This window comes from Esox lucius, chromosome 7 (genome assembly GCF_011004845.1).
Source record: "Esox lucius isolate fEsoLuc1 chromosome 7, fEsoLuc1.pri, whole genome shotgun sequence".
Taxonomy (NCBI): domain Eukaryota; kingdom Metazoa; phylum Chordata; class Actinopteri; order Esociformes; family Esocidae; genus Esox; species Esox lucius.
The window spans coordinates 35,136,090-35,276,823 of record NC_047575.1 but is presented as its reverse complement, the minus strand read 5'-3'; the positions used below and the strand labels follow the sequence as shown (position 1 = coordinate 35,276,823).

General features: G+C 39.9%; 7 protein-coding genes across 12 annotated transcripts in view; 5 read left to right on the top strand and 2 right to left on the bottom strand.

Annotated features, from left to right (window-relative positions):
• mis12 (MIS12 kinetochore complex component) overlaps positions 1–1,166 on the bottom strand; it is a 3,487-nt gene extending 2,321 nt beyond the window's left edge. Inside the window, exon 1 of one of the 2 annotated variants that reach the window (XM_020048068.2) lies at positions 1,087–1,166. Coding sequence is in view for 1 of the 2 variants with exons in the window: in XM_010870877.4 (XP_010869179.1) it covers positions 699–723 (25 nt within the window). In the remaining variant the exon portion in view is untranslated. Of the gene's footprint in view, positions 1–698; positions 1,043–1,086 lie in introns of those variants that run through there. The other variant, XM_010870877.4, reaches the window with a different exon arrangement.
• Positions 1,167–4,677: 3,511 nt separating this feature from the next.
• On the top strand, positions 4,678–10,689 carry derl2 (derlin 2). The gene is given in 7 exon segments (NM_001303981.1): positions 4,678–4,778; positions 5,524–5,589; positions 5,698–5,771; positions 5,986–6,079; positions 6,464–6,659; positions 6,800–6,890; positions 10,033–10,689. Coding segments are annotated over 7 exon segments (720 nt in total). The 5' UTR covers positions 4,678–4,685; the 3' UTR covers positions 10,139–10,689.
• A 13,535-nt stretch (positions 10,690–24,224) lies between these two features.
• On the top strand, positions 24,225–58,272 carry rabep1 (rabaptin, RAB GTPase binding effector protein 1). 5 transcript variants are annotated; one of them, XM_034293269.1, is made up of 20 exons: positions 24,225–24,279; positions 34,361–34,489; positions 34,643–34,846; positions 35,185–35,348; positions 35,505–35,624; positions 35,882–36,017; positions 36,805–36,983; positions 37,233–37,340; positions 39,983–40,294; positions 40,399–40,551; positions 41,803–41,907; positions 42,458–42,574; positions 43,943–44,041; positions 49,239–49,379; positions 49,854–50,043; positions 51,305–51,316; positions 51,912–51,967; positions 52,732–52,830; positions 53,441–53,560; positions 54,436–58,272. In XM_034293269.1, the coding sequence occupies exons 3-20, from the start codon at positions 34,732–34,734 to the stop codon at positions 54,535–54,537; spliced, it is 2,328 nt and encodes a 775-aa protein (XP_034149160.1). In that variant the 5' UTR covers positions 24,225–24,279; positions 34,361–34,489; positions 34,643–34,731; the 3' UTR covers positions 54,538–58,272. The 5 variants fall into 5 exon arrangements, with proteins under 5 accessions (XP_034149160.1, XP_010869177.4, XP_012990063.3 ...); XM_010870875.5 differs by lacking the exon at positions 24,225–24,279 and adding an exon at positions 26,071–26,546; XM_013134608.4 differs by lacking the exon at positions 24,225–24,279 and adding an exon at positions 26,072–26,546 and having other exon boundaries at positions 53,444–53,560.
• A 1,671-nt stretch (positions 58,273–59,943) lies between these two features.
• On the bottom strand, positions 59,944–72,658 carry nup88 (nucleoporin 88). Its single transcript, XM_029121321.2, has 17 exons — positions 72,398–72,658; positions 68,697–68,866; positions 67,975–68,100; positions 67,695–67,781; positions 67,411–67,587; positions 67,023–67,209; positions 66,397–66,547; positions 66,159–66,257; positions 65,946–66,036; positions 63,938–64,042; positions 63,147–63,296; positions 62,878–63,003; positions 62,732–62,797; positions 60,957–61,037; positions 60,617–60,743; positions 60,402–60,520; positions 59,944–60,253 (listed from the first exon to the last, which is right to left on the bottom strand). Exons 1-17 carry the CDS (start codon positions 72,632–72,634, stop codon positions 60,190–60,192), a joined length of 2,163 nt encoding a protein of 720 aa, XP_028977154.2. The 5' UTR covers positions 72,635–72,658; the 3' UTR covers positions 59,944–60,189.
• A 321-nt stretch (positions 72,659–72,979) lies between these two features.
• On the top strand, positions 72,980–98,717 carry vps37d (VPS37D subunit of ESCRT-I). Its single transcript, XM_010870869.4, has 4 exons — positions 72,980–73,541; positions 86,404–86,575; positions 92,116–92,198; positions 97,220–98,717. The coding sequence occupies exons 1-4, from the start codon at positions 73,419–73,421 to the stop codon at positions 97,760–97,762; spliced, it is 921 nt and encodes a 306-aa protein (XP_010869171.1). The 5' UTR covers positions 72,980–73,418; the 3' UTR covers positions 97,763–98,717.
• A 12,327-nt stretch (positions 98,718–111,044) lies between these two features.
• prkrip1 (PRKR interacting protein 1) lies at positions 111,045–116,811 on the top strand. The gene is given in 6 exon segments (NM_001303970.1): positions 111,045–111,198; positions 113,886–113,964; positions 114,994–115,094; positions 115,190–115,275; positions 115,358–115,422; positions 116,267–116,811. Coding segments are annotated over 6 exon segments (555 nt in total). The 5' UTR covers positions 111,045–111,069; the 3' UTR covers positions 116,362–116,811.
• A 6,933-nt stretch (positions 116,812–123,744) lies between these two features.
• psmg1 (proteasome (prosome, macropain) assembly chaperone 1) lies at positions 123,745–126,045 on the top strand. The gene is given in 7 exon segments (NM_001303968.1): positions 123,745–123,892; positions 124,091–124,197; positions 124,287–124,438; positions 124,644–124,706; positions 125,304–125,502; positions 125,619–125,749; positions 125,858–126,045. Coding segments are annotated over 7 exon segments (852 nt in total). The 5' UTR covers positions 123,745–123,770; the 3' UTR covers positions 125,936–126,045.
• The last annotated feature ends 14,689 nt before the right edge of the window (positions 126,046–140,734 follow it).

Here is a 140,734-nt window from a genome sequence, read left to right as displayed (position 1 = left end):
TTGTACAATTTGTCAAGACATTTTGGGTGCTGGGGATTTGGCATGCTTAAACTAATTTAGGGCTTGTTATTATATTACTCGTTCGGATTGTTTGTCCAAGGCTAAAACAAAGGACTGAGTTTAGGGAATAATGTTATTGATTGGTCAGAAGAGCAGTTCGTTTGGGACACACCTAGTTTGGGCATACTTGTCATGTGTGGATCCATCGGTCTATATCATCAAGACAAACTATGTATTATTGTCAAATTTCAAAAGTACACAGCTCAATATATATTTACATCAAACAGTATGACCCAAAGCAGTTATCTTTCATTGGCTAAATACCTGCAGATTCGAAAAACCCCAGAAGCATTGCCATAATATCCTGATTAACAGTTTCGACCTATAAATGAGCTCTACAGAACTTAACACGGTAGAGCACACGTAATTAAACCCCATAGTACTACACACATTTAATGGTAATTTTGTTATTACGAAATAAACGTATATGTATTCATTATTCGGTAACGTTAAAATCGAGCCAAACGCATTAAACTAGCTAGCCAAGTTAGCTACATCGACTTCAAAGTATTATAGAGGACGTATTTAAGAATTCCGTTTATAGATATGACGCTATTCATACTAATATGTTAAACAAGTCGGCTATTTACAAATAATGGAATGTCTTTTCGTAAACAATGAATAATATTCCTCCTTACCCTCACCCGCGCTGTTCAAAGCCATTTCAAGATTTCCCGCGCTCTATTGTTTCCGTACTAGAGATGGTTTAGGAACGAGATGGATATGAAAATAATGCGTCACAAGGAAACTGAGCTAAACGTCAACGAAATTCCCTAAAGAAAACACATGGAATTAGTCGAGAAACTGATTTATCCCAAATGCAACACGATGATAGGAAGAGTAAGTTCACTTCAAATGAGGTGTTTCGTCAGTACAAGGTGACTTCTCTCAACATTTCTGCATCAATTCACACACAACGAACAATATACTAAATGTAGAAGATTATACTGATAAGTCACTTGTCCTGTAGATATTTACACAATTATAAAAACACGGAGGTGGTGTAAATCTAGACGAAACACAGACCTTATTTGAAGTGGATAATATATTTTTTAAATCCCTATGGAAGAAATAATGTAGGACATATGCGTTACTTTTTCAAATATTGCGCTATATTGATCAGCGTCTTGTAAGCAACATTAAAGAAAAACATCCGAGTTACGAAAATTAGGAAACTTTCAAAATAAAAGACACCAATGTATAACTTCAGAACTGACATAATTTGAGTTTATTCATTGTTTAAGAAAATGTATGTCTCACGACATTAACAACAATTCATATTTTATCATATTTAAGAGTTATTTCAATAAAACTTGGGTATTAAAACATGTTCCAAGGGCAAAATTCAGACAATGCTAATAACTGAATATGGAATACATATTGCCTCAAAGATCAAAAATGATTTAATGTTCCACAGAGAAAGCAATCAGGAGAGTAAACATTTACAATACATTCACTGCGGTGTATAGAATACTTTTTTTATGTGTGAGTCAATATGTATTGCATATCCATTGAGTTACATTGTGGCCAATGTTATGGACAGAGTAAAATGCCAGCAACAATTGCAAATACACAGTGACCCTTGATTTCTTTTGCATATAGTCACTCTATACAGTCTCCTGAACAATTCCTACAATACATTTACTGCAGCATATAGAATAGTTATTTCTTTATGAGGCCATATGTATCCCATGTACAGTATATTATAGGGTTTTGCCTTGGTGGCTGAAGAGGGTATGGAAAATATTGTGTTGCTGGATGTAGCACACAGTTCCCATCCAAAACTAATTTTATTTGGTTAGTAGACACTCTTCTGAACATTTCCTACCATACATTCACTACAACATATATAATAGTTTTTTCTCTATGATGCAATATGTATCCTGTGTTCAGTACATTATAATGTGTTGCAATGGGGGAGAAGGTGGAAAGTACAGTGTTGCTGGATTTAGCACAAGCCCATATATAACTAATGATCACCAGCAAATTAACAAGAATTTCACCATCAAGAATTCATCAACTCTTTTTTTAAATATGACATTTTTACAATAGTTTACTCCATCTCCATTTCTCAGTGTGCTCCACCTTAGAATATTATTAATCATTTGTGAAGTACTATTTAAACAGCATTTTTATTTAGTAATTTTTTTTATGTATATGTAGATGTTCATTTCATTATTTATTCCTTTACAATATACATTAAGGAAAGTATATACATTCAATATTATTAATATAGCGTTTTACGCGGACTTTTATTTTGAAAGCAAAATCCGAAAACCGGAAGTCTTATTGTTGCTACGGAACCTCTAATGTTCCCAGCATGACGCTACTGGATTTATTTCAGTCAATTTAAATGGCGGTTGGCAACCAACGTTTCCCGTGCATTACCGCCACCAACTGGACTGGAGTGTGGACCAGATATTACGAAGGCCTATATCGTAGCGAACAACCTCTTTTCCGTTATGAAACTGAAGACACAATTAAACAGTCCATGACCTGAATTTCTAGCCAGCAATAATCTTACATCTAACTCTACCACTCTATACCTCCTTCATTATATTCCCAAATATCTCTCTGTCACTAAATTGTTTTAACTTCTTCAATGAGGTTCTTCTTTGCTGGAGTTTTTTTGGCCTTTGATGAGGTTTATCCTTTGGATTTTTCAAGTATATACAGCTGCAGCCGCAGCATGACCGTGATGGAAGTTGACACTTCCAAATATTGTTAGTCCCAGAAGAGTCCGCGCCCAAACGTGATTAACTTTATTTCGGCTGCTCAGCTCACTTATGAACCACAAGCTTCAAACGCTACTGTCTGCAGGTTTTCGCTCTCTCCTTGTACTTCATTAACTAATTAGTTCACTAATTTTTTACTTTCTAAAGTTTAGGCGTGAACTGGGAACCAATTTTTTGGAAAAAACTAAAACCTACAGGCACTCAGCCTCTGTGAAACTGTTTGGACACCCCTGTTCTATAGCATCAAATGACAGATGTTAAGTGTGATTACATTTGGTACACATGATCAGGGTTGTGAGTTTAGTTCATATGAAAGATGTTTCCATTTGGCCACATGGGGATACTAGTGAAAAGGAAAAACCAAACATTTAATATTGTTTACAGCTATGGACATGAGTTGGATATGTGTCCTATTGGAAAAACTGCAATCTGGCTGGGGTATGGTATCTAACTTTAATGGTGCATTACCGCCACCTATTGTACTGGAGTGTCGGTCAGAGACAGAGGCTCTTCCAAGTACCAACTCTGCTTCTCAAGATCCTATCTCAGAGACTTTTAATATTAAGGATCTACTCAGTTTACTCCTTAATTACTGTATCCCCTTCTCCTTCTAATATGTTTAGTCTCACTGTTTCTTGATACTTTGGTTACATGAAAAATGTTTGGTTTCAGGTAAAACCCCTTTAGTTCCGGGTAGAACCGTTTTGAGGGTTTGTCCCTTGAGTATGCAACCAAAACTACACTTTTTATGTAATGGATTGAGTAATGTATCTCTACTCATTCTGTTGGGCCGGTGGTCGTTGTTACCACTGTTTAATTCTGTGTCAGGCGCCATTGAAAATATTTAAATGAATATGCCTTTCACGTCTCCATCTTGATAGGTCATAACACCACACACATTCTTTGTTGATGACAGGCTATCTACTATCTACTTTAGTAAGACAGGTACAGCACACAAGGTACTAGATCAGTGGTGGTATTCACATCTTGCCCTTGAAGCCAGTTCCACTCAATATATCCATTGCACCCTCCTAATCATGGACTTAGCCTTCTGTTCTACCACATCATTAATTACACCCACCAGGTTTCCTGGGTCTAAATAAGTCCCTGAATTAGGGGGTTGCAATGAAAAAATCGAGTGGCGCTGTCTTTGAGGGCCAGATTTGAATACTGTTCTACTAAATCCTGAGTCGGTCAGACACAAAGGATAGGGATAGATCCAGTAGATGGAAGCAAAGACACAATTACAACCTAGTGTAGCTTTGGCCTTGTGTTGTAGCTTATTGTCTTGCTGAAAGATGAATTCCTCTCCCAGTGTCTGGAGTTAAGCAAACTGAAGTATTTCCACTGCTCTTGTTGCCATCTGCAGACTGACTCAATGTTAACACAGCAGTTTATCAAATTCCTAAACAAGTACATTTAAGTTAGGATATTTTCATCATGTGAATGTTGGTTTCGTTCCACTAGTTTCAACAATTCAAGAGTTTCTGTTTTAAACGTTTACAATAACGAATTTAAACAATAACACAACTTGACTCCTCTTCCTTTTGGAAACGAAACCGAAATAGTAGTGGGCAGTGTGGTGGTTTCAGACTTTAGTGACGGACGTAGAGTTGGTTGCAGCTGGACACTTAGAGAATCAGGATGAAAAAGTTAAGGCTGTCGCATAACCAACCCGATCCCCTATTTGCTGTTGATACGTACGCGGACCAATCAAAAAGTGACATCTTTTTCATTATTTATATGATTGACAGGTTTGTGGTTCGCTTACAATAAAATAGAATGGACTGACAAACCAATGAAAAGTCCTTAAAGGCACAGCACCGCCCCTTAATTTATCCTGTGATGACGTGTCAAGCAAGTGCCGGAAGCCTACAGTTCTGGTCCAAAATGGCTTACCAGACTTTTCAGCAGGAGTATTTACAGATTCCTGTTGTAACTCGGGCATACACAACTGCATGTGTCCTCACCACCGCTGCCGTGGTAAGATATTTTAATTTAATATGAAACACCCTCTTGTCTGCAATGTAGACGAGTTAAAGACCTGGCATTTAGCCGTGGATGTCAGTTTGCTAACGCTAGCTAGCAGGTGTTGATGGCAAAACAGCAACACATCAATAAACGAGACAGATGTGTTTTCCAAATGAATGTTAGTGTTAGGACAGAGGTGTATTCATACCAGGAAGCTGATTGTTTAAGTTGCATAGACTATAGTCAAACGGATAGAAACGGTGACGGGCCTACCAGAATGTGTACCACAAACCAATAAAAGCTGTTTGAATAGTTTTGCAGAATAGATAGCAAGGCTATTTAGAGGTACAGTGGCTCTGAAACCGTCTTTCTTACTTTACTAAAATGTCTGTGGCCCTATTAAATTAAAATGTTCTGCAGCACAACTTATACAGATCATCTGGGAGAGAGGGGGGAGAAGGAGAAAGAGTGAGGGGGAGAAGAGCGTGGGGGGGGGGGGGTTGGGGAGGGAGATGGTGGAAGATGTATATGTGGAGGATGGATGATGGCATCTAGTCTATGCAAATTAAAAAAATGTGGAACTTGAAATGTCATGGTCTAATAAGAATGGGTTTTCAGAATGTATTGTTTACTTATTTTTTCCATCACCAAATGGATTGGTCCTGAGACCTCTTGCACCTTTTAACAACAAAATCAATTTAGACCAAACATTATTAACTAATGATGATCATTTATTTTAATTTGCTCTGACCCTCAGCAATTAGAACTCATCACACCTTTCCAACTCTACTTCAATCCTGATTTGATACTAAGGAATTATCAGGTGAGATCATTAAGCTTCTGTGACAGATATTTGAAATATCTGAGGCCTCCTTTGGAAATGTAGCAGACAAAATAAAAAGTTGATTAATTTTTTTTATCTGTCTTGAAGGTATGGAGACTCATAACCAACTTTCTATTTTTTGGTCCAGTTGGCTTCAACTTCCTTTTCAATATGATTTTTTTGTATCCTTTTTTCATTCAAATTACATTGCTCTTAGTTTACTTTCTTCCCCATTGATTGGAAGCATTATGGTACTTATCTTCAATAAATACTTATCTTGAATAAAAACAATAGCCATGTTTAATTTATTTCTTACTCTTATGCAATTGCCTAATCACAGCTAGGTAACGTATTCTGCATTGCACATGCCAGATTTCCTTAACCTTTAGCTTTCAGGTACCGATACTGTCGTATGCTGGAGGAGGGCTCATTCAGGGGCCGCACAGCTGATTTTGTCTTCATGTTTCTCTTTGGGGGCCTTCTGATGACTGTATCCTTGTTACCCTCATGGTCTTGGTTCATACTCCCACAGTCAAGACATTCTCAGCACAAACAAGACTGTATTTAGCTTTAGTAGAAAGCTTCTGATTGAGCTCTTACTAAGGCCTACTGTTAATGTAATGCTGTATGTGCATTTGGGAATATATGTAGACCTCTATTATCCACAAATTCCCTTATGGGAATCTCTTGTGAAACAGTCACGCTCTGTCACCTGATTGATTGTCTTTCAGTTGTGTTAAGATCTAGTTGTCATAGTCAGATTCAACTAGATGGTCTGATTGGTAAGTAAGGGGAACTCAATTCAGACTACAAATCACCCATTGTATGCTCCCATTCAATCCAACAGTAACAGTTTTTCTCAGTAAAATGTTAGATATTTGGCACCTTTGTGAGTTTGGTGTTCTTGGGCCAAGCTTTTACCATCATGCTGGTATATGTTTGGAGCAGACGCAACCCCAACGTTCGCATGAACTTCTTTGGTCTGCTGAACTTTCAGGCGCCCTTTCTGCCTTGGGTGCTCATGGGATTCTCTCTGCTGCTGGGCAACTCCATCATTGTGGATTTACTAGGTACCGATTATGCTAACAATCATGACTCATTTCTGCATGTATCAGTGTTATTAATGGCTTTAAGAGATAAAATGTTAATTCCTTCACCAACCATTTAGAAGTAGTGACTAGTAAGGTCAGTTCCATATTCCCTTCCCCAGGTATAGCTGTGGGCCATGTGTACTTCTTTCTGGAGGATGTGTTCCCTAACCAGCCAGGTGGTGGCAGATGGCTAAAGACCCCATTCTTTCTGTAAGTTTCTTCCATTCATATGAGTTGAGGAATTAATTTATTTTATGTAAAAAAAACTGAAGTGTTCCTCCAGTATTACAGCTGAGTGACACAAAATACTAGTGAAAACAATGGAGTAATAAATTCAGTTGCAAAAATAGGGAAAATGCCAAAATCTAAAATTGTATAACTAGGGCTGGCTATTGGCCCTGCTCTCCCGATTTGATTTCAATTCACTAGGTCCTGATTTGATTACAAATAATGCTTATGGGATAGATTCTCTGAGAACAAAGACTAACAGCTAGAGGTCTTTGTGGCTCCAAAAAGTTGGATCCGTTCCAAAATTATCCAACATCTTTCCCAGCCGCCCTGATTTGCATAAATGAAAATAATAAAAATGTTAGACCCATTCTACATGGACCCGAAGAAAAACAGATCCCTTCCGAAAAGGGCCATAGAATAAAACAAAAAACAGACCCTTGCCCGTCTGGATCTGATAGATCCATTCAGTACCGACTGTAGAAAAAGAAAGAAGCCTTAAAATAGTGCAGCATCCAGCCGGCACCATCAATCAAAAGTATTATTGGCAAAATTAACTCATTGTGTTAAACATATTACAACAATTTACATAACCTACAATTACAAAACTTTTCTTAATTTATTAAGAAATGTATTCAATTGCCTAAACCAATGTGTCCAACTCTGGTCAGTTGTGTATATTTGGCGTTAAACGCTTTGCGGTCTTGACTGAATGCATTGCATAATATAGCGTAATATATAGCCTAAACATTCACTCACTGCATGCAAGTCCATAAATATATTTTTGAAATAATATTGACTGACAAAGAGAAGCGTTTGCCTAGAGAGACAGATATACTGCCGGCATTTTTCGCTTTGTTTTAACATCAGGGTTTCTTCACAGATTGCTCTCCATATTCCATCAATCAAAAATAGATTATACAAATGTATAGCCTCTTCCTTTTTCTCACTCCTGCAGCAGCCAGTAGCAGGTGATGATCACATTTACGTTTAAATTGACTGAAAGATTCAAGATTTACTTGCTGTTATGTTAAGGTAACAGCTGCCTTTACATCAGAAATGTGTTATTTCTATTTCCAATCGGTCGGTCCAGTCAATAAATACAACATTACTGCAGATACCCCAGACCTGTCGCAATTACGTCAGACCCAACACAGATCCAAGAAAAAAATACAAATGTTGGACCCACATCCACTCGGGTCGGATCTCGGAATTCCGGGTCTGGTGGACCCATGAAGACCTCTACTAGCAAATGCACAGGAACCTTCTAGTTTGTATGACATGGTAGATTACTATAGATTAATGTCAAATGCGGACATCCAGGTCCGCGCACTGAAATGCTTTTTTTTATGTAAATAACCAAAATAAATAGCTTTTCAGTAATTTAAAATAACGGTTAATCAACCATTTATAAGCTACCATAAAATAATGGCAAATAAGCTAAGGCTCTGCCTGTCTTAATAAATAGTGCAAGTCGTTCAGGAAAGTGCCCTTTAATAACAATAAATAGAATTCCTATTGCATAGAAATCTGCTGCCAACCATTCAAATGAACAAAACCTTAAGTGAAATGAACGATAAAATCTAATTGAATCAGTCGTCCACGAGTCTTAATAACCCAAACCTCAGCGTATGTGTGTATCAATAATCAGTTAACTGCATTCATTATTGTACCCTGCATCCAATTATCAGTTATGAAAATGACTTCATAGTTATGCTGGATTGATCTATTTTTCTTTGCGACCTTGAAAGCACTGAGCTGGAGGACAGCATATGAATCCTGCTAGTGATAAATGTTTAGGACTCCGTTGCCAGCTGTTCCAATAAACAAAATATTTGTTCAAATCAAAGATGACATTGAACAAGGTATTCGTTCATGAGTCTTTTTCAACTAAACCTCTGTTTTCAAACAATTGTGTCTATCATCACAACCAATCATCAATTATCTGCATTCATTATTACAACCTGCATCCAATTATCAGTTATAAAAATGTATTTATAATTCAATCTGGATTGATCTATTTTTCTCTATGAATGCGAACAGCTGTTGGTCTGAGCACTTAGCTGGAGGGCTGGATATAATAGTGGTCATGTTGGAGAAATCCGCCACCAACCATTTGACTGAACTTTACAGTTCTTACGAGTCACAAAAACAACTCGTTACTCTCGAGTCAGTAAAAAGAATTGTTAGCGAACAGCCCATCTCCAGTGACAGCAGAACTGCTGAGATTGCCAGCTGCTGCTCCAGGAACCTTTCTAGGATCTCCAGCACACTTCCACTGGGTAAACACGTCAATCAGTAGCTTGTGTCAAGGCAGATCTTGTAACTTCTGCTTGTCTATGCACATATCTGGCTGGTGTGTTATGGTGAAAAAAGGTTGCAATTCACCTCACCTGACCAAGCAAGCGTGCAATTGCTCGAAGTTTGAGAGCAGCCTGCAAAGCTAAGTTCAGTGTGTGTGAGCAGCCAATGTGAAGCAGCTCCATCAATGCTACAACACACATCATACTAGCAGCATTGACCGTCACGGTGTTTGGTTCTTTTTCTCTAATCTCCCACTCATTTAACACTCTAGCAATGTTCATTTTCACGTGCTTCTTTGAGAAGTGTTTACCAACAGTGAGATTGTTTTCTCCAGAAACTACATATAATCAAATAAAATTGTGACAGATTTGTAGAAATGAACACACATGCCTTACTCAACATAATTAACCAACCCAACTGATGCCGATGGTGACTGAACAACAACAGTGGAGTTTGGGCAAGTGTCCCTGCCCTAGTTCCTCTTCTGCACAGCTGGGAGACCAAAAAAAGACCCTGTCTAGTTGAAGACACTGAGTCATGAGTGCATTGAAACAAATGTTCACACTTAAAGTAATTGTAAAATGCACATGAAACCTACATTGAAATGTTTAGATTTAGATGTGTCCTCACCTGTTCTTTATTTTTATTGCCACTATGGACAAATATATGCTTTTAATCTCCTGTGTATGAAACACAAATGTTCATCCGTTTAATAGATGAGTAACATCTACTACTGAAACTTCCTGACACGTCTTGAGTCGTGGTGTGGTCTGTGTAGTAAGATGGTTCACTTGTTTCTGTTATTCTGTCTCTCTCACAGTAAGATGCTGTTTGACACTCCAGAAGAGGATGCCAACTACAACCCCCTTCCAGAGGAGCGTCCAGGGGGGTTTGCCTGGGGAGAGGGGCAGCGCCTCGGGGGTTAACTGAGCCTCCTTACCACAGGAACACTTAAATGGACATTCCCTCAGAGAGCGAGAGGGAGGGACAAAGTGGACTTTTTTTGGACTTTTCTCTTGTCCTGAATGGAAAAATGCAGATTTTCAGAGATTGATCTGTTTGTGTGTGTGGCTTACGTCCCTCTCAAACTGTTCTATAAGCCAGACTGACACTTCAGGACTACACGAGATGACGTAACAACAGGAAGGGATGTGTCAAACCTTTGGCTGTGTTGACATATGGCTATCTCTGGAGAGAAAAAATGGCATCAAAGTCCAATGACAGGACACAACCGCCAAGGAAAACATATTTATGAATAAAAAAATGAATAAATGTGTGGCAAATGTAGGTATTGCTGTAGATATTTTATCTTTTCTGCAGTGTTGTACCAGAGCAAGGTTTTCTTTAAAGAGTTCCATAATTAATGTGTATTTATTTCAATAATTGGATTTCAGTCTTAAGAGTGCTTGGATTCATAAAAAATGTGAAAACTCCTTCATAATTTACATATTGAATAAAAACACATTTGTTTATTGCAACAGTGGAGAAAATTAATTACTGTAACTGCAAAAAAGCATACAGTATGTTACTAATTTTGATACTGCCTTCACCTGGTTGAAAATATAGCAGTCTAGTGTTGTGTGCATGGATTCTAGGTTATACACACAGGTAATAAGAGAACCAGCAATTTTATAACACCTGCAACAAAACCTTACAAAATGTGGCAATACTGTCTCTAGACAGCTTGCGTTTCTATACTCACAGATGTAGGTTCTTTATTTGAGGGTTTATTAAAATAATCATGCATCAACAAGAAAGTTGAGTTATTTGTATTTTAATTCATTCATGTTTTGTAGGGGTGTTAGAATTTAGTAAACTAAAAATATATTTGTTAACCTCAAATACAGATTGTTTTGAGCTTAGTTAGTTTATTATTTGCTGTAGTGGGAAAACAGTCATGCAGTAACCTGAAAATGTAATTATTATAATTAATAGACAATTTTGCAGAGTTTAAATGCTCTTTTTAATTTAAAATACATGCTTAACTGGAATGTTTTTGCAGTGGGGCAAAAAAGTATTTAGTCAGCCACCAATTGGGCAGGTTCTCCCACTTAAAAAGATGAGAGAGGCCTGTAATTTACATCATAGGTACACTTGAGAATAAAAAATCCAGAAAATCACATTGTAGGATTTTATATGAATTCATTAGTAAATTCCTCTGTAAAATAAGTATTTGGTCACCTACAAACAAGCAAGATTTCTGGCTCTCACAGACCTATAACAACTTCTTTAAGAGGCTCCTCTGTCCTCCACTCGTTACCTCTATTAATGGAACCTGTTTGAAGTTGTTATCAGTATAAAAGACACCTGTCCACAACCTCAAACAGTCACACTCCAAACTCCACTATGGCCAAGACCAAAGAGCTGTCAAAGAACACCAGAAACAAAATTGTTGATCTGCACCAGGCTGGGAAGACTGAATCTGCAATAGGTAAGCAGCTTGGTGTGTAGAAATCAACTGTGGGAGCAATTATAAGAAAATGGAAGACATACTAGACCACTGATAATCTCCCTCGATCCGGGGCTCCACGCACAATCTCACCCTGTGGGGTCAAAATGATCACAAGAACGGTGAGAAAAAATCCCAGAACCACACGGGGGGACCTAATGAATGACCTGCAGAGAGCTGGGACCAAAGTAACAAAGGCTACCATCAGTAATACACTACACCACCAGGGACTCAAATCCTGCAGTGCCAGATGCGTCCCCCTGCTGAAGCCAGTACATGTCCAGGCCTGTCTAAGGTTTGCTAGAGAGTATTTGGATGGTCCAGAAGAAGATTGGGAGAATGTCATATGGTCAGATGAAACCAAAATAGAACTTTTTGGTAAAAGCTCAACTCGTCGTGTTTGGAGGAGAAAGAATGCTGAGATGCACCTAAAGAACACCATACCTACTGTGACGCATGGGGGTGGAAACATCATGCTTTGGGGCTGTTTTTCTTCAAAGGGACTGATCCGTGTAAGATTTTGAGTGAAAACCTCCTTCCATCAGCAAGGGCATTGAAGATGAAACATGGCTGGGTCTTTCAGCATGACAATGATCCCAAACACACCAAACAAAAATACCAGCAACAGTGTGTGAAAACCTTGTGAAGACTTACAGAAACGTCATCGCCAACAAAGGGTATATAACAAAGTATTGAGAGGAACTTTTGCTATTGACCAAATACTTATTTTTATCAATGAATTCATATAAAATCCTACAATGTGATTTTCTGGATTTCTTATTGTCATTTTGTCTCTCATAGTTGAAGTGTACCTATTTATGAAAAAAAATTTAAGTGGGAGAACTTGCACAATTGGTGGCTGACTAAATACTGAGTTCAAATATCACACCTGTGCAATAATCATGCATATTGATATGCCACATCAGCATATTGATATGCCATATTGATATGCCACACCTGTGAGGTGGATGGATTATCTCTGCAAAGGAGAAGTGCTCACTAACACAGATTTAGACAGATTTGTTAGAAATAGGCCTTTTGTGTACATAGAAAGTCTTAGATTTTTGAGTTCAGCTCATGATAAATGGGGGCAAAAACAAGTGTTGCGTTTATAATTTTGTTCAGTGTATATAGAGTAAGCAGCATTTAACTTTTCAGGTTCTTGATCATCATGGAAGCGTTTAAAGTGTCATATTTTAATCAATACAGATGATTTTGACATTTCATGCAGTTTCACAGGTTATTGATTATGAAACAAAACAGGATCTAATATCTAATTTTGGAAAATAGTGTTCAACCATTTTCTATTAACCATTTTGTACACTCCTTTATGAAGATTTTATATATTTTATAACTTTTGTTTTGATATGCAATTTTGAATTGGTATACCATTTATTTTAAAATTTACTTAACCATAGATAGATATAGAACAGCATCACTTCCTGTTACAGTTGGTTTATAGGTGTGATGCACTGGGGGGATTCAGGGAAGGCGCGAAAGTAGGTGGTCATGAATGCATAACTTACCAGTTGAATGGTTTATAATGTATCGTATGACACATGATGCAGTGCACAGAACGCTGACTGCAACTGTCTTCTAACGTTACTCTAACTACCACGGAGTGCCGAGTCCCGGACAAAATAGTCAACGTGCCGGCGTACGGACCACTGAATAAGTCTACCTTACGGCTCTTAGATAATGTCATGTCAAACACACTGATGCTACTTGGAATGAATATATCAAAACTTGAAAAGCTATTTGAAATACAAACATTAAAATATTATTAAAAAATATATGCAGTCGATAATTTGTGAAAAGACAACATTTATCCAATTAGATGATGTAGAATATACTGATGCGAGTTGGAAAAAGCTACTTTAAAACAAACCTTATATTTAAAACAAATATTAGTAAAAAAAAATTGAGCATTTTAGATAATGTAATGTAGAATATACTGACGCGATTTGGGATTAATATCTCAATATTTGAAAAAGCAATTAAAAAATAAACTTAAAAATATTTGTAAAAGATCTATGCTTCATAATTTGTGAACAATCAATTTTGATGCATTTAGATAATGTCATGTAGAATGTTGTAGTGATTCCTGATGAATATCTCTCCTTTTGAAATATTTCTTTCAAATAGCTAATACGCCAGCAACTGTTTTATAAAAAAGCCATCGTTCTGAGGACTGGACTTTTACCCCGGTCCCTGTAAATTGTCAGGGCGTCGGCATGTAGATGACCTCGTTCCGCACTAGGCACTCGGTAGCCCAAAGGCAGTTTCATCCGGACTTAGTTGTGGGCGAATGTGTGAATCTGAAACCATCTTTACAGCGGTCCCCGCAAGGTCGGAGCTCGAGGCACGTCCTCCAAACTGATTTCCTTTTCGATCTGATATCAAAGAATACCAAGGCTAGTATCCCGATACCGATACTTTTAAAAGTATTGTGTATGTATTTGCCGGTTGTAATTAATGGAAAGGACAGTCAAATATGCCTGGAAATCCACATTTATGTTGTGAGAACAACACTGTCTGAACGTTGTAAAGTTACCTTTACTATGTCTTCAGTCTTTATACAGGTTTGCAATTGTACCAAGCGTTTTGCGGCTTGGGATTTTATAGTACCAATCAAGGGACTTGAAAAAAATACCTTAAAACAGGGCTGCCCAACCCTGTTCCTGGAGATCTACTGTCCTGTAGGTTTTCTCTCCAACTAATTTAGCACACCTGAATCTAATAATTAGCTGGTTGAAAAACTAAACTGGGTTAGTCACAAAATGGGTTTGAAGAGAAAACCTACAGGACAGTAGACCTCCAGGAACAGGGTTAGGCCGCCCTGTCTTAAAACCGCTGTCTTCAACAATCAAGATTGGCTGGAGGTCCTTCACATTCATCTTTCCCAGGTTTCTTCAAATCTCTACTGCTCTTTGGGAGCCATCAATTGGAAGAAAATTCTACAAGCTAAATGTAAGGTTTTTAAATCTTTCTGGACCGTATAACTCACATACAACCTAAAATGGTAAGTAATTGATAGTAATTGATTGATTTCAACTCAAATTTGGGAGTGTAGCGTCAAAAGACAAATCATGTTAAGTTTGTAATGTCTGTTAGTAAAACTCTTTTATTGCTGGTTTTCTATTAATAGAGATCAAGAACACAACAGGCTCTAAGGCACCGGTATTCTGATATGAACAGTCAAGAATGTTGATGTTCTCCCTGGAAACATTTAACATTTCTGAACTATTTGGTGATATCTAACCAATTTCAGGGACCAATAAGTACACAATATATTATTATATTACTAGAAGATAAAAACGTTACCTAATAAATTACCATAAAAGCTGATGGCTTGTTGTAGTAGACAGAGCATATGTTAAATGTATAACCACCATTGTCTCTAGAATATTCTCTTTTGCCGTTGACTCATCCCACATCATCGTAGTCCTCCTCTTCTCCGATGTCATCGTAGTCTTCAGAGATGTTGTCATGGTGCACTTCTTGACATGCCAGTGTCTCTGTCTGATGGTATAGTGGCGAAGGGGCCTTTTCATCTACTTTAATGTAGTCAGGTAACTCAGCAAGGTTTTCATAGCTTTTCTCTGAAATACAATAACAAAACATTATAGACATTCCCCCGAGCAAGACCGTTAAACCTAATTGGTCCTTTCATTGGTTATTAATCAACTTGCTTGGTTAAATAACGTTCTAAACAAAATTAAAACACTTGAGGCTGACATTGCACATGCTTAAAAGGTTCCTATTATTAATGTTATAACACAACTGCTTTATGTTTGTAAAATATTTATTCCCATTCTGTTCTCATCTCAAGAAAACTGTTGCTTACCGGGAGAGGATGTAAGAAACTGAATCCTGGATGGTAAAGGAGGTAAATCTTCCTCCAGGTCTTTGGGGTGATATTTACTACTTCTTGATATTGGGAGAAAATAGAGACATTAAATGTCCACCTGGAAAGACATATTAATAAGCCCTTCTGTGTCCTCCGGGCCTCTACTTAAACAAATGTGAGCGGAGGATCAAACCTGTGGTTGAATTATGTTAGTGAACTATGAATCAATCAGAAAATTCTCTGTACATTTCAGTAACATCTGCGATGACTTAAAACTGAATAGTCAAGAGACTTACTGGGCATAAAACTCAGGTGTTGTGTGATTTGGTGGGTTTGTATTGTATTGTTCAGCAGCTGCAAAAATACAAGGCAGTTGTTCATACAAGGCACACTTACATCAAAATGTATCATAAGTGATTGTGCTTGTAGTGATGTAATAGCAGAACTAAAAAAAAACAAAAAAACATACCTTTTTTGGAGATACACTTGTTGATAAGGAGAAATATTAGGCTTATTACCAAGGAACAAAATAAGATTCCAAGAATAACCCACAGCCAGAAATAGGCTCTCAATATGTCCATCGTTGACCTTAATCCACTCTGAACTAAAGAGTCAAAATATACATGTAACTGATTATTAACATTAGGACTTCAAGAACCCCTAGAATGACTACTTGAAAGACAGCGAGAGAAAATCTAATAAGTTATGGGAACTCATCCGAACAGTTTCGCACTTCTGCTTTTTCTAAACTGTCTGTTTTCCCTTTATCGGACCAAAACCTATTTTGGACTACACTATGTGAGCCATCTTGCCATGTCACTCATTACTGTCAGAAACTGTTTGGGCTAATAGCTTAGAATTTAAATAACCTATGTTTTATTAGCTATAATTGAGTTACACAATTGTGCAGATATTGTACACCTGTAAATAAGACAAAAACATATCTGAATTTTTATTATTGTAAAAGTCAAGCTAAATTCTGAACACCCTTACGCCTTATACAAACTTTTAGCTGAAGTGAAAGTTGAAAGAAATTTGATATATTTCTCATAAAATGTGTTATCCAAAGATACAGCTGATGAATGGCACTAATCCACGCTTATTTCTGTGACCACTACTTGAAGTCGTTTATCAGACAACATGCAAGACATCCTTTCACAGCAGCTTGTCTTTTTATAGAACATTGTTTTCTTAACATCCGGCAACATCGTTTGTTTTATGTTCTAGAGAGAGATGATGTACATACAATCAAACACTGTTGCAGAGTATGCTATTTTTAGTTGTTTTTATTTACAAATATTCAGCATAACTCAAGTTTATTAATCTTATGTATTGCTATTTCTCGAACACCATAATCAATCAACCATTACAGTATCACATTGTATTTAACACTAAAATGTGTTACCTAAAATAATAGCATGTAACTTACCTCACAGGGAAAGAAAATATCAGAAAACCAAGGTTTTGTGGTACAGTGATATTCAGAGTTGTAAGCAGTTTATGCTTTGAAGGATATGGCAACTATGGGTTCATGGTGCAGTATAGGTAAAGTTAGATTTATACTGGATATTCAGGTTTCCCCTGTCAATAAGGGTTGTATGTTCAATCCTCTCTTTGACATTCTAGTTAAAGTCAAATGTCCCTTCATGTTCTTAATAATACATTTATTTTTAACATTGACAGAGTGAGTGAAAGAAATTACCTAATATTTGACTTTCCAAGGTTGTGGAGCATGTGAGCGTAATAGAAGTCTTTGTGCCTAATTTATGACTTCGCCTAACCTAACATTTGTCATACTGTGGATTGTTTAGCAATTTGATAAAACATTTTATGACCTGTGTATGTGTGTGTGTGTATTCAGTGTATATATGTGTGTAAACACAGAAAAATTTACCCGTGTGTGTGTGTGTATGTGTGTGTGTTTATATACACAAATTGTTTTGCAAAACATAGGTTTAAAATGTATTGGTAAAGCATATAAAGAAATACATAAACAGTTGAAAATACCAGTAATGGCACAACAAGACAAAATGATATATGTGAGTGAGTTAGTGACTGGAAGTAAAATAAGCCACAAGTGGTCGTAAGGCCACAACTGCAGCAGTGTGCCACAGCTCCTAGACACCACCTCCACCTCAAGAAGCTGTTTGGAATGGCTGCACAAAAGAAGCCCTTTCAGAGCACAACACTCACAAATAGCAGTGCCTGAACTTTGCCAGGCATTATTGGAACTACAGTTGTGCTCAAAGGTTTGCATACCCTTGGAGAATTGGTAATATATGTACCGTTTGTAAAGAAAACATGAATGAGCAGGCAAAACACGTCTTACATTTCTTATGGGATTGACATTCAACTGTAAATCATAACAGAATGGTACGATCATAAAACAAATCATGGCAACAAAGAAAAAAATGAACTGACCCCTGTTAAAAAATCTGCATACCCTTATTTCTTAATACTGTGTATTGCCCCCTTTAGAATCAATGACAGCGTGCAGTTGTCTATGAGGCCCCGAATTGTTGCAGTTGGTATAGCTGCCCATTCGTCCTGGCAAAATGCCTCAAGGTCATGCAAAATATTTGGTCATCTTGCATAAACCGCACAATTGAGATTTCCCCAGAGTGGCTCGATGATATTAAGGTTAGGAGACTGGTTAGGAGACTGTGATGGCCACTCTAGAGTCTACTGTAACCCCTAGAGGGACAACGTGGCCTTGTACTTAGGGTCATTGTCATGTTGGAAAGTCCAAGAGCATTCCATGCGCAGCATTCGTGCAGAAGAATGCAAATTGTCTGCCAGTATTTTCTGATATCATGCTGCATTCATCTTGCCATCAATTTTCACAAGATTCCCCATGACTTTAGAGCTCACACACCTCCAAAACATCAGTGAGCCACCACCATGCTTCACAGTGGGGATGGTATTCTGTTCACTACAAGCCTTGTTGGCCCCTCTCCAAAGTTAGCGCTTATGATTGTGACCTTTAAGCTCTATTTGGGTCTCGTCAAAGCAAATGAGTGTGCCAGAAGCTGTGAGGTGTGTCAAGGTGTTGTCGGGCATATTGTAACTGGGCTTTTTTGTGGCATTGGCACAGTACAGGCTTCTTTCTGGGACCTCGACCATGCAGCTCATTTTGTTCAAGTTTCGTTGTATTGTGCTCCTTGAAACAACCACACAGTCTTTTTCCAGAGCAGCCTGTATTTCTCCTGAGGTTACCTGTGTTTTTCTTTATATCCTGAATAATTATTTTCTGGCAGTTTTAGTTGAAATCTTTCTTGGTCTACCTGACCTTGGCTTGGTATCAAGAGATCCCCTAATTTTCCACTTCTTAATAAATGATTGAAAAGCATTGACTGGCATTTGCAAGGCTTTGGATGTCTTTTTATATCCTTTTCGATCTTTATAAAGTTGTATTACCCTGTTACGCAGATCTTCTGACAGTTATTTTGTGCTCCCCTGGCTCAGTATCTAGCCTGCTCAGTGCATCCACATGAGAGCTAACAAACTCATTGACTATTTATAGACAGAATTAGCAAGTAATTGCAATTCAAAAAGCCACAGGTGTGGGAAATTCACCTTTAATTGGTATTTTCACCTGTCTGTGTCAACTTGTGTGTCTGTAACAAGGCCATACATTCAAGGGGTATGTACACTTTTGATCAGGGTAATTTGGGTGATTTCTGTTATAATTTTGATTTAAAAAGGAGCCAAACAACTCTGTGATAATAAATGGCTTCATATGATCACTATCCTTAAATTAGAGTTTTTTTGTATGTCTAGTGATTGTGTTACAGTAAAAATATATAGATACCCCTTGGTATTTATATATTTTATGGTATGGTTGAGCCCACAATATGGAGTGATGGCCATTCGAGGCTTCATTAGCGTTATTTTAGCAGCAGGATATTAGAAAAACGTTAATGAAGCCTCGAATGGCCATCACTAACAATATGATTCATTGTTTGTGTTGTTCATTTTTTGCTCAATTTCATGAAGAGTAGCAATAGATCTTGAGTTGACTGTATATAAAGATGGCTGACAAATTAAAGGAAAAACCTGAATAAATGAGTGGAGGAACATAAATGCATAAGCAATTAAAATCCTATCATGCTCTGTGGCATGTATAAATATGCAGACCAGGCCCAGTTGACCTCAATTTTGAATCAAGAAGGTAAGAGAAAAGGATCTAAGTTACTTTGAAAGTGGGTTCAATATTGGGTCTCTTCCAGGATGACATGGCCCCCATCCACTGGGCTCAAGGGGTCTTTGCAGCCACCAGATCTTAACCCAATTAAAAACCTATGAGAGATTTTGGATCGATTTGCTTTCCGCCACCATCCTCAAATCACCAAATGAGGGAATAGGTTTTAGATGAACAGTGTTTTATCTCTCTCGAGTTGAGTTCCAGACATTTCTAGAATCTATGCCAAAGCGTATTGAAGCTATTCTGGTAGCTTGTGGTGGCCCAACACCTTACTGAGATACTTTATGTTAATTTGTCACCTGTCTGTATATATAATGTATTTATAAAGTGGGGACATGATGTGCTATTACAGTAAAATGTTATAGATGTTTTTTAAAAAAAAATTAAAAAAATTTTTTTGCACTTTTGCCAGGCATGAGTGGTCTTCCATATGGCTGATAAAGGGCATTTTTACAGCAACCATACTTAGCTTACCCTTTTCCATATGGCTGATAAAGGGCATTTTTACAGCAACCATACTTAGCTTACCCTTCGATGGATTCCAAATCTGGTGTGCATCTTTTCCACTTGCCCTAGTATTTTCCGATTTAGGGGTGGATGGACTACAATCAGTTTTTTTCAAAATAAGAAGTAGGCCTATTTTATTTCTTAAATCTTAAAAAAAAAATTACAATGTATATGGAAAATCAATTTTAAGATTTATGGGAAGATTTACATTTTTATCAAAACAATTGTTGAAAATTTTTTGGAAAAATATATAAGGTGTGGATTGTAATCTATCCTCCTATAATTTAAATGATAAAATGTTTGCACTATGGCATGCTTTTTCTGAGAAATATTGAAGATTTATATTTTAATCCTACTTTGCGTTCATTATAGATTTAATATCCTCAGATTCAGGATATCCGATTTCCAAAGTAATAACATTTTTTGTAAGAGCTATTGAATACTCACGTTTCAATCATTTAATTATTTTAAGAGAAAAATGTGTGGATTGTAGTCCATTCTTCCCTCATTAAGAATATTACATTTTCTTAGTCATGACATACAGCTCTGGAAAAAATTCAAAGACCACTGCACCTTTTTCTTTCCTTTCCACAAAAGTTGAAAAGGAAGGTTCTGAGTGAGGAACAGAAGCGTTCAATTTGCAGTGGTCTCTTAATTTTTCCCAGAGCTGTACATCTTCTCTCAGCTAAATAGATTACATTTTCATAGTGCAAATGTTTGTATAAGCTATTGAAGATTAACATTTGCAACCAAATGCAAAAATATGAACGTGTGGATTTCTGTCCATCTTCCCCTAATTCAGAATATTGACATAATAGCTCTAAACAACAGAAATGAAAATCCAGTATGAAATTAACTTTGTTACGCACTATGCACTGAGTTCAACACCCTCCAGCCAGCTCATTTCCTCTCAATCATTTTTAAGGAACTCCGAGTGTCACTTGACCGCAGTCACCCACAGCTGTCACTCCCTCCACTGGGTCATATGTGCATGGTAGACATCCAGTGTGAGGGGTTTTACTGCTGTCTTCTTGTTTGTTTTGTTATATGATAAATATTGCACATTGTTTTCTACATTTGTAATTGTTTATTTAGTCCCTGAAAAAATGTAATTGGGACTTGTGGTCGGGCTGTCATTCAACATCATCGTTGCCCTAGTTACGGAGACTCAACAATCAAAATAGAATAGTAACTTCAGCAGGAGGGACAGAAGGCAAATAATTTTTGCATGCATAGCCTGCTGAAGCTGTATACTAGCAAAATACATGGCGGGCAGTCGAATTTGAAAGCTTTTAGTAATTACAGTAGTTACACATTCTTTGTAGCTTAGTGATGTAAAGCACATCTTCGATCGCATTTGCTGATGAAGGCAAGAGAGCTAGCCTACAGTATTAGGAAGCATATTACCCAAAACATTTTTTTGGGGGGAAAGCATTCTCGCTGGGGGAAATGCCCCCTGTGCTGCCAGGTCTGTATACATGATTAAAGGAATAATACATAAAAGGCAATAATATAATACAATAGTATGTATAATACACAGAGGGCAAGACTAAAATAGAAAACACTGAAGACAACTACAATGATAAAATCAAGATCAAAGTAATACATTAAGTGAAGTGAAATTGAATAAAGCCAACCACAGATTAAAATACAGTATGAGGACATTAAAAATAAGTAGAGTGGACTTGACCAAAACCAAGGGCCAACCTCGGACTGAACTAAAAGCAAGAGAAAAAAGGTGGGTCATTAAATTTGATTTAAAGTTGCCAATGGTGGAATGAGACTTAATGAGGGATGGGATACTATTCCGGAGCATGGGAGCAGCAACAGAAAAACTAGGCTACCCCATCCTTCCTGGAGGGTGGGTTCTTGCTTCTTCCAAATAGTTTTGAAAGACCAAACGTCTTGCCTATGTCTATGATCTGATGTTTTAATCTTTAATATAATTGATGCAACTGTTACTTACTATTATTTACTCAATTTCCATTACATTCATATAAATTCACCAGAATGCAGGAAATGAAGTGTCTGACACTCAAAACCTCATTGGGGAGGATGCCCTGGCTTTTGTGTCTCATGGGCTTGGGTCCGCTGGCAAGGTGTCCCTTATTACTCCACATTGAAGATGGCAACCATAGTGGAAACCTCTCCTCTTTCACTACGCAAGTAGTTGTGGTGTATATTACCCTAACATTTTTATCTTGAATTTCTAAACAAACAGCCGGAGGCAGGGCCTTTTCTCATAGAGCTCCACTACTGTGGAATGATTTGCCAATTAAGGTTAGAAACGCAAACTCAGTGCAAACATTCAGGTGTCTACTAAAGACTCATCTCTACAGCACGGTCTATGAATAGGTGTAGCCTGGCCCAGGGGCGTGAAGGTGACCAGAAAGGCTTGATACTGTCCACCTATGCTGTCTTGCCAGGTGGGCTCTCATCGCCACTGGGATGCCCTCCCTCCAATGCCTCTCTTTATTATTTTGATCGGGGAGTAGGGTCAGTTCTCCTGCTCTACAAAAAATCCTTGTTGATATGACGAATGCACTTTCTGAATTTTCCCAGTTTTGAACTTAGAAGGACATGAGGTCCTGGCCCACACCTGTGGAGTACCTGGCTTGAATGACCCGTTTCTGTCCCTTTCCAAAGCCCTCCTGGTTGTGTTGCAGATCAAGACGATACCTGACGATTTCAGCTGCTACTGTGCTGACACCTCCCCCTCATTGTCCCTTTCCTTGTCCATCTGGTCATGTTTCCAACCTGGACTAAGTTTAAATAGACTCTAGACTTGCATTGCATTTATTAATTATTACAATTGTAATCTAAATATGTTCACCCGGCACAGCCAGAAGTGGACTGGTCACCCCTCAGAGTCTGGGTCCTCTCTAGGTTTCTTCCTAAATTTTGGCATTCTTAGGGAGTCATTCCTCAAAAACCCTGTGGATGAACAAGCTCAGATTCTACACAGAGCGTTTACACCACCAGCCCCAAGGGTCTTGAGAGACAGAAGTTCTCTACTGGGTATCCCTGATTAGTGTCTGTGGAAGAGGTACATGTTTCAGTAGGCCCAGCATTGTTTACTTATGTAGTCTGCTGGAACCACACATAAGGAAGCACACTCAACATAGCCATGCCTTGACCACTGTTCAGCCTGTCTGCATAGCTCTGCGTTTATTTGCATGTGGGACATTCTTGTACAGTGTTGGTGATGCAGAAGGTCTTGCGAAGGCAAGTGAATGCCAGGAAATAAAACCAGTACCTGAAGATTTTCATCACTTTCCCTGGTCATACTGAAACAAAAATAATCAAGGAGGCATTTTATTCATTTGCAGGTATGTGACAGTTTAAATAAATTTAAAGTAGCATACATATTGACAAGCCTCTGTATTAACATCATCTTTTTTATGCTTCCCCAATAGTATAGGCATAATAAACTGTACCCATGTGCATGCCAGTCCCCATCTGGACTAGTGGATGCAGACTGTTAATCGGGAAAATCTTTCCATAGCAGACCGGGGTGGTGGTCCCTCTTTTTAAGAAGGGGGACCGGAGGGTGTGTTCCAACTATAGGGGGATCACACTTCTCAGCCTCCCCGGGAAAGTCTATGCAAGGGTTCTGGAGAGGAGAATACGGCCGATAGTAGAACCTCGGATTCAGGAGGAACAGTGTGGTTTTTGTCCGGGCCATGGAACACTGGACCAGCTCTATACCCTCTACGGGGTGTTGGAGGGTTCATGGGAGTTTGACCAACCAATCCACATGTGTTTTGTGGATTTGGAGAAGGCATTCGACTGTGTCCCTTGCGACATCCTGTGGAGAGTGCTTCGGGAGTGCTCCTCCCTCCTGGAGGAGACCCCGGGGAAGACCTAGGACACGCTGGAGGGACTATGTCTCCCGGCTGGCCTGGGAACGCCTCGGTGTCCCCCCGGAAGAGCTGGAGGAAGTGTCTGGGGAGAGGGAAGTCTGGGCATCCCTGCTTAGACTGCTGCCCCCGCGACCCGGCCCCGGATAAGCGGAAGATGATGGATGGATGGATCTTTCCATAGCCTAAACGTGCAGGTACTGTATCTACTGGGGGCATCTGTCCACACACTGTCAGGCAGAATAGTAATAACTGGATTTGGATAAAATGTGCACATCTGTGAAAATAGATCAAATAAGTTTGGATGTCAACACTTCTTTGGATTTAAATCCTATAACCCTGGCAGTTGTTCACATACATGTTAATTTCAATGTATGCCTCACACAAAGTATTCACTGTACTGCACAGAGAATGTTTTACTTCACCTTATCAGCACAGATCAATCGGGGGGGGGGTCTGGTATTTCCTTTCCTAACCAAGTGCTATGTCATAGCACTAACATGTAGCTGCAGAAGGCCTATGCAAAACCAGATTTGAAACCTCACACAATGCCAGACCCAAATGTAAAAATATTATTCTGAAATGTGAACAATGTTGAGAATTCAGAACTGGAATTTACATTTTGAAAGACACCACTACATCAACTCTTCTTAGTGATGGTGAGCAATTTAAAATGAATGCTCTGCCAAGGAAAGTGTGCCACATCATTGGTCACCCTCTATGCCAGAGGTCTCAAACCGGTTCCACGGAGGGCAGAGTGTCTGCAGGTTTTCGCTCTTACCTTGTACTTAATTTACTAATTAGGTCACTAATTGGTTCATTTCTACCTCCACCTGGTTGTTTAGGTCTGAACTGGGAACCAATTTAAAGGAAAACCCAAAAACCTGCAGACACATTGCCCTCCGTGGAACCGGTTTGAGAACTCTGCTTTATGCTGTCAGATAATCTGTGATGTAATTTGACTGGTATCTAATATCAAAGCTGTTGCCATTTTTTTTTTTGGCTGTTTAGATGGCTCCTGTTAAAATGTAACCTCTGAGAATTAATACAGGCCAAGGGTCACTAGGTCAGAAAGGCTTCAAGCCTCACTGAATAAGGCTAATTAACAGTAAATGTATTGTAGTTTTGTCAGTTCACATAGGTTAGCCTAATTAATTTTGATCATAAATCTGATATAATTTAGCCTGATAATATAGCCAGTCTTATCTAGCTCTAAATGTTCATTTATTAAAAAATAAACAATAAGTAGGCTATGACATACGCATTTAATCTGCCAGCAATTTTTTGCCAAGCCATCTCCCTGCCTTGTCAACTGTGACAGTATTGCCCTTTTTGGTGATGACACCTTAAAATTCTTCATGAGGCCCCATCAGCAGGGTTTGTTCCGCTGTTGAGAAGATCACCGCTCTAGTTTTCGCTTCTTTTTACGACGTAGTATCTTCATTTCGATGATCGCTCGTTCTGGGATGCTAATGTAGACCGTGTGCGTGCACAATGCAAGCTTGTTCAAGCCTGGTTTGAGTTAACGTTGACAAGACACGGCTAGATTGTGTTAATGGAACGGCTTGAGCCTTAATTGGAAGTTGGCGTTCATTCAAGCATGGCTTTTTCAATTAAGAGCGGATTTCATTAGCGGCGTTAATGGAATACCCCCGAACAGTGTTTCCCCTGTGATGTTTACTGGTAATTAAACAGTGGCATTATACTGCCCATACAACTCTAGATAGACGCATAGAGCTTTGTTCATCAACTATACATTTATGTTTGTGATATACACACATACAGTGCCTTTGGAAATAATTAATACTCCTCCATATAATCCAAAAACGGTTTGTTGGCTTGTGTAGTAAGTTTTGAGGGCAGTGCTTAGAGACTGCCTACTTGTGTGGGTTAAAAGTAATAATGTGATTTGGGAAACCTGGCCCTTATGAATGGGTTCCTTCAAATAATTCACACATTTTAACCTTAACAATATTACACAGCGCAATTTTTAATATTAGCAATGTTACAATCAAGCAGTAAAACCAAACCAAACTTTTATTGCTAAAATTATCTAGCAAAAAAATACTTTGGTGCCCATTTTGGTGAGTTGTGCCATCGACAGGTTTTATGGTTGGACAGCATTTAAAGTCTTACCCACTCACTTCTGACGCAATCAAAAGTCAAAACAAGGACGCAAACACAGGCAGATGACCACACGTGTGGCCGGAGAGGTAGCGAACGCTACATCGGGACCGCAGCAGTGCCGCAGCAAAGCATACGTTGCATGTGACGTCGTCGCGGCGCGGCAACGGCAAAACGTCATCTAGCGACTCTCACTGGAAAATAGTTGGCAACACTGAACCTGCTTTCTTGGACACTCCTAGCCAGCTTTCATCCACACCAAGCCGGTTATTGCAATTCCTCCCACTGGAAACCATGGCCGACCAGGCCTCGGGATCCGCCCGCCAGCATCAACATGACGGTAAACGTTGCTCTTTTTGGAAGTATTTTTTGTATGATTAGTTCTCGAGCTAATCCAGATAAGCGGCCTGTGAATCCTCAACCTCGGTCTAAGCTAGCACCATCACCCCGACGTGTCACACAATCTCTGACCATTCTGTAAATGTTGTCTGTAGATGTAACGTAGTGGGGGTTAACGGCCCCAAATTAGATTTGCGAACATTGTGTTGTAAAATTAATGTATTTTATTTTGAGCCATTTGAACGGCGTATGATTGTTGATGCATTCTCGAACAGTTTATCGAACTGGGATGCTAACGCCGTTAACTAGTTTGCTAACTAAAGTAACGTCGCTACCTAGCTAGTAGATATGCTCTGAGTAAACTGACATTTAGCTGAGTATACTCAATTCCTCTTTACTATATATTCTCAGCTACTGTACTGTACCTATCGTTTTTGGATCTTGCCTTGAGAGCCTGCGAGACATTCGACGCAATGGAAAGTGGAAAATGATAGCTAGCTACGTACTGTGTAATGGTGTTGTCGATGGTTAAATCAAATGTGTTGTGGCAAAACGTTTTCCAAAACCGTATTTTTATGCATGATTATGTAAAGTATGTACTGTTTACTGTATTTGACTACCCCCTTCTCCTTGTTTGCACAATATAGCGGCGTATTTACCTTGACACCCCTTGTTCATATACAATAATATGCCAACTCAAATATACTTTTACTTAAATTGGCTAACACGTTGATATGTTACTAAAATCTTAGTTATTATTGTTTTACATCTTATAATTATGTTTAGGCAATATGTTCAACCGAATGTTACAGTTCTGGTCACTTTGTGACAGCTCCAGTCCTGGCCAGATTGTAGAACTTTGAGCATGGCTAGCTAAGTAAATTCATGAACATTATTGTTAGTCTTTTCACATACCTTTATTTCAGGAAACATTAGTCCCCAAGTCTATTAATTCGATTTTCTAATAGTTCACATTTTTACAACACTAAAACATCTTGTCCCTGGGATGGGTGATCTTGCTGTAAGGAATTGTTGATGACTGTGCTGGAATACATGTTCAAAACAGATTGTAAACTTTATCAGAAATTGTTATGAACATATTGCACTCCCTTACCATTAAAGGGTTTGGTTAAGTTGTTTGATGGGACTGTATTTTTTTTAAAATGAAATTTATATATGAAATTTTTTTTTTTTACAATTGTGGAATAATGGGGTGGGGGTCTGCCCTCTAGTTATCTACCTGGCTCTAGTGACTAGGGCAGATATTGGGTACTGGCTGAAGTGCTCCCATTTCTAGTTCTTACTCCCTTCATTACACTACCCACCCCTTCTCTCTTTGTCTTACCGGTGTCTCTCCTCTTTACCGATTTACATAAAGGTTTCACCCTCAGAGGTTCCAGTGGTGGCGCTTTTGGAGTGTGTTCACCCTGCCTCCAATGTGCATTGGCCAGCGTCACTCAGAACTAGACCCAATCATGTCTTAGGGGTCCTTAGCCTGTGTTTAGTTGTAGGGAAAGTTGAAATTCATAGTATGCTTTGACCAAACATCCAGTGCTACTGAATGCAAGGAAGGTGTGTTAATCTTGCTATAGAAATGAAAAAACAAACCACTAAAAAGTCACTCTGGAAAAACAACAAATTAAGTTGTGAAGTGAATGATTCTTTTGCAATCTGAGTAACATTTTTCCTGCATTTTGGGTGTTCAGTTGGTGAGAGTGCACTTTTATTGTGGAGAAAGAGAATAGTCTTGGAAAGACAGGGAAAATGGGGGGGGTCAAAGGGCAGTTAGCTTATTGAAACTATTGCTTAATTCTGTGTCTTAAAGCTAGACCACTCTAGGCTATGGATTCATTTTACAAGTAAAATATATCTTTACTATTAGGCTATGCAACACAGTGCAGCTGAATTAAATCTTCCTGACTATGTATCTTATGCAGCTGAAGTCTTTATATTGTATGATAGTATGTACTCGCTACTGTAAGTCGCTCTGGGTATGTGTCTGCTAACTGTAATGTAAATGCATGGGGCTCAGCAGATAATGAAACACAGTATCAGCACTTGTTAAAGGAGTATTTACATTAATGTTATACAGATTGTAAGACCTTCTATGAGTGTTGATGTGTGTCAGTGTAAAGTTGAATATATAGAATTTGTTTAATGTTTAAGCAGACTTTATTAAATTTTTTTTTAACATTGTTCTTAAGTCTGGGTGTGTAGGTTGATTTTGCTGTCTAATCAACAGAGCAATTAAGTCATGCTGTAGGCTTTGTGTGGGAAGTTATAAGGAAATATAGGACTTATCAATGGAAATGTTAAAATGAGGACAGGCTACAAACTCCAACAGCTAACCCACAGTGAAATAATTAGAAAGGCATCCTTTCATTGTCTATTGAAATGGAAACAACAACGTACTGTGGTGGTACAGAGGCATGCTATTTAGTTTTATATTCTCAATTAGCCTACGCTTGTGCTAGCTTGCTTATAGCTTCTTGGTTTGATGCAGTGATGTCGACTACTGTTTCTTTTACTTCAGAAGAGAAATGACAAGCAGGAAGCTTGTTTACCATTCATGCTGAGTTCCCTTCAACACCAAGCACACAGTATGCCTGCACCTGTCTGGCTGCTGCTGTATTCATCCGCATTGTATCTCCTGTACTCGCTGTAACATTGTCCCCCCCATTAACATTACCGCATTGTTATAAATTCTTTTTTTTACTAATTTGTGTTGGTTATTTTATTTTTACAAAAAGGTCGTTTAAACTTTAAACTAGTTAAGCCAAGTCAGTGTAGGTGGTCAGATGGGTTATCTGTTCAACACTGGTTGCAGACTCTGAGCGTCTTATTATGAGATCCTGCAGTCTGGTAGAGTCCCTGTATGCAGGGGAATAAACATGGCTGGGGTGACTAAGGGTCTTTGATAATGCTGCAGGCTTTCGTCAAGCATCGTTTGTCCTGGATAGTCTGAAGCACAGGCACGTTGATGCATCAATCTGTTTTCACCACCCACTGGAGGTCCTTGATGCGGCCTTTTGGGCTGCCCTTTGGTGCCGTTGTAGGATTTTGAGAGGACCCAGGGAGGAATGGTAAATTTCTTAACTTGCCTTTGGGAGTAGAGTTGATGGTGTGGCCTCTTGACAACATTAATGCGTTGACAAGTCCTCAGCTATGTAGACACAGATACTTCCACCTGCTGACTTTCTCTACCGCTGCCTTGTTGATGTGGAATAGGGTGTGTTCCCTCTTCTGCTTTCTAAAGTCAACAATTATCTACTTTCCTTTGCTGATATTGAGGGAGAGGTTGTTGTCCTGGCACCACAGTACCAGTTTGCCTACCTCCTCCTTTTAGGCTAACTCCTTGCTTTTAGTTATCAGGCCTAGTGTTTTCTTCAGCAAACTTGGTGTTGCTATCGTGCAGAACCGCATAGTTGTGGGTGAACAGGGAGTAAAGCAGAGGGTTAAGGACACAACCCTGCGGGGCACCAGTCTTAAGTCCGTGAGGAGGAGGTGTTATTGTCCGTTAACAAAGCTGAAGGTCTGCCTGGACTGTCCATTATCCAGCTGCACAGGCTGGTGTCCAGACCCAGTACTCTGAGCCTGATGATGAGCTTGGAGGAAAGAATTCCAGAGCAGCAAGCTCTTACCAGGTTCACTCAGTGTTGTTCACCAGGTTGCAAGCAAAGAATGAGTTGTACTCTTTGGGAAGGGAGGCAACAGTTGGCACCATGCCGGTTAATTTAGGCCTACATTATAATCTGCAACGGCTTGTGGACCTTGCTGCATGCATTGTTAGACTGTGTTGTGAAAAAGGAATTAAAGCTTTACTTAAAGCATTGAAACACTATTATTCCAGCATTACTGCTGATATATTATGAATGTTTTCTTATATTACAATGCAGACGTTCTACATAATTCCTGTAACATGCAAAAGCAAACCCAGTAGTGTGTGACTGCACACACGGCTTGAACAAGTCTGGGCCCCAACAATCAAAATGTTCAAAGTCTCGTAGATTCTGCTTCTTCCCTATTTTAATATGTGGTCAAGGAACCACTAAACCTCTAGACCACGTCTGCAAGCTTTACGTATAGTAATGACCAGATTTACCCAATATAGTGGGTTCTGAGTGTATGTATTATTTTGTGTTTCAAAGCTACCATTGACCTAATTGTAGATGCATGTTTCTTATGTATAGGACTGTGATCTGTTTTCGTTTTGCGTTATCAACTTGGTGGTTTGAATTCAGAATGCTGATTGGCTATGACTATGTCAGAGGGCTTAGTTTAGTTTGTGTGTGGACTTATTTGTCTTTATTTTCCTCTTTTTATTTTGTTTTTCTCCCCCTAATTCAAAATATCCAATTCATGGTTAAGGCCCAACATGTTGAGAAATGGGCCTCTTAAAGCATATCTGATGCTGTTCTGATTCTTAATACACTGAGAGCTCAACCAGGAAGTTCTAATTGGAATCCCTAGATGCTGGAGGGAACTCATTGTCTGGCCTTCTTCCCTGATTGAGCGTACAGGTGCTCAAAGCGTCACTAGGAGTTTCTTTGTTGTGAAGTACAGAAAGTGACTCTCCCACTCAATACTGCCTTAGCAATACCTTTTATAATATAATGGATTTCGTAGTTTTGAAAGTGAAATTGTTTTCCCATTCTTGCTTGATATAGAATTTCAGCTGCTCAACAGTTCAGGATCTCCTTTGTCGTATTTTTCATTTCATAATGGGCCAAATATTTTCAATGGGTTACAGGTCTGGGTTAAAATTAAGAGACGACTGCATATTGAACACTTCTGTTCCTCACTCAAAAGTTTCCTTTTCAACTTTTTTGGAGGTGGAGTGGTGCAGTGCTGTCTTAATTTTTTCCAGGGCTGTATATTGTTCAGCGTTAATGGTGCCTTCACAGATGTGAAAGTCACCCATGCCTTGTGCACTAATGCACTCCCATACTATCATGGATGTTGGATTTTGTACTGTGCACTGATAACAAGCCAGATGGTCCCTTTCCTTTTTAGCCCGGAGGACACAGCATCCCAAAAATAATCTCACATTTAGTTTTTCAGACCACAGGACAGTTTTCCACTTCGCCTCAGTCTGTCTTAAATGACCTTGGACCCAGAGAAGGCGGTGGCGGTTCTGGTTCTTGTTTATATTTGGTTTCTTCTTTTCATGGTAGAATTTTAACTTTTGTGGATGCAGCGATGTACTATGTTCACAGACAATGGTTTTCAGAAGAGTTCCTGAGCCCAAGCAGTGATTTCCACTAAAGATTCATGTCTGTTTTTAATGGAGTGCCACCTGAGGGCCCAAAGATCATGGCCATCCAGTATTGGTTTTCAGACTTGTCCCTTGCATATAGAGATTTCCTGAATCTTTTAATGATATTATGTACCGTAGATGATGAGATCCCCAAACTCAATTTATTGTTGAGAAATTTTATTCTTAAATTCAAACTCTTTACAAATTGCCTGCGCAGTCTTTCACAGAGTGGTGAACCCCTCCCCATCTTCTGAAAGATCCTTTCTGGGATGCTCTTTCTAAACCCAATCAAGTTACTGGCCTGTTGCCAATGAACCTTTTATATTTGTGAGATGTTCCACCAGGTTCTTTTTTGTATTACACTTTTCCAGTCTTGTTGCTTTTTTGAAGCGTGTTGCTGGCATAAATTTCAAAGTGGGCATATATTTTTCAAGGAGCAATAAAGTTTTTCAGTTGGAGTTGTATTAATGTATGTTTGTTATGTTTAGATTACAACAGAGCATCTGTTTATTCATACACAGGAAGTCACGTTCTGTCAAAGCGCAACATTAATTAAAGCTGCAAGCAGCATTTATCGGGGTTCAAGCTGTTAAGGCCTTTAAGCACCCAAACATCAAAAGACATTACGTTTTATTTAGCAAGCATTTAACCACTGAAATAATAAATGGAAAAGTCCATTCACAGCCAATACAGGCATTGTAGCATTGGAAATGTACGTTTTTCAAAGCTTTTTGACAGTTATAGTTGCACCTATTGTCTGATCTCCACAAAACTCTGCATGCTTCTTCACTATGTTATGACACATATGCTCATCTATTTTTGTGAAGTTTGGGGTTTTTCTATGGGATTTATTGGCTTTTGAGTGTATTTTGTCCTGCCACTTGAATAAATTATCCTGTTACAGCCAGGCAAATGGAAAAAATCGACTTTTTTGATAATTATTGATCTAGAGAGTCCAGAGAATCATCGTAGACTGAATTGGTTCCGAAAGGCCGAAAGTCCAGGTACTAGTTCGCGAAAGTAGGTTTTTAACATATTCGCGAATATTAAATGAACAGTTTGATTGACAGTAGTGGTTCTTGAGGCAAAGTTTTTCAGCATGAGGAGATCTATCAAGTGATATGCATTTTTTGACGAAATTTGTAACAACACGTGATTAGAGAGCCTTAAAACTCGTTAGCGCCAACTAGTAGCCGATTTCTTTCAAAATTCTTACAGACCTCTAGGACCTTGTGCCAAACATGCCCACCAAGTTTCGTTCTGATCAGAGTATGTCAACCTGGTTTAATAGGTGCTCAAATCTCATTGGCCAATGGCGGCCATGTTTTTAGAGATACGCCAATATCCTCTTAGGCATACATGGCCCCTTGGGCAAAGACACTGCATACCAAATTTCAAGTAATTTGGACAAACGGTCAGGTGTCTATACGTTTTTCGTATTATTTTTCGTATTATAGCGCCACCATGTGGCCAATCGACGCAGTTTTTTTTACTGTGACCTCAGACTGACTTCTAACGCATGTATACCAAGGTTGGTGAAGTTTACTTAACTACTTCTTGAGTTATAGCCTTTTTAGTAAAATAGGCTCCTCCCACAACTTAAATTTTGCGCCCCCTAGCGACCATGAATCGAAATTTAAACTTTTTTTTGATAATTATTGATTTTCAGATAATTATTGATTTTCAGACATTTCTACACTGGTTTGGTTCCGATCGGGCGAAAATCCAGGGACTAGTTCGCAAAAGTAGGTTTATGACAAAATTCTAAATGGCGGAAAATCTATCATGGCGGAAATGAAATCGGAGATATACGTTTTGTTCGTCTTGAGCCAAGGATTACAGGGATATAAGACACTTGAGTCTACGACATACGGTCTAGGAGTTATGACCACTTTCGCGCTTTAGGTCGCTATAGCGCCACCTATGGGCCAATCGGGCTCATTTTGATAACCTCTCCTCGATTTTTGTACTACCATATGCCAATGTTTCAAAGCTCCAGCTCTTACGGTTTGGGCTGCACGATGCGTTTTACGGCAGAAGAATAATAATAAAAATCTGTACAATAACAATAGGGTTTCAGCACTTCGTGCTTGAACCCCTAATTATTAGCCAATGGGCTTACAGTGCTGTGTTGTGTATTCTGGATTGCGATGTCTATAAAGTAGAGGTACGACCGGAAGTTTCTTTGAGATTGAGTTTGTAACATCATGAACATGTAAGAGGCCACATGTACTGTAAAACTATTCAATAAGCACGTTGAATTGCTCTCTGCCTTGACTCTCGACGGGTGCGTGCTTAATGAAAGTGACCGCTATCCGAAAAGGCAGATTTCTTAGTTTCCACATTTGATATGTTGTCTTAGTGCTATTTTCTGTTGAATTTGGGATCTAAATGATTTGCACATCTTTGCGTTCTATTTTTACTTCCATTTTAGTGTCCCAATTATTTTGGGGTGGGGTATGTGGTTGTGAATGAAATGATTGCCCTTGAGCTGGTTGTATTGCTGTGTGGAGAGTAATTGATTTCTCCACGTTAATGTGGTTTTATTTTGACCTCAGTGGTGCTCCAGCAGCGAGTGGCGGCCCTGGAGCAGGAGAGAGCGGAGTTCATCAAGCTTAAACAACAACTGGAGTCTGAGTTCAATCAGAAACGGGCCAAGTTCAAGGAGCTCTACCTATCCAAAGAAGGTGACTGTTCAGTTTGTGGTTGGCTGTTGTTAGGCTGCAGGTGTAGTTAGGTCCATATCTATAGACCCTGTTCTCCTGTTACGCATGTGGCCTCATCCTGGGTTACCCACTGGGTTCTCCCCTCAAACTTCCTTTGTCTTTTTCTTCACCCAGAGGAGCTGAAGCGCCAGGCAGCGTCTTTAGAGGGCGCGCAGTTGGAGCTAAACCGTGTCAAGGCCCAGCTTGAACAAGCCCAGGCTGACATGGAGAACATCAAGGCGGTGGCCACTGTGTCAGAAAGCACCAAGCAGGAGGCCATTGACCAGGTCAAGGGGCAGTGGCAGGAGGAGGTGGCCTCCCTACAGGCCATCATGAAAGGTTGCTAGCTTACTCTACGGGGCTTTCTCCAGCCCTCAGTTTACCTTTCAGTATCTAATTGGTGACCCGGTTGGAGGGTTTCCCAATAAGCTTTTACTAATGTAACATTTACTCTGGGCTGTGAATGGCAGGCGTTTTTAATTCCGTGTCATGGCCGTGCCTCTCTTACAGCCTTGAAGAATATTAATGGTTTATTTTTTCCCTTGGGGCAGTTCAAGTGTATTTTTTTTTGTGTAGTGTAATCAGTGATTCACCTGATTTGGAAATCCACCGCTACCTTTTCCGCTGAGGATCAGTTGTAACACGGTTAGGTCTCTCGCCTGCCCCTCTGCCCTCAGACACGGTGCGTGAGTATGAGGTGCAGTTCCACCAGCGCCTGGAGCAGGAGCGTGCCCAGTGGAACCAATACCGGGAGGCGGTGGAAAGGGAGATGGGCGAGCTGAGGCGCCGTCTCTCTGAAGGTGGGCAGGAGGAGGAGAACCTGGAGAACGACATGAAGAAGGTGGGCTGGTTTCTCCCCTTTTTTTAAATTGTTTGCTAAAATCACTGAACTGAAATATAGTGACATTGTTTTGTTTTAAGTTCACTGATTTGGATCCTGTGTCTGTTTTCATTCAATTTAGTTGGATGTACTTAATTTGAACGTGTTTTACCTCAGGCCCAGGAAGATGCAGAGAAGCTGCGTTCGGTGGTGATGCCCATGGAGCAGGAGATAGCAGCTCTCAAAGACAAACTGGCTGTGACAGAGGACAGGGTGAAGGAGCTGGAGGCCTCCAAGGTTGGTCTGCAGGCACTGGAAAGGAGAATGGAAGCTTTGTTACTTACACATCTTATTAGGCTTTTTCACAAACAAACCAATCTCATCCATCCAAAATGTGAATTGAACCATGGACTGAATCTGAACTGCACAGGAGATTGAAGGGATATTTTCTAGTCTGACATTTTCCTTTATACAGTGGAGAAAATATTTTCAAAAAATCTGTTTCAGTTCGAATTTGTCGTTTGAGTTACTGATGAATAACTGTCATTCTGTAGGTGAAGGAGCTCAATCATGTGTTGGAGGCAGAGAAATCCTGTCGGACAGATTTGGAGATGTACGTGGCGGTGCTCAACACTCAGAAGTCTGTCCTTCAGGAGGACGCAGAGAAACTACGTAAAGAGCTCCATGAAGGTGATTCATGTGTTAAGATTTATTTTCAAGCATGCTGTCAAACTTAGTTTGACATTTTTTGTTATTTTTCTTGTCCATAGTACGGGCCCTGCCTCTCTTCCCTTCTGCTCCCTCGTCCACCCTGCCTCTCTTCCCTTCTGCTCCCTCGTCCACCCTGCCTCTCTTCCCTTTTGCTCCCTCGTCCACCCTGCCTCTCTTCCCTTCTGCTCCCTCGTCCACCCTGCCTCTCTTCCCTTCTGCTCCCTCGTCCACCCTGCCTCTCTTCCCTTCTGCTCCCTCGTCCACCCTGCCTCTCTTCCCTTCTGCTCCCTCGTCCACCCTGCCTCTCTTCCCTTCTGCTCCCTCGTCCACCCTGCCTCTCTTCCCTTCTGCTCCCTCGTCCACCCTGCCTCTCTTCCCTTCTGCTCCCTCGTCCACCCTGCCTCTCTTCCCTTCTGCTCCCTCGTCCACCCTGCCTCTCTTCCCTTCTGCTCCCTCGTCCACCCTGCCTCTCTTCCCTTCTGCTCCCTCGTCCACCCTGCCTCTCTTCCCTTCTGCTCCCTCGTCCACCCTGCCTCTCTTCCCTTCTGCTCCCTCGTCCACCCTGCCTCTCTTCCCTTCTGCTCCCTCGTCCACCCTGCCTCTCTTCCCTTCTGCTCCCTCGTCCACCCTGCCTCTCATCCCTTCTGCTCCCTCGTCCACCCTGCCTCTCATCCCTTCTGCTCCCTCGTCCACCCTGCCTCTCATCCCTTCTGCTCCCTCGTCCACCCTGCCTCTCTGAATGATGCCATGTCTTTTCCTCGGTCAGTGTGCCACCTGTTGGAGATGGAGCGGCAGCAGCACAGTCAGCTGAAGCACACGTGGCAGCGGGCCAACGACCAGTTTCTGGAGTCCCAGAGATTGCTAATGAGGGACATGCAGAGGATTGAAAATGTGCTCTCCTCCGAGCAGCTCCGCCAGGTCGAGGAGATTAAGAAGAGGGACCAGGTAGAGTCAGAGGGGTGGGGTCAGTGCCCGGGGCGAGTGCTAATCTGACAATGCATAAGGAGTGGAGAAAATTGTCAGCCTGTGTGTACTGTCAGACAATTTATTTTGCGTGTTTCTGCGCTCATGGAATTCCTGTTCCGTTCGTGTTGATGAGGTAGAAATTCCCACGTGAAAGTTTATTTATATTGTTCAGATGGTGTTTTACAGTCTCAGACTATTTATTGACAATGTTATTTATTTTTTTACCAGGAGGAGGATGAGAAAGAGAGAATCAACCAGGTTAAGGAGTCGAATGAGGAGGACGGGACAGAAACGGAACCTTTAGAAGACTCGTTCCTTGGAATCAGTATGGAAGAGGTATGGAGAAAATGTTGCCGAAACCTTACTAAGCGCATAGACACTGTCTTCTGGGCTCAACGACTCTTTAAAACTCTTGAACTCGTAATATACTGCATTGAAAATGTATGATTTTAAGCTGTAAAGTATTTTTTTATTTACCACGTTAATGTTCAACGTGCAAGCTCACAGCGAGGTTCAACGTTAACGCTGGCCCATGGCCAGTAAGACCTAACGTCAAGTCTGCAGGCAAAGACTGTCACTTTCCCAAACGGCCAATGCTCAATTTCCCCCTTTTAATTCACAGTATCGTATATAAAACATTTGCTAGTAAACACATTTTTTTTTCCTCTTCCTGCTTCAATGAAATGTCTGGCGCCTCTTCTCCCCCTCGGTGTGGTACTGTACCAGTGTCGTCTTTTTGACTGCGAATGAATGAGGTGGCACGTAGCCAAATTGAAAAACGTATTACGACCAATGTTGTGACGAGGGAGAAACTATTCATGGGCTATGTCCATGACATAGTCTGTTGAGTATGGATAGAGAAACCATACAGACATGGCTTGTCGACAGTAAGTGTCACGTTAACTACACTTGCCTAAGCGCTGCCTAACAGTGACACACAAGAAGCCAGTCAACCAACCAGAGCAAGTACTGTATTGCGCCATATTTATATTACCATAAATATATTAACTAATTTTATTTTCATGCTTTTATGTCACATCAAATAAGCAAGCATCTTCATGAAAAGATGATAATTATATTTATAGTAGCTAATATTTTGATAAACATTTATTAAAAATTAATGATGTGCGTTGCATCATATTTATGTAAACAGCAATTGCTTGTATCAGCTCTCATGTCTCATTATCACATGCAAATCTGTGGTATAAATCAATATTCTGATATGATATTTACATGCTATATACAGTATCTCACAAAAGTGAGTACACCCCTCACATTTTTGTAAATATATGTGACAACCCTGCAGAAATGACACTTTGCTACAATGTAAAGTAGTGAGTGTACAGCTTGTATAACAGTGTAAATTTGCTGTCCCCTCAAAATAACTAAACACACAGCCATTAATATCTAAACCACTGGCAACAAAATTGAGTACACCCCTAAGTGAAAATGTCCAAATTGGGCCAAAAGTGTCAATATTTTGTGTTGCCACTATAATTTTCCAGCACTGCCTTAAACCTCCACCATGCTTGAATGTAGGCAAGACACACTTGTGTTTGTACTCCTCACTTGGTTGCTGTCACACAATCTTGACACCATCTGAACCAAATAAGTTTATCTTGGGCTCATCAGACCACAGGACATGGTTCCAGTAATCCATTTCCTTAGTCTGCTTGTCTTCAGCAAACTGTTTGTGGACTTTCTTGTGCATCATCTTTAGAAGAGGCTTCCTTCTGAGACGACAGCCATGCAGACCAGTTTGATGCAGTGTGCGACGTATGGTCTGAGCACTGACAGGCTGACCCCCCACCCCTTCAACCTCTGCAGCAATGCTGGCAGCACTCATTCGTCTATTACCTCAAAGACAACCTCTGGATATGACGCTGAGCACATGTACTCAGCTTCTTTGGTCGACCATGGCGAGGCCTGTTCTGAGTGGAACCTGTCTTGTTAAACTGCTGTATGGTCTTGGCCACTATGCTGCAGCTCATTTTCAGGGTCTTGGCAATCTTCTTATAGCCTAGGCCATCTTTATGTAGAGCAACAATTCAATATTTCAGATCCTCAGGGAGTTCTTTGCCATGAGGTGCCAGAGTGTGAGAGCAATAACACCAGATTTAACACACCTGAGACCTTGTAACACTAACAAGTCACATGACACTGGGGGGGGGGGGCTAATTGGGCCCAATTTGGACATTTTAATTTAGGGGTGTACTCGCTTTTGTTGCCAGTGGTTTTGACATAATGGCTGTGTGTTGAGTTATTTGGAGAGGACAGCAAATTTACACTGTTATACACGCTGTACACTCACTACTTTACATTGTAGCTAAGTGTCATTTCTTCAGTGAAGAATATAATCAAATATTTACAAAAATGAGAGGGGTGTACTCACCTTTCTGTTAAATACAATTATATTATGTTTTTTTTATTCAGTTCGGGCTAGTAAAGAGCGTCTGGGACAGTAGATTTCAAACCAACTGGCCTGATACGGCCAGTGAGGACAAAAAAGTTAGCATTGGACCCTGCTCAGCCATACATCATAAGCAGGCTCATTTTTACTTTAAGCAAATCTTCCAGTATTGCTTTAGATTGATTTAATTAGCGTTCTGTTGTCCATGTTATTTCAGCAGAAATGTAATGGCTGAGGTAAAAGTTGTATTTCCGCTGTTTAAATAGCATAATGGTTAAAGACAGTCTGCCACATAGAAAACTGCAGATCGAAACCAGCCAGGGACAACAACATCCATCCCTTGTAATCGCGGGCCGGCTGAACTAGGCTTGCCTGGTAAATGTTCTGGTTTAGCCTTGAAATTCAGATATTTGAATCTGAAAACTACGGTCCAGTTTTGACTATACTCCATTGGCGTCAACTCACTTGCACATTCCCACCTTCTTTAGCTTTCTCTCTCTCTTTAAGGACCTGCTCATATAACGGTCATTAGTCCAACGTGTTTATCCCTGCCTTCTGTGTCCTACAGCCCCACACTAACCACAGCGCCCACGGCTCCTTGCACTCGTTGGACACAGACCTGGTGATGGGGGGCCCCCAGGACCCCTACAAAGACGGTCTGCGCAGGGTCCAGTCCACGGACAGTCTGGGTTCCTCTCCTAGTCTCCAGGGTCTGGGTGGGCACAATCATAAGGCCAAGTCGGCTAGCCACCTGGACGAGTCCGACTTCGGACCCCTGGTGGGGGCTGACTGCGCGGTCCCCGAGGGTCTAGCAGGGTTCGGAGACACAATGTCGGTTAACTCCATCCAGCTGACCTCTGGCCACTTCCTGCTCACCAAGGTTTTACATTGTTAATTACGTGGTACTGTAGTGTTTTGTTTCTGTGAATCTATTGGGTTTTCTAAATGTAGTGTGATGTACAGAGTTAGTTTGCTTTGATTCAGGACCAGGAGAAGGCCATCAAGGCCATGACGCCAGAGCAGGAGGAGACCGCCTCACTGATGTCCAGCATCTCTCACGCCCCAGACACTGCCTTCCTGACCCCGTCAGGCTACCGGCTGGTTAGCGACCAGGAGTGGAACCTGCTACAACAAGAGGTCAGTTTCACCCAGCGTTTTGATTCATTTGAATTGTTTTGCCTTTTCAATTGTGCTTTGTTTTACAGCACAATGCTGTATGATGTACAGTGCTTTAGGGAAGTACAAATGTATTTTTTTGCTAACATATGGTCATTTGATCTTTCATTCAACACTACTGACGGTTTAAGGAAACCTAATAAAAAATTAAAAAAAACACCATGATGAAACTTTAATAATTAATATTAAATAAACAAAGTACCATTTTCTTGTCCAGCAGTGTTAGTATATCCTTATCGTTCCATCAAATGGCTGTATAATTTGAATCAGTTACTCCGAAAGAGGTATGAATTATTTGAAAATCATTAGTTAGCCACTTAAACATCAGAGTTGGTTTTGGGACGGCTGTGTGGTGTCGTGGTCTAAGTTGCTGCCTCATAATACCACTGTGTCACTATGGATGAGTGTTTGAACCCTGGTCTGCATACCTATAGGGGAAATGGTCTTTGTGCTGGAAAGGTAGATTTTGGACTGGGTTTGAAAATGAAGCATGTGCCTGAACTGCCAAAATCCCCTCCGTGTCGAAATAAAAAAAACTCCTGAAAAAGGAACCATGTTTATGTCAGTCAGCACACATGGTGACCATGTACAATCTTTAAAATATACTGCGATTTGTATGTTTTGCTGCAGTTTGATGTGTTTTATTTTTTTATCTCATGGCCCATATTTGAACCTTTTTATGTGAGATGAGTAATGTCATACTGGAAGGGTTAGATGACCAGATCTGTGGGATCTGTGTCTTTTCTGAGATCTTGACCTATCAAAATTCTTATGAGATTAGTATATAAAATTATATAATTATATAAAATTGACCGAATGTACTATACTTACTGCATCATTTTAAGTAGTATTTTTATAGTATTATTATTGTTTTAGTCCACATTTAAAATTAAGATGAAATATCCATATATGTTTTACCTATTCATACTACCTACCTCATTCAAACTTTAAAGTGACTTATAACCCCATATCCACTTTGGTTTTAGAGCACCAATTTAGTATCAAGTTGTGTATTTGTTTCTGTTAGATATTTACAATCTGTCTTAAGTGTTGAAACTGTACTGTAAACTAAAGTAAACATGTTTTACAGTTCTATGAATTGTTTACAATTAAGTCTGCAGATGTGGACCGCCCGGGTTTTACATAGAAATATTTATCATAGATCTGTTAACCGTGTGTTATTTAAGTGCATTCTTGAATTTCTGTCACAAGGTGAAGAATGCGGGAAGGAAGTTAGGCCGGCGGTGTGACATGTGCTCCAACTACGAGAAACAGCTGCAGGTCATCCAGGGCCAGGAGGCAGACACACGTGATCAGGTGAAGCCCTCAGTCTTCCTCCAAGCCTGAATGTGACTCACAGACTAGGGTCCTTTATGGCCTAACGCTCCCCTTTGTATGTTTTGTCTCTAACTATCCTTGACAAAGGGAGACGAAATTAGTGTGCTACAGGTCAGATATCTTCATATGAGGGTGTGTTTGGCTTTCTGACTTGATGGAACCTGTACATTCAAAGTGGCAGTATATGTTAGAGATGAGATTGTGAGTCGTACACTTTTGAGTTTTAAAAGAGCCCTGTCTCAGACACTCTGTTAAAGTTGGACTCTGAGATGTTTAATGAATTGGACTTAAAGAGAAAGAGCTTCTGTTAGTAGGCTGTGTTTTGTCATACAAAAGTGGAATCATGAATGTCTTTAAATATTCCAAAGGATATGTTATCTTTCTCCAACTACGCCATGTGCATACTTTTTTTTTTTTGTTGGCAACGGTCCTAAATATTTATACTAGGTGATATGGAAAAAGAGGTGCATTAGCAGGAATGAGCCAGAGCCATTCTCCTCTTCATGTGGCTCTGCCTCTTGTCTGTCAGGTTAAGAAGCTTCAGGTGATGCTGCGGCAGGCCAATGACCAGCTGGAGAGAACCATGAGTGAGAAAACAGAGCTGGAGAACTCTGTGAAACAGGGCAACGAGGAAACTACTGCCCTGGTCTGTACTGATTACAAACACAAACACTTCAGTCTTCTTCTTAAAAGCATAAAGTAAGCTTAATTAAGTCTGGGGCAGGAATATGACTCTCTGCATGCATATGTATAGACATCACATCCAGTATCTCAGACACACGATATTGACAACACTTAGATAAAAATTGTCTTTCCATTATAATCTGTTTTGTTTATGTACTGACAGGACAGATGTTAGTTATTAAAAAGCAATTGGAAAGGGTTATTGATCATGCCTAGTAAACAAATTAGAATTTATGTTTGGAAGTTGAGTTGGGACAAGCAGATTTGGTTCAGTCATTTCTCCTGCTAAGCCCACTTAGCCATGCCGGAAACTGTTTTGATGTGCGCCAAGCTGTGTATAAGTATTGGAGAGTTATCTTAACATACATTGGTCATCTAACTGTGGTAACATTTGTTGAGTTGACTGTGTAGCTAGCAAACCTAGAAAACTTGTTGTTTTGTTGATGTAGCCTATTATGTTCAGCTTGGATTCATAAGCCAGATGGCCTGTTAATGGAAAACCATTATGCCTACTAGCTACACTAAGAGACCAGTAGCGGTTTCTGATTAGTTGTCTAGTAGGGGCTGTTCCAAATGGTGACGGAATTTTGATATCAACAGACAATAATTGTGACCCCATAAATTTTTGCTCAAATCATTAAAATGTACACTCAATTTTAGCTCTTAACATGCAAGATAAGAAGAAATAAAACAGGCAAGTGGCAAGCATGGGTTTAGCTCGTGACATGGACGTTAATAATGAAATATTGATCGCAAAGCTACAACTCTGCTTGCTATACTGTACAGAGTAAAATAATGTAAATAACTAGCCATCTACTGATTCTCATGTTTTTGGTGCTGGGACATTTCTTGACAGACTGGGTGTAACCAAATGTAGGTTATTAAAATATTTATCTAACAATCGCTTGTTCAGTATTGTTGCCTTGCTAGTTAGCTACACTGTAGTATTTCTAATAATTGATCGGAAGCTGATGGCTGATGCTAAACATAGCAGTTCTAAAACTTGCTCAGTCTCATTCACTGTTTGCATTCAGATTTAATGTTACTAGTTTTGTCAGTGACTATCAGTTTGAAACTGTCTGTGTGCTATAAGTAGGGAAACACTTTTCAGATAAGGAACTTTGTGGTAATAAAAGTAAGTTACATCCGGTAAACACTGCCTGCTGATGTTCTTTGTGTTAAAGCAAATTGAATGTCAGAAAGACAGAACTTCCCAGTTACGGTATTTCTGTGCTTAAGATGTCTTACTGCCTTATACCGGTATTCAGCTTTTCTTTCTCTTCTGACTCAAACCCATCCACATGGAGCATGCTGATTTCTTTGTGTTTAGGTCGCTGCGCTCATGCAGAGAGTACAGGAATCGGAGTTGCTGCTCACCACACTACAAGAGGCCTTCAGCCAGGCCAAGAGGAATACACAGGAACAGATGGTGAGCAGAACATTACCTCTACATTCTCTCAATAGAGCATTTGTTTGGGCCTCCAGTGTCTGTATACTGCTTGTCTGTGCCAGACGGCCTGTGTAAATTAAGGAAGCAGCCAAAACATTTAGACATTCCATTGCTGCATGTGCTTTTCATTTAGTTATGCAACTGGCTTCTTGCTGGACTTCAGCAGGATGATTTTCCTGCCAAAAAGTGAGCTAGTGGAATGTGGTGGAATAATTTGTCAGTCACACATTTTAGAGTTCTGGATTTGGACCAGGCTCAACTCAGACCCGCCACCCATGTTAAAAACCCATAGTACTGTAATGTGTTCGGGACTGGCACTCCTGGTCTCGCTATGCAGGAAGACTCATCACTGCAGTGTGTATTGTGCTGTCCAGGGTGCTGGAGCTGCTGTTTAAGTTAGTTAACCGTTAATAATGAGTTTACAGTTAAAGACTAGTTTCTCAGACTGAATTATTATGATGCTGATATCCCTGATCTGTTTAAATTGCTTAAACATTCTTAATTAGATTAGATGAATATGAGTTTGGGTAGCATGATATTAGAAATAACTGAAATTGCGATATTTTGTTTTTCTGCTATATATATTGCGATATGAAAAATACAGGATGTCTTCACCAGATGACTTGAAAAGCTCTATTTGAGAATAATTCATTATTCTAGAATGATTGGGGTGATTTTGTAGGGAACTGCATCTATATGATTATTATTTATTTATTTTTAATGAAAGTGAAAAGGACTTTTTACCATATGACTTATTAATAATGCATGTTGCTTACCCTAAAATAAAGTGGCTCATTTGTGAATGAAGAGGTGTGGTGTCTATAAGGGATCCAGGAGATTACAGGAGGCTTTATCTCAGTACTCCAACAGGTTAAAGGTTTAAACCGAGCATTCTCTACAGAGGAAGTTTCATTATCACAATAGGGAATTAATGTGAATGACAAAATCAAATCAAAAAGTTATTTAACATTTTATTAAATTACAAACCTCTTTTTTGAAAATATATACATATCTTTTAATTTAAACCATTTGAAAAATGAAAAAGAGCAGCTATATACCAATCCTGAGTAGTTTACAAAAGTGTTTTAAAACAAATAATTTGTAATAATAAAAGCAAAACCTAATTAATAAATACCAACTAATAAATACCAATACCAACAAATAACAAAAATCAACACAGAACCATTGTATTTCACAAAATTTTGTTTTTAAAATGAACTTTTCTGAGCAACACTGCCAAAGGAAAACAGTGTTGATCATCGTGGCTAGACAAATGCTGATTTTAATTTAAACTTTTCAACTGTATAAAATCTGATTTCTTTCTTAACAGAAATTTAAATAAAATGTAGAATAATATAGTAAATCTAAATTCTGTTCAAATATAATAACTTTCTCACTCAAACTTGAAGTTTTTGCCAAGAATACCAGTCTGTTCACCATTACAGGCTTGAGACATGGCTGTTGTCAAATGACAATGTTGCCACATTGAAAAGGATAGATACTTGGGGGCAAGTTTGGCGAGATGTGGAAAGCTTACTCTGTGCTTCCAGGACATCCATATCTTGCCAGGTTAGAATTAGATGCCGTGTCTTCCTGTCCTCAGACAGGACCTGAGTTATAGCCTTCTGCTGCTCTAGTATCCTGCTGATTATCTTCTGTCTGGAACCCCATCTTGTTTGGCATTCTGATGAGGGAATGTGAAGGTAGATTGAGTTCCTTCTGGACTCTTTCAAGAGCACTTCTGGCCTTCCGTCTGTGAGAGAAGTGACCCACCAGCTTCTTGCAGACGCCTGCAGCATGGTCAATGCGTCCATCCTTTTCACTGCAGGGAAAAAACAAAGACAAAATAAAGTATAATACACATTTAATACAATACATTTTGCAAATGATTACACAATTATTAATTTACAGATAACATTTTGTTTCAGCATGCTTTCTTTGTTTTAAATACCTATAATAAAACACATTCATTCTCCTATAACTTATTTCTCATGAGTTTACCACTAACTATTTTACTTTTTGATAACCCAAAATATAGGGGCATTTAATTCCATTGTTTTTTTATTGTAAACAAATGCAACATTTAAACTTAAAGATAGCAGAGATATATAGATATGAAACAGTGACTTTTCAGGTGGAAGTCATTAATACAGTGTACGGTCAGACTTATGTTGGGCTCCGTTGTCCGGCTGGACCACAAGTCTGTTGTTGCTGTATAATATTCCACTTGTGACAGTTCCGTTTCAACTTGTGCCTTGCGTTTCTCGTACAACTCTGGGATGGCATCTTGAGAAAAATAGTTGCGTGATGGCATTACATACCACTTGTCAAGCAAACGGATCAGGTTTTAAAACCCTCTTTGTTAAGTGTTAATTGGTACCATACTTTGGCGACGTGAAATGTTATTAAATCTGTGATTTCTCTCTGCCGTTTGGAACCTTACTCGTATGGTGTAATACTGACAAATGCATCCAAAATAGATTTTTGCTTTGGATGGCATTGAGATACTTTGCACTTGTCATACCGAGATTTGTGGTGCCGCCTTAAATGATCAAACAAATTGCTCGTGTTGCCTCGTCTTGTGGCAACAATTGCAAGGCACTCTAGACAATGTACCTGTTTTTGGTCAGCATCATCCTGTCTTTAGCCAAAATATTTCCATATAATTTATGATGCATTTCTTTTTGCAACCAAATTCTAAATTTCTGTCTTTTTTGCCTGTTCCTTGCTCATTTTGTTATTATTATTATTATTATTATTAGTAATAATAATAATAATAATAATAATAATAATAATAATAATAATAATAATAATAATAATAATAATAATAATAATAATAATAATAATAATAATAATAATAATAATAATAATAAAAACTGTGTATCCAATAACTCATACATCTGAGTAAATTACGTTATATCAGACAGATATAATGCTGGTTTTCCATTTGAGAAAAATATATATTGTAGTCTGATAATGTAAGTTTAACCTACTAAATCACACGTTCTGCGATGTGACTATTGCGGATGTGTACATCACAATGTCGATGCTGAAACGATATATCGTGCAGCCCTAATACAAGTACAGTACAACAAAATGCAGTTCGCATCAGACCAGAAGCGCAAATAGAAGAGGGCAGGAAATGTACAAGTATTAAGTATATTATAAGTGGGAAATGAATAGTTGTGTGATAAGGCAAATACAAATGGCAATTTTAACTGTGCAATCGAGGCAAAAAAGAGGTCTAAGGTAACATGCAACTGAAATGCAAGGATAGCAGCAATGAGGTTCCAGAGGTAGACATGTCCTCTGAGATGTGGACACCCAGGAATTTGAAGCTGGACACACACTCCACCTTTGTGCCATCGATGAGAACTGGGGTGTGACTGCAGCCTTTTGACTTCCTGTAATCCACAACAAGCTCCTTGGTGTTCTTTGCATTTAGAGCACCGTGCCGCTAGGCTCTTTAACTCCTACCTGTAGGCTTAACCTCCTCCCTGTGCCTTTGCTGTTATGTTCACTTCATGTGACACATGCACTTGTGATTGACCGTTATAGGGTAGGGTCTTGAAAGTAGTGCTCCTAGTTTCTCAATCTACTGCCCAACATATACACTCACCTAAAGGATTATTAGGAACACCTGTTCAATTTCTCATTAATGCAATTATCTAATCAACCAATCACATGCCAGTTGCTTCAATGCATTTAGGGGTGTGGTCCTGGTCAAGACAATCTCCTGAACTCCAAACTGAATGTCCCAATGGGAAAGAAAGGTGATTTAAGCAATTTTGAGTGTGGCATGGTTGTTGGTGCCAGATGGCCCGGTCTGAGTATTTCACAATCTGCTCAGTTACTGGGATTTTCACGCACAACCATTTCTAGGGGTTTACAAAGAATGGTGTGAAAAGGGAAAAACATCCAGTATGCAGCAGTCCTGTGGGCGAAAATGCCTTGTTTATGCTAGAGGTCAGAGGAGAATGGGCCGACTGATTCAAGCTGATGGAAGAGCAACTTTGACTGAAATAACCACTCGTTACAACCAAGGTATGCAGCAAAGCATTTGTGAAGCCACAACACGCACAACCTTGAGGTGGATGGGCTACAACAGTATAAGACCCCACCGGGTACCACTCATCTCCACTACAAATAGGAAAAAGAGGCTACAATTTGCACGAGCTCACCAAAATTGGACAGTTGAAGACTGGAAGAATGTTGCCTGGTCTGATGAGTCTCGATTTCTGTTGAGACATTCAGATGGTAGAGTCAGAATTTGGCGTAAACAGAATGAGAACATGGATCCATCATGCCTTGTGACCACTGTGCAGGCTGGTGGTGTAATGGTGTGGGGGACGTTTTCTTGGCACACCACGGCCAACCTGAGCATTGTTTCTGACCATGTCCATCCCTTTATGACCAACATGTACCCATCCTCTGATGGCTACTTCCAGCAGGATAATGCACCATGTCACAAAGCTCAAATCATTTCAAATTGGTTTCTTGAACATGACAATGAGTTCACTGTACTGAAATGGCCCCCACAGTCACCAGATCTCAACCCAATAGAGCATCTTTGGGATGTGGTGGAACGGGAGCTTCGTGCCCTGGATGTGCATCCCACAAATCTCCATCAACTGCAAGATGCTATCCTATAAATATGGGCCAACATTTCTAAAGAATGCTTTCAGCACCTTGTTGAATCAATGCCACGTAGAATTAAGGCAGTTCTGAAGGTGAAAGGGGGTCAAACACAGTATTAGTATGGTGTTCCTAATAATCCTTTAGGTGAGTGTATATTTGGTGTTATAAATTCCTTCATTGATTACAACCACACTTATGTGATTATAACACAGTTAAAAAAAAAAGCATGTAATTCCTTGTAGTGTTGTAAAAACACATTACAAGTTTGCATCTGACTGCCAGACAGTCTTTTCAGTAGGTCTGTTTTGTCTCTTCTCTGCCTCAATGTAGTTGTCAACACCAATATAAATCAATAGTTAACTGTAAAATAGCAATGTGGTACAGGGCAGCCTGGCTTTGGACTTCAGCTCATTCGGATTCAAATGTTCAGGCCTGAGTCTCTCTTGCCAGCATTTCCATTTTCTAGTATGTTGAATCATCAGAAGGTAACCGAATGATGACATGTGATTTGATGGAGTTGTGTTGTTGCCACATCCAGACGGTGCTGATGCGGTCCAGGGAGCAGGTGGCGGACGAGCTGAACAGACTGCAGAAGGACAATGACAGTCTAACTGGCAAACACAGACTCCACCTCTCTGTTCAGCAGCAGGAGGACTTTAACCTACCCACCACGGTGCAAGTACGAGACAGTCGTTCACGGCCAGCATGTGATTTGCTCTCAGGTGTATCCTATTAATATGAAATAGATCCCTGTTTATTCATTTAATTTAGCATCTGCTAAGGGACATAAATGTCAAAGGTAGTATTAGAACGAATACCCATCACCGACCAGACCCATTGGTACTGACTTTGATGTTCTCTCAGGATGGAACGTCTGGGCTTTTGGAGGTGTTTGGGATTCTATAGTGTATTCTGACCGTTATTAGAGTCCCACAAAGTGGTAGCTAAACCCCATAATCCACTTAATTTGATTTGTCTTCTGGAGTACATTAAACGTGGAAAAAAATTTATCTTGCAAGAATCATAACAAGTATGAAAGGGATGGAAGCTAGTAGTTTTGATGTATATGAAAATGTCCACCTTACTTGGCTATACAAATTGTAGTCATCAGTTAAATGCTTTCCTTAGTCACGCTTTGGTTGTTCCTCTCTAGGAACTACAACCGTTGGTGTTGCAGTTGAGGGAGGACATAGTCGCGGCCCGCACTGCTGCGGACCATTTGGAGGAGAAGCTGAAGGCGGAGATACTGTTCCTGAAAGAGCAGCTCCAGGCAGAGCAGTGCCTAAAAGACAACCTGGAGGACACACTACAGCTGGAAATAGAGGGCTGTAAAGAGGAGATAGGTAAGGATTGCCTTCCCCATTCTTCAGGCTTGTCATGTGAGGACAGATCAGAGAAAGGCCATTATATGTTTATTAAAGGGGTAGACAAAATCTGTGGTAGCCGGAATCTGGTAGCAACTTCATCTGCAATGCAGCCTGGAGTCCTTTGGACGGGGACAGCTACAAGTCATTTGGGCCAGGCAGTCCCAAGGCACGGTCCAAGGGCCCACATCCTCCTAAGGTTGAACAGGACATCAGGAAATTTGAAGAAAGCATTCTTTAGATTCAAAGGATACCTGAGCAGATGTTTCAGACTGACCCTTGTCCCCTGTCACAATAATATAGCAGCGTAAAACCAGGGGCGGAAATGCAGGGGTCCAGACACACTAGCCTAACCCAAAGGTATAGGGCCAAACGGGCTGGTCGCAACTCCGCCCACTTTGCCAAGCATCAAACAAAGGGAAAACAACAAACCGCAACCACCCTGAATAGTGTATGAGTATAGCCCACGGAGTTCACTACCATTGCACGAGGACGGAAAAGGGGAACATGAGCAAGCATGTCAGGGTCCCAAAAATATATAAGCCATTATGTTGGTGGCCCTGCCCCATGGTAAACAATGTATGACAGCCAGCTGATTCTTTTGTCTAATATTGCGGGGTGTAGTCACCACTGATGACTGGGGTTAAGGGGTTTTTGGGGCTACAGATAGAAACTGTCTACCCCTCAAACTTTGGGCTGCTCGGGCCTTGATTCCAGTTTCAATAGGGAAAACCGGTTGACGGTCTGGTTTTTCCTTTTCAACAATAAGATAAACCTTCCTGATAATTGTGTCTGGAGTTGAGCGTCCAACATTGCTAGCTTTACCAGAAGGCAATAGCTCCCCATGTTTAAATGACAACTACAATAATTTAGCTGGTGTAGCTAGTTGTAGCAGGGTGTGTACATTTCTTTTAGGCTAATTGAGATGCAGGTGCAGAAGAGTAAATGCATCCAATGAGTTCTACCAAACTGTGACTAAATATAATCTCAAACTTGATTTTAATCAAGACATTAGAGTGGAGTAAAAGGATTAAACATGCTAAGCAGTTGTTTAACTTCACAGCCGCATTCTGAACCCTGCAACCCAACAAAGCTCCTCCATCGAAAAATTTTCTTTTGATCAATATTCACAAACCTGTTTTTCACGTTCTCTGAATACCCCCCCGTACCCATTTCCTTTGTACCCTCTCAAATGGTTTTTTTCCCTTTTCTTTTCTCTACGTTGACGACTGTTATTCAGACATCTTGGAAGGTACGGAACACACCGACGAACATGGACTGCGTCTTGTAATGTGTGCGCTAATGCTTCACATTATGGACTCATGGCACTAAAACACCCTCACTGCAGTAATCTCTTGAACATTTGTCAATGCCATTCTGATATGGGCTTGAGAGGATTATGGATGTGACATAGCACCTGTGATGGGCTGTCATAACCTTTCACTGCACTCATTTACGTCAGCATGGTTATGACGAAATAACTCTAACTCTGTAATGCAACCGTTAATGTTGAGTAACATCGTAGCTTTTGTTTTTGTCTATTGCTTCCAGAAATGTTAATCAAATGCGTTGTTAGACATTGAGGAAAAATATTCAGGAACTTTTCCTTGATTGCTTTGTCTGTTAGGCTAATGGGGAGAGTGAGCGCATGAGCGTGCCCACCCACGGTTTACTTTTCTTTGCAGGTCTTCCCCGCTAAGATTAGCTACATAGCACTAATGCATTATTCATGAATTCACTCATTTTCCAGGACTCGCATTAGAATGCTTGAACGTATGTCCAGGGTTTATGTTCTGATTTACCATCATAATGACGCTGTAATAAATAGATTTTCTTTCTATCCCCAGCATCATTTTCCAGTCTGAAAACCGAGATGGAGCGAGTGAAAACCGAGAGAGAACAGGTAATTGCATTGTAGCAAGTCTGCATCACTGCTCAATGCAAAGTCAGATTGTTTTGAGTGGCTGCTTAAACAACATTATATTAAGATATAATGTTATAAAATACTGTTTTGATTTTCCGTTTTTGGCAGAAGGTTTTGGTTGGTAATGGGCAACGTTTATGATGTTGAACTTTTACCAGTAGAAGGCAAATATTTAGTGTGTTGTGTGCATGTGTCTGTATGGGTGAGTGAGGTAGTGTATTATGTGCCCAGTTGAGCAAAGTCTGTGTACATGGTCAGATGTTCAGCAATCTGAAGGCTGTTAGAATCCGACTCAGTCTCACAGTTAAACATTTCATTTTGGAGGTGTTTTGTACATGTTTTATTAATTGCTTACCTCATCTAATGTTTTACAGCTGTGCAGTGTATCTATACATCTCCTTTACATTCACCAGATCCACACTTATGTTCTGTATTATCTTCTATATATTTATCTTCTGACACTACTGTACAAATCACCACTCATCCTCTTCTGTTGATTTCAATTCTCTTTCTTGGCTTAGTGTTGTCTGTTAGTGAATCTTTTTCACTACATTGTTAGGAGGTCAATACACGAGCGTTTTGCCACAATGCCACTACATCAAATGAGTTGATCATAACCAACTAGTAATGCACAGCCCCATTCATTATGAACACATTGTGCTTTAAACATCAGACAGACTTTGAATCTAGAGTATTTGAGAAGGTAGTTGATCATAACCGTGTTTAATGTGCTAATTCCCCAGCTGGAGAGCAGCCTCGCCGAGAAGAGTAAGACGTTAGAGTCTGTCCAGTGTCTGAAGGACAGTCTGGAGGAGCAGCTCAGAGAGCTCACCACCACCAAGGTCAGAGGTCACTCCCACACAATGCTCATATATACATGGAAACAAACAAGTATTGTAAAACTGGCCACTACCGTAGTTATTTTTTCAGAAAACATTAGGAAAACACACATCCAGAGCACCCTACAATAGAGAGTGCCTCCATTTTCATAGGAATCACACTCAATGCCCTAACATTGACAGCACCATGCTGTCACTGGACGAGTTACACTGGAACGTTCTCACCTATTGGTGAAAAACATCAACATACTGTTGGAGTGCTTAGACTCTGTGTGCGCTGTCTGTGTGGGGGTGTGTGCGCTGTCTGTGTGTGGGGGTGTGTGCGCTGTCTGTGTGTGGGGGTGTGCGCTGTCTGTGTGTGGGGGTGTGTGCGCTGTCTGTGTGTGGGGGTGTGTGCGCTGTCTGTGTGTGGGGGTGTGTGCGCTGTCTGTGTGTGGGGGTGTGTGCGCTGTCTGTGTGTGGGGGTGTGTGCGCTGTCTGTGTGTGGGGGTGTGTGCGCTGTCTGTGTGTGGGGGTGTGTGCGCTGTCTGTGTGTGGGGGTGTGTGCGCTGTCTGTGTGTGGGGGTGTGTGCGCTGTCTGTGTGTGGGGGTGTGTGCGCTGTCTGTGTGGCAGCAGGGTGCCCTGGAGGCTCAAGCGTTGGATGAGAAGGACAAAGCCCAGCGGTTGCAGACTGAGCTGGACGTCAGTGAGCAGGTGCAGAGAGACTTTGTCAAGCTCTCCCAGACCCTCCAGGTACGGTCAGCACTGCTGCCACGGGGAGACCACACTCTCTGAGATGGGGTTAACTGAACTATAACTGACACTAAAGGCCATGTCTCATCACAACTCCTCAGCAAGTTTGTCAGACACGAAAATCAAGACTTCACAAGGAGCTGGCATGTGCAAAGATTTACCAATAATAGTTTGAGTGTGATGAGGGAAGGCAGTCCGACAATACTGCCTGCCCATGATGTTCAGAAATATAGTCCAGTCACTGTCAGCAACGCCTCTGTCTTTTGATTGGTGAGACTTGCCTTTAGAAATTGAGGAACAATATTTGATAGTCTTGGATTTGCCTCACCTGAAATCTGATATTTAAGTTACTGGTAAAAAATGAAAGGAACCCCAAAACAAAATGGGTTAATAGGAATTGGGAATAATAGAACTGCTTCAATGAGGCATGGTATAGATCAGGGCTGCCCAACCCTGTTCCTGGAGATCTACTGTCCTGTAGGTTTTTCTCTTCAACCCCATATGTGACTAACCTAGTTAAGCTTTTCATCCATCGAACTATAAGAATCAGTTGTGCTAAATTAGAGTTGGAGAGAACCTACAAGACAGTAGGTCTCCAGGAACATGTTTGGGCAGCCCTGGCATTGATTCTACAAGGATTTGGAACTCTGGAGGGAGGCAAGACTATTTTTCAAAGAGAAATTCCATAAAGAGAGCTTTTTACTGAGATTTTATGCTTGATCCTAAATGGATACTGGGTGGAAACACCTGCTTTGAATACACTGCACTTTGTAGCATATGTGTTTCTTTGATTTTGCAGTTACCTATATTTTCCTGTATATGTAGATCTAGTAAATTCTGTCAGTAACCCACCCCCCCCCCCACTCTCCACACAGGTCCAGTTGGAGCGAATCAGACAGGCTGACTCTCTAGACCGAATCCGAGCCATCCTCAACGACACTAACTTGACTGACATCAGCCAGCTCCCAGAGACATGATCCCCTTGGCTGAAACTGCACCCCATCTTCTGACCCCCCCCCCCCCCCCCTTTGTGCCCAATAACATTTTCACCCCACCAAGGCCACTCCCCCACCTGCCCATTGAGGGATACAAGGCTGGGGTATGGGTGTTTTTTAAATAAAGACAATCCAAGATGGAGGTTTAAGAGGGTCACAGAAGGAGTAAAGGCCATTCCTGTCTCGAAGGATTTGGAGGAAACTAAGGCACGTGATGGTGAACATTACTACTAAAAGGTTGTAAATAACTGCAACTGTTTTTCTGCGGAGTAAAGGTTCCTGCGTGTTTATCTGTCCTGTGGTTCTACTGTAGACGTTGGACTAGTCATATTAGCCCAGTTGGGAGAGTTTGTGGTCTTCTAATGCTCTTTCATTTAGAACGTCTCCTTCAAGTATTGGAAACATGGATCCATTGAATTTCTGCCATGTCACTAAGTGAAAAGTCCTTATCCCCTTGAGTTTTCTGCGCATCACCTATCTCACTTTCTGATTTTGGTTGTAGTTCAAATTTCCCCTAAATGAAGACAATGAAAATAATTGTGTGTGTGTGTGTGTTTGTGTGCACACAGTACGTGTATGTATTCAGTATATAGCCTTGATAGTAATTAATCATGAAGGTATGTATTACCTTTCCCTCATTCCATTCTTGGAATGCCAAAACAACCCTGTCTTTTTTCTTGTGGTCCATCAACCCATTTCACTGTGAAGTCTTACAGCTCCATTACTATGCTCTCTCAGCCAAGCTGGCACCTTTCTTAGGGCAGGCAGGCTGGAATGGAACGGTATTAAAACTCACAGGTGGTTTCCATGTGTTTGATCCCATTCCACTCACTCCAGACATTATTATGAGCTGTCCTCTCAGACCCAGGGGTGTAGAGGAGGGGTGGGGGGGCCATAATAATGTCCACGCCGTTGTTCAGACCCCAAGCCTGATTCCAGTGGTGGTCCTGGTTTGCACTGTCCAAACCCCTGAAACTAGTCTCCTTTGATAGTGGTGCTGACAAGAACTACATCAGAGGTTCGCATCTGCACTGTTTAACCAGTCCAGTTAAGGTGCAAGAGACTGAGTGTCGCCTTGGTAACATTGTGAACTGGTAGTGGCGTCCCTGGCTTGTCTTCCATTTGCCCTGAATACCGGATGCATCTTGTTGTTGCCAGCTCTACTGAGGGTTGTCAACTCTGACTTTGATTAGTGGGCTGTCCCAATAGTCTAAAATGGATTTCTTTGCCTGTTTTCCTTTTCTTTAGGACCTCTGATGGCTGAAAAGTGTTTAGGACAATTTAGATGTAGTGACTGGGATTACGAAGTTGTCATAATGGAATGGAAAATCCATAGAAGATACAAACTCACTGTTGACAATATTACTTTAACATTTTGTGTGAAAGGCCTACATGTTCAGGGTAAAACCTAGAAAAATCCTCTGCTTTCGCCCTTTTGCTGTGAAAATGCTCATGCCTTTCAGCCTTTGATATTTATTTTAGATATTTATTTTGTATTTCATATTTTTATTTCCACCACCAATACTCTTGCAAAGTCATTTGTAGAGACGCGGATATGATCTAATCAGTCTTTCTGGACTGGTGGCTTAAATGCAGATGTCATGTCTGAGCGGAAATAATGAAATGTAACATTTCTTTTAAATTTTATTTTTAACTTTTCTGTTGGTTTCATGTTCCTTTTCTTGGACGGAACTGTCAAATCATCATGACTGGTCAAAACACACTAAATGGGCACTAGGAGATGGAATGATTGGATCAGAAAACAAATGGCAACCAGGGCTGTAGGTATTACCAAGAGAAAGAACAGTACAGAAGTCCAGTCCATGGTATCAGAAACTGTAACATTTGTTGTTATGGGTTGTCACTCAAGGAATTGCATCAGGCCATTGAAACGTGAAAGCTTGGCTTTGGGAAACTACATTTTAATTATATACCTAAAACAGTCTTTTCCAAACATGTTATGTACCGTGAAGTATTTACATTAAAACATTTTGAGCCTCTCTAAAGTGGATTTGTTACCTGTTCCTTGAAGCTACTGGGTCTTGCAAGTTGAACTGAAAAGACCAGGTGTGTTGAATTTAGCGATGAATTAACTCCGTCGGTCAGTTCACTGGGTTGTCCAGTCGGTTGGTTAAATCAAACCAGACCCCGTGGATCACCAGGTTAAGGTTTGCCTACCCCTGCTTTAGAGAATTAACAAACTTCTCTTGACATTGGTTTTTAATCGTGGTTAAAAAAACAGTTGTGTGGATTTCATTGTGTGTGTGTGTGGGTATTACTTAGGGGGGGCTCTATGAAAAATGTTAAAACATGACATGCTTCAGCTGTTGTAAAACAATAATATACACTTTTCCTTAACACTTTGCTGCTTAATTTTGGTTGAACATTGTAATACGAAAATGTGATTTTATGGATACATTGAGAACTGATTCTTGACCTGCATGTACTACATCTTTAAATGTCTTGAGTTTATACGTGTCATATAATCTTGCTATGTTTTTGTCTCTCACAGTTTGGGGATATGAGTAAGGAAGCCAGATTAACTTGCACTGAAAGATAAATGAATGTTGATGGGTTGTATTACTGTCAGTATAAAATTATTCTATGTATAATATTTGGAATTCACTTTAGGGTATGAACATCTGTCATCTGACAGACTAATACTGTGACTCGCATAATGTAGTTGTCTTGAACAATGAATCATTACATCTTAAATTGGGTTTGGGTGTTCAAACCTTCCCCATTTAATAATTTCGGGAAACATCTGACCAGGTTCCTCAGGGTTACCCAGAAAAAGGTTTAAATAGACTTTAATAGACATTTCTGCTGAAATCTTCACTCAGCCATTATGAGAGTAATACACTTTACTGCAACAAGCTCACAGTTCCCCTTTTATTTGTAAAACAGTGAATGGCAGTAAATCTTATGTAATTCATAAGTCTGCATTAAGGGGAAGTTCACTCCTTTTTACATATGGCTATATTTTCTCTGTGCTTTATGGTTAATATAATTACCCAAAACTGGTATATTTTGGTAGAGAAATTGACTTAAATTCTGACTCGTCATTTACCATCAACCGCAACACACTAAGAAAATATCTAAACAGCTTCAAAAATACTTAAATCGATTATGGATAATCTCTGCTCACTCTACCATGAGACCTTGTACACTTTTTTTTTTTTGCTGTAAACAGAAAACAACTTGTATACTGATACATTCAGAACCAGATTTTATTTAACAGTTGGTTTAGAGGTTGTATTTCTATGACATGCTTAGACACTTTTGCATAATGCTGTATGGTCAATGGTAAATGAGTCAGCAAAGAAAACAAAAGTATGCAAATAAAGCCATATGTAAAATAAATTAAAAAGGCTCTGTGGTTCTATTTGAACAAAATAACTTGCCCATAATAACCATTGGCTTACTTCTGCTGTGTTTAGTTGCCCTCACATTTATTTGGGCTGTAAAACCAGATTATTTGAGCTCTTCCAAGGAATTGGAATTCCACCAAAAATAATGCATTCGCTTTCTTTGGGTAGTATTTAAGATTTCATTGTCTTGTAATTTTTCCTGGACAAGTCATTCCAACAATAGTGGGAGGATCTTTGCAAAAAAAGTTCTATGTTTGCATGCTTTGACGCTTTTGCTGGGGCCCCTTGCACATTTATACAGTACAGTGTACATAATTCTGTATATAATAAACCAAATTGTACTTTATGGAATGTTTGTGATTGTCTCAAACACTTTGCTGCTTTGGAGGGCAATTCTGTAAATGGCTCTGTGGAACCCATAGAACTGTGGCTGGACAGCAGCCAATGATTTATGGGATTCCAGATGTAGAAATGGCAAAATAAAGTAGGAAATGCATTCTGTTCAGAAAGCTTTTCCAAAGTATATGTTATATAGTAACAATTAGTACTTGAATGCATTTTAAACACCAATGACCTGAACTGCTATCACACATGCAACTGCATTTCCCACCTACCCCTTCTTACAGGGTGACAACATTGTTAGTTACACTGACAGGAAGGAACCAGTCACATGATATGAGAAGGATCCATTTAATGGTGTAGCTGAAAAATAGACTCAGTATATCACCCCCCAAGTTAGTAAATGAGGCTAACTTCACATGCAGTTGTTTTTCCCGATTGCTTACAAGCATCGAACAATACAGAAGTTACAGTAACAAAACTCTTACAGTCAGCAAAAGTGTAGTCAGCAAGTCAGGAAGTGTATGCCAACCAAACTGTGAATAATTTCATTGCTTTCACACAAAATGCATTCAATGAACACATTCCCCAAACTCAACAACCTACAAAACAATATTCACAGCACGTTTTCTCAAATGCTTACACACTGTTCTCAAAACGGTTAAAAACACATTCAAAACAGAATGACGGCAACTGGTGTGCATTTCTGGAGTAACCAGACTGAAATTTAAAGCAAATGTTTGATATTTGTTAGAAAATGTTAATTAGGTTAGAATATTTTGTCAATCCAAACAGTTCATTGCAGTTTCAACTGAAAACCAACCCAAGTGTTGTACACTGTGCCCTTTGAGAAACGGTGAATGTGTGAAAGAACTCCGGTATCAATATATCCAGGTAAGATGTCTGTTCAATAAGCAAATGGTATTTACACAATGTAAAGTACTGTAAAACTATGGATGTACTGTTTTGTTTTTAGAGAGTAAAGGAGATGGAAGCCAGTCAAACTGCACAAATTAATCTTAGTGGATGAAGCTGGATTCAACCTGGCAAAAACACATCACAGGGGAAGAAATGTGGATGTCGCAGGCCAGAGAGGAGCTAACATCACAATGTGTGCAGCACTGTCCAATGATGGTTTGCTGTTACACAAACCATTAATTGGCCCCTACAATATAGATAGGCTAGTGATTATACTATACTTGTTGAGGTTTGTTTTTGTTGCAGCCCTGGAATTTGGGTACATTTGTTTGAACTTATTTTTCAAAGTAAAATTTACTAAATGCAAAGATGTAGAAGAAAAAAGTTTTCCTTCAAATTGCTGCATTTGTGATTCATTCTTGTTCCATATATTTTAGTAAAGTAATTAAAGTGAGTGCTTTCTTATTCTATGACCAAATACTGATTAATGTGAAAAATAATATTAACCTACAAGATAAAACGTCCTCATTCATGTAAAGATCCCTTTTGTTAGTGTTGTTTAGGTCTGTGTTATGAGTGACACTGTATGAAGTGTTTTGGTGATTTTAGTGAGTTTTGGGGGTGAGATTGATGGTTTTACATATTGGTAATGCACATTGTGTGAAGAGTTTTGTTATTGTGGTTTCAGTATTGACCGATGCTTGTAAGCAAACTGTAATAGCCACATACTGGAAATATAGGTAGTCTTAAGTCACAGCAGTACTGTATATGCATTGCTTTTATTCTCCAAATAGAAAAAATGTACAAAACCTTTGTTAGACTCCCATACGTAAAATTTTCCCATTTTAACTACTAGGTGCCGAAATGTGACATTTGATGACTGACACACTGACTGACCTTATTAATCACAGAGTGGACATTCCTTGAGACGGACTAATATAGCAAGCGTTTACGCAGTTTATTTACAATAGTTCTTAGTTATTGTTTGTTCTGCAAAGCAGTGATCTCAGAAACTGAAATGGTTCTTGATGTCCTTGATCTGTTTCATCATGTCTCCTATCTGCTCTCCCCTGTAAGAAAAGTCAAGCGATAACTTAATGAAAAGAACACTGCCACATAGACAAGACTCAGGATGAACATTAAAAGGCAAAAACGACAGTCCATTCTGGGGTGTCTTTAAATCAAACAGGGGTTGAGGGAAAAGCTGCTTATACTCACTGTTCCTTTATCACTCCCTGGACACACTTCCTTTGATGGGCGTTGAGGGTCACAGTAGCCTTGGCTGGAGACACCCCTTTATTCATCTGTTTCTTCTGGTACTCCTTCTTCATATTCACCTGGACAATAGGAGACCCCAGCGCAGTTCTTATTGTGAACCAGTAAGATTCTCCGTGAAGATCATGACGACTACAGACTTCAGGAGGGTGGCTCACCTGTTTGATGCCGTTGTCCAGGTGACGCAGCTGGTCATTGATGGTCTGCAGCTCTTTTTTCATGTCCTTCTCACTGTCAGACAGAATAGGCAGCTGACTGCGCAGACTTCCCAGAACCTGCTTCACCCTGGAATAATACAGAAGTCAGTCTGAGGAATTGTTCACAAATCTGATATCAGCTGCTGTTGTTGAGGTGGTCACTTAATGTGTCTTGGTTATATGTTTCAAAGACGGGTTTTAATATATAAACAAACTTTTGGAACAAACGGAGAGACTAGAAACTGGAAGCTCTGGAAATAGTGCAAATTTGAAAGAGGTGCATTAGTGACGGCTAACAAACCTGTTCATGGTGATCTCATGGCGATATTTGGCATCCTCATACTTATCAGCTAGACGTTCTGCAGACTCTCGCAGGCCTTTTCTATTTCCAAAAGTATAAAACGATGTTGATTATCTTGGAGTGTACAGTATGAAATGCACAGTAAAGCTCAAATGAACCATCCGTACTTCTATCACTGTAATTCACATGGTTTCGTTTAATGACATCAACCCCAGGACAATGGGAACACCAAATCAACCAGATTAGTCACTTCATTGAATAATCACATTATATGCATACTAGAAGCTGAAACACCCACTATCCTGAGTCAAAGTGTTGGAAGACTACATTTGTTACAAGACTACTTGGAGTACATTTCTGCTAGTGCGAAAAGTCCCTGATGCACTCAACTCTTTTCCACACAAGCATTGAGCTACAGTGTCCACAGGTCCATGCTCACATGAAATACATTATGATTATTATGGGTGTAACTTGCCTTGGGCCTCACAATAACATCATGATACTTGGGTTATGATATAATAATATTGTGATGATTTATGTCTTGCAATATACTCAGTACTGCAATTCATTCTTCAGTCATTTGTAATTGATTTTTCTCAATGATAATCATACACACAGACAACCATAGTAAAAATACACTGCAACTCAAAACATGTAATCAACTGCTTTAATGTTCATTGTTAATTTCTGCACATGAACACTATGAACGGTGTTCACTGAACACATCGGAGGGGAGTTCTTGGGCAAGGAACCTGACAGCTTACCTGGGTGCGGTTTAACGCAATTACTGAAGAAACAATAGCAAACAAGAAAAAGCATGGATCAAATCTATTCAACACTACATAATGAAATGTATATGTTGTGTGATCTTTACTAAATAAAATGATATATTGATGCTCATGAACCGGTTGGATTGAATACTGACTGGCTGATAGCCATGGTATGCGACCGTACACCATGGGTATAACATCACTTTACTGGTCTAATTGTATCGGTCACCAGTTTATCAGAGCAATAAGGCAATTAACATATAGGATTCATATCGCCTGGTTTATAAGTAAGCAATAAGGCACTGGGGTTTGTGACAAATTGCCAATGTACCACGACTAAGTGTTGTGTCTAGGCACACAGCAGTGTCTTATACCACAATCCCTTTTCCCTTATTGCTTACTTTTAAAACAGGAGGTTTGAATCCTGAAAGCCATATACTTTTAACAATATAGCCTAAACATAAGCAAAGATATGTTTTGTATAGGAAATTGAAGCTTCCTGACAGGATTTACATGGTTGAGCTGAGCCAGGGTAAGCCAAAATGAAGCAGACGATTGTAAAAAGGCGATTCTAAATAAAACCCAACAAGCTGTTGGTGGGCACATACGGTAGCCATTTATAGTACTGAAGAGATATTCCTATAGCAAACTACAGAGCTGTTTAGTGTGGTCTTCACACCAATCCAGAGTTTGAAGAAATTTTTTTAAATAAATCACACTTCAAGCAATAATGGTGTTATAACCATTGAGAAAGTCTTCAGATAATACAATACTGTGCTGCCACCTAATCTGACTCATGCAATACATGTCCCTGTCTTTAACTTTAAACCTCCGCAATACTAAGAAATGCATTCGTCGTGAAGGCACTACATACATCCAATCCATTATTATGAAGCGCTTTCACTGTTACAGCACAATTCTGAGCTGCTGGTAGGCCTGGGTGTACATGCCGTAGCAATGGGCATCAAGCACTAGCTTTCCTATGAACGGGGATCTGTATTTTACCTCTCCTCTCTGCACAGGGCCAGGTCCTCCAGCTGCTTGTTCTTCTGTCCTGTCAGCAGTTTCACCCTGAACAAGAAACCAGTCAACAACATGCCAGGTCAAAAGGACCATGTGTCTGTGTGGCAATTAACACCACAGACATTTACCTCCTCTGCATCTCTTCACGGGCCATGTCCTGTTTTAGGATGTACTCCTCTCTGAACACCTGGGTGGCCCTGCTCAGCAGCTGGAGACACTCTGGAGGAGGGGACGATGTGTCTTTGTCCCCTGCCCTAAACACACGGCAAACCAGACCATGTCATTTTTAACAAATCGTCGTATACAAACCCCCCACTGCCAAAAGAGGATCCTATGTCAACGGGGCACAGCGTGATGCCGGGGGGGGGGGGGGGGGTCCACTGCAGTGAGGCGCTACCTCAGCATCAGGGGGTTGGTGGAGCTTCGGGCCAGGATGCTGCGGATGTGCTCAAAGGAGTCGTCATGTAATCCACGTAGAGGGGAGCTGGCTGAGCCCAGTCCTGGGTGGGAACACAGCAGAGGAGGAGACAGGGGCCGGATGGAACTCCTGGAACACACACACACACACACACACACACACACACACACACACACACACACACACACACACACACACACACACACACACACACACACACACACACACACACACACACACACACACACACACACACACACACACACACACACACACACACACACACACACACACACACACACACACACACACACACACACACACACACACACACACACACACACACACACACACACACACACACACACACACGTTTGTACAGATACCCTCATGGGGACCAGAAAATAGAAATTGCATGCTCCCTTGCCCTAATTTTAACCCTAAACCTAACCCTAAACCAACAACACCTGGACCTTAAAGAAACCCCAATTCTAACTATAGAATCTATTCTAAGTTTGACCCTAAACCCTGAGCCGGAAATTGACTTTTGCACCACAGGAACCGGCAAAAGGTCCCAGTGAGGCCATTTGGTCCCCATGAGTTCAGTAAGACCTAACCACACACGCACACACACACGCTTAAATATCACATTAGGACAGATAATGGCCCTCGTATAATCAGTTGAAAGATAACGGGCTGTTATTGCTTCGTAACGGACATAAACAAAAAGGGAACTCAGGCCATTCGCTTGAAACCATACTGAACCGTACAGGAGGGGCAGTAGTAGGCACTCATATGTGCTAGTAATGCAGATCATGGTGGCGCCCAAAGACAGGTCGGAAACAATCCAGAAGCCCTGTACTGGAGCTGACAAACTGCCCAAAGAGAAAATAGAAAGACATAAATACACAAGTACAACACCATTTACTGCCAAACAGTCCCAGATAGTATTTCTGACTCAAAGCAGAATCTCAGTCAATGTAATGTAAAACGAACACTTCCCCCAACATTACAAATCCACTTTCTTGACATTAAAGATGTTAAGAGGTCTCCCTTTACATTGTATAATGATTTACATCAATAGGTCATTGTTTTAGTGAAAGTATGATATATTTAGCCAAGACGTGATCATAATCCATCATGTCAGATTTCAAATCTTTTTAGCTAGTAACCTATTCCATGACCAAATCTTTACATTTTGAGGTTCCACATCATTGAGTGTTCCACTTAATTCTTTACCTTGCTGGAATTTGGGATATTATTTTTCACCTCAAAACCAGATTACATACAGCAGGGCAAAAAAGTATTTAGTCAGCCACCAATTGTGCAAGTTCTCTCACTTAAAAACATGAGAGAGGCCTGTAATTTTCATCATAGGTACAATTCAATTATGAGAGACAAAACGTGAAAAAATCCAGAAAATCACAGTGTAGGATTGTTTATGAATTTATTGGTAAATGATGGTGGAAAATAAGTATTAGAGCAATAACAAAAGTTAATCTCAATACTTTGTTATATACCCTTTGTTGGCAATGACGTAAGTCTTCACAAGGTATTCACACACTGTTGCTGGTATTTTGGCCCATTCCTCCATGCAGATCTCCTCTAGAGCAGTGATGTTTTGGGCAACACGCTGGGCAACACAGACTCAACTCCCTCCAAAGATTTTCTATGGGGTTGAGATCTGGTGATTGGCTAGGCCACTCCACTCCTTCGTTGCCCAGGCGGTGTGTTTGGGATCATTGTCATGCTGAAAGACCCAGCCACGTTTCATCTTCAATGCCCTTGCTGATGGAAGGAGGTTTTCACTTAAAATCTCACAATATATGGCCCCATTCATTCTTTCCTTTACACAGAGTCGTCCTGGTCCCTTTGAAGAAAAACAGCCCCAAAGCATGATGTTTCCACCCCCATGCTTCACAGTAGGTATTGTGTTCTTTGGATGCAACTCAGCATTCTTTCTCCTCCAAACACAACGAGTTGAGTTTTTACCAAAAAGTTCTATTTTGGTTTCATCTGACCATATGACATTCTCCCAATCCTCTTCTGGATCGTCCCCCCATGTGGTTCCGGGATTTTTGCTCACCTTTTCTTGTGATCATTTTGAGATCTTGCGTGGAGCCCCGGATCGAGGGAGATTATCAGTGGTCTTGTATGTCTTCCATTTTCTTATAATTGCTCCCACAGTTGATTTCACACCAAGCTTCTTACCTATTGCAGATTCAGTCTTCCCAGCCTGGTGCAGGTCTACAATTTTGTTTCTGGTGTCCTTTGACAGCTCTTTGGTCCTGGCCATAATGGAGTTTGGAGTGTGACTGTTTGAGGTTGTGGACAGGTGTCTTTTATACTGATAACAAGTTCAAACATGTGCCATTAATACAGGTAACGAGTGGAGGACAGAGGAGCCTCTTAAAGAAGTTGTTATAGGTCTGTGAGAGCCAGAAATCTTGCTTGTTTGTAGGTGACCAAATACTTATTTTACCGAGGAATTTACCAAAACATTAATTACAAATCCTACAATGTGATTTTCTGGATTTCTTTTTCTCGTTTTGTCTCTCATAGTTGAAGTGTACCTATGATGAAAATTACAGGTCTCTCCCAGTGGGAGAACTTGCACAATTGGTGGCTGACTAAATACTTTTTTGCCCCACTGTACATAGCTAAATACAAATAAAATATTTCCCAAGTAGGCAGAAAGCAGACAAATTTATTTTACACAGTGATCATTACCTGCCACTGATGGGCCTGGTACAGATGATGTGTTCTATGATACATTACCTGCTACTGAGGGGCCTGGTACAAAGGATGTGTTCTATTATACAGCGGTGCTCGGCCGCCAGTTCCTGGAGACTGTCCTTGTCCTCCTCATCTGTGAAAATAAGAACAGAACAACAAACCTGGCAAATAAATACATGAACAAGTCCTAACCTGACATATTCTGCAAACCAAGCAAGTCATTTACCAAACACTATCTGGTCACAAAATACTCACCCGACTGCAGGAATGCATGCAGTTTGTTGAACCAAGTGAGGCCTACACTGTGTACTCCTGCCTCGTGGGTACAGTGATATCTGTACTGGCACAGGGGGTCTACAATACAGAGACCAAAACACATGGAAAGTGATACAGATTATTGGGGTGTGGACTTTTGAGACCTCGAAGGAAGCATCAATGAATCCCATTTTGGCGTTCAACCACCAGCAGCAGCCAATAAGCATGATCAGCTCACCTCTGTGCAGTCTGATTGGGCAGGTGAAGTCAGAGTCCACTGGCTCCTCCTCCTCCACAGCAGGCAGTTTGAGGGTGAGTTCCAGCTCCACACACTCAAACACATAGAGAGAAGGCACCGCCTCCGAGCTACGCATCCACCTCTCCACCGCCTGGCAACGACAGAGACCAGAAGGCTTGGGAGGACAGCACAGCGAGATAAGGTGTAGATCGTAGCAGATCGACATGTAACACACCTGTGCTACCGGGGAACGCCAGCCATATCGGTACAGACTCAGACAGACAGACAAACAAACACACACGTTTGTACAGCTACCCTCATGGGGACCAGAAAAAAAAATTTGCATGCTCCTTTGCTTAACCCTAAACCTAACTCTAACCCTTACCCTCACCCCAATAAAGTAACAGTTATGCCTAAACTTTACGTAGATGTAATGCCGAACCTTAACCAACAGCGCATGCACCTTAAAGAAACCCCAAATCTAACTATAAAATAAATTTTAAGTTTGACCCTAAACCCGGAAATTGACTTTTGCCTCACAGGGACCGGCAAAAGGTCCCAATGAGTTTAGTAAGACCACACACACACACAGACACAGACACACACACACACACACGAGTGCTTACTCCAGTCTCCTCCTCTTCCTCTGCTTCCAGCACCACACAGTGGTACAGTGTGCCCGTTTCTGTGGCGATGACCAGGATGTTGGGCACACAGGGCAGACAGAGCACGGCACAGGCATCATAACCGTAGTTGTCCTCGGCCGCTGGGTACATGGGCAAGGGCCCAATGGGCTTACTGAAGCTCCCCGAACTAAAACACCAAAAAAAAAAAAAAAAAAACACAAGACGTCATTTTATTCAATTTTCCTGAAACAGTAGCGTCATTTCTTCATCCCCCTGAATTAGCTGAACCATGTTTCATTCCTGGTAAGAGATCACAAGCGTAACCCCAAACATCCCCCTTTGGCAGTTTGGGACTCTGGTGATTGTGCATCCAGGCACTGGCCCTCACCTGTGTGCAAGGCTAGTGTAGCTGAGATAGGTCTCTCCGTTTTCATAGAGAACGTAGAGGGGGTACACTAGCACGTCCTCCTTGGAGCGCCGGCTCGTGTGCTGCCGAGGGTCGCTGGACACCGGGCCGAAGTCAAATGCCACAGCGATCTCCCCCAGGGAGGCTGCATAGGAGCGCCTGAGATGGCGTGGTGTTAGGGACTGACGTCATTAGTGAGCCTTGTAACAGGGTGCATATCAAATGAACTCAAATTTGGGTAGACTGAAAAGATGACAGGGAATTACCCTCGTGTGTGTACACTGCTGTCCTCCTCTGACTGCGACACTGACAGGGCTTTAGATGGATTCTGAGGCTCGTTCAAACTGTAGAACCTACACAAACCAACTTAATGTTAATTAAGGAGAAAAAAAGTACAAAACTAGTATCATGAACAGACATCACTGGTAGTAGCTGGTGATACCCGCTATTGCGTTACTGTGACAAAAAAAAACCCCACAATGATGCACAAAAATCCCAACATGATTAGATCACTATATTTCCATAACCATGTTTTGAGATACTCACCTGATAGTGTTATCAGAGGTTAGCAGCACTAAGTGTGGCTCTTCCGTCTCACTAGGAAACCAGGCTGCCTGTCGAAGGGTCACTGAGGCAGAGCTGGTGAAGAAACGCTCAGCCACAGGAACAGTCCTGGTAGGACGAAACACAGAACACCCAGCAAAGCATCCTTATTTCATCTGGATTTGAGTCAACACAGAATTTGGAGTGTGTAAGAATGTTTATTTGACATAGGTAAAACTATGCAACTCAGTATAATGAGTATGGGTTAAAGATCCTTCCTTATAGCCAAGCAATAAGGAATAGTTAGTTCTAGTTGAGAGCATGCTTTTGTTACAAAACATTTTTTATGATCCAGGCGTTTCCTCCATTTTCAGGTAGAGAATACACTACAATTGCTACATTTACAGAGGGTGGACAAAATAATGGAAACGCATAACAACAATAATATCAAGGACCTAATAAGGAGTAGGACCACCCTTTGAATTCAGAACAGATCCAATCCTTCTTGGACTGCATACAACTCCTAAACTGTGTGTAGTGAAATACTGCACCGTCTTTCAAGAAAAGCGGCTACGAGTTATTTGAGGGATGAAGGAGATGGAAAACTATTTTGCAATCTGCTTTCCATAAAAGGTTTCCAAAAACCTATGGACCAAATATATTAAAGAAAATGTTTCAAAGGTAACCTGTCAGAGAGTTATTTATTATTGACGTTTCATACTCACTTGCAGTTAACTTTGCTCCGCCCACCTTCAAACTCCGACCTCTTCCCCCACCGCTGTGGTAATTCTAGAACGGTTGCTCCCCGTTGTCCAATGAGTGCGACATGGTACTGTGTTGGGCTCAGCAACACCTGGCATACTTCAAACCGTGGTGGATTGATGCACAGCAGAGTCTGAGAAAAGAAAGGAACCTCCACTGTTAATCCAACGTTCATAACTTTACAATTTTCGTTACTGAATATAGATGATAACATTGATCAGAAGCTGTAATTGGTCTGGCCCAGTGTCCATATTGCTAAGATGAAGATGCCTGCTTGGTTTTTTTCGAGCTGATATTAATACAGCTGGAATGGTGTTTAGAAAATTGAGCAACAAGAGCCAACGTTTTCAGACAGGCTTTGTTTTACCACCACCCCTCCAGCACTGGTCTGGGCCAAGCCCAAAGTGTCTTGTAATCCTAGAATCGGCCCTGGCTTACAACCATGGGCATACTGCTTAAACATGTGGAATTCCTTCACATATGTTGTTTTATTTTTGTTTCAATACAGATTTGTCTTACGGAATATTACCGGTCAATGTATAAACACAATGTACATAGAGTGCATTTCAGACCCTTCGCTTTCCACATTGTTACATTACATTATTCTAAAATGTATCATTTTATCTCTCTCATCAATCCAATCTACACACAATAACCCATAATGTAAACAGTTTTTTGGTTGCAAATTTATTTTTAAAAAACCTATGTTTTTTAAGTATACAGACTACTTTACTCAGTATTTTTGTTGAAGCTCCTTTGCTAGCAATTACAACCTCAATGCTTCTTGGGTATGACAATCCAAGCTTGGTTCACCAGTGCAGGGTTCTACACTGGCATTTTCTTTTACATGGAGCACATGTACTCCTAAGAAGAAAAATCTAGACTAACTACTTAAAAAAAATAAAAATAAAAGTAACAATCCACTTATTAGCTTTTAATTAGGCACATTCTCTCCTCTGCAACTTTTATATAGGTATTTATTGTACAACAGAAAGTACTGCATTACATTTTCTGTCAATATACCTAGGTATACAAATTACTCTAAAAGGGCCCTATGAAATACATTTGCCCAAATGTGTTTTCTATTTTAAACAAATAATAAATATATCCAGATGAGGTTCTCTCTCTGTTTACGTTTGAGGTGTAGCAGGTAAAACTCCTGTGTTGAGGTCAAATATACGGATTGCGCCCACAAGCAAGCCCGGTCGTTCCTATTAGGTGATGATCAAACAAGCTCACCAAACACAAAGCAGACATTGGATTATATTCAGCTTTTAAGCCAATAGTGGCTAAAGGGGGGTGAGGGATCATTTCAATGTGTTAATTAGATTGTAAAGAGCCTGCAGTGTCGGATGTGTCAGATTGGTTTGAGAATATACCGTGGAACAAGTAAACAGCATTTTCTTCAGAATTGTTTTGCAGGCTACATTTCACGACCTATTACTAGCTGGTATGGAGTCAATGAACTACCCAAAAAGAGAGCAGGAGAGAGCTTTGTTTCCACAGTGACTGATTAGTTTCAATTGTGCTGTGTAGTACAAAACAGTATCTTACCTGGTCTTGTGGGGTTAAAATCGGCCCGCGTATGGCCAATACTTCATTTTATCAAATTTGCGTATGGAACTGTGCAAGTAAAATTGACGCATGGTAGAGCCCAGCTGTATTTGGGAGGTTTCTCCCATTCTACTCTGCGGATCCTCACAAGCTGTTTGAGGTAGGATGGGGAACGTCGCTGCACACCCATTTCCTGGACTCATCTGAGATGTTGGATCGGGTTCAAGCACAGGCTCTGGCTGGGCAAGTCAAGTACATTCACAGACTTGTCCCAATGACACTTCTGTGTTGTCTTGACTGTGTGCTTATTGTTGTTGCTCTTTTGGTAACTAAACCTTTGGCCCAGTCTGAGGTTCTGAGCGCTCTAGAACAGGTTTTATTCAAGGATGTGTCTGTAATTTCTTCAATGCAACTTTCCCATGACAACGACTAGTCTCCCAGTTCCTGCCTCTGAAAAACGTCCCACAGCTCCCACCACGCTTTAGCGTAGGGATTGTATTAGCCTTGTGATAAGCGGTACCTGGTTTCCTCTAGAAATTAAACTTGGCATTCAGGCCAAAGAGTTCAATCTTGGTTTCATCAGACCAAGGAATATTGATTATTCACAGCGCTTGATTTGGGATCAAATTAGTGTAGGGACTGACAAATTGCACACAGGATAATGTTCATCAAAATGTATGTGTTAATAATGCTTTTTCCATTAAAGTAGCCTATCTCAGATGGCTCTTTTACCCAAAAAAGGAACCGGAACGTTCCGGCCCAAGTCAAGCACTGGCTACTCATGGTCATGGTCAAGCTAGCGGTCATGTGCATTTAACTGGGGAGTGGATTCTACTATAAAAGGTGGAGTGCTGCAGAGATGGTTGTCCTTCTGGATGGTCCTCACATTTCCACACAGAACCTCTGGGGCAGATATCGGGTTCTTGGTCACATTCCCAAGCAAGGCAGTTTTTTCCCCCCAATTTCTCAGTTTGGCAGGGCGGCCAGCAATTGGAAGTGTTGGTGGTTCCAAACTTCTAAGAGTAATAGAGGCAACTGTGTTCATGGGAAGCTTCAAGCTGCAAACATATTTTTTGGTACTCTTCCTCATATTTATGCCTCAACACATTCCTGTCTTAGAGCTCTACGGACAATTCCTTCAACCTGGTGTCTTGCTTTTTGCTCTAACATGCCCAGTCAACTGTGGGACCTTATATAGGCAGGTTTATATCTTCACAAATCTTGTCCAGTCATTGAATTTACCGCAGATGGACTCCAATCAAGTTGTAGAAACATCTCAAAAATGACCAATGGAAACAAGATGCCCCTGAACTGAATTTCAATTGTCATAGAAGAGTCTAAATAGTTATGTTTTTTTCATAAAATTGGTTGCTTGGTTACTGTGGAAAATGTATGTGAATACTTTCCAACTGCACCTGACAATGCCTTGCAAAGTCTGATAATTAAAGTTCAGATGATACAGGAACCCATCTACCTCAGGAACCTCACTGCTGCCATCTCAGCATCACAGTTGCACATGCTACCTTATTCAATTTGCCTCGACTGCACAAGTAAAATGGCATTTAGAATGTCCATATGTACCCGCACAACTATTATCCCACTTGTAACATACACTATACTTAATACTTTTCTGCCCTCCTCTGCTTGCCTTAATTGCACTTTTAGTATTGCCATTTGTACTCCATTTGCCTTCTATACATTCCACTTGTAATATACATATACTAAATGCTTGTAAATCTTCTGCCCTCTTCTATTTTCTGGTTAGATGCTAACTGCCTTTCGTTGTACTGTACTTTTACTGTTCAATGAAAAAGTTGAACCTAATCTAATGCCAATACCATATTTCGATATAACTGAAACTTCAGGACCACGGAGCGACAGGAATATATCCAATTACTGGCAGAGACCGAAAATAAATAATGCGGTCGAGGCTAATCGCTCTGTACAGTACTGTAATCGGTAATAAGTGAAGCTGGGTTAGAAAATTATACTTAAGAGTGCAAACAGACGAACTGCAGCACACTGACAAATTAGGCATTTTTATTCTTAAAAAACTTGTCATATTTAGCTTTATAAAATGGACAACAAACTTATAAAAACGTTGTCTCACCTGATATTTCACTGTCTCCAAGTTGTCCTCTGAATCGAGTTGTCTTAGATTGGTAGTGTAGAAAACACTGTCTGCATCATTCCACACGAATATGTCACCATTAAGACAAAATGTAAGATTCTTTGCAGTTCTCCTACAATTCAAATTAGGTTGCAAATCAAGTTTCTCTCGTAATTTGTTGAAAAGATCATGACTTGGTAGCTCGTTTCTCCATCGCTCCCCGGTAAACGCCGCCATTTTCCTGCCCTAAATGACGTTACAACCCAAACCGGAAGGTTGATGGGTAAATTGTGACTGCCTGAGCTCAGATGTTCTTTATGGTTCAATATGATTTGTAGATCAGTCAGTTTACTCAGTCCTTCCGATTTTTTTCTTCGTCTATGGGCTTTTACTGCGGAATACTGCTTCCAATGTGTTGTATTGCCGCCACTATGCTACCAATGACAACGAACTTGAGGATACACAAATCTGTATCATCCAATCAGACCCAGAGGCTAAATATCTTGCGCACCAAAATTGTAGATGTGCCTTTTACGAACATTTCCTACAAAGTAACATAAGTAATCTACAATCTGCGGAGTGAAATGGTTACATTCCCATTTTCCAGACATAACTCATGACTTACCTACATGCTAAACATTTAGAGTCTGGACTGCAATTCGTTTTCCAATGCTGATGATATAGCATGTGTGGTAATGTGGAAATGTTGGTTGTAATCATTAAATGATTAAACACTGCACAACAATCGTATTAAAGGTTTATATTACTGTTTATGACCATTGGTTTTAAACGTTTGATATCACAACCAGACTTCCTGTGGTTGTCAGTGGCATTACATTAGTTGGAAACGTGGTATGTGTCACTGCATCTTGTATTGTCTCCGCCAACAGAAGCGTTCCATTCTCACTACGCGGTCTGCTTCAACACAACACGCGCTTGTAGCTGTGCTGTTCATTGTGAAAGACATGGAACAAAACTGGATTGAAAACGAAGTCGTCTGAACTGGTTGTGGAGGAATACAATGTCCAATTTTAAGGACACGAACTCTACCCCAGACGGGTATAGAGCTCTAAACACAAGAGAATTGCAAGAGCTTTTACAAGATGAAGAAAAAATGGACCATATCGTTCGGCTCAATGAGAAGGTATTTCATTCTACAATTTACTATCCAATAAAAAAAACAATTTCACGTTGCACCCTATGACAATTGAAAACGGTCTAGGCTAAACTATATTCTCTGTGGATGACAGTAGAGCTCAAAATTAATGAATGCGTGAGCTTTTAGCTTTACTCGTTTACCATGGCTCTGTATTGTCTGCGTGGCTTCTAATGATTTTCAAACCCCTTAGACCCCCACCCCCATCCAATGCTATACTGTTACACAGTTTATGTGAATGTAAACCAAACCGGGATAGGTATTACTTAAATGTGTCTTTGTCCACGTTTAATAAAAATAATTACACAAAGGAATTCCTGCTTGTCAGACGGACATGTGCATTCAGCAACAGGATCGACAGATTCGAAATGCTGTGAAAGCTATCTCAACAGTTAATTTGTAAACACATCTCGTTCACACACACACAGACACACCCGTTTGTTATTCTATCCTTGTGGGGACCAGAAACCCAACTTGAACCCAGAAATCCATGTCCTGTAACCAGTACCTCAATAACCCAACCTTTATGCTTAAACTTTTTTTTAGGAGTATCCTTTAATTTCTACACCTAAAAGTAAACCAAATTCTAACGCAAGGTTTAATTTACTTTGGACCCGCTGAACAACTTGTTTGTGACAATTTTTCTCAGGTTTTACACTCTTTATGGGGCTTGGGGGTCCCTACATGTACACACAGACCTGGATCACACATACAGGCATACTATACTGTCTTATGATAATTGTTAGTTTAACCCCCCGAAAAACAGTTTAAATTCACTAACCTATTTTGTAAGTGACCATGATTTTATCTTAATCTTTAAATATATATATAGATTGGTTGGTTGTGTAATTGGGCAAAGATGGCGTAGGGCAAGTTGATTTTGGCAAAGATGGGATAGTATGAAAATATGCAGAAACTGTCCAGTCACAGTTGCAGATGTCCACAATTGTAGGCAGGTAGTGTAGTGGTTACCAGAGCTGGCAAGGTGAAAAATCTGTAGTTCTGTCCTTAAGCTAAGCAATTAAACCACAATGCTCCTCAAATGCTTATGCCAGCTCACAGCATGTCTCCAATTCAGAGGGGTTGGGTCAAATATGGAAGACACATCTTTTTTTTTATGAGCATAGGTACAAATGGACGAATATGCTCTTCCCTTTCATGGTTACATTTGTCAAGGTATTACGCATACATGTCATTTGGTCTAATTATATAATTATTTGATAACCATTGGCATACTTCAGGGCTGCAACTAACAACTATTTTCATAATCGATTAATATAACAATTATTATTGCAATTAATCTGATAAAATAAGAAGAAATGCAAGTGTTTTATATGTTGAATTACTGTTTCTATGACACTCATGGCATGATCCATCACATCTGTACTGTAGGGGAATGCTTAGCATATTCTCTACAAAAACCAATCCCTCACGCACTACTCAACAACGCATTAGAGAATAATGATTTTTTACTTCAATACTTGGCTAGTATATGCTGCTTGACTGTAAACAAACTCCACACACAATAGATTTTATGTTTTGAATGTTTGTGCATTCGGGTCCATAAATTTGGACTTGGTTCTCACTGAGTGCTTCTACAATGGACAAATTTGTATGTAAGATTTGCTTGCAGAAAGCAGTTGAGTTCCAAAAGATGTAAACAAACTCCTAACCCTAAACCAAACCCTGACATTTGAAACCTGACTCACCATTACACCGAATTAATTCGAGAGATGTTTCAATTTTTTTTTCAACTGATCTCGCTAACAGGCCATAAATTCTACCAACAGACTTGATCAAATTACCTTGCGATATCCGTTGTCTGGTGATTTAAGTCATTGTAGTAGCAGCTATATTTAACTTAACCAAGACATTTGATGTAACAATGATGAATATAAATTTGTTACTTGACAGTTTTGTTTGGAAATTTGATGTGTGTTTTGATGCACCTCTGTACAACTTTGATACAATAAACTTTTGAAGTTACTGGGTGTGTTCCCCACCTATTATCCTTTCTGCAGATGCCATTAACATTTAATAAAGCTCATATTTGCACGATTGCTGATGGGACCATATGGCAATTCTTCAGACTTACATTTTACCCTGGTGGCAAGTTTTTTAGTTCGTGGCACTAACCCAGACCAATTATTTATGCTTGCGTCACGCAGTAGATTCTTTTTAATAATCTTATTATATCATAGTGCTTTTTTACAGTGACAATCATTAACCTCCATCCCACCCATTTCAATAAAAAGCTTAGAGGGAGGATTTTTGGAGTGTAACTCTCAGAACTGGATTGAGTCTATATAGAGTTGGCTTAAATTTACTTCTGGTTTTCTCATCTACCGTGACTATTGTAAAGTGAATATAGATCAATCTCCATAAAAGCTACTTAAAATGAGCACATTTACTTAGCAAATATATACATACAGTATCTCACAAAAGTGAGTACACATATTTGCTAATATTTGATTATATCTTTTCATGTGACAACACTGAAGAGATGACACTTTGCTACAATGTAAAGTAGTGAGTGTACAGCTTGTATAACAGTGTAAATTTGCTGTCCCCTCAAAATAACTCAACACACAGCCATTAATGTCTAAACCGCTGGCAACAAAAGCGAGTACACCCCAAAGTGAAAATGTCCAAATTGGGCCCAATTAGCTATTTTCCCTCCCTGGTGTCATGTGACTCGTTAGTGTTACAAGGTCTCAGGTGTGAATGGGGAGCAGGTGTTTTAAATCTGGTATAATCGCTCTCACACTCTCTCATACTGGTCACTGGAAGTTCAACATGGCACCTCTTGGCAAAGAACTCTCTTAGGATCTGAAAAAAATAATTGTTGTTCTACATAAAGATGGCCAAGACCCTGAAACTGAGCTGCAGCATGGGGGCCAAAAACCGACCATACAGCGGTTTAACAGGACAGGTTCCACTCAGAACAGGCCTCGCCATGGTCGACCACAGAAGTTGTGTGCACGTACTCAGCGTCATATCCAGAGGTTGTCTTTGGGAAATAGACGTATGAGTGCTGCCAGCATTGCTGCAGAGGTTGAAGGGGTGGGGGGTCAGTGCTCAGACCATACGCCGCACACTGCAATAAATTGGTCTGCATGGCTGTCATCCCAGAAGGAAGCCTCTTCTAAAGATGCCCACAGACAGTTTGCTGAAGACAAGCAGACTAAGGACATGGATTACTGGAACCATGTTCTGTGGTCTGATGAGACCAAGATAAACTTTTTTGGTTCAGATGGTGTCAAGAGTGTGTGGGGCGGCAACCAAGTGAGGAGTACAAACACAAGTGTGTCTTGCCTACAGTCAAGCATGGTGGTGGGAGTGTCATGGTCTGGGGCTGCATGAGTGCTGCTAGCACTGGGGAGCTACAGTTCATTGAGGGAACCATGAATGCCAACATGTATTGAGACATACTGAAGCAGAGCATGATCCCCTCCCTTCGGAGACTGGGCCACAGGGCAGTATTCCAACATGATAACGACCCCAAACACACCTACATGTCGACCACTGCCTTGCTAAAGAAGCTGAGGGTGAAGGTGATGGACTGGCCAAGCATGACTCCAGACCTAAACCCTATTGAGCATCTGTGGGGCATCCTCAAACGGATGGTGGAGGAGTACAAGGTCTCTAACATCTACCAGCTCTGTGATGTCATCATGGAGGTGTGGAAGAGGACTCCAGTGGCAACCTGTGAAGCTCTGGTGAACTCCATGCCCAAGAGGGTTAAGGCAGTGGTGGAAAATAATGGTGGCCACACAAAATATTGACACTTTGGGCCCAATTTGGACATTTTCACTTAGGGGTGTACTCACTTTTGTTGCCAGCGGTTTAGACATTAATGGCTGTGTTGTGTTATTTTGAGGGGACAGCAAATTAACTCTGTTATACAAGCTGTACACTCACTACTTTACATTGTAGCAAAGTGTCATTTCTTCAGTGTTGTCACACAAAGTTATAATCAAATATTTACAAAAATGTGAGGGGTGTACTTACTTTTGTGATATACTGTACATACAATGTTGTTGAAACAGTGAAATAAGCACATTTTGGGTTCTGGTGAGGTGCATCAATTAAACAAAGATTGGTAAATAAGTTAATATTCAGAAGTCCTAAAATAGACAGTAAATTGTCCCATTAGGTGCAAGTTATCGCCTACTGGGAATTTGCTTTAGAAATACATAATTTAATCTAATGTTGTGATTATATGTGCAACCTAATCCAGGTATTGTCATGTATTTCGGGTTGACAGTATGGAGTGGTGGCGGGAATGAGCAAGGCATGTTTAAATTCATAGCCAGCCATTATAAAGTCATTTTTGCTGGTATCAGTCATTCTAGTTTTGTCATTGGTGACTGTATTCCCCCATTTGAGTGCTTTCGCTAGCTTGGATGGTTCGAGTTAATTGTTTTTAACATTTAATTGCAAATTATTGTTTGTAAAATCCTGCTTTCACTATTCCTGGTTTTTCTGTATTATCTATGCCAGGCTTTTTGCTGGATGAGCTCAAACAATTCAGTGCTAAACCAGCGACTGAAACTGGTATATACTGTTTTGAGTGTGGCATCTTTATTAAGGACTTTAAAGGAAGTGAAGGGACTATTTAACAGAGGGAATACAGCCAGTGTGCAGGTGCCAGGTCAAGTGTGAAGGTCTGCTCATGAAAGTGTTTTAACAGATCTTTGACAGTAATAAGAAAGGAACTGTTTAACTGAGGTACTGTTATGGACGCAGACAATATTACTTGATCACTGAGGCCTTGGCAGAAAACTGTAATTGTGTACTTGGCAGGCATGTTAGTTATACAGTACGTTCGGGATAGGGGTTGAGTAATTGAATATGGTTTCCTTGCTTTGTCATGCTTCAGCAAACCCTTGTGATGGCTTAGGCGCCTGCAAACTCATCTTGATATCATCAAAAAGGTTAAAACAATTAGTATCACAAAATACCCTTTTTAATCAATTCTGTTTCTATAAGGCAACAAAAAAAGACTGAGTAAATACTTTCGCAATAGGTTCACATTGCCACAAAAATATTTTCAACTCAGGAAGTGTAAACGACATTGTATATCTTTTCGAAGTGGTCTTCAGTAGGAGGCCTTCCTTTCCTGTTCCCTTTATGTTTGTTTTTTTGTCATGATAGTCTTCTCCCTTTTTGTTTGCTTGTTTGAATGATTCTGTCTGTTTGTGGTTATGTTTTTAGTAGCTGTGCAAGTTAGAGTTCTTATTCTCAGGACAAACCCGTCACAGCTCAATAGCCTGTGTTGGGTTAGGGCTTGGCCTTTAAATTCTCAGAATTCAGTCGGGCTGGGCCAGGCTTGCGAAAGTGATTTAATTTTAATAAATACAACAAATTATAAAAAAACAGAACCTCTTGTTAGCTGCAAGGAAGGCATTCAGTTTTTGTAGCCACCATTTCTAGCAATATCCCTTTGATGTTGAAGGTGACATTATTCAGTCATAAAATTGTTTACTTTACACATTTTCCATGCTTTTTTTCATGTGAAACAAGAGATGAAATGATACCGGCACCCGCCTTGAAAGAAACATATTTTGTTACATTGTGTTAGGGTTTGTTTTATATTTATTATTTTAAACTATAATAGTGTAAACATAGCAGTGTTAGCGTAACAACTAAAATTTCTATATTTAGTATTTATTAATGTAAGACTATTTTATTTTAAAAATAAATATTTATTATATTTAAAATCTGAATGACTCATACTTTTATAGACTTAAGTAATGACAATAATAATATTTACATAAATTATAATGACAATAAAGAAAGACAAGATACACAGTTTCTGACTGTTTTGAAACATTAGACAAAACAGGCTAATAATCCCCACAATACTACATAGAACCAACAATACATTTTGGTCCTAATTGGCTGCGGTAGTGTTAATACTAGCGCAGCTTTTCATTAGCTGTTTCTCTCCAACACAAAGTGTAGAGAGGGTAGAAATAAAGTATTTCATTCAACGTTTACTAATCAGGCTTTTAATTTCATTAATACAAACATTTTGTTACACATTATATTCCCGAGCAATCTGGTGAGATCATAGGCGCATAGAGTCACAATCAGGCCACTATACATGATGCATGGTTCTCACAGGTTAAGGGAAGAGATAAAGTTTATTTATGTTGTGTCCCGCTAATTTCCTTATCTGTCTAAAAAACTAGCAGGTAATCTGTGCTAATTCTCAGCAATAAACTCAGGTGAGCTGTGAGAAAACACTACTTTTTATTTTTGTTGTTTATCCCTTTAACTCTCCACTCATACTCTTGTGATTGTCCCATCTCCACCGAGCAGGACAAATTATTCCGCACATTCAATCGTCAATAAATTTCGCTAAGTAGTCAACTAAGTAATCTGTACTGGCAAGGGTTCACCAAATCAAATGGCTCTGTCAGGAAGCAATTGAACTGTAGGAGAATGTCAGACAGACAGAAATTCAAACCGGTCTGTGTCTGCCTTTACAACCAATGTATCATAACATCTCAAACCCTCAGTCCCAGGGGCTCCTTCCGCTTCGCAAACAGGGAGGAGCCGTCCGCCAGGAAATTAAGTCTCTTGTGATTCCTGTTCAGGGCAAAAAACTAGGGATTTATGAATAGCCAGCAATGACTAAGATTTTGGAGTGAAGAAATCCGTACAGGGTCCTTGTCGCAAGAAAGTTGGGGAGAACAGTGGAGCTGCAGGGGCTTTTTATAAGCCATGCTTCTTTTGACTTTGGGCCAAATACTCCAAATTCCAGAGAACCTGGGCCTTATTGCTTTCCAAATGTTTGTGATGTAAACCCCAAATATTTAAGAAATTATCAATGCAGCATTTTGTGGACTCAAGCAGCCCAGTGCTGTGTGGGAGGAGCTGAATAACACTAGTTAAATCCCCAGCTAGACACTGATATAATCTGGAGCACTTTCAGATGGGCTGATTAAAATATGCTCTCTAAATTGTGTGTGAGCCAAAGTAGGATGTCATGGTAGTAGTTTAACTCACTATGAAAACAACAGAAGCAGCTTTTCATATAGCTGCTTCTGTTGTTTTCAGCTTCTACTATGGGTAGGTAGCATAGGGTTTTACTCACCACAGTAATAATGCAGTGTGATCAGCTACAGTAGCTTAGTTAAAGTCACCTATAACTCATACATTAGTTATGCTTTTTGGCTATAATGAATGCATGACTTTATTTTCATATCTTCTGAAATACCTACTATGTGTCATTGTCATCTTATTGATACCCAGTGAACTGAACACTATAACTCTATCCAGCTTTTGCTAGCTAGTGTTAACCACAAGCCATGAACACTGCCTTGGATAATTGGAATATATATATTATTGTACAACCCCTACAGTTATTAAAACATCAAAAAAATATTGAAATACATTTCAATTTGCAGAAAATAGGTACAAACCTAACTTCCATAGTTGATGTTGTCCCCTTTGGCTTAAATTAATTGATGTTGCCATTTCTTGTAACTATCTATTAGAGTCTTATAGTAACTGGGAGGAGTTTTTGCCCAATTTCTTCACTGTATTACTTCAACTGTGTCATGTTTGAGGGCTTTCTTGCATGCACGGCCCACTAAAAGTCCCCCCACAGAAATTAAATAGGATTGAGATCTGGGCTTTGACTTGGTATTCCATAACCCTCTATTTCTTAATCTTTAGCCATTCTGTTGTTGCGTTGCTTGTGTTTTTTGTATTATTCCTGTTTCCTCGCACTCTCCTCAGAACTCACTGGTAAATATTAAATTAATGGTTGACTTAAAGATGGCAAATTCTCTGAGGCAACAAAGCAGCCGCAAACTAATGCCACTGCCTCCATGCTTCATGGTTGCTGTGAGTTTCTTCTGTTCAAAAGCAGCATTTCGTTTTTTACATTTTGGTCAAACAACTCCACCTTTGACTCATTTGAATGTCAGTCGTGACGAGAGTAGAGGCGTCTTCCTTCCTGACCTCCCATGTAGGCCAAGTTTGTGCAGTCTTTTTCACACAGTTGACTCATGCACCTTGACACTGATTGTGGTAAGCGAGTCCTATAGATCCCTTGATGTACCCTGGGGTTCTCAGAGACCTCTATAAGCACCTTTGGGTCCATTCTTGGGCTGAATTTGGTGGGACAACCTGTCCTGTGTAGACTTGTGACTACAATTAATTAACTTTTCACCACAATACTTTGTAACTTGAGTAAAAACAAATGATGCTTACCCTTTAAGTTGTTATAAGATGACTCCATCCATTTTCACCCCATCATAGCTAAGTGAAATATAATTTCTTTGGTATATTATTTGTATAAGTACCTGCCATGGTTCTGTGTTGATTATCATGCAGGGTTTCTAAAATGCATGAAAGCTCCAACCAGATGCTGTCCACAGGACCTGATTCTCTGGAGAGATGGCAAAGTTTTGTTGTAAGAAAAAGGCTTTCTTCATACCCACAGCTGGTCTTTTAATTAGTAATTGATTATCACCCTGAGCCAAATGGTCTAGACTCTTCTCAGATAAGGTGGTCAGTTATACATTTTGTCCCATTCTACATTGAACAGCCGGCAGGTAGTGAGGGCTTCTCTAGAATCTTGCTTTGAGTTTTCAGCTTTCTGGAATGGAAACATGCAATCTGAAGAAGACTTTGTATCCCTATTCATTTTGGGAGGTGTGAGGCATACAAGGCACTTCTGCGCAGAGACCACTATAATCAGTGGTTTCTGAGTTCCTCTAGTTGAGGAGTGGACTTGGGCTTCCTGTTGCAACAAACGCATGTGGTTTTAGTTGAGAAGCAATAGGCTGAGCATTTCAAAACCACAATTCAAACTACAAGAAAACTACACACCCCAGCTGTGACGAAGAACACTATCAGTAACTGTGGCTCAGTCCTCCCTCTTAATTCTTTTCAGCCACCCATGAATTTTGCCTCACATAACCCCACTTTCTGATGTCACGGCGAAGCTCTTCCCTCTGAGCTTTCTCTCACAACACTGTGAACACAATTGTTGTGAACAAAATTAACATTCATTGTTACATTTCTGTAAGCAAATTAAATCTGGAGGAGTGCCCCATGGGGACAGCCAAACTCTGTTTTGGTGTTAAAGCAGAATATCAATTGAGGCAAAAATACAATATTCATTGAACAAATCCATAATTAATCCTCTGTATGCTTGTATGCTCTGTTAGGGTCAGTTAACAATAGTCCTCTGTTTTACTCAGTAAACTTGGCATCTAAAAAACCTCTCCGAATTCATTATTTTTCTTGAGACACATGGAAAATACTGAATACCAATAAAAGCCTCCAGGCCTAAAACAATTGTAGTTAACCGTAGAGTTTGTGGTTTGCTGTCCTGTCTCTGCTATGGGAATGTCTTCCATGAGTCCATTAGGTGGAGTTCTTCCTGAGCCCCATAGCTAAAGTACTCTAGTGGCTGTTGGAGTTGTATTGAATAAGCCTTTACTGTTGTTTTGGGAACAAGATAGAAGGAGCCTCTGATGACAGACCACAGAATCACTTCATCGTGCCACTGTTTTTCTCATTGGATCCACAGCAATGCACTGCAAAAAAGCCACTAAATACACCATATATACTATGGCTTGCAAAGGTATTTAGACCCCTGATCATTTCTCTTATATTACTGGAATAGAAATGGTACACTGACATTTTGTTCTGTTAAATTTTTTTTCAAGACACTGAAACTTACAGGTGACATTGGTTTCATATTGGGAAATATTTCTAAGAAAAATATTTTGCATGCAAAATAATTCAACTCTGTGCTGTGGAACCTCAGTGTACACAGATAAAATAAATTGCACTGACAAGGACAACATTACCTGGATAAGAACCCCACTGTTAAAGTATCATGGTCAGATCTACCTCAAATGTTTTTGCAAAGAAGGGTGGGATAAAATTGCAAACTCCAGGTGTGTTAGGTTGCTAGATACAGTTGAAGTCAGAAGTTTGCATAGACTTAAGTAATTAAAAATAATTTTTCAACCATTCCACAGATTTCATGTTAACAAACCATAGTTTTGGGAAGTCGGTTAAGACATATTCTTTGTCCATGACACAAGTAAATTTCCTACAATTGTTTACAGACAGAAGCAACCGTCATACCGCTCAGGAAGGAGACACGTTCTGACACGTTCGCTTTCTTTGGTGCGAGAAGTGCAAATCAATCCCAGAACATCAGCAAAGCAACTTGCGAAGATGCTGGAGGAAATGGGTACGAAAGTGGCTATATCCACAGCAAAACGTGTCCTATATCGACATAAAACACTGCTCAGCAAGGAAGAAGCCACTCTTCCAAAACCGCCATAAAAGAGCCAAAGATTGTACTTTTCTGATTTAACAAAACTTGAACTGTTTGGCCATAATGACCATCGTTATAGGAGGAAAAAGGGGGAGGCCTGCAAGCCGAATAACACCATCCCAACCATGAAGCATGGGTGTAGCAGCATCATGTTGTGAGGGTGTTCTGCTGCAGGAGGGACAGTTGCACTTTTGTGGATATTTTGATGCAACATCTTAAGACGTCAGTCGGGAAGTTAAAGCAAATGGGTTTTCCAAATGAGCAATGATCCCAAGCATACTTCCCGAAGTGGCAAAATGGCTTAAGGACAAAGTCAAGGTACTGGAGTGGCCATCACAAAGCCCTGACGTCAATCCTATAGAAAATGTTTGGGCAGAAATGAAAGTGTGTGCGAACAAGGAGGCCTAGAAACCTGACTCCGTTACATCAATTTTGTCAGGAGGAATCGGCCAAAATTCACCCAACTTATTGTGGGAAGCTTGTGGAAGGCTACCCGAAACATTTGACCCAAGTTAAACAATTTAAAGGCAATCCTACCACATACTTACTGGGTGTATGTAAACTTTGGACCCGAATGTGATGAAAGAAAGAAAAGCAGAAATCAATCGTTCTCTTTACTAATATTATGATATTTAACATTCTTAAAATAAAGTGGTGATCCTAACTGATCTAAGACAGGGAATCTTTACTCTGAGTAAATGTCAGAATTTGTGACCAACTGAGTTTAAATGTTTTTGGCTTAAGTGGTAACTTGTTGTCGGATTACACACTCTTCTGTAGAATGGCCATTATACTGTACATACATGCATTTTATTGGTGTGGTATGAAGATTGTTGAAAGTGTAGTAGCCTGACAGGTAAACAAAATGTGACTTCACTAGTCCCAAGTCACCAACGCAATGTTAGGACTGTAGACATGCTGTCCATGTGTAACATGAGCAAAGCTCTTGGGCAAGAATTTAAAGTCTTCCTTATAAATTCTGCTGTGCATCTATAACAACGATTCTAAGCATACCTCCAAATCCACTCAAAAGTGTCTCCCCGATCATAGAATCAAGCTCTTACTATGGCCATCACAGTCTCTTTACCTAAATCCCATTGAAAATCTGTGGAGTGACCTGACTTTGAGAGTCCACAAGCAAGGATCCATATCTGGAGAGTTCCTGTGCAGAGGAAGTGGTTTCAAATCACTTCCTGTGTGTTCTCCCATCTCATTAAACATCACTGAAGATAACTCTGAGCTGTTATCTTTGCTAAGGGAGGGTGCACAAAGTACTAAATGCAGGAAGGGGGAAATAACTGTGGCACACATGTTTTTGAGTAAAATCATTTCTTGAACAATTCTTACGCAAAGCTTAGCTTAATAGGATTTCTGGGATGTGTGATCAAGCTGATAAACACCATTTACACTCACTGCATTTTGGGTTAATACAAAAAGACAGTAAATTACACATCAGGTTTGTGTTTTAAATTTTTCACATGAATACAAACTAAATATCCGACAGAAGAGGGCATAAAAGAAATAGCTATTCACAGATCTGAGTTAGGAATTTCAATCAGAGAAGTTTCTCCAAAATCTAAAAGGACATCCTAGAATTGAGCCAATATGTTAAGTATCTGTAATTATACTTTAAAGTGACTGATATATTAACATTTTTGCAAAAATAAAAAAGGAGAGCCTTTGATTTGGTGGATTGTACATGCAGATAACGAACATTTCCCAGACAAGGACAACATTTACCTTCTCATGGCCTACAGCTGTAAACCACGGAAGTTGCTGTCACGTTTTCTGGATAAGAACTCCACTGTTAAAGGATCATGGTCAGGCTGTGAATCTTTGTGAAAATAAACTGAAGACTAATGCATTCAACATAAATTAGAGAGAAATACAAATACATAGATTAAACACCCATTAGAGCCAATGACTTGGTTCAGCGCACAAGCTTTGCTAGCTATTCTTCCCATGACATCACCGACAAGTGTGATATGGGATTTTCTGTAGTTTTTTTTTTTCTTTCATGCTTAACCATCTTGGATGAAAGTCTGTACTGTACAGTACATTACTACATTTATGATTGGTTCAGATTTGGTCCTGTCTGGAACTGCTTGTTATAACTGTGACAGTAAATACCCAGTCAACAAATCATTTGAGACAGTGTTTCTGTATGAGGAACACACTGTTTATGCAACTATCCAATCAATCATTGTGAAAGACAACCTATGTGCTTCTACCTTAAGAACTCCCTCCTCACTCTCATGCAATCCCATACTGAGTGACAACCAACACCATAATGTGTGAAACTCACCCCCTGATAATGAAGCTGGATGTAACAAGAGGTCAGAGTGCAGTTGACAGCTAATATTTCCATGTTGAAATAAGATAAAAGGATGTAAATTGTCCCTTTTTCAATCCAATACCTTGGGATTTCTTCTACTTTGTAAAGAGTTATCCTGTACTATTGCTGAGAAATGTTGACAACAATCCCAGTTCTCACCTATATTATTAGGTTTCTGACTCCATGTTTGTCTCCAGTTTCAGGAGCTACAGGTCAACCGAGAGTTCCTACTGACCTCCAACCGGAGTTTAGCTGAGGAGAGCCTTGCCCGGCGACCCCGCCTCAACAACGGAAAACTCAAGCTGGCTGAAAAATACAGGGAGCTGGCCAATTTGAAAACCGCCTGCCGGGATAAACAGAGCAGACTTGGTGAGTCCAGTGCCCAAGAGAGACATAGGGGAAAGGAATACTGTTTACATATAGAGTTAGATCTCTTCAATATTTAGTTGCTTCTTATTGCCTTACATTATTACATTTTCCTAAAAAAAACTTTTTTGGATTGGAATTTATGGAAATATATTGTCTTTGTTCAGTGTGATCATAAACCAAGGAATGTGGTTTTGATGAGCTCTTGTAATAGACAATGTTTTGATATGTCTGCAAAATATTCACTGATTTATTAATAACCCAGGCCATGTGTACTGGTGAAAACAGATCACAGAGCAGCATATTTCCACAACAACACACCCTAATGTGGGCTGTGTGTTTAATTAATGAGGCCACACTGACCGGTGTCACAACCTTGTGTGAATTATTACATTTGATTTGTTAACTTGTTTTAAACTATATCCACTTGTCTGTTTCATCCAAAATTCCACACAAGACAAAAAAAACTCACTGTCTTAACAGTAAACAGGGTTGCTCCTCTGCTAAGTGGATTTTATGTTGATTTGCTTGATGGAAATTTATTAAATAAGTTATTATAAATTACTGTTTTAATGGTCACAAACACATTCACTGATGATTTTGCAGTGAATAACTTGTGTATCTGCTCTTAAACAATGCATTTGGTTAAATAAAGTAATTGTTAAACTAATATTTAACAAAATAATTGAAAGATAGGCTTCATAGCTAACATTTCATGTGACTAACAAGTTGGCTAAACTAAATACAGCTGGGGCTAGGAAGCTGGGGCTAGGAAGCTGGGGCTAGGAAGCTCTGGCTTGGAAATGCAGTTGTGCTCAAAGGTTTGCATACCATTGGAGAATTGGTATTGTATGTACCATTTGTAAAGAAAACATGAGTGAGCAGACACGTCTTTTATTTCTTATGGGATTCACATTCAACTGTAGGTCACAACAGAATGGCACAATCATAAAACAAAACATGGCAACAAATAAGAAAATGAACTGATCCCTGTTCAAAAGTCTGCATACCCTTAGTGAGGCGTGTCAAGGTGTTGTCAGGCATATTATAATCAGGCTTTTTTGTGGCATTGGTACGGTAAAGGCTTCTTTCTGACAACTCACCCATGCAGCTAATTTCAAGTATTGTTGTATTGTGCTCCTTGAAAAAAAAAAAAAAAAGTATTTTTCCAGAGCAGTGTGTATTTTTCCTGAGGTTACCTATGGGTTTTTCTTTGTAACAATTTTCCTGCAGTTTTGGCTGAAGTCTTTATTTTTTCCTGAAATTCACTTGGTATCAAGAGATCCTGGAATTTTCCACTTCTTAATAAGTGATTGAACAGTACTGACTGGCATTTGCAAGGTTTGGATGTCTTTTTTAATCCTTTTCCATCTTTATGAAGTTCAATTCCCTTGTTACCCAGTTCTTTTGACAGTTCTATTCTGCTCGCCTTGGATCAGTATCTAGCCTGATCAGTGTATCCACGTAAGAGCTAACAAACTCATTGACTATTTATACACTAATTGCAATTTAAAAAGCCACAGGTGTGGGAAATTAACCTTTAATTGCCATTTTCAAGGGTATGTAAACTTTTGGGTTGATTTCTGTTAGAACTCAGGGCCATTTGGGTGATTTCTGTTATCATTATGATTTAAAAAGGAGCCAAACAACTATGTGATGATAAATGGCTTCATATGATCAGTATCCTTAAATAAAAGACAGTTTTCTTTGCGTGATCAGTCATATTTTCAAAATCAATGCCTACATTTCACAATTTCTGCCAGGGTATGCAAACTTATGAGCACAACTGTAGCTATTCTGTGAAGTTTATTAATAGTCACTATTTATATGGCGTGAAATATTTTATGGCTAAAACACACAATGTTAGTTTTTTTTTAGCATGCACATGAGTTCACACTAGAATGAGAATGACAGACAAGGAGATATTGTGCAGTCCAAGTCTGCAAATTTATTTGAAAGGCCTTTTGTCTACTGCTCTTCCGCCAGCTCTTAGTTCAAAGACAAGGACAAGTTTCAAATGTAGAGAGTTGCTTTCAAAAGCCTCTAAAGGAAGGCGGCCCACCCGTAAGGCTTGGTTTGTACTGCTGTAGCTCTGTGCAAGCTCACCAACTGATGGTCATGGGAAAGATTGAGCGCATCAGTGCGAGCAGGAAGCTGTGCAGTTGTCAGGGGATTTTGAGGGGGTGGAAAGGGGCCTTGTCTTTGCTTAGCAGTGTCATGCTGTTGACCGGACGATAGCAGTGCTACACCAGGGGTTTAATAAGACTGCTTGAGTAGAGGAGTAGCCGCTCCGTAGAGGAAGCCTTAAACCCCTATTCCTGAATATTATGTGCACGTGTGTACAGGCTGACGAATCTCAAAAGCACATACTGATCTTGGTGTTCAACCGGCATGTCTTGGAGCCAGTCGTTCCGCCCCTCCTATCCCTATCTACAACCTTAGCAGCTGTCGGATGACGCGAGGAGTTGGGAATGTTCACCAAACTCTCTTTTTCTCTCTGTCTCTCTCACATTCTCACACACACACACACACACACACACACATGGCACATGTACTGTACCAACACTCCAGCTGCTCCAGCAAAGCAGGATGGGTGGGAGTCCTTCCTTCCTCCAGAAAACATCTGATTCTTATTTGGCCCGACAAGGGGGCAAGAAAGGTGGGGGGAATAGTTCCTGAGGCAAGCAGTCCCAGAAGAGTCCGGCCGTTCTGGCTCAAGGCTAATAGCTACGGTGTAATGTGTAATGCAGCTTGTTTGGACATTTTTGCCAGTAGGTGCAGAATCTGGTCAAGGTTGCCGTGGTCCCCAGGTGGACATGTATCTGGCCTTGGTTTGTTGGGAATTTCGTCCATCTAATTTACTTCACATCTCTTTTCTATTATTTTCAGCTTCTTCCATCTTATGCTAATTTGGCGTGATTCACTTGAAGTTGTCTTATCTCCTCCTTACATGGCTTATTTGCGGGAATCTGGCTTTTCTGATCAGCAGAATGTGTTAATGCGTTTGTTGTGCGCGACAATTATGTTCTGCTTGCTCAAAGTAAAACTTCACATATCTTAAGTTGAATTTACTTTGCCTGTGCACTCATGGGATCCATCCTTTGCACTTTCAGCTCAGTGTTTGTTATTTTAATTATGTTTAATCTTGCTCAACATCGTCATCTTGCGCATGCTTTACTTTCAGGACGGAAAGCTACCATTATACTGTATACTCCTGTTATGACTCAGTGAGAGAGCTGAGAAACAATTCTACACACATCCCTTTACACAAGATGCTGTTGTGCATGCTCTCTGCCTTATGTACATTTATAAAGAGTTTTGTGAACTCTCAACAAAACCTTTCAGGGGACTCCTAGCAGATGTCAGCAATGTGTCTTTGTCATAAAAAGCTTGACATACCTAAGACAGGGTGACATGTTTAGGAAATATTGGAGTGGGTTTTAGGGTTGTTGACATAACGCTACATTTTCTGAGACATATCGAACAAGACTCTAGACTTTTTTGTTGCGTAAACTTACAGTTGGATATATGGATAGTTGAGATCAAAGAGAACACCCATTGTTAAAAACGGATGTGTGAGGGGGCTACTGTTTCTCTGATTTAAGTGGTCTTGGTGCTTTCATAAACAAACATAATTGCTTAAATATTTGCTTAATTGCTTAAATATATATATAGCTGCAGGCATAGATGTTATACTATCTAATAGACCTACTGTCTAATGGATGGTAGGTCCAAGTGTGCTAGATTGGCACATGCACCCTTAGTCGTGGCTGTTGGCAAGGAAATGTACTCTCCTCCTCAGCATATGTGCAGGTGACGGCTAACTGACCAAATCTGTCTTTGTGGAAACAGTGGGCAGCCAAATTCTCAATACTCCTATGTGCTATTGGAGGTGGTGTTTCTTTTCCTCACACCCACGAAGGCTATTGTGTTAGCCAGTTAGCCTGCAGACCTACTGAATAATTTCTCCCTTCAATGTAGGTCATATGCGGCTGCTCCAGGGGGATTTAGTCTGTTTCATCCCATTACACCCCCAACATCTGGAGCACAAGGTCAGGTAGTAAAACATGGTGATGACCTGCGGTTTCTATTTGGATCGTGGTTGTTTTACCACTATTTTAGTGTGTGTTCATCACGTTTGATCAACTCCAGGGTTGTGGAGCTTTGGACTGATCTAATAAGTACTTGGGTGTTCTTCTTTACCCTAAGCCACTGTGGGAAGAAACCACAGAAAACAGATCTATGAGAGTGGACAACAAAGGCTCTTCATTTTAAGGAAGCTGAACTACCAGTGTTGATCGGGTTTTATTGTCTCTGTTTTATAACTCCATTGAAAGTGTCTGCTGGCTGGGTTACAGGTGACATTGTAGGGGGTGTGGACTATTGCACTATTCTCTGTATAAAGTGTTTGAATTTGCTTCAGATGTGTCATTGATCTCACAATGTACTTATCTTCAGTGGTATTTGTTGTTGTATAGGCCTTTATCTTATCATTCACAGGCTACACATCACCTTACTATCTTCCTTTCATGCATTTTTCTCACGTATTTGAAAGGAACATGTTCGCTTAGCTCTTCGGGGAGGTGCCTGACTGATGATTTGGATTATTTATGTTGGCAATGGGGAGACCTGAATGGGCTGGGCAGTGTAGTGATGGACTTTTTTTTTTTTTTGTGTGTGTGAATGCACTTGTGCTCTAAGAAAACCATTTTTGACATGTTGGTTCATTAGAAGGAGCATATTGTGTAGACATGTTTAATCAAAGCAGTGGCGGAAAACACCGTTCTTTGGCTGGGCAAGCAATAGGGAGGTCTGTTTACAATTGGATATTATGTATTTGTTGAATAATTGTAGGCCTTTTTGCCACAGCTGTTGCTTTGCATTGTTTGCTCCATCTGTCCAGATTCGAGGGTTGGGACTTCTCACAGTGGAGTAGAAAGATGGTGTCATTACCTGACCTTTCTTTACTTGACAGTTATGCCGGGCCAACTGACTTGGCCATTCACTACGCTGTGGCCGTAAACTAACGTTGAGACGTTAGTATGACCTGTTTCCATAGTAACAGGAAAGCTAAACTTTAAGCGACATGCCTCCATTTTCCATCAACTGAGCAGAGCTAATAGATTGTGATTGCCTTCTTCCCCTACAGGGCCTAGCGATGACACTGTAAGTATTATTCAATGGAAGAGAGCTTTGTGAAAGACTTTCAATGAAAGCCTTGCTTTGTGTGGATGTCCATCTTTCCGGATGATAGACTGAAACCAAAGTGCCAGAGGTTTTTTCTCTAGATTAACAATCAATATTTTGAAGTATTTGCTCAATGGTAGCATTTACAGATCCCCAGGTCCTCTCACACAGCTCAAAATATTTCCTTTCACACCCCTAAAGGTTAAATAATTTAATCTCTCCTGGTTTCGCAGTGACTGTACAGCCCTGAGTCTTGAGCTAGTCATAAGTCACTCCTTTGTTGGGCTCTTATATTTAACTGATCTCTTCGTCACGGTCATTCATTGTGAATCAATTATGTTTTTTTGTCCTTGCAGAAGCCCACATACAGAAGCACAGCCTCCAGACGGCACATAATCTTCTCCAGGAAGACGTGGCGCGTGCTGAGGAACAGTCAGAGGTAAATCCAAAGCCTGTGGTCTATTGTTTAGTCACAAAACATTCCTTGGTGACCATCCGTAGAAAATAAAGAAAAAAGCACTCTGTTTCTGTCTGGATCAGAAACATTTATTGTTGTTAACATAAACCATTGAGCATTTTCTGGGCATTGTCAGTACTAGCGTAGAATCTGTGAAAAGCCCCCTCCGCAGCAGTCACTTCTGTTTATTCTGCTCTCCAGTAAAATTAGACAAAGTACTTTTTCTAGGAATGGTGCCTGAAACTGATTGTTTTTTAAGTATTCCAGCTTCCGGTAGTTAAGAGACTCTGTACTGGTTGCCTTTTTCAAGTGAAAGAAAGAATGTGACATGTAACATAGGGCACAAAAAGAACAAAGATTCAACAGTTTGAAAAAGAAAATTTCCCTTGACCCATTAATTTAACAAGAACAAGTTTCTCCAAATGTTCCATGTCGTATGTTAAATCATGTTATTGTCGAGGAGGCTGCTTACAGACATATGCATAGTAATGACTTGCTCTGTTTCCACCATGATTCTCTGGAACGGAGCTATCACTATTCAAATCTCTCGATATCCCGCTCATTCCCTTAAGAACCAGTGAGCCGCAATGGAACAGGAATCATCTGACAGCTTTCAGTTGTCTCACTACAGAGTGGAAGGCCTTCCCCATCCCCCACGGCCTAGCCTATATGTCCACAATGGCCACACATGTAATTAATAATGTTCTGCATTCCACACAGCCTGTGCAAGGGTCTTTAACACGAGATATATGCAGAGAATGCCCCAGTGTCTCATCTGAGGACGTGTCATTTTCCAACTGTATTACATGGGAGTGAATCCAAAAGGACAGGGAATCTTGATAATAACAGCTCTGGGAAATGTAAAACCTAAACACATTTTTAGGCAGATTTATGAATAGGTTTAAGCCTATTTATGAAGAATTATAATGTGTGACACTGACACATTTTACCCACAATTTACCTTATGTGTTTTGGATTTTTTAAAACAGGCCAGTTTATTATAATTTTTTAAACTTCTGTTTTTGGATTAGAGTTAATGGTTCACCAAGTACAATTTTGGCAAATTTTTGGCAATTTGGTGCATAAAGCTTTTTTATAATGTCAAGCTTCTGAATCTTTCGTGTCACACTGAAATGTTCGTCATAATATAAAGGTAGGCTAATGCAATCAGCTGTAGACAATTGCTGAAAAGTGAAATCAGAAGGTGCATCTGCGACGGCTTAAACTCAACACTAATTTATTAGACTCAAAATGGCAGCACACACCCATGCACACATATTCAGCACTGACAGTTTTTTATCCACAATTTCATCCATTTTATCCTGATTGTTGAAGAAAGGTACCCACTCCTACTGTTTTCTCATGCGTCACTGTCATCTTGGAGAGTCTACCTTTGAACCTAACCTACGACCTGACCCATAGATTTATGCACTACAGCAATTCCAAAAACACAGGGATCTGAGCCTACCAGACATAGGACTCTTTCTGTCCCTTAAACTGAAACTAAAACATAAAAAAATAAGGTTTTCTGAGGTTTTCAAATCTACTAGGATCTAAAAATGAACTAAAGGTAAACTAAACATGATTCCAAATAATAGCTTAATATTAAAAATATATGACACAAAAACTATAATAGTCTTGGTGTCTCCCATTCACCCAAATAAAACAATCACATGCATTTTCTTCTTCTGAATTGGCATACTAATCCAATATAAATAATATTTCTACATTTTAGTTGATCTGTGATCATTATTTATGACATATTTCAGAATTAAAAGGAAATTAATTTATAAAATTACCATTCAGCTCATTTGTACGCTTACCAGTGCTTAATTTGTAAATCAGGAGGTCCCAGAAAACATTGGGGCACGCAAGAGACTTGGATCCAGTTGGCAAATCAACACAAATAAAGCACAAGTAGCGCTAATAGCAGACAACAAAAAAACTTTCACAATCTTGTCAGGCAGTGCTGAGTCCTCAGGAAAAGGCAATTTTATGAACACTGATTACTTCTAGTGGAATGTTTAAAGTGCAAAGCAAACACAGTGATGGAAAAAGACAAGTCATGTGCAGCAGACCAAATCTGTTCCAGCAGGATCCGGCTCAAATTAACCACTGACTCCTACAGTACCAAGACGCTACCCAGCATACTATACATGCTGCTATACAATTGAATTGTACCACCCTGTTTCCAGAAAATGGTGACGCTGTGCAAAAAGAAAAGGAAAAACAGAATGCAATGATATGCAAATAATTCAAGCCTTATATACAATAGAAAATAGTACCAAGATAACATATGAAATGTTGAAACTAAGAAATTGTTTCTTGGAAAATACATGCTCACTTTGAATATGATGCCAGCAACACGTTTCAAAAAAGCTGGGATAGTGGCACCAAAAGACAAACGTGTAATGCTAGAAAACTAAACCTGGTGGAATGTCCCACAACTAATTAGTTTAATTGGCAACAGGTCAGTAACATGATTGGGTGTTAAAAGATCATTCCAGAGAGGATGGGCCTTTCATAATAATGATGGGGAGGGGTTCACCACTCTGTGAATGACTGTACGGGCAAATAGTGCTACAAATCATGAATAACATCACAATGTAAAATTGCAGAGTTTGGGGTTTTCATAATCTACAGTACACAATATCATTAAAAGGTTCAGAAAATCTGGAGTAATCTCTGTACACAGGGGAAAAAACCAATATTGGATGGCCGTGATCTTCAGGTCCTCAGGTGGCACTGCATTTAAAAACCGACTCGATTCTGTAGTGGAAATCACTGCATGAGATCAGGAACACTTCTGAAAAACATTCTGTGTGAACATTGTACGTTGCTGCATCCACAAATGCAAGTTAAAACTCTACCCTGCAAAGAAGAAACCATACATATACAACATCCAGAAACGCCTTCTCTGGCCCAGAGCTCATTTTAGATAGACTGAGGTGAAGTGGAAAACTGCCGTGTGGTCTAACAAATAAAAATGTGAGTTTATTTTTGGGAATAATGTATGCCACATCCTCTGGGCAAAAAATGAAAGGGACACTCTGGCTTGTTAGCTGTGCACAGTGCTAAAGCCGGCATCTGTGATGGTATGGGGCTGCATTAGTACACATGGCATGGGTGACTTGCACTGTAAATGCTGAACTGTGTATGTGTGTATGTGTGTATGTGTGTATATGTTTTGGAGCAACATATGCATAACGTCTTTTTCAGGGAAGGCCTTGCTTATTTCAGCAGGACAATGCCAAACCACATTCTGCACGTATTACAACAGTACAACTCTGTAGTTAAAGAGTCTGGGTGCTAAACTGGCCTGCCTGCAGTCCAGACCTGTCCCCTATTGAAAACATTTGGCAGATTATGAAATGACAAATACAGCAAAGTTGACCCCGAACCTTTGAGCAGCTGCAATCCTATATCAAGCAAGAATGGGACAACATTCCACTTTCTAAACTACAACAATTGGTCTCCTCAGTTCCCAAACACTTACAGAGTATTGTTGAAAGAAGAGGTGATACAACAAAGTGGTAAACATGCCCCTGTCCCAACTTTTTTGAAACATGTTGCTGCCATCAAATTTAAAATGGCCATGTATTTTTCCAAAAACAATAACGTTTCTCAGTTTCAACATTTGATGTTGTCTTTGCACTATTTTCATTTAAATATAGGGATTACATTATTTGCACATTATTGCAATCTGTTTTTATTAGCATTTTACGCAATCATCCCAGCGGATCGTCCCAACAGGATTGTACTTCTTAATTACATTTTAAGTCATTTAATAATTTGGTTTGAGCATGACTATGTTTTTAGGTTTTGGGCCAATGGGTAATATTTTTCATTACATGACAGTATGATTTTACCCATGAGTGAAATGTTATTTTTTATAATAGAGTTTGTAGATTTTCATCATATGTAGTCTTACCTCATATTTTCCTAGGTGACTATATTTGGAGAGAAATGTATGACGCTATGCATTTACTATACTTGATCCATTGGAAAGCCTGAATTTCAAAAACCTTTTAATGAATGTATAACCGTGAATACTCCACAGTCCTGTATAACACGTTCCCATCATGAGTAATTCTTATTTCCACAGACTATCCCCCATCTACACACACAATCCTTTTAACAGGCTTTGATATATCCACGCAAGGCTGTCCAGCTCATGGCCGTAAATAGACGGTGCTTCCCCCACAGCTCCGATTGATGGCTCCATGACTCAAAGTCATTACGGCAGTATTCAGCCTGATTTATTGGGTGACCCCCATTATAACAGAACTGTGAGGGATGGCTCTTAGCCAGTGCTGAGAAGACACTGGGCTCGCACAAATACACAGCGTCTCTGCCCATTTGTATATTAAAAAGATTTTGCATAATAAATGTCTATAACATATGGCAGTTTGATTTGTGTCCATTTGTGTGACCCTATTGAAGCTGCCAGATTTTCACCCAGAAGCCGGAGGTAATATCATAGAGGGTTGATTGTGTCAAGCCCTCCACAGCAGGCAACTGCGAAGATGAAAATCATGTCAATTATGGAGTTTCTGTGGGGGTATATTGTTTCGCCACAATATTTTGGAGTCAGGGTAATGACGCAAACCTTTTTCTTATGTGCAGCTATTAGCTGCACGTTAATGGAGTCATTCCAATTGGCTATGTTCAGGCAGAGCTTTGGGTAGGTGGGCTTTGTGGATTAGACTCTCAATTATTCAGTCCCCCATACTGGGAAAGACTGCTACCCCTGACTGGGGGCACGGTTGCCAGTCAGACTGATAACAATCATTCCAGGGCAATTCCAGTGGAAGTGTTGCTGGTTGTACTGTTTCGGCTCAACATTTACAACTGTCAAAGTAAATGGAGAAGACATTACAAGTCACCTTACAAGTTACACTCACCATGTACATGTGTTGTAGCTGTTCACAGGGGTTTGGGGAAAATTTCGTTTGACCTCCTTTCTTCTGATGTCGGTTTATTTGTGGATCTCTGCTTCACAGGACCTTCTGGAAAAGTTCATGGAGGGGACTGTGCCCCTGGAGGGGTTCCTGGACTCCTTCCAAAGCTTCAGGAAGAGCTACCACATTCACCGTGCTCAGGCGGAGAAGGTCCAGGAACTCAACCGGGCCAAACTAAATTCTAACAGATCCAAAAAACCAGAGGAGCGAGAGGAAAAGGCACAAGAAATGAAGAGGGATGAGGAGTTGGAACCACAGAGACCCAACGCCTTTGTGGCCCAAGGCCCGCCCCGGCTTTTTCAGCTCCGCTATGGCCTCACCCCTGCCATCCTTGTGCCCCACTTTCCCCGGCTTTCCTCTGCCACAACCTCGCCATCTGCCCCGACCCATGCTATTCTACCTCCACTGAACTCCCAGCCGGGCCAAACCCACATCCTGAGCCCCCATGCCCCGCTCTCTGGACATGGGCAGCCTGTGAACCTCCGAGTCATTGGACAGTTACCTGGGGGCTGGCCTACCAGACCGGTGCGGTTACAGCAGCTTTATAGGCCCGCTCCTCACCAGCCTGAGCCTCCTTACCGATAACTGAGGTGTATGCCCTAGAGGTCTCTAGACATGTAACCAAGCAGGGGCTCCACTTCTTGAAAAAGATTGCTTTTGAAGCCTACATGGTATTGATCTGAAATATAGGTTTGCCATCCATGTCACAAAATGTAAACTTTAATATAGTGAGACAATGAAAGAGGAACAGGGAGTAGTTTTCATTGTTTGATGCTTATTTCTTTGAATGTTAGACTGTCAGGGCTGTGAGGAACATCTACAATGGGGAAATGTCTCAGTTTTCAAGTACCATATTGTACGTTCACATGACTGAAATCTACAAGGCTTCTATAAAATGGCCTGGTGTCATTTTGCGTATGATCAATAAAGTTCAAATCATAATGTTTATTATTAACCTAAATCCCTGTTGCTACATGTTTTATAGTCAGGTCTAAGCAAACAGTCATATTTACTGTATGTGGCTTTGGAACCATTTCCAAGCCATCTTGCTTATTTGCAAAGACAAAAAATCTATCAAAAACATGAAATGAACAGTGTAAAGACATCATCCTCTTTAAAATCTAGAGCAGATGTCTAATATTTATTATTTATGCCACCAGAAGGAGGTCTGGATAGATAAATACACTGGCAGTCTAGCTGTTTGCTCAGGCTTTTTAAAATTGTGTAGGATTTTCTATTATTAATAATATTGCTGAGAGTGGATATGAGGCAACACTTAACTTGAGACTAAATGACAACATTTGTCTTTGGACTGGCTCCCAAATAAGGCTACATTTGTAAGGTCTACCAGATTTCTAAACCAAAATTGATAACCACCTCAACACCCAACTACACAAACAATATGAAAGCATTTACATTACTGTTCAACGCTTTGGGATCACTTAGAGATATCCTTGTTTTCCATGAAAACAAACCTGAAATGAGTTTGAATAGGAAATATAGCAAAATGAATTGGAAATACAGTCATTGACATGGTTAGAAATAAATATTTTTTTAATTGTGTCCTTCAAGCTTTGCTTTCGTCAAATAATCCTCCATTTGCAGCAATTACAGCCTTGCAGACCTTTGGCATTCTAGTTAGCAATTTGTTGAGGTAATCTGAAGAGATTTCACCCCATGCTTCCAGAAGCCCCTCCCACAAGTTGGATTGACTTGATGGGCACTTCTGCTCCACGGTCAAGCTGCTCCCACAATAGCTCAATAGGGTTGAGATCTGAGACTGTGCTGGCCACTTCTATACAGACAGAATTCCAGCTGACTGCTTCTTCCCTAAATAGTTCTTGCATAGTTTGGAGCTGTGCTTTAAGTCACTGTCCTGTTGAAGGAGCAAATTGGCTCCAAACAAGCGCCGTCCACAGGATATGGTGTATGGCATGGCATTGCAAATGGAGTGATAGCCTTCCTTCTTCAAGATCCCTTTACCCTGTACAAATCTCCCACTTTACCACCACCAAAGCACCCCCAGACCTCCACCATCTTGATAGATGGCATCAAGCACTCCTCCAGCATCTTTTCATTTGGTCTGCGTCTGATGAATGTTCTTTGTGATCTGAAGACATTTGTCTGTCCATAACACTTTTTTCCCCAATCTTCCTCTGTCCAGTCTTTGTTCTTTTGCCCATCTTAATCTTTTCTTTTTATTGGCCAGTCTAAGATATGTATTTTTCTTTGCAACTTAATCTAGATGGCCAGCATCCCGGAGTCGGCTCTCACTGTTGATGTTGAGACTGGTGTTTTACAGGTAGTATTTAATGAAGCTGCCGAACTGTTTCTCGAACTAGACATGTATGTATTTGTCCTCTTGCTCAGTTGCTTGGTCACTGGGGCCTCACTCCTCTTTCTATTCTGGTTAGAGCCAGCTTGTGCTCTATTCTGGTTAGAGCCAGCTTGCGCTCTATTCTGGTTAGAGCCAGCTTGCGCTCTATTCTTGTTAGAGACAGTTTGCGCTCTATTCTGGTTAGAGAGAGGGAGTAGTACACAGCTTTGTACAAGATCTAAAGTTTCTTGGCAATTTCTCACATGGATTAGCCTTCATTTCTCAGATCAAGAATAATCAATTGGCCTTTTAAAATGAATGCAAACACAATGTGATATTTGGAACACAGTACTGATGGATTGCTGATAACAGGCCTCTGTATGATGTAGATATTCCATTACAATCTATTTCCAGCTACAATAGTCATTTACAACATTAATAATGTCTACACTGTAAAAAAAAAAGACATTTCTGTGTGACCCCAAACTTTTGAACGGTTCTGTACATTAACAAATAATTTCCTTATTAATAGAAATCCTATTTTAATTGTCCAGCTTCAAAGGCTGTTGTTTACTCTGATAAATGAAAGGCTACTTTCCTTTTAGGGTGTCTGATGTGTATATTTCTCCTCCCAATTGAATAGGAGAGTGTGTAAATGTGATCTCTGTGAGAAAGCCAGCTTTCTGCAGGCAGATCTTAGACCGCACATACTGTTGTGATTTAATATGAAACAATGTCTTGCCTTCTTATTTCCTTATAACCTGTCAAGCAAAACATAAAGTGCACTTTGGGGAAAGTTTAAAAACAGGTCATTATAAAGTCCTGGTTTTGAACTTGCCATTCAAATTAGGTTAGATATGAAGCGATAATAAAAATGTATTTCAGTGATGTGGTTAGCATTATATTGTGAGGAAACTACAAGGGAACTAAGGCAAAATCCAGAAACCTGACATGGTCCATTACATCAGTGAGCACTGGAATCTGCATGTGATACAAGGCCTCCAACCAAACAAAACACCTGGTTTAGCGTCTAGAGTAGAATTAGCTTTCCGGGTCAATTTAAGGACAAAGGGGAAAAACTTTGCTGTAGCGCAGCTAGCTCCAAGGTAAACATGAACTTGATAGCTCAGATCTTTTGCCCCCTTATAAGAGATTCCTGCCAGGGTATAGTCAGAAAATATGCCCATGACTGAGGGTACTGCAGCCGCAAACAAGCAAGTCTTTCCAATGTCCTCAATATTTAATCATGGCAATAAGATTATACATAGTTAATGCATGACCTAAGGCAGGGGTTCTCCGATGTTTTGGGTCAGGAGACTCATGTGATGGAATATTTTCCAGGGACCTACTCAATTAGACCACAACTTGAGTGAGATAAAAATGGCATAATATTTGTATGACTTGCAGTGCATAGTGCGAAGGATTAAGTCACTAGGCCTTCGATCTAACTATTTAAAAGGTATTTTTACAATTGTTGTCCATGTCATTCTGTGAACTTGTTGGCTTAAAATTGTTGTGCTGTGTGAAATCAGACCCTTGAAAAGAGATCCTGAAGTGAGCCAAACTGGGCCCATCAAGTTTGTTTCGCTGGATAGCCATGGTCGAGTTTCCTTTCTGCAGGGCAGCGACCAAACCGCTCACCACATTCACTAACCATTATTCCTTCACCTTGCCTGTAATAATGTAATATAAGTGGGCGAATTCCTATACAGTCCACGGTTTAACCAGGACTATTTATATGAGATCTCTTGATTATAGTGATCATGCGTTACCTTTTATTGAAATGCAGTCATATTACTACAGCAAGGCATATCCAGCAATCAGATGCCTGGGTTTTTTCTTTTGGACCTACCAGTCCCCACGAACTTGAAAGGTCAGATAATGGTGTGACACCACACAAAGGTAAGAGGCTTTCCAGTGCATGTCACATGATGAAATTGACTCACTGGTGATGATCAATGTGCTTCCTTTGGTTAAATATGTCAAGATATTTAAAGAAACAATCCTGGTGTTTGCGCATTGTGCATTGTTGAGAAAGATGTGTGGTTCTACAGACACATCCTCTCTTTTCAGAGGACATTTACTCTCAAAACTTTCACCAACCTCTTTTTGTATTTAGCAAAAGACTGCTTTAACCAAACATAACCAAAATGTTTTTGTATTAAAACGCTTTTTGTTAACTCTAAAGAGGACTGAAAACACACCTAAAGGCTCATATAGTTGTCTACCAAATAGACAATGGCGAAAACTAACCCATGAGCCTAGCTTTTATGAGGACTGTTTTATTTAGGTGATTCACCCACCAGTATGGTAAAGTTTATTAATAAAAACATCTGCTTCTTCATCACCAGCCGCAACTCACTGCCAAACTGCTTTTGGCCATTTCCTATTGGCCAGCCCTGCCATGAAGAATAAAAATTGGGATATTTCTGGTTTTTGCATGTAAACCTATTTTCCCACTTACATTTAGTGGTTTAATATTACCCTCACATTTTTCCAAGCCAAAATTAAAATGTGCACCCAACAACGATGGGTACCAAATACATTGTGTTGAAAAGAAAATCTGCACAAGAAACTCTACAGCCATTTCATGCTATACACAATCAACAAAGAAATGGCCTGACAATGGAATCTGTTGTGCACTACTAATACTACGGCTTATGGGAGCAACCAAGCCATCCAAAGAAGCTCACCAGTAGTCTCGGTGATGCTACAGTATTAATAACCACACAAAAACCAATGGACAGGAAATTATATGGAAATGTGTGCTTTTTGTTTGTGCAAATGGAAATGACAACAAGAATAAATCCATAGAATAAGGGCTTTAAAATGTGCTATATATAATTATAGCCTTGGGGTTTGAATACTGATTGGGTGATAGCAATGGTATATGAGGCTGTATACCACTGGTATGACATAATGTTTTTGGCAGTAAGGCATCTCTGGGGTTTGTGGTATATTGACAATATACTGTGGCTTAGTGCTGTGTCCAGGCAAACCACAATGCATCGTGCCAAAGAACAGCTCTATGTGGTGATATATTGGCAATATACCACACCCCCTTGTGCTTTATTGCTAAATATAGCATTCCCAACCAGGTTCCCCAAATACTCAAACTGTCATAGGTTTTTCTAGCTAGTATGTATTAAAAATCAAAATCATTTAAAAATTGCATGATAAGACTGATTTTTTTTAACCCAGCTCCCCTGTCCAAATATTGTCCAAATATTAGTGCTTTTGGCACAGATAACATGATTTATTAATCCCATCCAGATGGGTACAAAACCTTCACACCACAATTTGGCAGTTCAGTATATATTAGAAACATGCTTCAGTCTAAGTATGTGCATCCTAATGAAAATGTCCAGTTTAGGAATGAATTAAATAAACTAAAGGAGGGACTGGTAGGTGGTTTTAAGTACATTTCTCATTTGTCTGGTGTATGTTTCCACTGCATTGTGTCATTAGGAACACGCAGTGTCTTAAATGTGTTATGAGAAAGCGCCCTATGGGCAAGGCTCATGGAGTATCAGTAGGAAAATGTCAATTTGAATGGGTATCTGGACAGTGAACTGCCAGTGACCTAATTGCATGAGGAGAAAAAGACAGATTTGCTGTTTTATGAGATGAAGTCAGCTAAAATTAGACAATGAAACGCTACATGGTTACTGTGACTTCTTTGAGCTTTGACTAAACACACAAAAGTATATAGCGTATCCTAGGGTCGCCCAGCAATCCAACACACTACCTCTGGTACACATGTACTGCTGTAGCATGAGTTCAAATCCCACCTACGACTTTCAGCAAAAACTTTCCCTGCACCGTTGCTTAATATGCGCAGTTTGCATGAACATATCTGGCAGGCAATGAAATACAAGGTCATTTGATCGGTGACACAGGGAGAAGCTGTGATGTTCTGTCTAGACATTTATCCGCCTTTGATCTTATAGAAAGGTCTAGCTTGTAAGTGGTTTGGATTAGAACTGAATTTGAGGAGAGAAATGGAGCAGGACTGATCAATATCAAATCCATGGGGGCGTATCAAATTGTCATAAGCTTCTGTGCCTCAAAAACAGGAGGCTGTAGCACAGCATATACAGTAATTAGTCTCCCTCTCTGTGCTGATGTTCTTTTTCTTTTTAATGCCTAACGCTTCCCTCCATTCAAATTGATTTTGCGCCTATATGCATGTTTAAAATATAATTTTGAGTTTGCTACTGTATGTGTTAGGTAACTGGCAGATTCCTGCTCACATTAAGATGCGGTTAGCATAATGGGGAAAATTCAATCATATAGACTGGGGCCCATGCAATACCTCCAGAGGATGCCGTGAAGGGAGTGGCATGAACGACTACAGCACCGAAGAGAAACACTATGGGGGGCAGGGCGCTATAAGGGGCTGCAGAGCAGTTGATGGACACAGAGTCTGCTTCAAACAGGGAAGGTTTGTGGGAGCTGCCATGGCCTATTAAGGTGTGGACAGTAATGAAGGGAGTCTTCCAATGCATTCACATACCAGCTCAGGCAGGCTTTACTGGGAGAAAACACTGCTGTTGTTTTCGGGCCTCTCTCAACCTGTTTAACACACATGGATAAACCAACATTGGCATGAACCAACATGTGTGCGTGTGTGCGTGTGTGCGCACATGCGCAAGCGTCTGTATTTATGTGTGTCTTTGAGGAGTTCAAATGTATGTACATCTGCCTGGCAGACTGGCCATAAACATGCTATCCATAATGAAGACGGGGAAAATATCTACTATTTATTGTGGATTTAGTAGTTTTACGTAATATCAAATCAACACAATCATGAATAGGATTTTAGTATTACTTTGTCATATAAACAAATGTGCACTCTTTAAACAAATGAAATACATTGGAAGGTTTGAGGGTGTTTCAGATGTTTTTGCCATTTTTCCAAACAACACTGGCAGGTGCAGGGCTGGTGTTGGCAAGAAAGGGCTGAGTTTTGATAAATAAGTTGTAGGTTTTTTGTAGCCACCACCAGCATGTTCAATGGCTAAATTATGTGCTTGTTTTAAGTCAGGGCTGCCCAATCCTGTTCCTGGAGATCTACTGTCCTGTAGGTTTTTCTCTTGAACTCCATTTGTGACTAACCTGATTAAGCTTTTCATTCAGCCAATTATTATAGTTGGGTGTGCTAAATAAGCGTCGGAGAGAGAACCTACAGGACCGTCGATTGACAGAAACGGGGTTGGGCAGCGCTGCTTTAAGTTGTGTATTCCACGTCTTTTATGTGTTGCCTTAGAATTACATTAAAACATAGCATTCACTATGATACAGGCTTGAACGATTGTCTCATGCCTGTCAAGTGTTAATAAGCATGAACAGCTATTGACTATTCAGCTATTGTTGAGGTTTAAAAGAGCCAATCATTCCTAATGATAATTTGAAGACAACTTGTTTTAATAAGGCTATGACTAAATGCGTGTAAAAAGGCCAAACTACATTGGCATGAGAAGCGCAGTGGATATTAAGATGAACAAGATCCAAGCCTTTGTTCGCAATCACAATATCTGTGCATGTGCACACGTTTGCTTCAGACAGTTAAAAGCATCTGATTATTACCTTAACCGTGGTTCCCTGAGGGAGGGAACAAGGTTAAACTCATGGAGGAGCACGTTCCCATGAATGCGAACTTTATCCACTCTAAGTCCAAATAGGTGTTGAGTCAGCAGGGAGCCTCGCCTCCCAGGGTCCAAGAACACAGTTCACACCTGATTACATGTTTTTTTTCATTCTTAACTGCACATTTGAATGGATGATTTTGTGCTTTTAAAAAAAAACACTTCTACTGCTACCGGCTAGTGGCAATTCATTATAATCTTTTCTTTACTTTTACAGTTTTGTTCTCTCAATTTCATTATATCCATGTCGTGACTAAGAAACTCCCTGAAGACTATTGACGTCAAGATTCAGTATGAGTCTTCCGATGCACATTCGGTGTAATTCTAGTTCTTATCACGCTGTTTGCTGAAACAGGAAATCTAGACTGGAATCATTGCAGGTGATGGAAGGAATGCACTCTGGTTCTCTACCTAGGCACCTCAAGGAATCACTAGAGTGCAAAGAAGCAAGTCAACCATATTACATTTCTAACCCCCCAAACTCAGATAGCTGGCCGAGTGCACCACCCTCCGCAGGGTAGACAAATCCACAAGCAGAATTTGAAATCTGTTTGCAATAACGCCACAGCGTCAATTCAACCAACCATGAGCATCACATTCCCCCCAGGGGTTGTGTCTGTGTGAAGTTACTGCGAGGTAGTCTTTTAGTTTAACCCAGGTTGGTTTGTTCCTGCAAAGCCGTCCCTCACTTGTGTGGCTTCTACATCACTATCCAATGGCCACAAGTTATGCCTGGTGTTTCTTGGCCTTGGACAGCTACCCTTGTCCGTCAATGTTTGTGTGGACTGGCTTAACATCTGTTTGGCGTGATTGATGATGTGTTCACGTTGTGTGTCCCCTCCACTACGTGTTGCACGGAGAGACCATTTTAAAAGTAACGCAGACTATGAATGGTTATGTATATCCGAACTCCTCACAACACAACGGACAAAGGCAGAAGGAGAAAGCCTACTCATTGTATCAACATTTTGATTCACGATTTACTCATTTTGTAAAGTCCCTTTTGAAGATTCATACTGGGATTTTAGGCCACCGTTGTAAATGTGTAATTGTTGAAACAAAACAGGTCTCTGAAAATGTTACACTATGACATGTATGTGGCCAGTGTCATCCAAACCTCTTGCTTTCAAACTTGTGATACGGTGTGGTATGACATTAATTCTCTCTCTCCCTTTACAGACCTGTCTCCCTAGCCTCTTCCTACTTTCCTGCCATGTTAATCAGCTATACTTATCTGATAGTGTGCTTGCTGTTGCTTGATGTACAGTACTGTTTGTGGTTGTGAATTACTGCGCTTACTATGTCATGTGCGCTGTTTGGTTTCATTAGTTGAAGGTGGAGTCAGTCGCACTGAAATTAACTTTTCTCAATGGCCATTGGAAATGCCTCGTGCCCAAATGGTTTGCATCACAGCCTGACCAGAGAAATATCTGTGTAGCGTTTAAATGTGAACTCATGGATTCGGGTGGCTGTGTGAGGCTAGTTACAATCTAATCAATGCAAGTTTTACATTACCCACTCCATTTATGACCATTACTGGCTAACTTAAACCTAAAATAATTGCATTTAATTTCCAGCAATATTTTCCTTGTCTGCCTGTGTGGTGCTAACTTTTGATCTTCTTGTGCTATTGTAGTTGCTAGCTAGTTGTTGCTGTATTGTGGGTTTACAGAACCACCTATGTTTGCAATATTTTCTCAGAACAATATTATCATTAGTAAGAAAATAATGTACATATACAGATGGACAGAACCAAACAGGAAAAGCCCTACTTTATGTTTGACAAAACCTTTTGTAACTAAAGCATCGTGTTGGGCAGTGTCTGTTAACCCTCTTCCCACCTGGCCGCAATGAAAATGTTTTGCTAGTGAGATTACTTGCTCATTATTCTTAGTCACTGCCCCGAAACAACACCCAATTGTATATGTTGGCCGGAGAATGTGCTCTCCTCCAAATGCATAGGTTTCAACTAAAATTCCTGCAACTTGAAAATGTGTGTCTGCTACAGTCAAAGACTGAAATAATGTTTAAAAAACAGTTTGTTAAAGTGTGTTTGATATGTACTGTATCACTGTGTTTTTTAGGTTATGCTTTACATTGTGAAGATTTTATGAAAACTTGGGGACTTTTCCACTTCACTCTTCTATTTGGCCATCTAAAACATGGAAAACTGGCATGTGGTACATGAATTCACTTGGAGAACATGCACACACACGATAATATAAATGTTATATAACAATTTTTTCAGTAATTTGACAATGCAGTTTTAAAGCCAATTCATAGCCAACATAACTAAGCAACCACAATGCATCATCCTGGTCCTTTTAACAAGGGGGGACTGCCCCCTACTGGTCCAATAACACTTATAACAAGGAGGTTCTGAGCCTACCATTACAATGTCATTAGTATTAATAAACCAATTTTACTGATTTTGTGAAAAGTCTCAACCCCTTTATGATCACCATAATAAATTAAATAATTTGTAATCAGTCTCCTTCAAAATCACATACCAAGTTAATTGGCCTCTGTCTGTGTTAGATTATAGTGATTCACATTATTTTAAGATCAATTTCGTAGGTTCTGTAGGTTCTGTATTTTGGATGGTGAATGGCAAAGCAAATGCTCAACCATGTCTATGAAAGGAACTATAAAAAAATCCAACTACTATTCCTTTGGGAAGAAATTAGCTATTACTCACCAAAACCTACCATGAATCCTAATTGAAGCAAAAACATATAACTCAAGAGATTCTATAGCCATGTGGATTGAATTTAAGGTATTGCATTGCTCATAAATCTAACATAGCCTATCACCCCGCTGTGAAAGATGGTGGCATCAGGTATGTTAAAGGGATGTTTCTTATAGGGACGGACACGATTGTCAGGATAAAGCTGTAAATGAATGGAACAATATATGTAAAAGTAATTGAGAAAAACGTGCTGCCCTCTACAAGAAAGCTGAAACTGGGACAGAAGTTTTCGTTAAATCATGGCAATGACCCAAAGGCTACAGTGTAGTGGAACATAAAAAATCACCACCCTGACCTAAATCTGATTTAAAAATTGTGACATGACTAAAAAGTCAGCAGCTATCCATACGACAATGATAGGGTAGTATGGGGTAAAAAGCCCCCAGGGGTAAGGAGCCACCGACCATGTAATTAACAAAAATCCCACAAGGTGTGAACACATTTTTGTGAGTGTTGGGGGTAACTGGTTCCCAGGGGCTAATTACCCCATTTATGGTTATGCATGTCATTTGTACATTCACAAGCTCAGTTTGTGTTTGCCAATTGTAATTAGTATTAATTATCAAAAATGAATGCATGAAACAGATTAAATGCATTTAAATAAATATGTAAAAACCTATTGGGATAACTAGCCCCCCTGGGCCAGTTACCCCTTGGGGGGCCAGTTACCCCTTGGGGGGCCAGTTACCCCAGTAAATTTTTTTTCCTTCAAAAAACAACATTTGATCAAAAATATAAAAAAGTATGAATTGCATCCAGTTGGTTCCACTATAGTTAATTCACCTAAGCCTGATCATCATCCACATACCTTTTTTCCTCCAACATTTTAATTTTTGTTGTCTGCAAGTAGACAATGTTCTCAGGGAGGGGCTAGTTACCAGTCCAGGCATCATTCGTTCATTCGTTTGTTCATTTACTTTGGACAACGAAATAATGAGTAAACGACTCCTTTTTTCGTTTATTCAGAAAACCCAAAAAAAGAAACCATCTGATATTTTGAATTTCCCCTGCGGGTGGTGCTAAATCTGGAATGCCTGTCATTGGCTAAATACACAGGGTAGGCATTCATTGTTTTTCAAATTTAGTGTCTACCTGAGGATCTGTGTGAAGTTGGCCCCACACCCAACGCAAAACTTCAGCAAAATAGTCTCAATCGATGGTGCTCCGTTTGTGCTGTTCAAAGTTTCATTTGTGCTGCTATCATTTTATAGATATATATTTTATAGATCATTCTGAGGTCAATCAGCCCCCCAACATCCTCTGAAATCAACGAAAATATTCTAGTTCGTTTCTGCTACTTCTGAATATTATATATTAGACATTTAACTATTTGTTTTTCTGAAGAAACGAAAAAAAAGGAGTCGTTTGCTCATTATTTCGTTGTCCAAAATAAACGAACAAACGAATGAACGAACGATACCTGACCGTTACCACATCTTACCCTAACTGTTTGGTTTGGTTAGTGGTTGCACGTTAGAGTTAGACACGTTTTAAACTTATTTTCCCTCTACAGTTCAATATCTATTTATTATGTAGTATTTTTAGCAGACAAGTCATTTAGCAGACATGTCATGTATGGATGCAACTGTCATTGGTAATCCGGGACAAATTCAGGGCTATGTAATTTACACTTTTCTACATTTAGAAGTACATTTTTATTCAGATAATTTTGTGACCCGGAACTACTTTTTTGGGTGCGCTGACAAGACGTTGGTATTAGCGTCACGCTGGCAACATTAGAGATTCAGTAGCAACAATAAGACTTCCGGATTTCGGATTTTGCCATCAAAATAAAAGTTGATGGTAAAACGCAATATTAATTATAGTAAATTCATCTATTTTGCTGCTTTGTTTAGTGTATATTGTAAAATTTTAAAATAAATATCTACATACTAAAAATATAAACTAAAGAAAAATGCTGTTTAAATAGTACTTTCACAGAGGATGAATAATATTCTAGGTAAAGCACATTGAGAAATGGAGATGGAGTAAACTATTGTTGTAAACATTTCATATTTTAAAAATGAGTTAATTAATCCTTTTTGATGTAATTCTTGTTAATTTGCTGGTGCTCATTAGTTATATATGGGCTCTTTGCACTAAATCCAGCAACACTACACCTTCCACCTCCACCACCTTTGCAACACATTATAATATACTGTACACTGGATACATATTGCATCATACAGCAAAAACGATTATATATGCCGCAGTGGATGTATTGTAGGAAATATTCAGGAGACTGTATAGATTGATTATATATTAAAAAAGCAAGGGGCACTATGTATTTGCAATTGTTGCTGGCATTTACACTGCCCATACCATTGGCCACAGTGTAACTCAAATGACTCATACAGAAAAAACTATTCTATACGCCGCAGTGAATGTTTATAGGAAATGTTCAGGAGAGACAATAGATTCAAAATATGCGGGAAAGTCAAGGGGCAATATGTATTTGCAATTGTGGCTGGTATTTTACTCTGCCCATACCATTGGCCACAATGTAACTCAATGGATATTAAATATTGCCCTATACTGAAGAAATATTATATATGCCGCAGTGAATGTATTGTAGGATATTTTCAGGAGACGGTATAGACTAATTATATGCTGGAAAATCAAGGGGCACTATGTATTTGCAACTGATGATACCTTCCCTGCAGCATATAGACAATTTGTTCTGTATGTGGCAGTATTTATGCCCTCTATAGTTTATTACAGTGTTTTGCATTTGGGGCTATAGAGGGTATGGAAATTTTGTGTTGCTAGATGTAGCACACAATTCCCCATGATTAGACAGGTTTGTCTTACTGCATACACTCATGAACATTTCCTACATTGCTTTCACTGTGGCACATATCGTTTTTGAGCTACGAGGCCATATGTATTCCATATTCATTCAATCGCATTGTCAGAATTTTGACTATGGAATGTGTTTTAATATCCACTTTTTATTGAAATTACTCTTGAATATGAACAAATATAAATTGTTGTTAGGGTTAGTTTTGAGAGGTACATTTTCTTAAACAATGAATACATTCAATTTGTCCGTTTTTAAGTAATACATTGACCTATTTTATTTAGAAATGTTCAACATTTTCGTGACCCGGAAGAGTTTTTTTTAAATGTTGTTCACAAGACGCGGATGACGCTGGTCGAGTATCGTAACATTCGAAACATGGCGGCGATCAAGGAGAAAGAAAAGCGACCGGGGAAACCTCCAGGAAAGGAATCTCAACCTTTGATTATAGCCAAAACCCCAGCTGAAGAGCAACGCTTGAAGCTGGAGAGGTTGATGAGAAACCCTGTAAGTGTCAGGGTAGATTCTGGCGTTTGATGATTTCTGTACGTTAATCTACAGCTAGCTAGGCATAAGTCCTATTTATTTGTGGTTTGGGTAGTTAACATTAGCCTGTCCCACCTGACTTAGAGTTCCGGCAAAACATGTCTTCTGCTGCGTGTAAATTTGAATATTGACCCTTCTGGAAGCAGCCTACAATTTCGGCCAAACAACAGTAAGCTAAATAAGTGTTCTCGTGTAGCAGTGTGCGGCGCGATCTACTGTACATGCGTACAGTACATATTTAGCAGGCACTCGGTCACATTAAGACCGTATAACAAGCCTACGTGAAGTGTTACTGCATTGGTAAAAAGTTGACAATAGCAATAACTATTGTAAACGTAATGATATTCATGATAAGGCCAATATACCACAACAAGGAGCTATATGTATTTTAACAGCTCTTACAGTAGCCGTGGTAAATACCACACGTTTTATTGCTTAAGTATATGTTTTAACCCAATTAAATACAACTGTTATCAGCGCACATAATATTAATATGTATGTAATTAATACAGTTTAATAATACACTGACCATTTGAAATAGTGGTATAATAAAGCAAGTATCATGGAAATAAGTCTGTAATTCCCTCAGATAGTAATTCCCTTTTATAACTCCCCTATATAAGAATAATTACCCTAATGATATATTAAATAGTTTAAAAAAATCTATCCTGACCTGATATACTGTATACGTGCCCCTTAACATTAAGTAAATTGTTCCTTTTATTGACCCTCCTTTAGAATTTAACTTACATTTTTGGGTTGCAGTCTTGTTTAGCAAATCAGTTTTCTTAAAATTATTTGGGCAAAAGTACAAGTACAGGTTTAACTAGATAAGTCCTTATAAGGCTATACAAGCTAGGCTATATGTTAAGTGTTATTATCCACTCCTGGACTGTGCCTAAATCTTGAGACAGCTAGGTAAGGGTGACCACATTGTCAAACCCCCAAACCGGGACCCTTGTGTAACCGCACATCAATGCACGCGCACACGTATGCGCTTATGCATTCATGTTGGTCATCATGCGTGCTTGTGGCTGGTGGAGCTGATGAGAATTGTTGCTTTGCTACACAGTGGTTTGTTTGCCTCCGACTCGTATGTGGAAACATTACACTATTATTATTTTAATAGTGGTGAAAAACAGAACAATTTGGTAGTGAATGTCGGAAACCAGGACGTTTTAGTGTTTTACCGATATTTGTCGGACCCCGGGACACCCAGCTTGAAACTGGGACGTTTTAGTGTTTTACAGATATTTGTCGGACCCCGGGACACCCAGCTTGAAACCGGGACGTTTTAGTGTTTTACAGATATTTGTCGGACCCCGGGACACCCAGCTTGAAACCGGGACGTTTTAGTGTTTTACAGATATTTGTCGGACCCCGGGACACCCAGCTTGAAACCGGGACGTTTTAGTGTTTTACCGATATTTGTCGGACCCCGGGACACCCAGCTTGAAACAGGGGCAATCCCGGGGCAAACCGTGACGTGGGGTCACCTTAAGCTAGGTGGGACAACCGCACAACCCAGTAATATCAAAATGTACTCAATTACCTGTCTGCAAAGTCGGCACAAAAGGAGAGACAGAAGTGCTTCGACTGAGCAGGAGCTGCCGTCTTGGATGGTTAGGATGGCCAAGAGACCAGTGGTGGAAGAAAAAAAGGGCTTGTGTAGGGTTTGCCCTTAGTCTACAAGTCTAAGTTGGACACCAGGTTTCTGGGCAGAGGAGGGCTGTCGTAGTCTTCCTTGCTCAGGTGCTGGTTCAAGGGTAGCCCAAATTTTAGACCTTCCTGTAATGAAAATGGGGTGTGTCTATCTGTATGGGGGTGTGTATGGACTTATTGGGGTAAAGGAGGGCGTGGTCACACTGGAGCCCCGTTCACATTAACTGTATGTGGACCAGGTAAACAGAGTTCATAACTAACCAGTGACCTTAATTGATTATTTACACTTTTTTATTTAATTGATCACCAGTTAGTTTTGAACTCCCTTTACCTGGTTACTTAGATCTTAATTATATACTTCCCTAAAGTGGTGAACACAGCCAAACCCAGTTGAGGACTTTTACTTTTACTGATTTAAGCAATATAATATATTGACTAAACAAGAATTTGGCACGTTACAAAAAACTGTCTTGAATCGTGTGAAAGGAAATGTATTTCTTGTGACGTGGCACCCAACAACTACATAGTGAGAGTTAAGAATATATTAGCAAAAATATAGCCAGACAAATAATAAAATAAACCAACAATACACATAACACTGTAGCAGCAATTAAAAAAAAAATTCTGTAAACTAGCAGCAATTTGGGTAGTATTTTTGGGCATTTAGATATATCTAAGTATCGCTGTTCTATAATGGCACATGGTTTCTCTTGAGCTGCTTGACTCACAATATAGTTAACGCATGTTGATTCATCTTGGCGACCCAAACAACCTTTTCTACTGAACCAAAAAACCTGCTGTATGCGGCAGGATATTTGCTGTTTAAAGCTGCTTTGTAGGGCTATTGTTGAGCTAGTTATGTTATCTAATGGTTAGTTAGCTAGAACATAGCTGAAAATCAACCAATAATTGTTGTGTCCCGGTGCAATGCCAAAAGACGGAGACTATGCTAATGTTAGTTAGCTAATGATGTTGTATGTTTGCAGGATAAACCTGCTCCTATTCCAGAACGACCAAAAGAATGGAACCCACGGGCTCCACCAGAGTTTGTGCGGGATGTGATGGGTAAGCCTGAGAACTACTAGTGTTAGCTACCTTGTGTACCTATGCCGCATTAATTTGTGTCATCTCGAGTTGTAATCAGAGTATATAAGTGTGATTAATCTGCCTAAGCAAGGTTTTCAAAACCTGCTGTGGTTATCTTGCAATATTAGCTCTCAGGAACTCTTCTCCATGCCACAGGGTTTTTAGATGAATTACCAAAAGCAACATATGAACTAGGGCTGGGTAATGGGATTGTACGCTCAACCCTCAAACCAACAAATTACTAATGTTCTATGTGATCAAATCAGCCAGTAGATGTTATGGGCATACTTGTCTAGAACACATATTTTTCATCATAACAAAATATATATTTTGTTTAATTCCTCAAAGTACATTGTGCTGTCAGATTAACATTCTTCCTCAAAATTCCTAGAAGCCAAGCTGTTTTCATTTCCCTCACACCTTCTGCTATGTTGCCATGTCAGTTATATTCACGCAAAATTGGATTTTGGGCAGGTTCTGTGTGGTTATTGCATTTGACATTTTAGCTTGCACTGCTTGCAGGCACACATTTTGTGTTGCTGCATCTACTAAATTGTAATTGGATGCAGAACTTTGTAAACTTATATTAAAACTAAAATGTACCTAGCCTGCCTGTCTAGGGAATGCTTTGGAGGTGGGTTTTGTATTTGACTTGTCTCCATAGATTTCTTTAATACTTTTTACATGCTGCTTGTTAACATACAACAACTATGCAGAAAAAAAGTCAGTGAGTTAGAGAAAAATTGCTAAAGCATTTTAAGTTTCAAAGAGCCTATCATTGTGAAAGATGTGGAGCTGGCCATCTGGTCCAACTAAGTAACTGCGGAGGTCTGGGAGGTAACCAAGGACCTGATGGACAATTGAGACTTCTGGGTTAACCAAGAAAATAGAATAAGAAATATGAGGGAGTAGCAACAAATATGAGGGAGTAGGTTGATGTGCTGGGTTATGAAGGATATTGATGACAGTGGATAAATGTGAAGTGACCTTATGAATCTCATCATCCAGGCTCCAGTGCAGGTGCTGGCAGTGGAGAGTTCCATGTGTACAGGCACCTTCGCCGACGAGAGTATCAGAGACAGGACTTCCTGGACAAGATGACAGAGAAGGTTGGCATCTTTTCCCAAGGGCAGGTGACAATAATTTCTCATGAAAAGCAGTTGTTAGCTTTACCTATAACAAGCTGTTTCCTTTATTCTTGCAGCAAAAGATGGATTTGGAATATATTGACAAGGTGGCACAAAACCAGCAGGCGGCTGATGAAAGAACAGCCAAACGCAAGAAGAAAAGGTTGGTGAATTAAAGTACCAAACAAAAATATAAAATAGTCTGCTCTGAATGTTGTATTTTCTGATGGTCATGTGTATTTCAGGGAAAAGTTGAAGCAGAAGAAGAACATGGCAAAGAAAGCCAAGGAAGAGGCTACCAAAGGTCAAGGTAAATGAACAGAGTTTCAAATTAACACAAAAAAGGATTATACCAATACACAAGGTAGAAAGACAATTGACTGCTGGCCACTGTCTTTTTGAAGTAATTCTATAAATTATAGATGAAGCTGCGTGCCTCTGGCTACTGTACTGGTCTGCTTATTGACACTATCTAGAGATAGATATGCAATATATCACAAACCTGTGAGATGTCTTGCTTTTATAAAACCAGAGGCTATTAGAGCAGTAAAACAAGTTGGCATATGGTGTCATAAACTTGTTCATAAAAGCAATAAGGCACATCAAGGGTTTGCTGTATATTGCCAGCATCCCATGACTAGGTGCTGTTTCTAGGCACTCAATGCAATGTGTTGTACCTAAGAACTGCTCTTAGCTGTGGTATATCGGCCAAATTCCACACCGGCTCTTGCCCTATTGCTTATGTATACAAAGATTGACATCACATAACTGTCCTATTTGCGTTGGTTCCCAGTATATTAAAACAATAAGGCAGCTTGGGGGCGGTGGGGGTTGTGGTATAATTCCAAAAAACCAATGCCTAAGTTCTGTATGTAGGCACTGCAATGTGTTTTGGCCCAAAAATCACATGCCCTTATGCCTTATTGCTTAAATATATCATTGTTTTTCAGCGAATCAGCATTCAGTGTTCTAATCTATCGATTTATAATTTAATCTATTATAATTATTTGTGATCTCACAGACTGAGCAATTAAGTGAAACAATGTAACGGTTTCGTAAAACAGCTCAAAGATCTATAGAGCTGAGCCTGGCCCAGTAGATTCCCTATGTGGAAAGTGAGATGGCTGACTTATTTGGATTCATTGTGTCCTTAGATTTGGAGAAATCCTCCAGCAGTGAAGCAGATGATCAGGACGGAGAGGCTGAGGATGATGCGGAGGCTCCCAGCTTCATTATGGGGAAGAGGTGAAAGCCTGGCTCCATGTCATGCGATGCTTCAGAAAGACAAGATGCCAACATCTGATGCCAAATGAACACAGTTGAGCAACACAGCCCAGCGGTGTTCAATTTTAGACATTATCTGAGAGAACGCAAAGGGAATTGAGAGCTGACTTTCTTTAAATCTCATGGTTGTAGTTATGAGGAGCGCCTTCCAATTCTGTGAATTGAGGTTGACAAAGCTGGGTCACCAAACGGAAGACTGGATTGGAACTGGGAGGGATATCTTTTTAAATGCTCCAACATTTAAATTCTCATTTGTATTCTCTTGTAAAACGTTCGATAGGGTGTTCTCTGAAGTGAAGGGTAAAGGTACTCCCTTGAAAAATTAACCTGTTGTCTGGTAACATGGTTGCTTGTGTTTTTTTGTTTGTTACTGTGTATATATATTTTTTAATAAACGACTGGGAAGATTGTTTGCAATTTTTCAAATTTACTTAGCATTTGATAGTGCTTATCATAGCAAAGAGAATCTTCAAGATAATGATTTTTCTCCACTCATTGTATTCATGCATCGTTTATTTTGAGAAAGATAATGGAATTAGTTAAGACATTTCTTCCAAGTGGGAAGCACATGAACATAATGGGATTTGTGCACCACTAACCTGGTTGAAATATAGATATTTGGATATACAGACCACTCAATTTTTCTTAAATCAGCATCTCTACATGTATGGCAGCCTTTCCATTCCAGTGTCTGTTACATTCCAACACAGAACAAACTTTGTTGTTGAAAAATGAATATACATTTTTCTTTGCATTATTTGAGGTTTTGAAGAATAGCTCAACAATTGTACAGCACCTAATTTATTTGCAACCTAACTAAACTATAACAATTTGTGAAACGGCACCTCAAAGCCTGCTCCAACACCCTAATCAGGATCTTATTTTGACCTGGGACCCCAGCTTGGTGCAATTAATGATGAGGTATAATAGAATACCAGCAGGCTCCAACCCTCGTAAGGTAAGATTTGAATATCCCTACTTTAAACTTTCAGAACTGGAGATGCAGCAGTGTAATGTAAACAGCACCTGCCTATATCTGTAATCCTGTATTTTTTGTGGAGTTGTCAGTGCAGCTGTCTTAGTTCATTGTGAGATCTGGCTGCAAATCATAGTGAATTACTTCAAAAAAATATATATGGATGTTTGATACAAAGGTTTCCAGGGTTGGCAAGTTGTGGGTTACCATGTTTCATTGCAATGTTCAGCTTTGTGCCATCTGCATTGCAGTGGAAATTGACAATGTATTTCCAACAGACATCAGCAATAGGATGTACGGTATCTCACAAAACTGAGTACACACCGCACCTTTTTGTAAATATTTTCATGTGAAACTTCAAAAATGTCTGTGGGGAACTGGGGGTTGGATATATATACTGGGGAACTGGGGGTTGGGTCCTGTATAATACGGGATCGTCCAGTACTGAAAAATAAAATGCACTGTCCCTTACAGAATCAATACGGGACGCGATTTCTCCCGTATTTTTGTGCACATCCTACTATTTTTCGTGCACATCTACACTAATGCAAGCACTAAATTTTCACAAGCTTGGATTGACATGAGAAATAATCAAACCAAAAGTTTCATGAGACAGTGAGTAGTAGTAACTCAGAATGACAGGCGTGTGGACTGTCATTCAACGTCATCGTTGCCCTGGTTACGGCGACTCACAGAGGAGACGCGTGGTAACGTTTACAAGTGCGGTTCACCCAGATACAAATGTTGCCAGCCCTGTGGGCAGAAGACCCGCACTCTCCGCGCGCGAGCTGTGTGTATGTGTGAGAGAAATGTAACCAATATCGCACTTCGTGGAAGTTCAAGTCACGTTTATTTATTTACGTTTATTTATTTAATCAACTTGTTGATTTCCATGGGTGGGCATTAATCCTACAAATCAATATTGAGTAGTAACTTCAGCACGAGTGACGGAAAGCAAATAATTTTTGCATGCACAGCCTGCTGAAGCCGTATACTAGCAAAATACAAAGCGGTCAGTCAAATTCGAAAGCTTTTAGTAACTACAGTAGTTAACATGGCGTCGTTAATAATAATAATAATTAAAAAATAAACCCTGATCTATTCAACTATAATTCCGATCGCGCATTATGACAATGTAGACGTGTACAAATGTTCCGCATGTACATTTAAAACCCTTTACTTTCTGTCCCGGGCGGGGCGGTAGGGTGGGCTGAGCCCCGAATATTGTGATCCTGGCGATGCCTTTGGTAGTTACACATTGTAGCTTATTTGATGTAAAGCACATCTTCGATCTCATTTGCAGATGAAGGCAAGAGAGCTAGCCTACAGTAATTAGTGAATTCAAGTAAAGGGAAGCATATTACCCAAAACATTTTTTGGGGGGGGAATGCATTCTCGCTGAGGGGCAATGCCCACCATGCTGCCAGTTCTGTATACATGATTAAAGGAATAATACATAAAAGGCAACAATACATAATATAATACAATAGTATGTATAATAGAGGGAAAAACTAAAATGGAAAACACTTAAGACAACAAAAATGATAAAAATCAAGATCAAAGTAATACAATAAGTTAGGTGAAATTTAATAAAACCAGCAACAGATTAAAACAGTATGAGGACGTTTGAAATAAGTGGAGTGGACAACCAAGGGACAACTTCAGCCTGAACTAAAAGCAAGAGAAAAAAGGTGGGTCTTCAAATTTGAGTTAAAGTTGCCAATGGTGGAATGAAACTTAATGTGGGATGGGAGACTATTCCAGAGCTTGGGATCAGCAACAGAAAAAGCAAGGATACCCCATCCTTCCTGGGTGGGATCTTGCTTCTTTCAAATACATTTGAAAGACCAAACTTCTTGCCTATGTCTATGATCTGATGTTTTAATCTTTAATATAATTGATGCGACTATTATTTACTCTTGTTTACTCTATTTCCATTACATTCATGTTGAGAGTAGCAGAGGACTTTGAAATTGATGGATAAAAATTCACCAGAATGCAGGAAATTAAGTGTCTGACACTCAAAACCTCATTGGGGAGGACCCCCAGTCCCCCTGGCTTTTGTGTCTCCCGGGCTTGGGGGCCGCTGGCAAGGCAACCTTAATTTTGGCTGATAATAAATTGTTTCCAGATCAATGTTTAACTTTTTTTATGAGTCCTTTAACATCATTAACATCATGCCAAGTTTGAACATTTCGCTAGACACCATTAAACATTGTGTTAACACTGACTTACATTTCTTCTTAAGTTTACCTCCACCACAAATAGCATCTATGAAATGTATGGATTTGCCACTGGCTGTCTTAACAACTTATTAGCCAGTAATATGCTTACTACTTTAGTCATAAGATTTGAGCAATTTCTAGCGAGACTGAATATGAACTTAACACAGACAAAGCTATTTCATGGCTATTTCAATTTTATCGTTTTTCTTTCATTTGTGAATTACATTGATACAATAACTCTCTATATAGGTGATTATAACTGACTTTTTTGTCAAGTGGAAAGACTAGATTGTGGAGACCCCTACTCTTTTACTGCCTAAGGGGTTTTAATCTAGCCTATATTATATAAAAAATGTATGCACGGATGCGTACTTCGAAAAACCACCAGAAATAGTGGCAATATAAACAGTTTTATTTTAGGCTTACTATAACGTAGCTACTGAAGGTTGTAGCCAGCAAAGTTTTTGTCTATCCTGACCCAAAAAACATGCACGGATGTGTACTTCAAGACAGCGGCACCCCCCAGAAATTTTCCACAGGTGTGGTCAGATTGGGTCAGTGAAAATCTTGGGGTGGCAGACCAAAACCAAAAGTGTAACTATATTTCAGAAATTCTATTACACTGTCATATTATAGGCTAGTTTAAAACAATAACAGTATGAGAGTTAAGGAATTGCATACTGATATACTAATAAAGTTACTTATTTTATAAAGTTACTTATTTTACAGTTAAAGTTACTAATTATCTGGTGTGCATAGAATAATATGGGACAGTTAACATTTTGAGTTCCACAACAATCCAATGTGCATTTGTTTCAATGTGTTATATATCTGTATATACATGCGTTAGTCAATTTATAATCATAATCAATAATTGACAGTGGGGAGAAAAAGTATTTGATACACTGCCGATTTTGCAGGTTTTCCTACTTACGAAGCATGTAGAGGTCTGTCATTTTTATCATTTGAACTCGTTACCTGTATAAAAGACACCTGTCCACACACTCAAACAGACTCCAACCTCTCCACAATGGCCAAGACCATAGAGCTGTGTAAGGACATCAGGGATAAAATTGTAGACCTGCACAAGGCTGGGATGGGCTACAGGACAATAGGCAAGCAGCTTGGTGAGAAGGCAACAACTGTTGGCGCAATTATTAGAAAATGGAAGAAGTTCAAGATGACGGTCAATGTCCCTCAGTCTGGGGCTCCATGCAAGATCTCACCTTGTGGGGCATCAATGATCATGAGGTAGGTGAGGGACCAGCCCAGAACTACACGGCAGGAACTGGTCAATGACCTGAAGAGAGCTGGGACGACAGTCTCAAAGAAAACCATTAGTAACACACTAAGCCATCATGGATTAAAATCATGCAGCGCACGCAAGGTCCCCCTGCTCAAGCCATCACATGTCCAGGCCCGTCTGAAGTTTGCCAAAGACCATCTGGATGATCCAGAAGAGGAATGGCGAGAAGGTCATGTGGCCTGATGAGACAAAAATAGAGCTTTTTGGTCTAAACCACTCGCTGTGTTTGGAGGAAGAAGAAGGATGAGTACAACCCCAAGAACACCATCCCAACCGTGAAGCATGGAGGTGGAAACATCATTCTTTGGGGATGCTTTTCTGCAAAGGGGACAGAACGATTGCACCGTATTGTGGGGAGGATGGATGGGGCCATGTATTGCGAGATCTTGGCCAACAACCTCCTTCCCTTAGTAAGAGCATTGAAGATGGGTCGTGGCTGGGTATTCCAGCATGACAACGACCCGAAACACACAGCCAGGGCAACTAAGGAGTGGCTCCGTAAGAAGCATCTCAAGGTCCTGGAGTGGCCTAGCCAGTCTCCAGACCTGAACCCAATAGAAAATCTTTCGAGGGAGCTGAAAGTCTGTATTGCTCAGCGACAGCCCCGAAACCTGAAGGATCTGGAGAAGGTCTGTATGGAGGAGTAGGCCAAAATCCCTGCTGCAGTGTGTGCAAACCTGGTCAAGAACTACAGGAAACGTATGAACAAAGGTTTCTGTACCAAATGTTAAGTTCGCTTTTCTGATGTATGAAATACTTATGTCATTCAATAAAATGCAAATGTTACTTAAAAATCATACAATGGGATTTTATGGATTTTTGTTTTAGATTCCATCACTCACAGTTGAAGAGTACCTATGATAAAAATAACAGACTTCTACATGCTTTGTAATTGTGAAAACCTGCCAAATTGGCAGTGTATCAAATACTTGTTCTCCCCACTGTATATTTTTCATAATAGTTCATATGAAATTTAATATATCCATAGCCAGGCTGGACAGATTGCCAGACAGAAGATGAGACCATTAAGGCCAGCCTGGCTATGCATTTGTTATTTCCTTTCACGCTAACTATTATGAATAATATACATTATCAATTTAAAGCTGCACTGGGTAACATTAAAAAAATCACCATAGCCCCCCTAACATTCTAAAAATAAGACAGCGGGTTATGTCTTTCCTAATCAAATGAATGCGCATTTAGGCGATCTGATGCAATTCTTAGACACAGTGACCTGAAAATTCATAGAACTAGCTAAATGCAATGGCGACAACACGAGTAAGAAACGTTAGCCAGAAATATTTTTGCCTGTAGAATAAAGCGCTAAATCCATGTTCAACTTCCTTTTTCCTTGGGGAACTAGCCAAGCTAGCGTTAGCTTAGCAGCACTGGGAGCTACCGGATAGTTAGCTATTAAAATACGTAGCTAAACAATTTGTATATACTGTAATAATGTGAGTAAAAAAAACCCTGTTAAACCAGAGTCGAACTCCATCCTTTTCATGTTATTAGGCTAAATCCCCCCTAAAATAGGCATAGCAACGTCCCTGGAGGAGGGTCCATTATTAGTTTTTTAATGATCATGATCTTAGTTTTGTAATGATCATGAATTCACTTGATGTTCACTTGAGGAATATAGGTCTTTAATATACTTTGCAAATGTATAAAAGTCACTGGATAGATTTTGTCCTCCTTAATTAGGTAGGAAAAGGAAGCTGATCGAGCAGATCTGGGCACTTTGGAATTCAGGCTAGTATTTCTTTGTGGAGCTCCATTTCCCTTCCAATTTTCTAGCGATTTCATGTATTGCTCTGGTATTTTCTGTTGCTGTATTTTTGCACATTTGTAAAAAAAATTGTGGCACGACTGCATCTAAGAAATTAGGCCAGGTTAAGTCTAGATTCTTGGTTAGATTGTTAACAGATGTATTTACTCTGATGTTCTGGAATTGGTGGAGGGATTCTTGAAACTTATCTGTGAATTTATAGTGTGGCTTATGAAAGTTCTTTGTTGGGGTATGTCAGTTGGTTCTTGTGACGGTAAACTTAATAAGATGGCGTTCTGATATTCCAGGATTATAAGGACAAACTTTTAGATACCCAATGCCTATTTCACAGAACAAAACTAAATCCAAGGTATAACTGTATCAATTTATAGGTCCCAAAACACCAGACCAAATCCAAAGAGTCAGTTATAGCTTCAAAGGCCTTTTGGACATGTGTATATTACCAACATTTGAATATTGTCTGCCATGACAACAAGGTCCCATAAGAATTCTGGGAACACACTGTGTGGCCCAGGGGTCCTGTAAATAGTTCCTACAAAAAGTGATTGAGGAGGCTGGACATCTTTCATGACTAATATCTCCAAAGACAAAAACCCAGTAATTTGTTTCAGAATAAATTAACATTTGCTGTTGTAAATGTTAGCATCACAACTCATTCTTAGTGGGATACTCTGGGGATATGGTCAATAGTGTAACCAGGAGGAAAGGACTCATTTAGGACAGTGGATTGGACCATCCCAAAAAACACCCTTATCGTTCTAGGCTGTTTTTTCAAACAGCGCTAAAACAGCATAATTTTAACAATTTCATTGGTTCAAATTTCTGATTTGGAATGATCATGCAAACTACAGGAACATAAGTAGGGGTTAGACTTCTGATTAATTATGTGTGATTAAGATAATCAAGGCTCTTTCAAATATGCAATTCACTCTCCGCCCAGAGAAAGGCAGCAAAACACAACGCAACGTCTGTACAAGAACAAGAAGAAGACGACAACAAGGAAGTAGCTAGCCATCCATATATTTTCAGTTTATTTTTCCCCTACTCATTAGCTTGTTACCAAATAGCTACACATAAAAAGATGGCCACGTTTTTCGGAGAAGTTTTATCAGTTTATTCACGTGCTGTGGAAGAAGACGACGATGAGCTGGATGATGAAAACGAGGAAGATGAGCAAATTCGCAGAGAAATAGAAGAAAAGAGGTAGTTATTTTCAAACTGAATCAGTACTTATTTGAAACGGAACGTGAAATAGCTGACTTTCAGTTTCGTTAGCTTGCTAGATACCAGTTTGTGCCATTGAAATATCCAATACTTTTTTGTCTTTGTGCGTTTTCAAATGGGCAGTGTGCAAGCATTAAGTAAACGTATGATTTTGACTGAACTGTTCTTACTTAACAGGGAGGTCTATATTGAGTGGTACCCAGATGTCACGCAATCGGTAAGCTCAGGCAACTGCACGTTGCAGTGTTCAGACCTCATCATTGCAGTCGGCCCTAATGCATCAGGTACATTCCACTGAGACGACTGTATCTCTTTCTGTGCTTATTTATGCTTTGCCCAGAAATGTCAAGCGTCCTTTCCCGTTTCTTTTCAGGATTTCTGTCTGCATATGTATTGAACACTGAGAGCTGGGATGCAGTGGGCCATGTGTCACTGTGGAATGAGAAGAGTAGATGCACCAGTAGACAGCCCCCACTACCTGGAGAGCCAGCTTGTCGCTTCTACCGACATAGAGACAACCCGTCAGTAAGGGCCTGGTGAAACACAATGTGTTCTTAGTGGTGTAGGAGTCTAAGCCACTGAAACTAATATACCTTGTCTGTTGTTTTTTTTTTTTGCGTACATGACTCTTAATCTAATCTTTAACCAACTGCTACTTGGCACTGGTTCATTCCTGGCTGTTATTGGCGCTCCTACTTATTCAACATGATATTGTGTTTATGTTTTGTAGGTTCTGATGTGCCAAAGCACTTGTTATGTTGCTGAGGACCAGCTGTTTCAATGGGCCGACAAGGTAATGCTCTTGGGTTTTCATGGTTGTGTTGTAGGGTTTGATGATCACTGTGATTCCACTAGGAACTGGCTACTCAGTTTGACCTGAGGAAATATTTTTTTGGGGAGTATTCGACACCTTGGTAGATGATTATTGTAATATCCTCTCAATTTTGTGATGTCCAATTGGTGATTATGGCATTGCATAACAGTGAGCTTGGGAGCGTTCATTCAGGACCTCCTCCCAGCTGTTCTGCCTCTTTTCACATTACTTGCTCAGCCTGGAAGTACCCCCAAAATGTGTAAAATGTCTGTAATTCCTCCACGCTTTACCCTAAAATTAAAGCTGACATTCTCCACTTGAACCTTTTTCCAAAGTGCTGGAATACAGAGCCAAAGCAACTTGTCACTGCACATACTTACGAGCTGCACTGTAATTGTTATTTGAATATTTTAATGTGTGCTACAAAAACTCGGTCCTACATAATATTAGAAAGGTCTACATGAAGAAAAACAAATATACTGCTGACGCCCTGCATCACATTATTTAAGGATATAATTAGGGGGACTGTGGTGATCAAACTAACCCTGTCTGTACTTTGTTTGCCAATTGTTCTAGGTGTTTGGCTCCCTACTGAATAGAGGACTCAATGTGATGGTGCTGTCGGACAGCCCTGTGGCTGAGTACAAAACTCCTGACAACCTCTATGGTAGTGCTGTGCCCTTCCTTCGTTCTCTCAAGAGCAGTGCATTCAAAGACCAAGCACTCTGCCCTGCACTAGAGCAGCCCAACATCCTAACTGGCCTACCAGCTGCAGGTACCACCAAACTGTACTGACTGTACCTTCCGTGGGTTTAGGAGAGATGTCAATATCGTTTTTTTTCCTTTCACACATGACCCAAATATTAATATTGATCTCTTTTCTTTTCTCAGTTCTGAGCCACTGCCAAGTCCATCGGATTCCAGCTGTTCTTTACCAATGTTACACAGACGTCATTGGCCCTGACACAGTCACCATGGAAACCTACAAACCGGCTCTGACGAGTCTAAGCAAGTTGGTTAAAGTGAGTACTGTACTGTATCCTGGTATCACTGGAATTATGGAGTATTTTTCTTAACAGGTGTGTGTTTATCTTCCTTTTGCTGTTCTACCACCCACCTTGTGCCATCAGTTGGAGCCTTGTCCGAGCGCAGATGCCCTACGAAGGTTTGCCAAAGTCAGCGAAGCACAGAGTAACTTGTATACCTAAATGTGGATGGTTTTCTATTGCTCAGTAGGCTTTGTACTGTTTTTTTTGTCAACGGTAAAATATTATGTAAGTAAAGTAATATTTTCAAGAAATAAACCATCACCCACCCAAAGATTTCTTTTTTTCTTTTTTTTTGAGCTGTAAAATGTATTGACATTTAAATGAGTGGCTAAGGTTTTCAGACATTCTATGAAATTGTATTTTGCCAAGACCTGGCTCCATTTTCTTTTTTAAAGCAGATCAGAACCTCCCTCTCCTTGCTTGTGTTTATTGTACTAGTAGATACCATTTTTATGTATTTGTGTACAGTATGAAAGAAGTTAGTTTCCCATGTCATCCCGTGCGATGACTGGAAGTCTGACTCAGAAGATGTGTATGAAGGGCAAAAACCCTGAATTCTATCAGAAATATTTCCGATACTTTGTTTGCTTAAGTGTTGTGTGTTTTGCTCTTTTGGGACATTTCACTTAGTTCTATGACCAATCCAAAAGGTGTTTAGAATTATTTCAAATATTACCTGCGTCGACATTGAGCCCTACACCATAACCAATCTTTAGTTTTAAATTGGGTGTAGTTCTCTTAAAAAAGGTTGACCTAAATTGGTTGAGGCTGATCATCGCTCTGCCTTTTGTATTAATTTGGATCTTCATATACTTGTTGAAACAGCAGCTACTCTTCATCTGGTCATTAAATAACATGGTAATAGTGTAGCTTAGATTGGGAGAGTATGGTGCAGTACAAGGGTTGTGGTTTTGGTTTACAGACGGCCAATTACGGGGGGGGAAATTACGAAAGTTTCATCCCCCAGAAAGAATGTAGCTCCGCTTTTGGTCAGTCTGTTTGTACAGAGTTTTCAGAAAGGATTCAGTCCTCTTGCTTTTTCACATTATGTTGTGTTACAACATGAAATTAGGCTATCTCAATTGTTTTGAGACAAAGTTCTGTTTGTATAAGGTCCAAGGAACGGTTGTTCTGTAGAACTCAGGATTCATTTTAGAGAATTACTTATGGTATGTTGAGATCACGTTTGGTTTGGTATATTGAAACACTGACAATCAAAATAAATTATTGTAAGGTCGCATTTGTTCAATGTTGGGTAATATTTGTATTGTAGGTGTAAGAACATAAGTATGTGGCTTACATACATTTTCAGTCTCTACTGTGGAAGCTCCCAGTTAACAGAGATTAAAGAATTTGCCCAAAAGAGGGAACAATTACCAATGGCCTGCACCTGTAAACCATTAAAGCTGCTGTCACATTATCTGGATCAGCCTGGATACATAATCTGAAAGTGGAATATTAATGACAACTCTGCCAAGAAAATGCTGTCCCCCAAAAAGCCAGCACTTAAATAATTAGGCATGTGAGAGAAGCCACAGAGAGAGCTACAGAGTTAATTGGCTAGGACAAGTCCACCGTTTCAACAGCTCTGAATAAAACTTCCCTGTATTGAAAGGTGCTTAGAAAAAAGCTGTTACTAAAGAGTGCCCCAGCTGCAATGTGGAAAAAGGATTTGTGGTCAGACAAGACAAATATAGAGCTTTTTATTTTGTGGTGCAAGCCTAACACTGCCCATGCTTCAAGAAACACCATCTTTGTATTGAAGTACAGTGGTGGCAGCATTATGCTCTGGGGATGCTTCTCAACAAGGATTGGTAATCTTGTTGATATTGAAGGGAGAGAAGCTGGAGGAAAATACTTGGAAATACTGCAAGAAATCACAGAAAAAAGGGTTTCTTGAGGCTGGGTCATAAGCAGAAATCCAAAGCAATGTGTATTTGTTGTAAGTAAAAATTAAATGGGCCACAATGTTGATATATGAGCCCCCCAATCTCAATCCCATTGTGAATCTGTGGCATTACTTGAGAATCTCTGATGTTAAAAATCATTTCTAAACCACTTGGATCAAGTCTTGATCCAACAACGTTTGCGAAGCTGGTACATACTTGCCAAAAGACCTAAATTTGATATAGCAGCAAAAGGTAGCTCTACCATACTAATTGGGGTTAAATACTTGCAAGAAACATTTATTTCACTTTTATTTAAACTGGGAGACACATTGAGACCTAGGTGTGCCCTGGGTACATTAATCCAAAAACAAAATAATTAAATCCAAAATACATGCAATTTACATACAAACTGGCTTAAGACATCTCAATCAATTAAACACAATTCTCACTATAAAAATCTAACACCTTTTTTTTTATTATTGGCACATGGACACGGATGCATTGAAACGAAACTCCAATTGGATACTATTCCACACGTGAGGTGCTTTTTATGAAAGAGATCAGTAGATACAAAAGGTATCTGTAGCCCTAACCAATTCTGAGATCTTGTATTGTAGCCAGGGGATCTAGGTATCTACAGAGATGTTAAGTATACCAGAAGCCTATGAAGTAGGGCTTTATATATATTTTTTAAATTGTAATGATGGGATGTACACACTTTTAAGGAGGTCCTGACAACTTTCTGGTAAAGGATGCAATGATGAGTATTATAACTGATGTAATAAAACCAAGGGCACTATGATAAACTGAATCAAGAAACTTCAGAGAAGAATCAGATGCACTTTGGTATATTGTATCACCATAGTCAAGCACAGGCATGAATGTTGACTGAACAATATGTTTCCTGTTCTCCAGAGAAAAGCAAAATATATTTCGATGGAAGAAACTGACTTTACACTTCATCTTCTTAACAAGCTCATTTGTTTGGTTAAATGAAAGGCCGCTGTCAATACAAATTCCAAGGTATGACCTTTTGATGCTATATCAACTTTAGGTCTTTTGGCAAGTATGTACCAGCTTCGCAAACTTTGTTGGATCAAGACTTGATCCAAGTGGTTTAGAAATGATTTTTAACATCAGAGATTCTCAAGTAATGCCACAGATTCACAATGGGAAAAAGGATTTGTGGTCAGACAAGACAAATATAGAGCTTTTTATTTTGTGGTGCAAACCTAACACAATGGGATTGAGATTGGGGGGCTCATGTATCAACATTGTGGCCCACTTAATTTTTACTTACAACAAATACACATTGTTTTGGCTTTCTGCTTATGACCCAGCCTCAAGAAACCCTTTTTTCTGTGATTTCTTGCAGTATTTCCCAGTATTTTCCTCCAGCTTCTCTCCCTTCAATATCAACAAGATTACCAATCCTTGTTGAGAAGCATCCCCAGAGCATAATGCTGCCACCACTGTACTTCAATACAAAGATGGTGTTTCTTGAGGCATGGGCAGTGTTAGGTATGAAGGGACCTGTTCAATTATAGAACCATCCAACAAATTTCAGTTTTTTATTTTATATATATTTACAATATATCTTAATGGATGGTTCGTTCATTTGAAGTAGTTGGACAGAAAGACCAGCATTTGAAAACAACTTAACCAGAAACGTAAAAAAAAACCTGGTATGTTAAATGCCATTTTTAAAGGTGGATGACATGTGCTGTGCTTATAGTGTGAAGAAATACAATTTACGCTAAATGACTTTATCTTAAACAAAGAAAAATGAAGGGAAATCTAAATAGGGAACGTGAAAGAGTAATGGCCTTAACTAGGTTGCTACACTACCCCCACCAAACTGGGGACCATGTCCTCAAGCTTCACTATACCTAGTCCCTCACGGAGACACACCTCTCTGATGACCATCTATGCCAATCACACTTCTGACACTAATGCAAGAGTTTTCAAATCTTCAACTTTTAGCTCCCCTGCCAGGTACCCTACCCACGGCCCCAAACGGAGCGGTATGCATTTTGGAGGGGCAAGTAGTGGCCTTACCAAGGTAATATTGTAACCGATTTTTTTGTATTCTGAATTTTGATTGGGTGATAAGTAATACAGCAATAACCTGCATGTAATTCACATTCCAAGTTTTTGTTGCACATCCCTCAATAATGTCTTGAGTTTGAGTGAGACTGTTTCTCTGCACTTTCAAGCTTGCAGTGTTGTATGTGTCCACATGGTGGAATAGGTACTCCATGTGATTTCACTAATATGCTGCTAATATACTGCTCAAATAAATTAAGGGAGAACTTAAATCACCCATCGGGTCTTGATGAACAAAATATATTAAAGATCAAAATCTTTACTGTGCATTGTGTAATTCGTTGAGAACAAAATGTTATAACAATAGTCAGTGGAAACCAAACTCACCAACCGATTGAGGGCTGGATTCAAATTCACACCAAAAATCTGAGTAAACAAAGCGAGCAGTCACTGGCTGTTACAACTTGAATTTCATCATGGCAACTCATAATGTGACTCAGTAGTGTGTATGGCCCCCACGTGTATGCACTCCCAACAATGTCTGGGCATGCTCCTGATTAGGATCAGGTCATCAGTGAGCTCCAGGACAGTCTATGGGGTTATGCAAACCTCCCCAGACCATCACTGACCCATCGCCAAACCAGTCATGCTAAATGATGTTGCGGGCAGCATAACATTCACCACGGCATCTCCAGACACTTTCACGTCTGTCACATGTGCTCAGTGTGAACCTGCTCTCATCTGTGAAGAGAATGGGGCGCCAGCCGTGGACCTGCCAATTCTGGTGTTCTATGCCGAATGCCAATCGAACTGCACAGTGCTGGGCTGTAAGCACAGGTCCCACTAGAGGACGTCGGGACCTCATGCCACCCTCATGGAGTCAGAAAAATACACACCAGTAGTCCGCTGGAGGTCATTTTGTAGGACTCTGGCAGAGCTCCTCTTGTTCCTCCTCACACAAAGGAGCTGATACTGGTCCTTCTGCTTGGTTGATGCCCTTCTACAGCCCATCTCCTGGTATCTCCTCCATGCTCTTCAGACTGTACTGGGAGACACAGCAAACCTTCTTGCAACGGCACATATGGATGTGCAATTCTGGAGGAGCTGGACTATCTGTGCAACCTAAATGGGCTGCAGGTACTGCCTCATGCTACCAGTTCTGTCAAGGACACTAACAAAACAATAAACTAGAGGAGAATCAGTCAGGAAGCATAAGGGGAGAGCAATTGTCTGTGGCCACCACCTGCAAAACCGTTACCTTTTTGGGGGTTGTCTTGCTGTTGCCTCTTCAGTGCACCTGTTGTCACTTTCATTTGCACCAAAACAGGTAACATTGATTCACAATCGCTTATGCTTCTTTACTGGACAGATATATATGATATATCTGAAACTTAATTGACTTGGTATTGTACTGTGATGATTATGTTTTCCCTTTCCAATAGTTTCTGCACAATTACCTACAGGTCCAGTTCTGCTAAATGAACATATACTGCATTTACACGTTCATGATACATACATAACCTTAGTACACTGTAATTTTATTAAACTTAGCTATTATAGATGCAATTAAGACACCTGAAATTGAATCTTGATGACCTGTTTCAAGGTCAGTTTATCTTGTTACATTATTCCTAAATCTGAGTTCTACATATTTCAGAGAAAGGTTTTGCATACATTTGGTAATTTGACAAGGACCAAAGTGATATTCATATTAAATATGATTATATGCCAAACAGCCAAATGGACATGTAAGTAATTTGGTTTATATGGACATGTATAAGTAAGATGGTCCTTAAAGGTGGCATTGTATAAATAAAAATTTGGCTGGAATGAATAGAGTTTCCTTATAAGTCTCCAGTGATTGCTTCACACTCTGACTTTACAGATTCTTCTCTTTCTTTAGCTTGGTGCTGCTTCTAATCAACAATTTTCAAAGTACTCTTTGTACTCACTTCATCATTCCACCGCCAGAATTTTGGGGTGCTAATGATCTCTCTCTCGCTGACAGACTGTATGTGATCATTACTCATCAGTGAGCCAACGTTGGCCAGTTGCCAGTCATGCCTTTTGGATTGGTGATGTGTTAGGTTCTAAAGACCATGTCCGTTAAGATTCTGCTTCTACTGCCTGCAGGAATTCTTATATAGAATGGAACAAAGGGTTCCAGTGTTTTTGTACACACTTCGGTTAGGAGTTCTTAAGAACTGACAACACGGTAAGCTGCACACTACAACAGCTAGTGATGGGTTTCTTTCTGGAACTTGCACTCAGAAAATGCTTTAATCCAACCATCTTGAGAATATTTATTGTTGTCTACTGCAGACATCTTCTAGGGCTCAAAAGTATTGCTCTCTGAATTGTGTCTAGTGATTCAGTTTTTGGTGTTGAGCACTGTGGAAAATGTGAAAATATTTGGGCCTACACCAGAAACCAAATCCCTGTAGGTCTAATGTTGGCAAGTCTAGAGTATTTTGGTTTAAGGCTGTCATTATTGCGGTGTAATTACATTTGTATAGTATTGAATGAACATATAGCAACATAGAACTTACAGTTGCTCTCAAAGTTTGCATACCCTTGGAGAATTGGTAATATATGTAAAATTTGTAAAGAAAACATGAGTGAACAGACAAAACAAAAGTATTTTATGTCTTATGGGATTCACATTCAGCTGTAGGTCATAACAGAATGGCACAATCATAAAACAAAACATGGCAACAATGAAAAAAAGAACGGACCCCTGTTTAAAAGTCTACATACCCTTAGTTCTTAATACTGTGTATTGCCCCCTTTAGCATCAATGACAGCATGCAGTCTTTTGTAATAGTTGTCTATGAGGCCCTGAATTCTTGCAGTTGGTATAGCTGCCCATTCGTCTTGGCAAAATTCCTCCAGATCATGCTAAGTCTTTAGTTCTCTTGCCTGAACCGCACGTTTAAGATCTCCTCAGAGTGTCTCGGAGATATTAAGGTCAGGAGACTGATGGCCATTCCAGAACCTCCAAGAGTGTCCCATGCGCAGCTTTTGTGCAGAAGAATGCAAATTGTCTGCCAGTATTTTCTGATAACATGCTGCATTCATCTTGCCATCAATTTTCACAAGATTCCCTGTGCCTTTAGAGCTCACACACCCCCAAAACATCAGTGAGCCACCACCATGCTTAACAGTGGGGATGTTATTCTGTTCACTATAGGACTTGATGACCCCTCTCCAAACACAGCGCATATTGGGCATATTGTAACCAGGCTTTTTTGTGGGTTTGGCGCAGTAAAGGCTTCTTTCTGGGAACTCGATCATGCAGCTAATTTGTGCAGCCTGTATATCTCTTGAGGTTACCTGTAGGTTTTTCTTTGTATCACGAACAATTCTTCTGGCAGTTTTGGCTGAAATCTTTCTTGGTCTACCTGACCTTGGCTTGATATCAAGAGATCCCCAAATTTTCCACTTAAAATTGCAACATGTGTGGGAAATTCACTTTTAATTGCCATTTTCACCTGTGTGTGTCACCTTGTGTGGCTGTAATAAGGCCAAACATTCAAGGGTATGTACACGTTTGAGCAGGACCATTTGGGTGATTTCTGTTATCATTATGATTTTAAAAAGGACCCAAACAATTATGTGATAATAAATGGCTTCATACGATCATCATCATCCTTAAATAAAAGACTGTTCTTTTGCATGATTTGTCATGTTTAAAAATGTTCACAATTTCTGCCAGCTTATGAGCACAACTGTAATATAAATATTATTATTTGGCTTTCTTTCAAACTGTAGATTATTGAAAACAAGTAATCTTTTTACAATAATGCCCTAAACAAATACACAAGATAAAACAACACTCTCATGCATAAAAATGTAAATGCAGCAGCACACATTTTACAAAGAAAAACAAACAAGCAGACACATTTTCTTGTAGCGTAACCTCCACCATTGATTGTTAAATTGATTCAAGGGCACAATGTATTCAAGCCTCAGTTCCATTTCATACCGTGCTTGTTACACATGTTCACAGTCCCAATAACATCCATGATAAAAGCTACGCCTAGCTCACGTAAAAGCCCATCTTTTGTTTGTAGGTGTTACGAGGGCCGGGAACAAGTGAACCCAAATGCAGACTCAGAGACCGGGATAAGGGAGCTAGGCTGTTTATTAGAAGGCAGGGGAGCAGGGGCTGGGTAAGCAGGTCGGGAGTGGAATCCGAGGAAGCAGTAGTGCGAGGTTCTAAGGCAGGGAAGCGATGGTTATGAGGAACTGGAGACGGACCGGAGACAGCTGACTGATCTGTAGCAGAGAGCAAGACAGCGTCAGGCTAGGGGATACTGGCACAACAGGAGATCAAGATTCCATTTAGTCATAAATGCCTTGAAATGCAGACTGACTGCGCAGAGGCTACTATCCGGCAGTGTGGAAGTGGCAGGGCTGAGTATTTGTAGAGGTCTTGATTATAGAACAGGTTGCAGCTGGTGGGGATCTGCTCAGCCTCCAGCACACGTGTCTCCACTCACACAATCACCATAGAGAGAGGTGGCAGGTGTAGGGAGACACTGGATGAGATAGAATAGATGGCATGGCAGGGACAGATGTAACAGTGGGTATTTCTGCTTATTTCTACATCATAAACTTGGCAATTCACCTAACAAAAACAAGTGCTTTGGAATGGAAACCAGCACAGCATCAGTAGCTTCATCCCAATTATAGGGGTTTCTCCATAATTCCTAAAGGACCCTCTAAGAACCTTTTCTTTTTAGATTGTCCGTGGAAAAAATATTTTAATGGGTTTCCAAGTTGTAAATGGGGTTCATTGTAGCTTGTAGTTTTATTAAGTTAATGAGTGAAAAAACACCAGGCACCACCATGGAGCAACATACAGTTAGGTTTGGATATACAGCTCCGGAAAAAATTAAGGGGCAACTGCACCTTTTTCTGTCCTTTCCAAAAAAGTTGAAAAGGAAAGTTTTGAGTGAGGAACAGAAGCTTTCAATTTGCAGTGGTCTCTTAATTTTAACCCTTCAACTAAAAAACAACTAAAAACTTCCTTTTCGACTTTTTTGGAAAGGAAAGAAAAAGGTGCAGTTATCTCTTAATTTTTTCCGGAGCTGTATTTGGACACTGATACAGTTTTCTTTATTTTGGCTCTGTACCCCACCACAATGGATTTGGATTTGAAAAGACACCCGGCTGGCTTTTTTTTTTAATGTTTTTTGGCAAACGTCTAATATGGCCTTTCTATTCTTGAGGCTTGTGAATGGTTTGCACCTTTTGGTGAACCCTCTGTATTTGCTCTTGTGAAGTCTTCTCTTTATGGTAGACTTGAATTATGGTACACTTGGATTATGGTAGACTTGTATAATGATATGTACCTCCTGGAGAGTGTTCTTTACTTGGCTGGATGTTGTTAATGGGGTTTCTTTACCATGGAAAGGATCTTACGATCATCCACCATTGTTGTCTTCATGGATGTCCAGGCCTTTTTGATTTGCAGAGCTCACCAGTAGGTTCTTTTTCTCTCAGAATATACCAAACTGTTGATTTGGCCACTCCTAATGATCCCGCTATCTCTCTGATGGATTAATATCCAATAAAATCTAATTTTTAATCGAATTATTAAATGATCTATGACATGTCCAACAGAGATTGACAGACGGATCGGTGCAGATTCTGCAGTAATGCGGTCGATGTTTCGGTCTGTCGTGGTGAAGAAAGAGCTGAGCCGAAAGGCGAAGCTCTCGATTTACCGGTCAATCTCCGTTCCTACGCTCACCTATGGTCATGAGCTTTGGGTCATGACCGAAAGGACAAGATCCTGGATACAGGCGGCCGAAATGAGCTTTCTCCGCAGGGTGGCTGGGCGATCTCTTAGAGATAGGGTGAGAAGCTCAGTCACCCGGGAGGAGCTCAGAGTAGAGCCGCTGCTCCTCCACATCGAGAGGGGTCAGCTGAGGTGGCTTGGGCATCTGTTTCGGATGCCTCCGGAACACCTTCCCGGGAAGGTGTTCCAGTCCCGTCCCACCGGGAGGAGACCCCGGGAAAGACCTAGGACACGCTGGAGGGGCTATGTCTCCCGGCTGGCCTGGGAACGCCTTGGTGTCCCCCCGGAAGAGCTGGAGGAAGTGTCTGGGGAGAGGGAAGTCTGGGCATCTCTGCTTAGACTGCTGCCCCCGCGACCCGGCCCCGGATAAGCGGAAGATGATGGATGGATGGATGGACATGTCCAACATACAAATAGCTAATTAGAGGCATAGAATGGCAAGCCATTTTTCAACCTGAAAAATCACATCCAGAGATTATCCAGGATGATGTACAATGATTTACTTAATTTTAGGTCATCATTCAAGGCCAAATATATCATACTTTGACAACCATAATCACTCAATCAATGTGAATCATTGTACAACAACCTGGGAGGCCATTTTGAGTTTGATGTGTAATGTTATTTATATGTTAATGTTGTGTGTATTTATTTTTTGTGTTAAGCCTCAATCACACCTATAGCGTCAATGCGCTGTGATACACCAGAAGTTAATTAATTTCAAATGGAACGCTGCTATTGGCTTGCAGCATTGCAGTGCATAAGCAGTTGCAGAACATTTGGTCTTGAGTATGCATCAGATTTATCCAAGGTGTGCCTCAAATTGTATGCGTGGAAGCAGGGCAGAAGTAGTAGTGAACTGTTACAGACGGTAAGACCATGGACCAAAATGGACACCAAGTAGCACCATTTAATTTGTCAGGTTGAAAGCCTGGCCAACGGCAGTAAGAAAAATTTAATTAATTTGTAGTGTTTAATACCGTAACTGAAATTAGGAACTAAACAATCTAAAGTGAGGGGCTTGTAATAAAGCCATGTTATGTAACCTACTTTCACAATCTTTATTGCATTCAGTTTCAGAGAATGCTAGGAAGTTAAACTAACAGCTATTTACTATTGTTTTTCTCCTCAGTGTGGGAACTTCAAAGATGTTACTATCACTAATTCAATACCTAAACAAGAAGTTAATCAACATATGGTCAAAATGTATTAGAATAGGGTTAATTTTGTTTAAAATAGTAAATGCAATGTGTTGTATACCTTTTTACATGCATTAGGTATACAGTATATTATATGCATTCAGTGGTGTAACTGGCATTTTGGTTCAACTTCCCACTTGGTTGGCAAGAAGTTTCAGGTTTTCATTATAGGTAACATACAAATTCAATAAACATTAATTCTTTCATGTAATACCTGGGATGACCGCATTATGTGATGGCTGTCCGTAGACCTATTTCTAAATGTTTCTATTTATAAATCAACCAGGTAAACCTAGATGACCATGTGTTAGCAACATACATGAGTGGAGATGTCATTATGCATTCAAAGAAAGGTAACTATAGCCTAAGGAGCCTGTGCATGAGAGATTACTTTGTTGTGACAGTTGTTACTCTATCTTATATATAAAAAGTATCAGACTGACAAACTGTTAGAAAAAAAGTAAGCTACTAGAACTAAAACAGTTTTCTATTTAAAAAACAAAAAGGTTACTCAAGTCAAATGATGTTCTAAAAGAATGGAAGAATATATAAAAGCCCTTTTCTGTTTGACTGTTGGGCAATAAACCTGGCAGGTCATGTTTAGTCTGGTGTATCTATGCATGTCTAAATGTTTAGTCAGTTTTGGAAAATCCCACACTGAACACTAGATAAAATGAAACGCTTAACACATTTCTGACAAGCATGTTAACAATCATTCAATGTGCCAATTCTGTAATTGCAGTCTGCAATTACCACAGTTATATATATTATTACATTGTAACTATCGTGTTTCAACAATGAAAAAACAGGCAGTAAGGAACCCTCACTGTTAGGTGTTACCCATCTTTTCTAAAATATGTATTCTCTAATGTAATTACTGAGTGAACAATGATTTAAAATGATTCCAAGATTGTAGTCTAATTTCCTGTTATTTATTACTTTCCAGTTGCTTAAACTGAATAAATATGTAATATTGTTATTTGTTTAATTTGTTTCGCATAAAAATAATTAACTACAATGCAAAAATACTGGTTTTGAAATCATCAATAAAAAAAAGTGTAGAGCATGTTGGGAAATATGTATCAAATTGATCTTTGTGGTTTTGTAATAACTCAACAAGTCAGTTCTCTTCCAGCAGAGTATGTTGCATAAACATACAATTGTACAGCAACCAACTGCAATAGTTTGGTAAGCTTTCTCAACATTGGGCCATAGATCTAACACAACATAGTGTTGCCTTCCAAAACCATTCTTTAATTTGTAATTATACTCAACAAACTTTTAATATTCTATTTACTTCAAGCAGTTTGTTATCAATACAAAAAGATAACTCAACCAACTCCAATAGGATTGTGAGTTTGCTCAACATTTGGGCCTATACAAAATCATTCTCTCATTAGCTCAAATTTCCTGTCCTTCTAAAGTCCACCAAACTCACAGAATAGGGTTTAGTTGTGTTCATATTTTTCACCATGTATGACATCTACTTTTATGCCCCTGCCTGGAGTGAAAATCTGATGAGGATGCAAGTACGTAGGAAATCTCTGATGTGATGCAAAACTGGCAACCACAGCACATCCAGCAATGCACAAACTCATGCATGCAAGCATGCACTCTGTGTCTGTACTTTTGAAATTTAGGGGGATTACAGATCTATTGAAAAATAAAGTTGGTAGAGTTCACAATAAGTCAGAGGAAAATCCCTGTTTTTAATCATTTATAATTTATTTCAACAGGGAGGTCAATTGAGACTGAAGTCTCATTCACAACTGAGCCCTGCATAGAACACAAGCAAACACATATAGATACAAAAAGTTTCACCAAAATATATCGAACAAATAAAAAATACTTTAAAAATGTATAAAAACAATTAAGTGTGTGAGGTGAGGGCCGTGCCAGAACGTGACATATGAAGATTGCTTTTGATCTAGCCATATACCCAGATATTTATAGAAGGATACTTGTTCAATTTGTGTACCAATTATAGTGGTAATTATATGGTCATTCAAAAAAGAGGTCTTAGATCTTATAAAAAGCATGCATTTTCTTTTGAGGTCTGCCAATGGCTGTTGTAGCACAACGTCTGCTTTTAGATGTGAGGAGGTTTTCTCAGCTGTTGTGGCAATATAACACAGCACTGTATCATCAGCATATGCTGTAAATGGGTTTTACAATATTTTTCATGCACATCTTTAATGTTTATATACAATGTGAAAAGTAAAGGGCCTAATATTGAACCTTGTGGCACACCTTTGTGTAGTTCTAGGAACTTAGATTGAAGCCCATTCATCTCTGATAATTTGGATTCTACCTGTAATACAATTGTGAAACCACCTGCAGGCAACAGATTCTAATCCATAAAAAGGAAGCATACCCAACAAAATATCATGATCTACAGTGTCAAAAGCTTTAGAGAGGTCAGCACATCCATGGCATGCGGGGATATGTGAACAAACACAGCAACAGATATGTGAACATTATTACTTAAAGGTGCCCTATGCAAGTTTGTGCCACCTACCAGCAATTAAATGAATACAGGTACATTGTTGTTCCTAATGGAGTTTGACTGACAGCTTTGATTGCAAGTGGCGGAGACACTCTGCTTGCAGGCTACAGTCAGACTGAGTCAGACAGCCGGGACGGCTGGGTGGATTGAGGTGCAACATGCATTCGTCAGAGGTAATCTTTTATACTAGTCCCCTCCAATTGGTCGATGCTGGTGTGATGAACACCGACATTCGTCTTGATGGGGTCGAAGTAGTGGGGCCCTTTTCATTACTACGGAAAACGGAATAAACATAAACAGCTAAACTGATCACAATCTGGACAATCCATTGCCTCATTTCAGAGACAAGGCAATGGAATTGTTTCTTCTGTGCAATAGTTGCTTATGCATTATGTTTTTTTCTAACAAAGCACAGTGCATGTTATTTTTCTTTGTCTTTTGCAGAGAACACTGTAAATGTAAGTTAGGTTGTTACAGAATTTTCCAGCAGCACATGGATTCAAGGAATATCTGCTCGGACGTAACGTTTGCTTATCACCTCAAACAAAATCTTTGGAAAAACATAAAACATATTTCTGCTAATATAAATAAAAGAAACAAGAACATCGATTTAGGATTTATTTCAACGAGCTGGTCAAAATGAGCAAAATAATTATCCGTCATATCACTGGTAGCATATATAAGACTGGTAAAATGTCAGGTCCTGGGTGGGGGCCTCTAGGCATCTCTATGTGCCTGGGGGCCACAGTCAGGACCTGACCACAGAGGTGCCTCAAGGTTTTGGTTGTCCCAAATTGGAGGCAGCTGCACTGCGTTGCCTATAATTGGGGAACCTTTTTTTTTATAATTGGGGAAGTTGCCTTTTTTGCGTTAAGTTGTGGATCATCGTTTGCACCAGACATGTTTGCACCTGTCCTGCCTCCTGAACCAGGAGGTAAACCAAGATTTGCCCTCGTCTTGTTCCATACTTTATCGGACACTCTCTTTGCTTCTGTATATTTTCGTTTCTTATTCATTTTGCAATCTCCGCTATCAGGGCTTGTGTCTGCCATTGCTTCTTCAGAAATAGTAGGCGTGTTGGATCTTTAAAAAAAGTTGGACAGGATGATAAAAAGTTGGACAAAGCCACTCCACCCACTCCACCCACTCCTGCACCTCACAGCAGAAGATATTATAGTTATCAATGTCAAAATCACTGCCAGTTACTCTGCTTTCAAGCCAAGTTTCAGACAGAACTAAGACATCAGGGCAGGTTTCACTAAACCAGACAACCAGATAGTTCATTTTTGACATCAAGCTTTGTAGATTTATATGTAAAAAACCAAGCCCTTTATGAGATTAAGATGCATCAGGTTAAACTATGACAATGCTCACTCCAATATCATCATCAAACATTGCAATAAGGTGAGGTCTGACACTGGAACTGACAGTCCAGAATACCGACCCCAAATGTTCCACTACATCAGGCATTACAGACAGAAGAAAGGGTAAGAGATATATTTAGAGTTCATT

Coding starts and splice junctions, on each gene's coding strand:
- rabep1 (XM_010870875.5), top strand. CDS start 26,501: ATGGCCGACCAGGCCTCGGGATCCGCCCGCCAGCATCAACATGACG. Junction 34,847..35,184: donor CCTACAGGCCATCATGAAAG/GTTGCTAGCTTA, acceptor CTCTGCCCTCAG/ACACGGTGCGTGAGTATGAG. Junction 40,295..40,398: donor GCCACTTCCTGCTCACCAAG/GTTTTACATTGT, acceptor GCTTTGATTCAG/GACCAGGAGAAGGCCATCAA.
- vps37d (XM_010870869.4), top strand. CDS start 73,419: ATGTCCAATTTTAAGGACACGAACTCTACCCCAGACGGGTATAGAGCT. Junction 73,542..86,403: donor TCGTTCGGCTCAATGAGAAG/GTATTTCATTCT, acceptor GTTTGTCTCCAG/TTTCAGGAGCTACAGGTCAA. Junction 86,576..92,115: donor GGATAAACAGAGCAGACTTG/GTGAGTCCAGTG, acceptor TTGTCCTTGCAG/AAGCCCACATACAGAAGCAC.
- nup88 (XM_029121321.2), bottom strand. CDS start 72,634: ATGGCGGCGTTTACCGGGGAGCGATGGAGAAACGAGCTACCAAGTCAT. Junction 67,782..67,974: donor ACCTCTGATAACACTATCAG/GTGAGTATCTCA, acceptor TGGTTTGTGTAG/GTTCTACAGTTTGAACGAGC. Junction 63,297..63,937: donor TGCCTACTACTGCCCCTCCT/GTACGGTTCAGT, acceptor TGTGTGTTCCAG/GAGTTCCATCCGGCCCCTGT.